The sequence below is a fragment of the Typopeltis vanoorti genome, chromosome 15 (genome assembly GCF_054136105.1).
Source record: "Typopeltis vanoorti isolate ZY-2024b chromosome 15, IOZ_Tvanoo_1.0, whole genome shotgun sequence".
NCBI classification, from domain to species: Eukaryota; Metazoa; Arthropoda; class Arachnida; order Uropygi; family Thelyphonidae; genus Typopeltis; species Typopeltis vanoorti.
Window position 1 is genome coordinate 88,838,361 of NC_143563.1, and position 144,179 is coordinate 88,982,539.

The window sequence follows — 144,179 nt, forward strand, 5'->3', positions numbered from 1 at the left end:
ATATTCAGCAGTTGAAAAATCGAGTACATCAAGCTTATTGCCAAATAGATGCGAGGCGCGTCCAGAAAGTGATCAGTTTAGAATTTACCGCCAAATAATAAATAGGAGAGGGGGGGGTGCACGGCAGCATAGAGTGACTCAGTAGATAGTTGTTGGCCATTCAACTTTCGTGCCGTTATTGTTTGTTGTCTTCTACGAATAATTTATAATGAGTGCTGGGATAAAAAAAAAATAATAATAATCCTGCCAGTTGCGAGGTTCATTATATGATACAGTTTTTGCTGGTGGTAAACAAAAGTGCTGCAAAAATTCACCTTCGATTGTAAGGTGTACGGGCTTAACGTAAAGAGTGACAGTAAGGTTAGGCAATGGTGCCTTTTGTTTAAAGAAGGGCACAACAATGTTCAGAGTGAAGAGCACACTGGCCTGCCAAGTGTGGTGACAGACGATTTAGTGGAAAGAATGAAAACCAAAAATTCTCGAGAATCGTAGTTTCACAATTACGGAACTTTCTTTTGAATTCCCGGAAGTTTCACGTTCAGTCAGTGATGAAATTGTGACAGAAAAGTTGACAGAAAACAGCAACGAATGGAATCAGCTCAAAAAAGTTTGGAGCGTTACAAAAATGAAGTACAGTATCGTGACTGGTGACGAAACGTGGATTTCGTACACAAACGTCGAGTTTAAACAACAATTCAATGCAGTGGCACTATTCATTATCTCTGAAAGGAGAAAAAAAAACGAAGGCCACTGTCTTCTGGGACCGGAAAGGGATCTTGCTTTTTGATTGTTCTTCAGCGAGGAACCACAATTAATTCTTGTGTTCACACTTTCCACCATATCATCTGTCCCATACTTGGTCGTCCTCTGCGCTCGTCATCGTGAACATTGTTGCGCCCTTCCTTAAACCAACAACACCATTGCCTAACCCTACTGTCACTGATTATGTTAATCCGTAAACCTTACACAGTCGTCAATGAATTTCTGCAGCACCGTTGCTTTAAGCCAACAAAAATCGTATCACACCACGAACCTCGCAACTGGCGGTATTTATTTATTTATTTTTTTTTTCAGAGCACTGATTATAAATTATTCGTAGAAGACAACCAACAAACGATAATGGAACAAAAGTAAAATAGTCAACACCTAGCTAATAATCACTGTATGCTACAACGCATGCGCGATTCTTCTTCCGTGTCTTATTTGGTGGTAAATTCTGAATGGACCTTACTTTCTGTAGGCGCCTCGTATTAACCATTAAAGTTGTACTTTTATTAGTTTTCTGCTGTGCTGTATAGTTGAATGTTGATACTTTTAAAGAATGTTTCATCACCAGATGCAGTTAATACAGCTACTTGTAAATACTCACAAATCACTGTTCTGCAGGCTAGTTATAACTCCCCATTCCCCCCCCCCTTTCGAGATGAATGTAAACAAAAATTTCATTCTTGGCCAACTTCACACTGGAAGTGGTTTTTACTTTAAGTGTTAGAGGTTAAATCCAGGTGACGAGAAAAAAAAAAACGTGCAAAGGTTTTTCTCTTAGAGCTGTTTCGATGGCTATTACTTTCCAGTTGGAAAGTAGAAAGCAGATTAGCTATTCTCATGAAAGCAAATCTATTCGTTCTTTGATTAGACAGCAGTACCATTGAATAGCATCAGGAATTGAGAAATGACTCAGGGAGAATAACAAATATTTAAATAAATAAATAAGTTTTTTCTTTAGAAAAATCTTCATTTTGTTGACGTTACTAATCTTTTTTTGTTTGTTTTTTTGTCTATAAGTTTCCAACGTTTTTCATACCAGGCAGAGAGAGCCAAATGATCTTTCATTATGGCGTATACTAAATGATATTTATAGTATAGAGCAGGGAAATAACATATAGGATATCAGGCGTGCACACGAAAATTCAAATTTCTTTTCATTAAACTGCAGTGGATTTACTCAGCTATCTGACACTTTAATAAATCGGTGAGTAACAAAATAGAAAAAAAAACTATTTATTATTATTTTATACCCAAGAGTTTATACCGTTTTTGTGTTACTGCAATATACCGCATTTTGGTCAGACAGAAAAATCCATTGAACTACGTACAGAGGAACGTGAGAGAGAGAGAGAGAGAGAGAGAGACATCAGCTATGGCAGAACTAGAGCCCCCACTCTATCTAATCACGTTCTTAATTATGCTAACCCGACGATGAAGATTCTGATTCAGTTGGATGTCTGAATCAGAATGATTCAGACATCTCATCCAACTGTAGCCTACGCGACATTATAATCACGTGAATATGCTCAACAATAATGTGGGATGCAGCATGCCATCAAATGTCAGCATTCCGATTGAAACTCAGTTTATAGCCTATTGTTCTCAAGTGATGAATATTTTGTATTTCTCTCTCTCTTTCTCTTTTTTTTTCTTTTCTCACTTTCATGTTATGCATCCGATGAAGTCAAACAGCCATGGCACCCACCTTAATAAGATGCAGGACCTCCACTCGCTGCGGCATACTTCCACAAGCGTACGATAGTAATCAATGGGAATTCAGGACCATTCTCCTCGTAGGCATGTAATGAGGTCGTGGACTGTTATAGGGCGGACGTCCCTTGACCTCACCCAACGCTCCACTTCATCCCGCAGATGTTCAGTAGGGTTGAGATCAGGGCTCTATGGAGGCCCGTTAAGTGTAGTGACGTTCATGTCCACAAACCACGCAGTTACAACAGCAGCCTTGTGAACACGGTGAAATAGACAATGTCTTGCTGAAAGAGACAAAGTCAGAGTGTAGGAACTCCACAAAGTAGAAAGCATTGCATTGTCCAGAATGTTCAGATACCGGTCGGAGTTCAATGTTCATGGCATGCCACACAAACAGAAGTCCGAGGTCAAACCAGGAAAAGCACGAGCATATTATCACATCGCCACCTCTCATTTTCATAATTGTGGTTACGCAGTCTGGTAAGAGAAGACATTCACCGGTAGAGGGTGTAGCGTGATTCATCGCTCCATAAAAGCTTTCCAAGCTTCCACGTCCACTGTATACGCTCTTTCCACCACGGAAGAAGACGCTGCATGATGGTTCGGATAATGTACGGCTTGCATATTACGGTTCTACCATGGAAAACCCATGTTGTGAGCCTCGGTTCTCAATGTTTTTGTGCAGGTTCGCGGAACTCCGCATTCGACGTATTGGGCGACGATTGGCGGTTTTTAGATATTATCCTTCGTAGCACCCTACGATCACATTCGGTGAGTGTGGTGGGTTGTCCACTGCGGATAGCACTTGCAGCTGACTCACTGCGCTTCCATCTCAGAAGGTATCAATGATGTTGACCTGGGATTCTTCCAGTTTGTACTACTACAAACACGTGACTCGTTACATGGCACGATACGCCTTGTCCATGGGGATGTCCGTTGACTTCTTGCCAAGCAGTGTGTGTGTGTGTGTGGAGAGAGAGAGAGAATATAATACACTGTATTATCTATCTATCTATATTTATTTATTTTTACATTGTTACAGAGGGGGTGATATTATGATTGAATTAAGACTTGGTGGTGTACTTGTATGGTGCAAGTTTTCTGATAATCACATCAGTGGTTTTTTTTTTAAAAAAGTTATGAACAACAAGTTGAAAAATCCATGTACTGTATTGTTATATATTATGTGTAATTCTTTTAATTAGGGGTGATTTCGATTCTATTAACTCGTATTCCCATTACGGTTTGAAATAAACTGAATAAAAACAACTGAAATTGAAAATTGCAGTTGTTTTCTATTCTGTATTCCTTCCGTAACTTTATTATTTTCCTCGTTATGAAGTACAGCCATCGGTTCCATCGTAATAATACCTTCTGGCGTTCTTGGGTCTGGAGTCATTGAACTGTCATCAGTATGAAATCTGAAGAAACAAAAGTCGAATTTAATTAGCACCTCCAATAGAACGGTTTGAAACTGCATCACTTCTTGTAAGAATGGTCGAGAGAGAGAGAGAATGTGTGGGTGGGTGAGAAAGTGTGTGTGTGTGTGTGTGTGTGTGTGTGTGTGTGTGTGTGTGTGTGTGTGTGTGTGTGAGAGAGAGAGAGAGAGAGAGAGAGATGATATATTCGACAGTTATCTAAATCAATAAAATGATTCATACAATTACTGCTGGATATTTATTGCCCTATATGTTCGTTAACAAAAGCTGCGACTTTTAAAGCATTCTTTTCAATTCAGACAAAATGTTTTCGACCTAGAAAGGAACCGCATGTGATGAAAGTTATAGTGGAATTAATTAAAGCAGTATATTTTAATATATATAATATAAATTTTGACATTAAGACGATGAAGATATTAGATGATGTATTAGACTCTTAAACATTTGGTCCTATTACGAGTTATTGATTATAAATGACATTGAAACATAATATTGTCTGTTAGTATGTGTGTTGGGGGATATATTTATACACTGTCAGGTCAAAATATTATGACTACTGACCTAATAGTTCTTAGACCTCCATCCTGCAACCAGAAGTGATTACGCGGCTTGGCATGAACTCTATAAATATTGCATGCTACAAAGGTCTTGTGAACTTTAAACATTGTAAGAGGGAGATACGCGTCGTCAGGGATGCCTTTCTTTGATCTGCGAGAGATTCAAATGCTGGACTTCTCAATCTATGTAATCCAAGCGATGTTCTGGATGTTTCGTATCTGAGAAATTCGGGAGGCAGGGTAGCTCTTGGAAGTCACTGTCATGTTCGGCGAACCACTTTTGAACGATATCAGCAACGTGGCACGGCGTATTATCCTATTAGCACACGTCTGTGCCATCTGGTAACTAGTCTCCATGAAGGAAGCCACCTGATCAGCCATGATGGATCGTTGCTTTATATGATTTTCATGAACAGTATGGCCTACGGATAACAAGAACCGAACAGATTTCCGGGAAAACATTCCTGATGCCATTATCCTGCCGCCTTTTACCTGTTTTTTGCTAGACTACAATATCAGGGCGATTCCTCTTCCTAGGTTAGGTTATTAAATTAGGGAAGACATGGATAGAAATAAGATTCATCCAAAAACGCCATTGAGATGCAAATTGTAGATGTAGTTATCGATGAATAGAAGTTAACATTGACTAGGCGCCTACTTTGGAGGCTTATGTGGAAAAGTTCGTCCCTCGATCTCTGGACCTGCCCAAGGCCGGAAACTTTCGTTAACCTCGAGCATCGGTGGACGTTCGCTAACAGCAGTTCTGCTTAGGTTCCTTCTAACCACGAACAGTCTATAATACTGCAGTTTTCTGTATTCTACCATCCTTTAACTAACACCCTACAAACTTGCCATTTTTGATGTCCGACAGATCATGTTCCTTGTCCCAGTCGATCAGGAGATTCGAATAATCAATACGTCACATACCTACCTACCTTCAGCATACTCATCTTCCCCATTTGATAAACCTTGTATTCGATTATTAGAAATCTCAAGGTTTACTATAACCAGCGTCTAAACTCTGATCTTGCTATTTTTCAGTGGGTGAGGACAACCTTGTTAACTTCAATGCTATACCAAAACAGCCTTCTCTAATATCTCGCAAGAAAGAACTCACTTCACTTCCCTTTCTATGCTAACATCTTCTAAACATGACAAGATTTCTCTTTTTGGACTGACTTACATCTTTACACTTTCAACCTTTTCTGGCACAAACACATCTCAGCCATAGCTTCTTCAGTCTCCAAGAAAGTTGGTGCACTTTTCCGCTCGATACCTGTGCAACTTCTCTCTTGTATAACTTCTATCTGTGTATAAATCCAAAATCCGCTCACCCTTGAAATGCTGCTCACATATTTGGAGTGCCGCCACCAAAACTTAAGATTCCTCGGTGCTATATAGAAAAGGGAATTCCGATTCATCAATGATTCCCCATCCTTTCAGATTCATTACCGTTACTGTCTTATAGATGTATGACGGTTTTTACTCCCTCGTAGCGGCCTACAGTCACGGTCGGTGAGTCGTCCAGTGCGGGTAGCACTTTCAGTTGACTCCCTGCGCTTCCATCTGAATATGGAATCACTACTTGTTGACTTGGTGTGGCCTAATTTATCAACAATTTTCCGAACAGATAGGCCTGCAACAAGACATGCTATCACAACGCCTCTTTCAAACTCTCAGTTCCTTTACTGCAGTCATTTCACCTGGACACAGTTGCACTGACTTGGAAGCATCATATTCCTCCAGTTTGTACCGGCTACAAACACATGACTCGTTACATACACGATGCACCTTGCCCATGGGAGTATCCGTTGATTTCTTTCCAAGCAATGTGTGTGTTGATGCTAAGGGTGAATCTGTGCCATATTAAAAAAATAATAGGAAATCGTTTGTCCGCTTGAATTATGTGTCTCCATCCTTGCGAAAACATAAATGATATGTTAAAGATATACCAAGAAATTGTATACTTGGTTTAATCCTTTATTCAAGCGAAAGCAAAATTTGCTCCTGAAGTATATTCAGGACTGGGGCAACTCGCATTTTTTGCTTACACCAGGATAAAGGATTAAACCAAGTATATAATCTCTTTGTATCTTTAATTTATAGTGTAGCCAAGTAGAAAAACTTCCAATAATGAATATGTGAATATTTTAACTTTGTTTGTCAAACGAATGTAATATGATGCTCGGATGTGACCGTGTGATCTAGTGTCGCGAATATTCCCTCTGTCGAGAGGATTATTTGGACACTGTACCTCTTCTTTATAAGTAACATAAATAATTGAAATTTATACTGCTTTATAGCGTTTGAAGAAACAAAACCGAACTTGCTAATGATTCTATTATTAGTTAAGGTATTGAATCAAAACGCACGCGCTTTGAACATTGTCAGAAATGCGCGCAATATTCCTCAGTTGTTGGATTCTAGTTGCTTTTTCAAACTGTATATTACTTTTATTATCCATTCACGTGTATATGCTTGGTTTCTAAATCATCATAATAATATTTTGTTAATGTATGGTGACCTAAATTTACTTTGTTTGTGATCGGTAATCATTTAAATGTTCGCTCGCGCGTAATTACTGTTCGTGAACGGTAGAGTGCAGGAGGTGTTCGAGGAAAAGAGTGATGCACTGGCATTATGCAACTATACTGGGTAAGGCGAAGAGTTAAGAATGAACACTACAGGGACAACACTAATAAGTTGCGCGCTATCTATTTTATGCTTGGGTGCTATAATAGTAAAGTAAAAGTATTCAGTAAAGTACTGACATTGCTTCATCGACACACACAAAAAAGACAACCCAATACAATGTATCATTATCTAAACATACTGTGGGTTGCTTAATTATCTTTTCTATAAATGGAAAATTTACTTTCTCCTATTTTTTTTCTTTTTCTTTTCTTGAATTTTAATTTGATTTTGGTCCATATTTTATAACCGTCAGAATTTTTACTACTAAATCATTTTAGTAAAACCGAATCTCGTCTGTTTGTCTATGAAATATTTTATGGCCATTCTATCCACTCATGTGCTACAAGAAATCCCATCAGAAAGGTTATATATGCAACACGATCTCTTGGAAGCTGCTGTCACATGTATTTGATACGTTTATAAAGGTAGAAGCATAAAACTGCGCACTTCACTGTCTGCACTGTAGACATGCTCTGTGGTGTCAAGTAATTCAGAATATCTCGAATGCTGTACCTGTCATGTCCCACCGCTTTAGGTCTTCGCTGAGTTTTTTCCCCATTCATAGCGAAAGTCAGTGAATCTATCTAGATATCTGCTGAACAGTTTAAACACTTTAGAGAGATAGAGAGTGATAATATGCGTAATATTTATACATATACATATGTATAGTATGTATATATATATATATAATTTCAGTTAACCACGCTACCGGCAAAGACGTCTATAGACGTCAAGTTTATTATGGATGCGAAGTGCATATTAAAATTGTAATACCATTGATATTACATTGAAATATATGATGGATACGAATCATATGAGGATACGTATGTGATCCATAATGGTCGGTAATTTGTTTTTTTTTTTTCTATCCAAATCAGCATATCCTCCTTAATTCAAACTATCCTGTTGGTTAATAAGCATGGTAACTGAATGATCGATGTTTGAATTTATTAGTGTCTGCACAATACGGTCAATTATAAGTCGTTGCATTATCAGATATAATTCGATCCTACAGAGAGGAAGGCACTTTGTAAATCAAGTGACATGAATATTGTCAGTTCTATCTCTGCAATCTACATTATTGTATTAAAGATACAGTCATTGTGATATTGGCTAAGTAGCTTAGTGACTGACGAGCAAGGTGCGATTATCTTATCTCCTGTACTTATCATATCTTTATGATATAATAATATTCACTTCCTGTTTATGAAATAGCCTTTAATATATGAGAGGTATTGTGCAGGAAGGTAATCATTCAGATGTTACAAGTGTTTTCGGCTCTTAGATCCTCTTTCACGTTAGATTCCGAGTCCTTTAAAAACGTAAAAAAAAAGCTAAATTGTAAAATTTTTAAAATTCTTATAATACTTGACGCATAAAGTTTTGTTCTTACAATTTTCGAATAATACTTCAACAGTTCCGTATAATAACAACATCTGCACTACCATATTTCAAAATCAAAGATAAATTAGTGAATTCTATCATTTTGACGATTTTAAATTTTTTATTAAATATTTAAATTGTTAAGGGGCTCTGTTTCCAAAGAAAAAAATTCCGAATTCCTTCCGGAATTTTGTTTCGACTTTCAAATAGAAGACCTAAGTTCATTTGGGTTGCAGCGTCATCAGTCGACAACTAAATTCATAATTTATACAGTACATGCAGTAATTACAGTACATGCACAGTTTCATATGCGTATTGCTTCTAACAATCATCACGGAGTTGCTGCAAAAATTTACTACTAATTATATTAATTATTAGCTGTTTTATTCACCCAGCCAATATCTCTCATATTAAACTATCACATTAATAATAATTTACTGTTCCTTATTCTTTAAGTAATATTCGGATACTATTATTATTGCTTCCTCCAATATGATGTCAAACTCCCACCTTCTACTATACAGCTTCCATGCCCATTAAGCACTGTATTGTTTTGAACTCTTTTTCTCGAAGAGGAAATTCAACCCATCATCGATTTCATGGGCTAAACATTTCCTGTAAGTAATAACACGCCTCCTCCTCTTTTCTCTTCGGCCTTTTCTGACCGCCTCATAATTATATATTTCGATATCAAGAATATCGTCGTTAATCCAAGATTTAGAAATCCTCACATGCTGTTTAATTTCCCCTTCTATGCCTTCTTCTGTCACAGAATCTCAGAGAGATTCTGTGATATTGAAGGATAATCCCCTACAGCCCGAAATTTTTCTCTTACTATGTTTTTTATTTTAGTTAATGTTTAATACGAAAAGTGCAACATTAACAGTGCAAGTTACCTAATTGGTTCATTATAAGTTAGTTTATTGGGAAGGTTATTTAAATGAAAATAATTTCAAACAGTGTGTTAAAACTGCTGTGAAAAGACTGCTATATGCAAGCATTTTAATACGTATTCCAGGTATGTAATTTTGTTAGTAAAACCTGTTGTAGAAGAAGGCTTGTCATCATGTTTCTTACGAATAGAGTATATGTAATATTACTTATGAGATAAACAAGTACATGCGTACTTTGAATTGCAACCAAGTACTGGAGTTTAAGTTTCTGAACGAAAACAAACTGGTTATTCCGCCAAGTGACCTTAATTTTATTTTATTATTATTTATTTTTTTATTTCCATGTCATATTCACCTTGAAGTTTCGATTTATTCAGCATCTGCTGTCATTTTATGCTTCCAGAATTGGAAATTTTATCCTAAGTGTCATTATTTGAAGAAATTTGATATTGTTACCATTCCGGAATATACAGTATAAGCAGAGCCAATCTAAAGTGGTACAGTCACATAAAGAGAATGGCTGAGAGTTATCAAGCAAGTGCTTGATGCTAGGATGACTGGAAAAGACCCCAGAGAAAAACCAATATTGGTATATTGAGGAGGTTAGAAGTACCTTAGGAGATTATAAGATTTGATAATAATGGAGTCCTTACAGATAACAGAATAATTTGTAGGAAAATTGCCGATGGGAAGTTAATAATATTTAAACTTTTCATATAGTACCACGTACACACTTTGAGTGTATGTATATATATATACATCAGGAATTTGATGATGATGATGATGTTATTTGGCGAGTTTTTATGTTGTTGTTTTTTTCTTCTATGCAAGTTCCTTTTATAAAAAAATTGTTGTGGTGGTGGTGGGCTACAGGAATATGTGGTTCTGGCCAGGGAATGGGTTTATATTGCCCATTAATGTTGCATTTATTAATATATTGCCTTGATGATGCTTAACACTTCTGTAACTGAACAACTTTAGACAAAAAAATGGGATATTATTCTAAATTTAAGTGATTAAAATTAATATCCTGTAACTTAAATATGTATTATCAGAATCAAAAAAATCCATTCGATCATTACAATGTTTAAGTTCGAATAAACCTTGCTCATCTTTCGTCTTTAGCTTTGAACGATAGGTATGAGTCATCTCACTTTGGACAGTTATGGCTTTCTGGCCTTATAAGCAATAAATTAGCAGGACATCATACTCAGACCAGTAATGAGAACCAGGCACATGAGAATATTTCAGATTTTATATTTTTAGTTGCCTAGCGATGCAAGCTGTTTGAATGGCTGCTCTTTGTACTGGTGCGTACACCAGACACGCCTAAGGTTGATTCCAAATATTATTAATAATTAATAAGATTGATTATTTTATAATAATGATTATTTTTATTATAAATTATTATTATATTTATTGATACAAAGGTAACTGAAATATTATTCACCTAGTTACTTTACAAATTAGCTCGGGGATCCTGAAACTGCACGGTCATCTATCATTTTGAGGATCCGACGTTATTTGGATCTATCTTGAACACGTACAGGATATACGTCAATAAATTCGTTACCTTAATAAAAGTACAACATTTTTTTTCATATATGGAAGATATCTTGGAATACGGGACCGATGTTCATAGACTGATGTACATATTTATTTATCTTTTACAACTTTATAACAGGTTTTTTTATTTTTATTTTTACATTTGAATACACAATATTTCTCAAATAAATAAATAAAATAATAATAAGAAGAAAAACACAGGAGCCAACAAGGTTCTTCCTTGTTGGCTCCTGTGTTTTATAGCTAGCGGTTATAATCCATTTGAAATCAGTGGTCCATGACTGTCATGTTAATGGATTATAGCTAGCGGTTATAATCCATTTGAAATCAGTGGTCCATGACTGTCATGTTAAAACCATAGTTTGCAGAGTGTTCCATTTGCAATGAACTTTCCATAATTCACTCCTTTTTTATAGTTTATTTTTTCAATTGATTTTTGAAATATAAATTTAATTGACAGATTCCAGGATTGGCTTAACTGCAGTTGCTGCAAACATATAGCAAATATATGAAAATATTACATTATGTTAATAAATATATATGGCAATATCTTTATAAATAACGTAATCATTTGAATGGCGAATTCAATCCTAGATTTTGAAAACATTGAGCACATTTATTTATTCGTATGGGTTTTTCCCCTTTTTTAACCGTCCCTTTGGGGGAGGAGTTGAGCCATCCTAATCAAGGATTAGGTATATATATTTTATAACTAAATCCGTGTGTGTTCACGGAGCCGGTTTATCTGTTCTAAGGGACGAAAAACCCAATATTTCCGGGTGAAAAAGCCCTCTACGTCTGTATGAGACCGGCTAACTCACATTCAGTCGAAAGAGACCAGATAAAGGTTCCTCACGTCGTAGGCGGGACTCGAACCCAGGTCTTTCCGACCAAAGGGCTTCATCTATACCGACTGAACTATGGAGGAGTTGAGCACATTAATAATAATGATGATGCACTTTTTAAGTGATTCTTAAAATTAAAAAAAAATGCGAGTAATGTTAATTCAGTATGCGTACACTGTGTGAGAAATATAATGAAACCCTACATTCAACAATACTGGTAATGTCATTTATTAAATTTTTTACATTGCTGCGTTTCTTCTTTAGTAGCATGCGTTACTAAAAGTTGTTCTTTAAATATTATCGAAGGATTTCTGATTTCTGATTCCTGTTGAAGCAATTCACTGTTCAAGGATAGTACTTAATATATTTCCTTAAACGAATTATTATTTTATGTATTTTTTTAAGTGACTGCAAATACAAAATGTGGGAAATAACAAAATAGGATAAACGATTAAGTAGTGAGTGACGGTATTCCATTTATTATTTCATAGTTTCCAAGCTTTTCTTAAGTCATAATGTGCTCATAGCTCACAGTTTTCTTGATGCATATTGGAGCTCTCCGCCATTTCTTTCAGTGAGATCCCTCATCTAAATATCATATCGATAATGATAACAGGCTACTTGGAATTTTCGGTATAACTTAAATGTATTCCTTTTTCAGCAGTTTAACCTCCCTTTCATTCTCCACGTAACGAATCTCAGTTAGATCAGATCACTTGGTGTGTCTTCCAAAACAATATTTAGGTGACTAACGTAATGTCAGTGTCATTCTAAAGAAGTTAGAATAACATTCATTTTTCAGTATTATTACGTATGCATGTAAATCACAGTGGTATCAATGCACATTTTATTAATTTTTGCTAATTTCTGTTACTTAAAGAATTCAATTTGTGTGTGTGTGTGTATGTGAGAGAGAGAGAGAGAGAGAGAGAGAGAGAGAGAGAGAGAGAGAGAGAGAGAGAGGAACGTGCGCTCTTCAGCTTAAACTATTATCGCGTGTATATGAGACATCTATAAGGTTACTTTACTCGTCCACATTGTCTTCGCTTCCCCGGTTTAAAACTGAGTATGTAATTTTTCATTAGACCAACAAATGGGAAAGTTCTTGAAAACGTTCATTATCTTGTAATTTGGTTTGTAATTCTCAGAGTTTCCAACACTGTTAAAAAATATAAAAAAAGTCACTGATTTCTTGTTACATTTCTCTGATTTTTAGTTTCATCATCAATTACAGTACAACTAGAGAAAGCAGCAATGATATCTCGATCCGTTATCAATGAGATCAGAGCGCATGTTAACAGACACCCAGCAACTGGGTGTTTTTAGAAAGGTTCAAGTTATATTATGACATACTGTTGATAATCAGTATGTCATAATATACCAGGCTACTGTAGTGCAGCAATTACATTGCTTATTTTGGAATCTCGGAAAATGTCGATCTAGTTTATTACAAATGTTTTTATTCTGACATTCTCGATATTTATATTAGTCCTGCGCAATGAAAAACACAGTCATATCAATGTCATTCTGAACTCTGCAGACGTTTTACAGACGGCGGTAAAATTCTGCAGACTTTATTGCAGACAACGGTAAAAATCTGTAGACTGTTGCAGACAGCGTTAAAACCCTGCCGACTGTTGTGTCTGCAGAGTTTTAAAGCTGTGGTATCAGTTTTTTACACAGACACACACACAAAGCATAATAATCGAGGTAAATTGACTACTGGGACACAAAAATCCATTTTAACTAAATATTTGTTATATCTAAGGTTAACTGCAGTGGAAATCCCTGAGAAACATTTAAACTCGTCTGTGTTCAATTAATGAACATTTCTGAAAAGTGGTTTTTGATGACATATGAATTTTAAATAGTAAAGTCTAAAGATATTTTTTTATTCTCATGTAAAATGCAACTCCTTAACGTGAAATATTACAAAAGTTTCCTGAGACAATTCCTTCCATTTGATTGAGCACGTCAAGAGCAGTGATTCTTAATTTTTTAAAAATTTATTCTAGTGAGAGAGAGAGAGAGAGAGAGAGAGAGAGAGCTTACAAAGAAAACTAAGGTTTCAATTTCTTTCTTTATTTACTTATTTAAAGAAATGAAAATCTGGAAAATCAGTGTTACTTTTCATTGCTATGTTTTTTTTTTTTTTACTTTTGTACAAGTATTAACTCTAAATATCACTAGCCATTGAATGCTGTTCACATATTTGATTTAGTGTTCTTAAGAGATTCCAAAAATAGCTGACACATTAATCAGTTTAAAATTATCTTCAGTGACGAATTCCACTTTACTTTGCATCAGACCAATGTAAATATTATACAATGATCTTGCGTTATCATGATTTAGTTCTAAGCCATTTTGAGGAAAGGTATCGTACGAGAGGGTTCTTCTGTGGTTGTGGTAACAATTGATCTCGCACTGCGAGCAGGTTAACTGTGTGAAATGATTGCCATGGACTCGAGAAATATAAGTAAAATTGATCCTTTCATGCTACACCACAACAACATCAAATGATTCGCATATGATGCCCTTGGACAGTAGTCCGCTTAATTGATCGAGTTTACTCACTAACGTGTTCTTCGGACTGCTTGTAACAACATTTCTACGTCCTGACATGTCACGTTTTTTTTTTTAATCTCTTAATTAGCTTTCCAGTTAGATAATCATCAATACTATGTTAGAAAATACTCAACAGTCCCTGCCAATTTAATTCGCAGATAGACTTTTGTTTTTGCTTTTCTTCCTCATACTCTAATGTAGAATCAATTTGCAACACTAATTAAAATGTTTCTGTAATCTTTTTATGCACACGATATTTTATGTCACGCTGTATTATATAATATTCCTATATTACTGAGTTTAATGATCAATAAATATTTATAAATATGTTACTCTGAGTATTCTGCTTTTCCTTGTACAAAAATGAAATTTAATCTGAAATTATCCAAACGTTTTTGATTGATCGTGAGTGAAAACTTGAAATCAAATCAAGGACATGTCGAATGTGGATTAAATCCAAAGCAAAGATTAACATTCTAGTACAACTGATGGCCACAAACATTTTAAGATCTCTAGATATGTTCACTGTTAGAAGGTGGGGGATTGAAATTTCCGATCAGAATGTTGTATTTCTTTTCTTTCTTTTTTTTTAATTTTTACTTCTTTATTATATTTGAATTGCTATTATACTACGAAGTTTGGTGGCTAGCCAAACTTCGTAGAAAGATTCTCTGTTCGACTGGCTGTGGATTTGAATCCTAGTATTGCATATATGTTTACAAAAAATGCTGTACATAGTACATGATATGATATGGCTAACTTATGGGAGACGTAACGTAGCATAGAAAACTATGTTTTCTTCGGCGTAAGGGTATGACGTGACTACTTTGATCCATGCATGTTGGAAATACTAAATTAGTATGGCTTCCATAGAAATATGACATTTTCATGCAATGATGATTCTCATATTTTTTATAAAAGCTCTCTTGTCATTTAATATTTATAATATTTTGCTCATCTAGCCAGTTCCTTACATTATTATTACATATTTCTACTGTTTGTCGAAAATTCTTGTTGCTAGCTTGAACTTCACACTTAGAAAAGAACTTTATTTTCTCACGACTCTTTCTGAAATAGTGCTATTTTGAATTACTACTGCACTTTACTTTGTGCTTCAACAGTTGCAGGTCCTGTCACAACTTATACGTTTCAGTTATGTCAGAATAGTACACTAATCTGACCATGGAAATCTTTCAGTTTTGAAATATACTGACAGAATTCATAAAATATATCGACACAACGCGCTCGTCGGTATCTCCTGGCTGAACTAAGTATCATGTCACTTTTCTAATCATGACTATTACCAAAACAGTACAAGTCCTTCATATGACAATTCTACAATTACGAATGCATGATAACGTAATAATTTTATAACTTATAATCTAAATTACCAGAAAGAAAGAATTACTTCATAATATTAAGAGCTTTCTGTAGTCTTTCGTCAGAAAGACATCAGAATAACTGAATAGCTTGGATAACTGGTCAGAATTGTTTTGAAAATAGCCGAATCAGCTAAGGCTATGAAGCCAGTATATTATTTATGTTAATAGCATTTGTTCTTCAGGTCATTTGTCATTCTTTATGAGACCAATCCCCCCCCCCTCATCCTTATGAGTCAAACTAATTCATCTTCAGTTGAAAAGCCTTTATAAATAGCACTCGTGAAGATACCTATAGAAAAGGCCTAAATCAGAAACAAAACTTTATGGGGATTTGATTAGAGTGTCTAGACGGGATTGCAAACTTAGAGCAAGAACATTCCGGGTAATAGATGAATCCTGCCCTCACAGACTCTCTAATCAATTCTGATAGTTTTGTTTATGCCTTTTCTATAAGTATTTTCATAAGTGCTATTTTGCCAAGCCAACCATCATTTCTCCATCGTCCTTTAAACATGTAAAATCGAGATATATCGTCAGTTCAGTTACAAAATTAACCTAACCAACTTCTTATCTTCTCCTTTCATTCCATCTACGCTGATATTTAGAACAGCCTTTCTCATACCCCCCCCCCCCCCGAAGGACTAAATTTACATCTGCGGGAAAAACACATAATCAAGTTCCTTCTTAATCTCGTAGGTGTGCACTTGGCTGTGTATATACGTGGCACTCATGCTATAGGTTTAGCAAATTCACGTGTGAGATTGATATAAAAATACTATTGAAATAATTGTACACTCTGAATATTCTAATAATTATACAATCTAATTACAGTTCACTCTTCTTACTTAGTATTTCATATTATTGAATATTTATTCTCATTTCGTATTTAGTGAACCTATATATATATATATATATATATTTTTTTTTTTTCACAAACCAACGCTTTTTTTTTTTTTTTTTGCAATGAATGCAACTGTAATTAAATCTACTGCTACATGATAAACCTCTCAACCATTGAAAGTTGTGTATAACGCTATGGTCTATGGTGTTAAATTTTGCCTACGATAGCAAAATTAGTGATTTCAACTTCAATAGGTTAATTTAAATAAAACGGCGGTGATTGAAGAATTTATCAGCTGATTTGTGCCAGTTTGTAATCATTTATTCCAGGCCACCGTGTGTTAGTTCATTTTGCCAGTTGCTCGTGCTAATGTGCAAGATACTTGAAATTGGGTCAGAAATCCTGTGTTATTACTCCACTAATGCCATTTTTAATCACTAAGTGAATAAAAATTATCATTTCTTCATCGCTTTTTCTAATTGTTTGTAACCAAATGAGACCTCTACTTTTCATGAAGTTGTTCTTCAATCATAGATTTCAGCTCATTGCTTGTTATGTCCCCCCCCCCCCTTTTTTTTTTTTACCCTTGCTGCTTCGCATTCTGCAAGTATTAGCTTGACCATATTTTGCCAGGAGCTATTTATGATAAATATAAATCGCATTATTAATATAAGCCTCTGATACTTTTAACAAACTGTGAACATATTTTACTGATCTTAACTGGACAAAGGTTACTGGAGGAGGTTTTCTGCGATTTTTCACGATGAAGGTTATTTTTATAAGATTATGAAATAAAATCTAAGTTAGATAGACTCTTGGTGTTGAAGTGTAAGAGTTACCTAATTAGCTTTTCACTAAAGTGCAATTACTGAAGTAGTTGCATTCAGATTGCTACGTCTGACAACATCAGTGAACCTGCCATACAATACCATTAATACACGATATGTATCGTGTGTGTGAAGTGGTTACATCATGGGGAAGGCAGGAAGAAATCGGTTCTGTACTAAACCATCCCTATCCTATCCAAATAGTTATACCTGCTTTAACATTTTGATAGCGGAAAAATTGGTATTTTGCTAAGCATGTAGAGCAAAATAATTCTGAAATCTAACAGTAAATTGTGAGCACAGCTACACAATGATGAAACCTTTATGAGTCATCCTGTATTAATCCATTTCTACCCTTGCGTACGAGTGATTCCTGTAGTATGCTAGGCGAAATTGTTGGCTTCCACATAAGATGGTGCAAGCTCCCATGTCTTGTAAAAAACAGTACTGCCTGCTGTTTTTGACGACTGAATTTTGTAAATAGTGGAACTTTCTGCATTTAGCACCTTTACTTGATTTTTATTAGTCTGTATTGTAAAATGCATAATCATTAATAATAAATTAATAATGCATTAATCATATAAATGACGATGACATTGTAGTAGCCAGCCATCTTATCTTCAATTAACAGTGTGACATTCATCCTTTTAATAATGGTTTTGTAAACTGACGGTGGGTATATGCAGGAGAAATAAGAATATGATTTGAGATACGCTTCATTAAAATAGTTCAGATCTAACATTAGAGATTAACTTCCTCTCTAACCTGTACAGATAAATATTTGCCATTTCAGGAAAGCATTGTGGCATAGAATTGGATAACGTTGAATAACTGATTCAATAAGTAACGAGATTATTGAATTCAGCAAAACCTCTTTGAGATTGTCATGATTTTTTTTTTGCCTTCTTTATTAAACACTCATAAAAGGTCTCCCCCCTTGTTATAGTGTTTATTTGGTTTAATATATACTTAAGTATTACACATAATACAAAGAGATAGTGCTAACTGGTGAGTTCCGGTTATAAAAAATCTGTATATGTAATTGTCACATGGTTCGGAAAAAAAAAAACTAAACAATAATAGTAATAAAACCTTTTTTAACATCGTGTTGTACCACTCGTGGTCCAATTTCTAGTTGGAAAAGTATCTTTATCTTCCACCGTGCTGAATTCTTTGACTTGACTTGACTGCAATCAAGGTTGGGCCTAGTACAGAGTGCTCATTATAGCATTTGTTAAAAAAATCCTTTAGAAAAGCTCTTAATACACTTTCCTGGTCCCATCAGGGATACACCACGCATCGCAAAAATTAGCTAATTAATTAACTTTTTTTTTTGGCAGTGTTGATTACTATTAAATGGCTCACATTTTTCATCACATATTCTGTTGATTCCTATAAGCACTTTAACATGCGTGCACCAAACTAATTTGAGGAGATTGAAAAGTGGATGATAAATAGAGAAAAGCTCGGAGAACTGAAATTACATGTTACGAAATTGCTTAATTAAAGTGATATTGGAACTTGTTAAGAGCATCTTTTATGCACCAATTAATACTCACACTTGATCTAATGTACGCCTGAAGTATTCAAATATATTTTTTTAAAAACATTTTGGATATTGCTTTTATCTCTTTTGTAATCGATGCAAAAAAGAAATATTTCTCTTGAAGCTTTTTCTCTACGAGAAAAATCCTGTTATTTTTTTTCCCCTGTAGATGACTTCTTAAGACGATATTGGTTTCGTTGATCCCATTTAAGTCTATAAAGCAGCAATTAACTTTCGCTAACCTAAAGCTTAATTCACGCGCGCTAAGCCGTTCAAAACGTTTTTTTTTTTTTAATTTTTTTTCCCAGCTGGCTTATTGTATTTTTTTATTGAAAAATGATTTTTTGTGAAACCCCCTCTTGTAACTTAATTAAACTTGTAATAAAAGCTAATAATAGCATTAGCGGAGATTATATAAACGATTATATTTACGAAAGTAATAAAAATCATCTTACCGAATGCACCTTTTTAAATGTGTACAAAACAGGACCTGAATTTCCTTTCATTTACTCAAGGATTATGTTTTATATTATGTGTCATATTTTACGTGACAGCATTAATAAGAGATAAATTTTCTTTCAACTTATTTCAAGTCATAAGTAGGACCAATAAAATAGAATTAAATTTATAAGGATTTTTAAAATAAAAAAAGTGAGTTAGTTGGTCTCATACGAATGGCAAGATGTGCGTGTTCATGGGGCTGGACATGATGTATGGTTACGACTACTGTCATCCAGTTAAATAGAATCAACATATTTGAAAAACTTAACATGTTGACACTAACAATGCTTGCAAAAATGATAAAACGATGAAAGAAGAAGCAGAAGGAAATATGATGAGATGGTCTGAAATAAACGTATTCATTTGGTACGAAGTGAATTTTTGGTAAAACATAATTTTTAACAATGTTCATTCCCTAAAAAAAATCAGGGTTCCCACCGATTGTTTGCCTGTGTGTGATAAAAAGTTTCTTCAGATATTAGCATAAAACACAAAATGATGGAGTTTAGTTAACATTTATAGGCCGTAGTCTAGGGGAGAAGCGCTGTTACAGTTATCACTTTGACAGTTTTCATTTTCAAGGAGGGAAATTCTGACATAAAAATTCATTTATATCAGAATTTCCATGTTTTTCACTAATAAGCAACTGTTATTCTGCTATCTGAATTGCTCAACATCATGTCTAATATCGATACTACAGATTTCCTAATCGTTCACACAGAACCGTGGAAGGAGTTTGAAAAGAACCGGATCCTTGTCTGACGCAATCCATATTCATTAGTTCAACTTCGGTTGAAAACATATCCCGCTGTCAGAGAAACCCAAGTAATCTCAGATAACAGTCGCCATGAAAATGCAACATCTAATAACAGTTAATTAGGTTCATTGCGTATCAGATACTACTGATACCCAATGAAAGCTTGAAAGTCTTTCATTCCCTATTCCCTTTCGGGAATCAAAGTCTTTGGCTGATTTTATTTTATTTTTTATTTTTTTGTATGTAATTTCTGTTTATCTTTAAAATTCCGAATGTAAAATGTTCTCTTAAAAATATTTTGTATACTGTTCCATAACGTTTCTTTAATATTCTGCTAAAGATCCTCTTCCCTGTGTCATTTCGCTACTTAGATTTTTCTACTTAATATTACTGTTTTTTCAGTTCTTCTATGTTAGGGTTTTCCTCTCCCGTGATTTTCTTCCGATTCCATGATCATAATCTTTGTACGTGATGTACTCTTTCGTTCCTCCTTAATAATGCTCATGCCAGCAGTCTTGTTTCTTTGGGCTCTTTGAGACTTCTAACACTTTAACCTATTGACATATCTTCTCTTTCCTAATTTTTTTCTTTTATTTCTCATTTCTTTTTTTCTCATTTGCATGCCCGGCCGCATTGCTGGTTTCACTACAGTCCGACCAACAAAAAGTCCCATTGGTTCTCTCGCAGAATATGTTGCTGTTCTCCTTCAGTCCATCCCTTTTGTACTCTGCTGTTCACTTCTTTCACATGTCCTTCATCCTCCAATACTGATCCCAGATATTTAAATTTTCTTAATCTTTTTATCACTTCTTGAATATAAACCCAGATATGATTTTCCCTTTCTGTATTACAACAACGTATATAATCTGTTTTAGTCAGTTCTGTTTACCTTCAGCCATCTATTTTATAATGGTCTTCTTCAGTTTTCTAGTGTCGCTTTAATGTTTTACACTTGGTACAATGAACTATATAATCAGCAAACAAAATAAAACCGGCCTTTAACACATTTAATAGTAGATAGGCGTACGAGTTCATGTGCGATCAACATGTTTGTTGATCGTTGGTAGATTATCTGTTTTGGGTTGTGTGATATTATTTGTGAAGGCGTGGTTGAATAAGCGTATTTTACATAATGTTTGTAAATGAATGTTACTGGGTGACTTATTTAGTCTTTTCCATAGATTTTCTTTTATAGTAATATTATTTAGAATGTCGCTATTTATCCATGGGTTACTGTCTGTTTGTCGCCTCGTTTGTGTAGGCTTTGTTGCATATTTCTGTGAATATTAGTTGGAAGTTCTCATATAATGTTACAGGATCATTTATTTTAAGTAATCAATTCCAGTCTGTATTTTTTACAAGGTTGTTGTTGTAGAGTTTTGCAGTGTTGGGGGAAGAGGAGGTGAGGTGGCGTAATGAAACGAAGCTGAGACATAGTAGTGATCGGCGATTTTGGTGTTAATTACTGATGAGATATATTTATTGATGGGAGCCCGCATGTGGATATGGTCAATGCATGATTATGTTAGTGAATTGTTGAGTATTTTTTTTTTCCTTGTTGGGGAGTTTATGGTATGGTTTATGTTGTACTGACTTAGTATATCAAGGTATATGCTAATGACTGAAGAAGCATGGTCAGATTAGCAGATGAAGAGATTCGGATTAGCATACACTATTTAGGTTGTTTGGCACTTTTTTATGGATGGAATGTAGGTGGTGGATGCTGAAGTGTATATACTGTAGGTGTTAATGCTATATTAATGTCTCATATTAGGATGAGCCGATGTGTTGTGCGATGTTCAATGCTGCTTAGCCATGCTTCTAATTCGTGCAGAAAGCCGAGTGGATTATTATCTAGGGCTCTGTTTCCGTAAGTTCGAAACGAGTTTGCTTTTCCGTAGCTATATATTTTTCTTTGATAAATCCCATGATGCCACCGCCTCTTTTGTTTGTTCTACATGAAGTGTAGGACTGGTAGTTATTAATGTTGTATGCATAAGCTTCTGTGTCATTTATTGCAACTTTGGTCAGGATTAGTACGTCTATGTTTGTTCTAGTGCAGTAGACTATGTTATCAATGTAAACCAGTGTTTCCTTATACTTCTTATGTTTGTGTGTATGATGGTGAAGTCGGTATTTGCGGAAGTGTTGTCTGTCGATTTTTGCAAAGAGTTGAAATTTTATGTTTTCTGACTGGATATGTTCGCCCAGATTTGAGATTTCTATGCTTTAATTTTTAGAGATGATTTTAAATCTTGCTCTTAAGGGTGGAAAGAGCTATTGTACAATATTCGTAGACTGCGTAGGTCGGATTCTCCGGAAATTATATAAACTCGAGCGTTTTCATTCTGTCTCATAAATATCTGTGAATCCTTAGTCCACAGAAACTTGTAGTTTTTTTTTTCTTTTTTATTTTCCCTGCCTAGTATAGAAACATTTTAAAGTATGGGGGTCCAGTGTTCAGATATATAGACTAGAGTTGGCAGTTGCTGGTCAGTGAGAATCGATGTTGTCAGCCTTGTTTTCTTACTTGCTGCTAGAATACAGTCTTTCAGGCGTTTGCTGGTAAATCGAGGGATGATTGGTGGCGATCTCTCTTTAGTTTTTTGGTCTTCGATTAACAAATAATAATAAAAATGTATGAAAGATGAATAGTAATTTTGTTTTTCAATCAAACTTTATTATTCATACATAATATTTATAATACCTTACATGAGCACAAACTCATCATATTACATTCTTTCTTCACTACAGGGATTAAGTGTACAATTTGAATGTATTCATTTTTTTATACATATACATTTCACAGAGAGATTATTATCATCATTCAAGCTATTTGGTTAACACATTGCAGTCTGTTCGAAGGGTTCAGTGTTCAGTGCTAAGTGAATAATAACAATATTAATTACAAACTATGATAAGGATGATTATGAGGATTAGTTGATTAAGCCGTGCTGAGACTGGCTAATCCCACTGACCTCGAAACCAGAGTTAGCTTTCATGAAGAGAGTCGGATTAGCATACACTATTTAGGTTTGTTTGGCACTTTTAATGGATGGAATGTAGGCGGTGGATGCTGCAGTTTTGCAGTTTGTGAAGTGTATATACTGTAGGTGTTAATGCTATATTAAATGTGTTGGTATATCTTCCACAGTTCATATTTTAATGCTCCGTAATTGTCTATGTGTTTAATTTTTGTGATAGGTTGTTGAATAGCATGGGTATAGGATATGATCTCACTGCGGAACTGTATGAGTAGTAGTAGTAGTAGTAATAGTAATAATAATAATAATAATAATAATAATAATAATGAAGTTTATTATTATCATCACCACTCATATAAGAGGATATATACATATAAATTATTATTATTATTATTATTATTACATTTTCTAATCAGTACAGAATCCTAATTATATTCAGTTTTTTAGATAAATATACTACTAATAATTATAAGCACAATAATATTAGCAGTAGTACAGTTAATATTCATTTTATCCACATCTGTTAGGTGGCATTAAAATATATAATTAGACTGATAATACTTTTTAATAGATACACTTATACATAACATTCTTAATTATAATCATCATCATCATACGTATCAAGGATTTAGGCCTAGTATGGCCTGTTCCGGCCTTAGAGTCATCGTTGAATCGTTTAAGAGGACGTCCTGGTTTCCTTTTTCCTAATGGCTTGTACTTTAAGGCTTGTTTTGGTTAAGGCTTAATTATGATAAAGAATGTTTTATATGTATGATGGGTAATTTTTTCATTAAAAAAACTTTTTTTGTGATATATGGCTGACTTAATGGTATGAGGCATTATATCATATAGGAGATTGTTTAAATAAGTCTGGGACATAGACTTGCAATTGCTTTGCAATATGTATTACTTATTAAGTATGCTATATGCTGAGGTCTGATTTCATATAGGATAATTATTGTTGTTGTTGTGGGATATTTTCTAGAAAAGTAGTGTATGATGATGATGATAGAGTAGTTTCGAAGGTTCTATATAGTCAGAAATCGATAGTAGCATATATTGATTGTTGGAAAATAGGATTGTTCTTTTGAAATTCCAGAGCTATTGTCACTGAGTGCAGAACCATAGCAAGATAAATAACATCTCAATCTGTACTCACCTGTTATGAATTTGCAAATGAGTGTCATAAAATTTAAAGGTAATATATCTTGCAGATAGTTCATCTTAAAGGGTAATATGGGTGTGTTTGTGTGTTTACAGCGCACATTATCGTCAAAGTGCAAACTTAAATATTTAAGGTTTGTTACTTCCTTGATTACGGGACAAGGGCATGGTTTTGTTTACTAGACAATATGAGGTATGCCATTTCAATGATATGTGTGAGAGATCTGTTAAATCAGTAAGATTTATTGCTCTTAATATGATAGGTTACGTATAAGCTAGCCATTAATTAGGTAAAAGTGGATTTATACATTATATAAGGCTAATTGATAGGTATTTATCCATGGATATGAGTAGTGTATCGCCTACGTACTGATGGACGTTACTGTGTAACCTTGGCTGGTTAGATCGCTTACAAAAAATGAGGAATAAGCATGGTGATAACATATTCCCTTGCGGGATGCTACAGTCAATCTCAGTTTTGTTTCTCTAATTTTTATTTGTTTTTACAATACTGGCTTTGTTTTTCAGAAAGCAATTGAAATCATCTGTGAGATTTTACTTCTTTGACAGTTGCTTTAATTTTTTTTTATTTATATAAAGAATTGTATTGTTGTCAAAAACTTTAGAAAATTTAATAGCTAATTCTAAGACAAAATGGTTTTATCAATCCAAAGCTGAATTAACATAGATATCATCCAGTAAGATTATAATTATTTTATTTTTACGAAATCCGTATTGGGTTTGGGATATTAAATTCTTTCCGTGATTTTTTTCTATTATTGACAGTACAGATATTGGACTACAATTATTCATTTGATAGGCTTTTTCTTTGTTTTTATGTGATGTAATTATCACTTTAGTTTTTAAGTTTAGTAGTATTTTGCATTTCTGGAAAATTAAGTTTAGCAATTTGAGTGTGATTGACAAAATAAGAAATGGTGCCTATTTAATATCCCTTTTTCATATATGATGATATGTACTGAGAATGGTTTTAAAATTAATTTTCGAAATCGCTATATATAAATCTTTTCTGTTATTTGAGGGAACCAAAGAATCTTGTATTGCGTTTCGATAATGTTAGTGGTTGGCTTTTCAAGATTAGGTAACTTCGCTTTAAATTTATAACTTGTTTCTTGAGGGTGTCATTAAATCGGTACCTCAGACCTGGATGAAATTCTGGATAAATGGTAAATATTATCAATGCAGTGTGTGTGTGTGTGTGTGTGTGTGTGTGTGTGTGTGTCTGGAGAGGGAAGGGATACGGTGTTTTATCGAGTATTTCGTGTATTATTATCCAGGTGTCTTTAACTTATCCTTCGTTTTATTTTTTTAAATTGTTTTAATAGTTGTGTTTATTTTAATTATTCGCATATTCTTTAGTTAAACTTTGGTTAGTTGTGTTTTTTTGTTCTTGTTGTTGTTGATACTATATCATTTAAGCTCTAATTTTTGTTTTCGAATATATATCTTGTATGTACACCATCGATGTGATACGATGACATAATGTTTTTCTAATTTCTTATCCACTCATTTATGATTTTGTTAAAATTTGGTTGATGTTGATGTGAAATTGGAAATTTTATTAATTAATTAATTTATTATTATTATTTATTTCAGTTCCGGGATATGTAAGGATGTGAAGTAGTAGTTTGCTAATTTTGCTTAAATATTTGTTGTATTTGTGATGCGAACATGTCTTCTATAGAGCTTTATGATACTTTTATTTATTATTTTCTCTTTAGTATAAAAAGTTGCTGTTAAAAGTCAAGTTGGACAATATACATAAATAAGCTGCAGCTATATTTTATTCAGTGTTTACGGTGTTAATGTTAGTACGAGTTAGGATGTTAATGTTAGCCTCGTATCTCCTGTTATAAAGGTTGATATTTAGTTTTATCAACCATGTTTCTAATGAATTTTCATTTTAGTTGATTTATAGTGTATTTTTTATTTCACAGAGACAATAATTCCCCCACATTTATCTTTTTTATCACGATTATACGAGTACATTCGAGGGCCTCCTTATTTCAGTTGGTTTCGGCGAAGTCCTTTAGTTGGCAAGATCTTGGGTCAAATCCCGCGGGACTTTTCAATTACAGGTGATTTATCCGGCTTGTTACGGAGATGGAAAACTTGGATTTTTCATCCCATAACCAGACAAATCCACCTGGAGAACACACGCGATTTACACACAGAAATATATTGAGGCATAAGCCTAACAATGTTATCCTAAAATTATGTATACGAATGAGAGTTTGAGTAGATCGTGGGAAGGCTTATAAGTATCTCGGATTGCCATTATTAACTATACCTTGTGAAGATGCTTATATTGTACAGCGGAAGCTCGTTATGTTTGAAGTAACAGCGAATTTTTGTTTTACTGAGTATATATTAACATGTGGTACAGTGCACCTATTTAAATACGTGAATTATTTTTTCCAACCTTTTGATGAATTAAATACAATATAGTTTACCTGGTCTTCTGAGAGAAATTAGTCTTTCATTATATCAGATTAAATGATATTGTATTAACGAGCAAGACATTTTTTACGATTTTTTTCAGATAGTTTTCACTGATGATTGACGATACACGTGATATGTTGTTTTCTTCGTAAATCTTTTTGAATTTTTTAACCAGAGGTATAAGGTATTTTTAGTTCTTGCTTTGTTTTTCTTTTCTAGGACGGTGTTATAGGTTTTTGTAGTAAAGCGTCAAGTTTTCTTTCCCAGAACTAATTATTTTGATGTTGTTGGTCGAGTTTTTTTGACTAGCTTTGATTAATCTCCTTTTTTTGTTGCGAAGTAAAATGAACTATGATATGCACTGGGTGATCTTTTATTCGTTTGCGATTCGTTGAATTTTATTTCTTCTCTAGTAATTTTGATGTTCACAAATTTCGTTAAAATTTCAGCTCCATCGGTTAAGTTTCATGCGTCATCTTCTGGATTTCTTCCATTTGTAAAGTTTGGTTATAAGCTGCTTGATGTGATTTTGAACTTTTGAATTTAATTAGGCCGGTTAAGCTCTGCGATCATTGTTCTCTCTCTCTTTCTTTCCCTCTCTCTAGTTGAGTTTGCGTTTCAGTAAGTGAATTTATATTTTCTTTCATTGCAGATTTTAGCATTTCGTGCACGCTTTCCTCATTGAATTTCAGAACCTCTTCACACATCACTAATTCTTCTTTTATTTTTTATCTTTGCATATGAAGAACTTAATTTAGTAATGCAGTTTCTTGAACTGGTAACTGCCTTGGTTCTGAAAGTTTATTGAATGATTTTTGGACACTACTTTGTGACTTAATGTACTTTGAATGTTTCCCTCCAGAGCAGTCATAGTGCAAACTGCCGTTGTAGCTATACATTTTATAAAAATCGTCATAATGGGTAGTTCTTTTCTCAGCGGTTGTATAATCTTCTTCCTTTTTGTGAGGAATGCTTGCGTTTTAAGTGTAATAGTTGTTCTACGGGGTGAAACAAACAGGAGTAAAGAAAAAGAAAATATCTTCAAGGTTAGTTGTTTTTTAATCCTTGAGCACTGCTAAGCAGGTGCACAGCAGGGAGCGAACTTTGGGTCGAAGGTCACGTAGACGGTCACTTCGAAGGTCACATTGAAAGCGTTGTCGGAGGCATTAATACAAAGAAATCTCGTACCAAGCAAGGACTTTGGTAAAATCACTGATTTTCACCTTGCTTTCAAATTTTTATAGAAATTTTATACACATATTTATAGCAATAACAACAACAGCAGTAATGTGATTCACTGGACTGCTCCTTCGTTCATAAAAACATCAAACAATAACAATCGGTAGTTATTGCAATTCCTACATTCCTTCCTTCCTTTTCCTTACAAATAGGTAAGGAATTCGAGATTAACATCTCCGAATCCTCTGGAATTACTTCTTAACATATCCCATGATATATCAAATTAGCTCTACACTTAATGCTTTCCTTATGTGCTCTGATATATTGTCTGGTCCATAATGTTTTCCATTTATTTTACTTTTTTTGAGACATTTTGCATTTCCATTCTGGCTGTTTCCATTGTATTCCTTCATTTGGTTGTACGTCTTTTGTTACGAATATTAATCTTTGATCTCTTTGCTCAGAAGTTTTTAATGTTTTTCTTCCATCTTTTTAACGCTGTGTCACCTTGATTTTTTCCCCCTCTGTCTCGTATGGATATCCTTCGTATCTTGCTTTTGCCATTTTGAATTTTTTATTTTCTTCCTCATTAGTTTCTTCATATTTCTTGTTTTTGATATCGTTCCACAGCTATTGCCACTGCCTTTTATGTCTCATTGTCTGTTTTCTGTATTTTCCTGTCCAGTTCGTTGGGATTTTATCCAAGCTCTTGTACCTTCATTCATTTGCTTTACTTTCTGTTGTATTTCATTGTTTCGAATCTCTCTCTCTCTCTCTTTCTCCTCCCCCTATCAATTTCACTGTGCTTGCATTTTCTTTCATCATTCTTCACCGTTTTCTTTGGTTCTAATTTTTCTAATTCGTTGGCTTCGGATTTCTTGAGGTAATTGACGTTTTTGAAGTAATCGAAAGGTCGGCCCATATTCGATATATTTCAATCTGCAAAGCAGATCTTATATGGGGATTGACAGATTTATCCAACTCGCAAAATAGGCTTCATAGGCTTAATTGTCTCATTCATAATCTAAAACCAACGCAGCCTTCAGTCTCTATCATTTGATGTTTTCTTTCACCTCAAGCTCTCTTCATTCTCTCACTGTCCTCTTTCGTCTTTTGTTTCCATTTTGTAACAGGCATTCCTCGTTTTGTATAACCTGTTCTACTTGGATTACTTTTCGCTTTTTACTTTCTTTCCATTGGTTTCTCCTCTACATACAAAACCTATCAGTGACATTCGTCCTTCCACTTTCATGAGTGATGTGTTTCTTCCGCTTGCCGAATAATATATGCTTAGCAGTGCCACACTAATCGTCATGGTAAAATTTATACTGTTCACCTCTTATGATTACAGAGAGGCCACACGGAGTTATAGTTATCTATGAACTATAACTCAATTTCTTTGATCTATAGATCTCATTCCATTTCACTCAGGCACCTTTATCTGCCTCGTCCGTTGACTTCTACTCATTACCTTTTATCATTATCATTTATGCTTAGTGGTGCATAAGCAAAGAATATACCCACCATTGTTTCTTTTATTTCAAGAAGTATACTCTTGAGTCACTCACTTTTCTTCACATCTGGCATAATGCCTTTGATGGTATGATCTCTACTCCTTCTTTCCTCCTTCCTTGGACTTTGATATCTCTATATCAAAGTTAGCAACGAACACCAAGCTCCGGGCCCTCGTTCCTTTTCCATCTCGTTTTTTGAATACAGAAGATTGAGTCTTTCTTCTTTTAACCCATTCAACTACATTTCTCTTCCTCTTACAATCATGCTTTCGCAATTCGGTGTTGCAGATTTAAATCTTCTACGTCTTCTAAGTGCTCTTAAATGCCTTCAGACTTGCTTCTTGGACTTTCCTACCCATTGGTGAGGTATTCCTAGTACATTTATTGCAGAGGTGGGGTAATGCATCTGAACGGCTGTAGCAAATGTTTTTGGATCGGATACCCTTGTAGTCTCCAACTCTCCTACTTAATCATGTCTTAGAACTAGCTGGAGATGAGCTAGTTTGTCCATCCCAATGGCATAGTTATAGTGCTAATATGCATCCAGAGTCACTTTTTGAAAATAGCCTATACCACACGAAGACAGAGTTGATAATTGAATATAATGTGTAATATACACTGCTTGGAAAGAAGTCAACGGACATCCCTGTGGTCAAGTTCATCGTGCCATGTAACGAGTCACGCTTTTTTATAAATTGAAGAAATCTGATGCTCCCAAGTGTCCGAGCAAAATGGCTGCAAAAAGAGAAATCATGGAGTTTGAAAGAGGCGTTGTCACAGGATGGCATGTTGCAAGCCTATCTGTTCTGCAAATTGTTGAGAAATTGGATATCCAAATTTCAGTAATCCATACTGACATGGAAGTCAGGCAGCCAACTGCAAGTGCTACCAGCAGTGCCCGACCCACCACACTCACCGAACGTGACCGTGGGGTGCTACGAGGGATAATATGTAAAACCGCCATTCATCGGCCTACAATTTGAATGCGGAGTTTCGGGCATCAACTGGAACACGAATCTGCACAAAAACATTCAGAACCGAGGTTCACAACATAAGTTTCCATGGTAGGACTGTAGTATGCAAGCCCCATATTACGCGAACCAACATGCAGTGTCGTCTTCAGTGGTGCAAAGAGCCTCTTACCAGGTTGCGTAACCCCAGGCCCAACTATGAAATTCGGACGTGGCGGTATGATGGTATGGTCCTGCTTTTCCTGGTTTGATATCGGACTCTGTTTGTGGTGCCATTACACAAACATTGAACTTCGACTGGTATCTGAACATTCTGGACAATATGATGCTTCCTTTCTTCCGTTTTTTTTTTTTTTCTATAGAATTGACCATTGTCTCTTTCAACAAAACAATACACTGTGTCATAAGGTTGCTATTGTAGCTGCGTGATTTTTAGACATGAACTTCATCACATTAACTGGCCTCCACAGAACCCTGATCTCTATGGAACATTTGTGGGATGAAGTGAAGAGTCAATGACGTCAAGGGACGTCCGTTCTATAACAGTCGCGGACCTTATTACATGCTTATAGGAAGAATGTTTCAAAATTTCCATTGATTGCTATCGTACGCCTGTGTAAAGTATGCTCCGTAGAATTGCGGTAGTCATCGCAGCGAAAGGTCATCGCATCGCCGTGGCTGTTTGTTTCTCACACTATGGTTTTCGTTGACTTCTTTCCAAGCAATGTATTGTCTCTCGTAGTCAGCTATCAGCTATGATACGTACTGTAATACATAACCTCTCCTATCATTTTGTTATTCATATTTAGTATATCAATAGAGTTCGTACGTACACAATTTCTAGTATTTATTTATTTATTAGTTTTTTTTATTTTTTTATTTTTTTGCTGTATTACAGTTTGCTATATTACACGTCATTGTCAAAAAGCGATACATTTCGTAGTTATGATATCCAAGTGTCTGACGGATAGATGGAAAATATTCTTGTATTCTGGAAAAAGATAGTCTTTCATAAAGGTAATCTTTATTCACTATCTCCGAAATTTTGCTGCATATCCATTTTGATACAGAGTTGGAACTCATGCATACGGTTTAACATTTACAGTTGTTAAACCTTAACTTTTTTCTTTTTTTGTTAACTAAATGCGGGCACATACCATATATATGATTCCGTAACATTCAGTTTTCGCCGTATCACTTAGGAAGTGTCCATTAAGATGTGTAATGAGTTCAATATTAATCGATAGGTGACACGTTCGTCCGCCTTCCGGATGTTTGTCCTGACAGTTTTCATGGGAACTAGCGCCCTGCTTCTTAAATACGTCTTTGACCCTTAGATTAGCAGTCCATTTCTTTATTTTCAGTTCTTCGATAGTCTCCGAATATTATATTACTGACCTTTTGGCTGTCGGGGACACCCTGAAACAAAAGGGGTTACATACTTTTCAAAGTGAAGATTGTCAAGGCCAGCGAACAGCCTTGACAATCAGCTTCTCATTTTACTCTTTCTCTGCGAGTTTCACTGAACTCCAACGAAGGACATTAAAAGAGAAACACTAATGCTATCTGTTTACTGTTTGCGATTTCCATATAATCGCAATACTGTCCGTAGCCATCGAATTTCATTAATACTCTTCATGGTGTTACCTAACATCATCCAGCATGAAGAGTATATCTGGTGTATCGTTGCATCTTAATAGCTATAATTTTTATCGGTAATTTAATTCTAATAGCGCTTATCACTTATTGTAATTTCTCATAATGTAGTCTTTGTGGAAAATCTCTTAGGTTCTTTTAAACTACACTTCCTAATTAAAAAAAAACAAAAAAACTCACGCTTCTGATTGATTTTCTTTGTAGTTTGTTAATTCTCTTCGTTGATCCATTAATATCAATTTCGATCCACTGTTGCCTGTTGATAAGGGACCATTGACTAAATGTCCTGTACCTGTCATTAGGGATGAAACATTTTCTTGATTTCGGATGGAGAGTGAAGAATCTTGCAACGTCGAGACAACAGGCAGAGTTGCTGTACAGTTGTACATCATGTTACTTGTTGAAAAAAGGCTAGAAAGAATAAATTAATAAATTCTGTTAAAATTAAATCGATGACGAAGGGTACTACTAATCTAAATATCTCTATATATACAGGGCTCGACAAAGGATCGAAAATCCTGCTCGTCATGAAAAAATTGTATTCGCCTAAGTTTTCCGACATTTTGTTTAATGACAAGTTCCAATAATGAGCTTCATAAAGTGATTAGTGGTGATGCATCGAGACACTTCCTTTGCGTGAGACCCATTCCAAGAAGGAATTGTTCTCTCGCACAAACTCAATAAATAATAAGAAGAGGAACACTAAAACCAGCATTGATATTTGGAAAATATAATTTGTAACATTAATTTTGTTGCTGGAATGACAACAAAATTATTATGCTTTTAATATGATTAAAATATGATTTTGTTTTGAAAGTTATTTGTAATTATGAAGGTATGAAGCTACTCGTTAGCAAGCAAAATAGACTTATCACGGTTGAATTTGTCGAGTCATATATACGATATGTAGCACTCTATTAGATTTAATTTTTTTGCCTATCTGTTCCTCCGTACATCCGCAATTGTCATTGCCAGTCTGGTTTGCCGAGTGGTTAACGTATCCGCTCTCTAATCAGCTGGTTGCTGGTTCGAATCTTGCCATGGGCATGGATATTTTGGATTGCATTTGGGTGAAAGATGAAGTCTATTGCCGGTGTGAGACCATCTCCCAGCTTGCTGAAAACAGGATTTGGCTTGAAAAAAATCACTGTTTGGCCTCTAGAATATAGTTTCTGGATTAGGTAATTGAAATTATAAAAAAATAATAAAAAACAGAAAAACTCTTAGTGCAAGCAAAAAAAAAAAAATAAAAACGTCAGTACTGAACTTCGGCACCACCTTCAGTACATTCACTATGAGATTATGCCGTTCGACTGCATGTCCATTAATAGAAGAGCGCCTGTAGAGTCTACGCCATTATATTTATCTGTAGCAATGACGTTGCAAGAAAAGACGTTTATTGTTTGAGCATTATTTTTGTTCATACGGAGGTAGATCAAACAGTCCAAGCCTATGACATGTTTGCGAGCAGTTTGTTCGTCGTTTCCGTAATTGTGCCTGCCCCCAAGCAACAGTGTCATCATTGCCTTAATCGAGAGGTTCCGACGTACCGGGAGTGTTCTGTCGCAGTGCAAAGCGCATTCGGGAGACCATGAACTGTTAACACAAATGAGAATCACGGGCGTGTGCTGCAGCAAATATTTACAGTCTCCGAAACGCAGTCGATGCCGAACAGCGGTAAAACTTGAGACACTACACAGAATCCTTAAGGAGCTGGGTGCAATTTCGTCCGTCATTCAGGTGGATCAATGTAGTGCAAGAAACATTCTATTTCGTCCAAAGGTGCCTTCGTTTGGGGGTATGTTGAAGAAATGGGTATTCTACCATGTCCACCTTTGAACCTTGATGAACTAAGGGATAAAATTACACGATATGTCTAGCAGATGTCTCAGCTGTTGTTCTCCAAGATAACAGAGAACCTTCGCATGTTCTACGAAACCTGTCTTGAAAGACAAGGTAGTTAATGCTTTATTCGAACAAGATTCTACCGTAGTTAATGCTTTATTCGAACAAGATTCTACCGTAGTTAATGCTTTATTCGAACAAGATTCTACCGATAGTTTGGATGTACATATCATGTGTAAACATATATCTCTTTATTAATAAACCCGTTTATTCCATAACATATGTAGTTATTCAATACTTTTTTCAATACTTTTATATATATCGTTATTATTATTATTATTATCGACCATTCATCGATGGTGGAATGGCAAGAACTCCAGGAACCTTCAGAAACATCTCACCAAAAAGAAGATGGTCTCACTAGTAGGAAAGGTGAACCGGAGGAAGTCAACATTTACAATCTGCGAGACGGGATTACATGATTTTGATGCCAAGCTTTGCTGTACCTAGTTGCTTATACTCTATGTCGATTTTTTTAGGGACAATTACTGCTAGTTAATTGCAACAATAAGTGCGAAATGCTTTTTTTTAAAAATCTCTCTTTGTAGTGATTAAGCCAAATCTTGAATGTATCTCGAAAGCCTGTAGAAATGCATCAAATCATTATGCTCATCCAGGGATATAATCTGCTTTTAGAGTCAATACTTTTATTAGTTTCATCATTTTGTATGCGCCAACGGTGCTTGTGAAACATCTCATATTGTCTTCACTAATTAAGAAGTTTCACTTGCTCACAAAACCCATAGTCCCTAAGTTTTTGGAGGTATATTGGAAAATAACTTTCGGCAGGATTTTCTCGGTATCACACTAATAAAAAACTAACTTTACATTAAATCTGTTTATTGCTTTTCATGAACATTTAGTGGATTTTCAAACTTTTATTTGGTTACCATTATGAAAACCTGCAATATTTGAAAGTTCGTATTGGAGAGTTCTGTCTCCATATGCAAATTACCGAACAGTATGGATAGCTCTCAATACACAATAAAAGAACAGAAGCTTTAATAACATATCCATTATTTTTTAAACAATTCCGTAAACTACGTGCGACGCCTACAGTTTCATGAGTAAAACGTAGGTTGTTTACTTAGCGATTCAGACAATAACGAATATTTCATTTTATATCTGTTAAAATTCATAGCATTACTGCTAAAGAAATTTTTTGTCTCTTTTAGTATTCTTGGTTACTGTTTTTTTTTTTTTTTTTTTTTTATTCATCAATATCGATAATCTTTTTGTAGAAATTTTTCATGTAAACACAGTCTCCTTGGTCCGTACGAATACGGTATTATCTGTTGGACTAGTCTTCTCTTATATATATAAGAGATTGCATTATATGCTGAAATAAAATTTTGTAAGAAATTCTGAAAATATTATTTTTTCTATCTTAAAATGCTTGCTTTAGTACACGCATTTTTTACACGCGTAAGGGATTGGAGATTAATTAGAATAGCAATTCTGAATTGAAAACTGCTAGCAAAAACAACTTATTGTTTTAAATAAACATACTTTTTCTTCAAAAAGTAAAGATGTAAATGAAATAACTTGCTGTTTTTCTAGTTTCTTCTTTTATAAAGTAAGGTTCTAGAAGGTTCTATGACATCACTGTTTTAGGATTAACAGTTTATCACTTTGTGTAAACAGTTGATTGGGATGAGTAATAGCTCTCTCTCTCTCTTTCTCTCTCTCTTGGTCTATCTTCACACGTACTCAGTATCATCTTTAAGAGACCAGCTATTGTCATAAACATCATTTATCACTTAAAAGTCTATTAGGAAAACAGGGCACATATTTGTTTTGCTTCCTATAAATATCTAGTGTAAATATCATGTTCGCATATTACTCAACTAGCTTACCACGCCAATCTCAAACAATATAGTCGTTTTTATTATTATTATTTTTTATTCTTTTTAGAAATAATAAAATACAGGCTATTCCCGCCTGTATTTTATTCCCATTTTTTTTTCAAGTATCAACAAAATCGAAAATATGAATATTAACTGCAATACATAGATGCTAAGCATTGATAAATACGGCTTGTCAAACCACGCGTGTAGCTATACAATACAGTGCTACTGAGTCAGTTTAATAATATAGTTCTGTTCTTAGTTTAATTGATAATTTTGAAGGATTTCAAGAACCAGCAGAGATCATTAATAATACTAACCAATTGCAGCTTGAGGTATCTACGAGTACATAACTGGTGTCACAGGTCTGCTTCAACCACATAATGGTGAGCTCAGAAATGAAACTTTTGAAATAGCAAAATGTGAAGAAGGTTTAAAGCTGAAACTTTTGGTCGTTCCTTCACATTCAAGAAGCTTGACGAAGCAATTCGACGCATAATAAATGAATTTTTGTAAATTTCGGGTCGCAACAAATCTCCAGCGCACTGGATATGTTGCAAGAGATTTTAAAAAATGCTAATGCAAAACAACTCATAATTTACTTGATTTTAAAGATTATATTTTCATATTTTTCTGAAAAAAATTAAGTTTTCATATCTTTGGATAAACTGTTGTTTTGTTAACCTTGATTTAACATTAATATGGTCAAATTTCATTGTCGAGAATGTAACCCCTGTTTTTTGTCATTTCGTCTATGAGAAATAAATCTCCCCGTTACGAGCACGTGCTCAGAACGAATTAACTCGTAAAATTGAGAACTGCCTATATTTTTATTCACCATAAAGGGACTCATGTAACTGACTTTACACGCAGATTGTGTTTTATTTGTATTGTGTACAAAATTTGATCTTTGCTTAAATTTAATTCACCGCATGTCCTTTCAACCCACAAGAAATCCTTCCTAAAATTCATTATCAAGACAAGGTTAAAGCCACAGAGAATATTCAAAGTAACATAAATTAATTAATCAAGGCTAAACAATGACATTGAAATTTTCTATGTATTGATTAATTTACCAGAGCTGGTTATTAAAGTTGCTTCATTTATTTGATATTTTTAAAACTTTTTTTTTTTGATATTCATAAGAAAAAAAAGAAACTTCTATAGCTCTTACCTTTGACCAATAACTTCTTCATAAGAAGGTGGGTCCGAAGAATGTGTTAATCTTGACCTCCGGGATGATGTTTCCTCCTTTATGTAGAATGTAGAATGCAGGAAGAGACAATAAGAGGTACATAAATCTCAAAAAAAAAAAAATAAAACGCTGTTAAATAAATGCATTTAACGTCTATTATCTGTTAATACAGCAAACGTCTTTGCCGATTCAGTATGATCTTTTACATTAAAAGCATTCACAGTACTTGTAAAATATTTTAAACATCTCATTGATTATTTTAAAATCGTGTTTAGTAAATAAGTAAATAGAAAAATAATGGAAAAAGAAGACACAGAGAGAGAGAGAGAGAGAGAGAGAGTGTTTTTCTGAACTCAGCATCAATGGAGTCCAGTAATGTTTAGACGATTGTAAGTTTCCTTTGCAAAATTCACACTTTTGTGATCTTCAGAGAAAGAAAAACATGGAACCAGCGCTTCAGAAAGTTGTGAAGGTGAAGTGGGAGACAGAAGTAGTTTCATTCAGTTTCATTATGTAGTGAGGAATGTCTGGGTTAATAGGTATATTGATTTTAAAATTTTCTGATAAGCAATGTGTGCGATTTCCTTCAACACAATGTAGATTTCTGTGTGTTTACGGGACCGGTTTGTCTACTTTGAGGGACAAAAAAAAAACGAGTTTTCGGGAGACAAATCTCCAACATCCATATTAGACGAGCTAAATAACCTTTGACTAAAAAGCCCTGATAAAGGTCCTCGCATCATAGACGGGATTAGAACCGAGGTCTTTCCAAACAAAAAAGCTCCGTCGAAACTGAGTTACGTAGGCTCTTGATGAGTAATGGCCACGGAAATAGATAAAGTAGAACCTTAAAGTAAAAAAACCCTAATTTACTCGGTGCACGCCTTAATAATGGGCATGTCTAAACATATATATTAGCATTTATTCATTTGCATATACCATTATGGAGAATGGTCAGGATAAGAATAAGAAATTGAAGACGTTGAATAGCAAAACTGATTTTGGATGCAAAAGACATGACGTTAGACTGAATAGAAGATGTTTTTGTTGGTTTCAGTTATTTGTAATCTTTCGTATGCAGAAGTGGAATTGATTTTGACAAAAGCCAGTGTAAAACCAAAGCTAAGATAAGGAACAGCCCGCGTGTGTGTGTGTGTGTGTGTGTGTGTGTGTGTGTGTGTGTGTGTGTGTGTGTGTGTGTGTGTGTGTGTGTGTGTGTGTGTGTGTACGAGTTTCATTCTTTTCAGAATTGTTTCATTGAGCAATAAACTAAAATATTTGAATTATACGACTGACAACAATAAAAAGAAGAATAAAATTAGAAAGTCTGTCCTGCTTACCGTTACTGTAATGCTCAAGTGCACAGTCAACAACAAGTCTTAAAATAATACTATTTTTAGATCGTAGGTGTGCATGAAAGGTTGCGAGGTTTTTTTTTTTTTTTTTTCTTTAAAAATCATCTCAACCAGAGAGATTGTCATTGAGATCATTAAGTCTGTTAATATGGCTGGGATCAGAAGAGAGAGGCCGGGAAGTAGAATAGTCATTCAGCATTAAGGAAAAATCTTCCTCTGATATTCTTTTTTATCTTATACAGCCACAGCCTTGCGTTTACCTACTTTTGATGATGACAAGATTGTTTTTTAATTTAAAAATTTGAGAGCTTTCATTTCTGGAAACGAAAAATTAATGTTTTAACTTTGAAAAGAATTTTGACACTCTGAAAGCGAATTCTGTTAATTATTATGGAAGAACAGAATGCCTTGATCGATCGAATGAAAAAGTTCGTTAGTGGCAAGTTTATAGGAGGTACGGCATAATCATAATCCTTAGATAATACGAAAAGTTCATCTTGAATTCTTTTTTTTCGAAAGTATGGCAGATCTACCTTTGTCTCTTGTGAGGAACAGAAATCTTATATCAGGTATTTTGAACATGAACATGCCATCTCTACTAATCACAGAGTCCTGTAAAATAAGGCAAAAATCCTGGAGCAACTTCCTATGGAACGCCTTTATAAGGAAACGTGAGAAACGTTACTATATTCTCCGAACTTAAATGGATATATCTTCTTTGTGGGAGATAGTACTTTTACAATCTGCTAACCTTTCTTATTTATTATTTTTTTAAATAAGGAATTGGATGCCCGTTTGTTGACCGCTGAGACTTCAATAAAGGTCGAAACCGGTCTGGATAGTGAATCTTCCCATAATGCATAGCAATATACATATCCGTAAGGATATGTGCGTTGCATTATGGGATACTAAGGCAAGTAATATGAAGTCATTAGCCTCTATACATGAGTTGCCCAGTCCTAAAAATACTTCAGGTCCAAACTTGTTTGCTTACATTTGGATAAAGGATTAAACCAAATATATAATTTCTTGGTATCTTTAATTTATTGTATATTATGCTGTTTCATTTTTAGTTGTACTGAAGATGCATTAGATACGTAAGCGAAAATTTATAATTATTTTATTTAACTTAAGTTATCCGTTCTTTAATTTCTACTATTATACCTAATTACATTGTTCCAATTCTATGTTATGTACGGAACTGCAGCTATCAGTTTTTCTGAATCTCCTTAAAGCCCAGGTTAAAATACGAGCGGCAACTGATCACCATGCATTCACGGTGGTGTAACAGCGAACTTAGTGCTGCTGTCTACACATACTGACCACTGAATTAGAAACTTATCAGAAATCAGTGGTTTCAGTATTGGCATGCGACTGCGAATACAGATCCTATTCAATTTGCTGCTCATAATTCTCTGAGATATGGGTCGGGAACAGCCTTCATTAAATGCTTTGGTAAATTGTCGCACAAGAAAGTTCTGTTTGTCCGTAGAAGCCTTCTCAGACGACATGACAAACTATATTCCTGACAAACTATCTTCGGATCACAATTATCCCTCATCCACAAAGAATGTGGTTTATTTATCCACTGATTAAACAGCTTTTAAGAAACCAGTCAGCTCTGCTGTTTTCGAAATCGTGGTTCCAGCCAGACACGCATCCACAATAAGCCCTTTATCGAACTCCGAAAGATCCTTTGTTTTTTTTCCCCATTGTCAGAGACGTCGTGAGGAATTTTGGCGCCTATGGACAGGAAAGAAAATTGCGCCGTTCTAAAAAAGAAACTTTAAAAATCTCAATTTTTTCACCTATTTAAAATTAGCGCCTATTGCCGGGACCACATTGGCCATAGCCTCACTGCGCCTCTGCCCATTGTGATCAACACTAATGACGATTGCTGACAGCAACATTCTTAGATAGTTCCTTAGAACACGTGGTAACGCACAAGACCAAGTATTTTGCATATACGCTGCATTAGTGACGTTTATACGAGTATATATCTGCATGATGGTTTTTAATTCCTTGCCTGGTATGTGTATTATGCTTCTTTCTCCACAGAGCAGATCTCCTTTCTGTTCTATGAAGAGGCTTCCTCGATCTACCCGGAGTTCAGAACGCAGGAATATGGAAACTTCTCCACTTGTGCAGTTTATATTCTACCTAGAAATTTTCTAAGGAGTACGAGTTCTAGCTGAATTGAAAATGTCACAGATTGAATTCTTCCAATAATCAGAATAGACTAATGAAGGAAAAGACAATCAGTAAGAATAGGAAATTGAGGTCTCGTCAGTGGGAGCCAGCTTATAAAATTGCTTGGTATCTTTAACATAGTATATCCAAGTTAAAAAACTCTCTACATCTTACTCTCATCCTGAGATTTTTATTTAATAAGGTCAAAGCACCTCGTGGCAACTTGTTTAGGTAAAATCTATAAGCTCTGCATCACTTCAACCTTGGCATTTATGGGTCTGGGGGTAGTGGCTCTTGCCTTTAATGCATAACATCATATATCTTCGCAGGGGCATGTGCTTTGCATTAGGTGGAAATACTAAAGAAAGTGATCGGTACTTGCTCCACCTTTACCACGAGTTGCCTCAGACTTGAACTACGTTCAGGCGCAAACTTGACTTATTTGTCTATTTGCTTCACTTGGAAAAAAGGATTAAAAACCCAGCTTATAAAAGAGTTCTTTATCAAATTATTTCTCCTTTTATTGACTGACTGCTTCTTTGTTCAGCTAACACTTATGAAAGACAGTTTTTCACCGTATCAACGTCAACTGAGTCATAACCCGAAAGAAATAAAACCAGGATATACTAGTATAGGATTACACTGAATTTCTGAATATTAAAAAAAAATATGAAAAGAAGAAGGGGTAATAGGAAAGCTTTTGAAAAATGAAATGTTCGGGTAAATTATTATTTTTTTTATTCAAATTATTAACAGATTATAAGAGCACTGCACTCTAGAAGGCAAGTTGATGAAATAAGAAAATGATTATCAGTAACCATTATTCGTTTTGCGATAAGAGTACTTGAGAAATAGAGAAAAAAACTAGATGTAGAAGTTGTCAGATAAATAAACTGGAGATATTCTCTTTCTTTTTACTTAATCTTTTGCAAACAGAAAGATAATAAGTACTTTGGAGTGCACAAGATATTGCACTGTCATCTGAGAATATTCAATGTAGATTCTTTTACGAAATGTCTGTCAAGGTTTTCCTAAAATAAATTGAACTAGTAAACTATGCAGAGACCTCAACAATCTCTTTAGGAACTGACATCAGATCTTCATGTAAATTAACATGATCTTATTACAATTATATACGTTAATGGAACCTGTGTAGCTTAGCTGGGTTCAATGACGGCTTTTCAATTGAAGGTGAATTGCCTGAACTGAAGGTTGCTATTTTGAGCGATGAAAAAATTTCTTCCGCTTCTATGTGAGACTGGCTAACTCACCTTCGATTTAAAATCCCTGATAAAGTTTCTTTGTGTCTTACACAGGTTCGAATCTTGGTCGTTCAAACCAAAGGCAATCGTTGAAACCGTCTGAGCTGTGGAGGCGTCATTAATCTCTCTATTTATAGGTTATTTCACTTAAATGACAAGTCCAACGTCACTTCATCCAGTTTTTTTGTTTTTCTTTTTGCCTTGAGAGGACATTATACCCAACATGTCGTGAGAAATGGAATATATAGGTTAAAAAACCTCTCAACAAAATGCTTTAATTTTCAGTGGACTTGCGTCAGAAGTATAAGAATGGACAGAATATTTGACGGTAAGGATGCTCTTTTGTTCTATATTTGTGGAAAAGGGTAGATTTCTGAAAATTTTCTTTCTAGAATATCCCTTGAATGCACGCAAAGTTCATATGGACAAATCATTCTTGATATAATCAAGGCAAACAGTATAGTATTTTGATCTTATAGGGTTGGTTATTACAGCGTAGATCAGATCACCATGACAATTGTTGATTATTTAGAAATAACGCATAGGCAACCAAGTGTAAACTGTAAGAATGTTATACAGTATCTGTGAATTGCGAAGTTCTGTATCTAGTCTGATTCAGTGTTAAAAAACGGAAATTACTCACAGACTGGCTAATTCAGTCTCGCTGAATTCGCCGATCTCAGACGAAAAAAAAAAACCTTCCTTTGTCTGGATTTCAATCTATTAGTTTGCGTCTGTTTTCACAACTATTAGAACATATTATCTCTTAAAATTTCTGATTGGACTCTGATTTGATTCTAATTCGATATTGCAAATTGCTCCTCAACTGCACGAAAGGTTTAAGTGTTGTTTATTTAGTAAAGCAGTTTATGTATATGTATTCTTTATCCGTACTGTCTATTTGGCTTGAAGAAGATAAAAAAAATGAAGTTTTGTGACAAAAAAAAAATCTGCCATTTGTGTAGAACTTACTCTCTTTAGTAGTTAAAAATCGCTAGGAAAATATTTCTAGCAGAAAAGTTTGCGATAGAATTATTTGAACCAGTCTGTAAATTTTTGAACGCGTGTTATGAATTTATATTTATTATAGGAAAAACAATGAGAATATGCAAATGAAAGTTGCTTCATTATCATAATTTTTCACAATTAGATATCAAAAGACCATGAGCATATGCCTACTTATGTGTTATTAGTGATATGGATTTTCATCGTACCCTTAGAGATGAACATTTTTAAAGATTATCATCAGTGCAGCACAAAAATTATAACCACACGAATCCACACATTTTTCTCCATGAGATATGATTAGTATAACATTCTGATTAGCAGGCTAAATTGCTGAGTAAAATGTTAGTAAAGTGTAAAAATACTATTTTCAGATAAATGTACCATTGTACCTTAAGATTAAAATTAATACGATCTAATTGTCATCTTTGAAGACTGCGATAACGTTTTTTTTTCTCCTCAACATTTGTTAGCAGCATTTATGAAACGTTCAAGTCAGTCACTTGTGTGTGTGTGTGTGTGTGTGTGTGTGTGTGTGTGTGTGTGTGTGTGTGTGTGTGTGTGTGTGTGTGTGTGTGTGGTGGTGGGGTGGGGAGAAGAGTTATTGGGGTAGAAGTGTTGATTTTCCTTCATTCCTGCCAGTCGGTTTAGATTTTAAACCATGCTAGAAAGAAAAGACAAAGAAAGGAAAGTATATCCTTATCCAGTGACCCTGGATGCCGTCTTGTCGGTAATTCATGCTAAGTCATTTGATAGTAAAATCTAAAGAATGTCGAAACAATTTATTCATTTCTCACAGCGCATTTTGATTTTTAAGAAACTTACAAAATGCTAACTTATTGGATAATTCAGTAAAAATATGCATTCCTTACCATTTGCACAGCACGGTTTTCATATCCTCGTCGTGAGTGGCTGTTGGTGCTGTTATTGCGGCGACATAAAACATAAAATAATCGGAAGCAGATGACAGTTAGCCAGAAAAGTAGATTTAATGTGAGGATTATAATAATGGCACTGCATAAAAAGGAAATATAAATTTTGTGAATATTTTACCGCAACTATTACATTAAAATTGAACTGCATAAAAAATTGTTCATTCTTATGCTATATTCATAATTTTGAAGCTATCAGTGACATTCACGAATATATATATATATATATATATATATATATATATATATATATATATATATATATATATATATATATATATATATATATATATATATATATATATATATATATATATATATATACACACAGTGAATATTTAAATATTTCACAAGGAAAACAAATCCTAAAAATATTCGTTCGATCTTATACTAATTTAAGTAGAAGACAACAAACGAATAAACTCTTCTCCGTGATGTGAGATGAAAAAAGAAAAATGACCAAAGAAAGAAAGTGATGAAATAATGACAAAAATTAGCAGTGGTTTAATGTCTTGTGGAGAAACTGATTGCAGTATTCAGACAGAAAATGTTCTTGAATTAATCACTTAGTTTAGACATTGTGCCTAATCTTCTCTATCCCAGTATTCAGTATTCATCCCTATTGCGATTAGGATTCCACTCGCAAATGCAAACTAAAAATTCCATTCATAGTTCACGATCTCACCAACTTTTCCTAGTGTAGCTGGAAGATGATAACGTATGTTAAGTTTAAACTAAGCAAAAGCAATAACACAGATACTCGAGCCTTTGTTTCAAACAATGGCTCCAATTCGTCAAGGAAAACAATGAAACGAGGCTGTGCATGTATGTGTGCAGCAGGCGTTGCAACTCAGTCCAAGTTAGTTCTTTCCTTAACAAAAATAGCGAGTTTTTTTCACATCCCCTTTATGCCTACAAACTTACATTTTCAAACGTTCTCTGGAACTACTTGAAACTGGTAAACTAACACGATATCTCACAATCTTATCTGCTTCATTAATAATGAAACCAGTGAACAATCACTGTTATGCAACATTTTATTAATAGCGGCAGTTGATTTTTATAAAGGCTAATTTTTTTGGCATTTTGAGTAAAATTGACTTAGTGGCCCAATAACAGAAGGAAATTTATCCTCTATTTTGGTACATTATTATGCATTTTTTAATTTCCTAACTTTAAAATTTTTAAATCACTTTTGTCTTATATGTCAATTTCCGTTATGAGTTACCCGAAGTTACTAAGAGGAAATACCTGTAACTTCTTGTAAATAAAATTATTAATCAACGAACTTTTAGGATCAGAAATTTCGTGTACACTACAGATTGTAATATACAATTGCTCAAGAGAGGAAGAGATATCATAAACTTCTCTACTGGATCTACGAGAGCATTCGTACTGAACTATCAGAGTGGGATGTGACTCAGAGTAACATGTTAGTACGTAGCCAAAATTCGTACTTTATCAATGAACATCGTGCTGCGTTTCCTTGTGTGCCTACAATGTTGTATTAATTTGCACACAGTACGTGTGGTAATTAATTTTCTGTACTTGAAATGTATCGTGTTAGTAGAAATCTACCAAACGTTCGTGCCTTTCTGTTAAATATCACGTCAGTGTAACATGCGACTCAAAAAATAGTCTGATAAATGTAGTATTGAAAGCATGGATGGACATCCCTCTAGTGTATTCGTATGACCATTTTTTAAACTCACGTATTATAGAAAACGAGTTGTTGCTTACATCACTTCCTTTGATAAAAGAATGTAATTCTGTTACTGCCAATTCCTGAATTAAGAAATTTGGAAAAATAAAACATATTTTCCTCCCATGAAGATAAAGGAATTTGAACTTCATCCTAAATATTTAAATTTTGAAATCTTAAAAGAGTATTAAAAGAAATAGGAAAGTCAAGCAAGCGGCAAATAGCATTAAAACGGAAAATAAAAACCGAATGCAGGGAGGGATTACATCATATGAGATGTATAGAAGTGCCTCTAGCTTAGTGCTACTAGACATTTAAACAAAGCAAGGAAATAGTTGCAGAATAAACGTGAAAAAAAAAAGTTGCGTTTAAAATCAAATTGATACAACTCGGAAAAATATGCATAAAATTCTAAATACTTCTTCTTCTTCCCTTCAGGTATTAGGCCTATTGGCCTGTTACGGAGCTATCTTTAGTCCTTCTAAGCCGTACCCGTCCCGAGGATAAATTCTAAATACCAAATTACATTAAATTTCCTCAAGCCCGTTACGATTTATTATTATTATTATTATTATTACTTACAAAAATCGACTACCCATACATTATTTCGAAAAATACGCATACAATTATAAAAAAAATACTGTTGCATTGTTTAACCTTTTTACCAATAAAAATAGAATTATTGAAAAAACATCACTTAATCAGCTTGTCGCGAACTGCGACTTTTTCTTTTTTTTTCTTTTTTGGCCAAAACGATTCATTTAAAACAAAAGCTGAGATGACTCGACATATGTCGTCTAGTCGGAAAAAAAATTCTTTATCGAATTACAGTACCTTTTTTGTTTGTAAAAATCCTATGAGTAGTTTGTAGTGCATTTATGACACAGCACCCCCTTTTTTTGGATTATGCATTCTAGACGGTTTTTTTTTTTTTTTTTTTTTTGTCTATCTATGAATCACTGACTGTACAAAGTTTAATAGCAATCCTAAATATCAATTCCATTTCTGGTGAGAAATTTCAAATTTGTTTACTAAATTATGCCAACAAAATTAATACTATTGAAAGCAAAATTGAGTCCCATCGATATATTTCTGTGTTTATCCTAAATCTTAACTTGTATTAAATTCCATCCATCTATATGACCTAGTTATTAAAATATGTAAATTTGTCATTTTTGTGCCTGCAAATTTCTGATAAAAACAAAAATTGACATGGCTCAATAAAGCTATTTAAGAATTTGAAACACCTACTTTCGATACATTTCACCCATCCAGAGTCCCTGAATAAATGCATACAAACGGCCACCTGATAAAATGGTATATTTATTAGATGCTTTACTCTTTTGCAAAACACAAGTAAATTGAGGTAAGGTTAAGAAAAAGAACACTGATGAACATGGTTCTGTAGTTTATGATGGTTTCTATATGCAATTTTTCATCTATATTTAATTGTAATTGATGTTTAGTATCGTATATATATATGTGTGTGTGTGTGTGTGTGTCAAATAATATGCTTTCACGCGCAAGTGGAAAATATGCATAGTCCAATGATTTTGTGCGTGCATTGCATTAGTTGTAAATATATGTATGGATCAGTGACATATGTAAGCATTTTCTAAAATTGGAACTCATATGCTCTGAATTTTCTGAAGCGAGAATCGATCTTCCAGTTTTTAAATTAGTTTTTTTTACTACACACACACACACACACACACACACACACACACACACACACACACACACACACACACACACACACACACACACACACACACACACACACACACACACACACACACACACACACACACACACACACACACACACACACACAAAAGCAATTTATCACTGTCATTGTAAAGAATTTTTTAGGAATTAGGAGATAGAAATAAAATGTAAAAAGTTAAAGGAATTGGATCTTCCTTAAACAAAATCAAAATCCGTAGAGTCTACTCCAATGATTTTGCACGTGCATTAGTTATAAATATATGTATGGATCAGTGACATATGTAAGAATATGTAAGAAGCAAATGCGTTCTAAAATTGGAACGCATTTGCTTTGATTTTCTGAATCGAAGATCGATCTACCTTTCTTTAAATTAGTTTCTTTTCCCTATTTATCTATCAGCAGGCTATCAAACAGTAACAGAAACTCAATAAAGTATTGAAAATGATAAAAAATGATTCATCATTTTGTTGGTATAGGCAAAGAACCGCTTCTTCGACTTTATTTGTGTACGCCATCTCATATACATAATTTTATCTTCGTTTTTAATTGATATTTCGACATATATTAACATTTTTCGCTGTATTATATGCTGATGACGAATTGAAAGTAATGTATAACAATACTGTTTATAGATTTCCTCCCTTTATAGCTATTCATTAGGGTAGATGCTTTGATCGGAGGAGAGTTATGAAAAATATTGTTCTAGGTGACAGTATTTATAAAAATGTACTTATTATCAACGTCATCAGGATAAGTATATGGAATGGAAAATCCTAGAAGGAACAACCGCTACAAGTAAGTGCTGTGTTACACCCACTCAGGCACAGTCCCGGCGAAAGGCGGAGTTAGAGGTGTGTCCAATAGAGAATGAACCCGCTACTAGTCGTGTCAAATTCAGGCTGTATAAGTATTCTCTCTCTTTCTTTCTTTCTCTGCATTTCTAAGTTATCCCTGAGAGTATCTCGGCTTGGCTTTTTATTCGTAGGTATCGATCAGGTTCATGGCTTAGAAAAGGCAGGCTAAAACAACGCTGCATTAATTTTTTTCAATTTCTCAAATGCTCTCATTTTGCTTTATTTTCTGTTCCCTCTCCACCCTCTTTTCCCATTGCAGCCGAAGGTACGCACTGCGTTTTTAACATGGGTGCGTCACAGAACAGCAGATACATCTCTCCCTCTCTCTTTTCCATCTCATCTTGGAAAAAAAGAGATAAAAAATAAAATAAAGAAATGGCGCTCCTAACTTAGTTGTGTTTGTAAGTGATTCATTTTGAAATCTTCATTGCTCCCGTCTTCGCTTGGCAGGATGGGACGGTAGATCACGAGGCGAGGCTATTACGTGTGGCCATGTATTTCCGCTTCGGTGGTCGCGCCACCTTCAAGAGATGCGTTTTCGTTGTCTCGTGTATTGATTTCTGAAGAAGAAAGTGACGCAGTTGCACTACGATTAATGTAGCTTTGCAAGCGATTCGGATGGGTTGTCATAGCAACGTGGATCTTCGAAGTATTAATGAAGGAAGAAGGTGAACGAGTTTGTTCCCAGAATGTCCAAATGCTCCGTTTTACATTTCCCCCCTCCTCTTCCTTTCAGTAGCACTCCAATAACTTTGATGAGGATTAGGTGCAGTGGTTGAAGTGTGGTAGGTAAAACAGCACATTCTTTTTAGTTTAAGATAAGACTGGCTGAGAGATCTTCCGCAATTTTAGTAAATTCTCTTAGAAAAAGAGAGACAAACGATTTCTTCATTTAAAATTTTCTCTGAAACTGTATTTTGCAAGAGATTTTAGTAGACAGTGCACTTTTGGCTTTTATTATGGTGTTAGGTGATTTCAGCGCATGCTGTTTTTGATACATAAAACTGAAATCAAGTTCGATCGAAACACAGTTCAACCAAGTGCTTACAAGAGATAGATAGATAGAAGAGAGAGAGAGAGAGAGAGAGACCTAAAGGACAAAAAGAACAGATATGATGAAACCCTACTTTGTAGCACTGGATTACGTTCAACAATCGATTGGAAAAATTTTTTTCTTGTGCATCAGAGAATCGAGCGACTAAGCCTAGATCTATATGGCCATATCTTTGATGCCATTTTCATACCAGGCCACTTTCACTTTATTGATCTCTCTCTCTTTTTTGTTTTTTCTGTACTCTGTGGATTGTTCATATTTCTTCTTTGCCCCCTCCATTGCTTTTGTGGTGCAAACATTCGTAAACATCAAAAGTTGTGTATTGAATTTCTCTCTGGCTTCTAGAAATTTGACCATTTATACAGAATTTCTTGATTTTTTTCTTTTTTTTGTAACTGCTTTTGAATTTCCCTTTGGCGTAGAGAAATTCATCCATTTACACTTATGCAAAGTACTGTATATGGAACATAAAGATGTTCATTGTATGTATTCTTCTCGTTGGACAAGAACTTCATTCAAGATGCTGCTCGTAATTTATTAATCTCACTTGATCCTATTGTGAATCGCGCTGCATGGAGTTGAATCTGGAATAGATTTTGCTAAAGAAAGTTTTTGGATGCATTGAGGTTGGACAACCTTTCGTGTCTTTTTTGCTGTAAACAAATTTTAGAAAAGTTCATGACTCCATGCTATTAAGTTACGAAGATTGTCATGGACGGTTGTGATTGTCTTTTGTGGACAATGAATTTCGTCGTCCTGGTGTGAGATTATTCTCCGCTTATTGGAAGCCTGCAGTGGCTTCAAAAGTTCCGTGTTTGGTCTGTAGAGAAAGGTTTCTGGAATATTTTCAAATGAATAAAAATACAAAAAATATATAAAATTAATTTAGAAAAATAGAAAAAAAAATCCTTAGCTACCCGCAGTACGATTTACTTACGATTTACAAAAAACTTTAGTGGGTGGAAGTCACATAAAAATATATATACAAAATTTCGTCATATCCCGTTAAAGTAGGCAGAAAAATTTCAAATCATTTTGCCAATGAAAACGGATGTATAGATACATTAGAGTAGACAGATAGATAGATAGAGAGAAACAACACCTTGTCTTTCATAAACTATTCTTGAACCTAATTTTCTTTGACTAATTAAAACTACTGTTGCTACATATCTACACATACTGGCCATGGAATTAGAAACTTTTATTTAATGTGTTGGATCTCCTTTAGCTCGAATTACAGCACATATGCGGTTTGACATAAATTTCACAAGGTGTTGGATTGCATTTACGTCTATAACATACCAAACGTTCACCAGACAGTCCTTCAACTGGCTCATATTCGACGGAAGAGGACTTTGCCCCCTGATCTGTTTTTCAAACATGTCCCACACATCCTCAGTAGGTTCAGATCCGGGTTTTGTGGTGGCCAGGGAAGATGATGGAAGGCGCTCATACACGCTGAACAACTTGCTTAATGGACAGTAGCATTGTCGTCCATGACACAACTATCACCTGCTGGATAAAATATCATTATTGCAGGATAAACTTAATCGGCAACAGTGTTCAGGTATTCCTTTGAGGACACCCGACCTTCTAGCAATATTAGGGACCCGTTCCGTGCCAACAGAACATGCCCCACACCAAGGCATCACGTCCAGAACCTTGAGTTGTGTTTACAAGGCAGGCTAGGTTCATTGCTTCATGGGATTCCGCCAAAATCTCTACCTACCGTCGGTAGAGAGCAAGGTGTACCATGACTAGTCGGACCACATAACTTTTTTCTTTCCAGTGTCCAATCATGGTGTGTTTTCTGACGCCACTGTAGACAAACTTTCCTGTTCTTCGCAGAAATCAGTGGTTTTCGTTTAGGCATGCGACTGCCAATACCGATCAATTCTCTGAGCATCGTTCGGCGAGATACGGGTCGGTAACAGCCTTCATTAAATGCTTTGGTCAATTCCTTCAAACAAAACACGTACTTCAAAAAAACAAAACTTGTATCGACAAATAAAACTTCCTGCACACAGGAAGTTTTGTTTGTCCTACAAGCCTTCTCAGGTCTGTCAAGGACGACGACGATTCGTTCTTGACAGACTATCTTAGGATCACAGTTACGCCTCTCAGACATGCAATGTGGATTATTTTTCCACTGATTAAACACCTTGAATATCTTATCTTTTGAGAAACCAGTTAGCTTGGCAGTTTTCAGAAGCGTTTTCAGAGGGACACTCGCAATAAGCTTTTTATCGAATTCCTAAAGCTCCTTTGTTTTTCCCGTTGTGATCAGCGCTATTGACGATTACTGACCAGCAGCATTCTTATATAGATGCCAAGAACACGTAGTGACGCACGTGACCAATTGTTTTGCATACACGCTGCACAAGTGACGTTTATCTGCATACAGGTTTCTAATTCAGTGGCGGGTGTGATCAATAAATCATAGGCTTCGCAAACTTTTATAACTGTTTTCATACAATACAGTTCGAAAGTATTCAGAGAACTGAATTTTTATTGCAGATATTACCATTGTTTTTCTGATGGTAATATTAACATTTTTTTTTATTTTGAATTGGATTGAGTCGAAAGGTCTGTGTTATGTACAGTTCTGCAGTCGTATGATACTTTAAATTTACGCTTTAGCTTTTTTTTTTCTTTATGTAAATCCTACTTCAGAATGATTGTAAATTTATTGTATATCTGTACCATCGGTGTGCTGGTGTGTTATGTAATCTAGAAACTGTTCTGTATAAACCAAACATTGAACCTTTTCTGACGTCATTCATTCCTCCAATAATGTAGGACAGTGATCTCATACCTGGAGATGAAATCCATCTTCACTTAACTTCAAGGATACTTGGGAGGTGCATGCTTTGGTTTTGCTTAAAAAAGTTACGAAACTACTTTGCAAAAGGGAGGCGTCGGATTTTGCTCTTTGTGTATAGGGGATTCTCGGAGAGGAGCCTCCGTAGCTCAGTCAGTATAGACGAAATCCTTTGGTTGGAAAGACCTGGGTTCGATTTCCGTCCATGACGTGAGGACCCTTTATTTGGTCTCTTTCGACTAAAGGTGAGTTAACCGGTCTCATACGGCGGTGGAGGGTTTTCTCCCGGTAACTCGGGTTTATCATTCCTCAAAACAGGAAAACGGTCCTGTGAACACACACGGCTACAGTCTTAAATACTTATGCCAAGGAAGGCAACGGGAAATTACCTTGCGTCATATCTCCCTAGTAATCAGTTGCAACCCTCTCAAAGAGAGGAGGATTAGGATTAGGATGCTCAGAGAACGCTATTTACGAAACTGTTTTAGTGCTAAGAGGAATGAACCCCCCCCCACCCCAACATGATATTCTGAACAATTTTTTGTTGCTTATCCTGTGATCTTTCTGTGGAAATGACTGAGATGAGCATCGACATGGTTATGCGTCATCATTGTCCTCAGGCCTCACCATGGTCCATGAAATGCAAAATATTTGATTAGCTAAAATATATACTGCGATTTTAAAGAAAACTTTAGGTAAGTTTTAGAAGGTTATCTAAAGACGAAATAACAGTAGCCATTACTGAAATAAGGGAAGTGAAATGCCTAGCTTCTCCCAGTCTGTTTTCGACTCCGCCTTTCATGGTATTTCACATTCCCTTTCCAAAGACACTGGAGAAATCAGTGAGTATTTCCACTGAATAGGATATCCTGCTAGATGAAGAAAAATTCAGTGACCTTTTCGGTAGCGGATAGGTTTAATCGCCCATGTACTCGTAGTTTATAGAGCAGGAGTTCCTGTTTTATTTATCCATCTCATTTTTTATATTTTGTTTTTCGCAGTATGTCTGGTGCGTCCTCGAAGGGCGTATCAGTCATACTGTGGAGCCCAGATCGACCTTCATTCGCGGATACATTAGTAAAGCAGTTTCTCAGACAAGCTGATAAAGAGTTCATTGAATCGAACCTAATCAACTGCTGTTCCAAACCTTCGAGTATGGTTGTCGGAATTATGGACGAAGCAACCTATCAACTGTGTGAATAATAATAGTAATTATTATTCACACAGTTCAGGATTCCAGGGAGTCCTCAGACTCATCGAGGGAGGCCCTAAACATCATGTCCACACAACTATTCGACATTCTCACAGTATCTATCATACCTTGCCTTGAACTCACTCATTGTCATTGCGCCCACAACAGACTCTGGCAGCTTATTCCACACGTTTACCACTCATATTCCACTCATTCCTCTAAAAGTAAAGAACCGCTCTAACACCCTTGCTAACCACACTCTTGACCAGCTTCCATAGATGTCCCCTAGTTCTCCCACCACCAGTCCTGATCTCAAAAATATCCTCTGAATTAATCCTATAGAAACCCCTTCAGAAATTTGAAGGTTTCAATCATATCTCCCCTTTTCCGCCTATCAACCAATTTCTGCAACCCACAAATCTTCACCCTGTTCTCATAAGGTTTATTCCATAGACCTGCTATCATCTTGGTCACTCGCCTCCGGATCCTCTCAACCTCCTTCCCATCAAAAAGAAACCTAGGTGACCAAATCTGGGAACAGTAGTTGAGATGAGGTCCTATCAAGGCTCGGTACAGAGGAACAATAACTTACTTGTCTCTGCTCGTCAAAGTATTTTTCAACAACCAAGTGATTTAATGAGCTGATTTAGCCACTTTTGCAATGTGCCCCCTAAACTTCAACTCCCTATCCACCAACACTGCCAAATGCCTGTCCTCGTCAATCTCCTGGAGAACAGTTCCACCAATGTGGTATACTGCTGCTAATCTTTTCACCCCAAAATGCATAACCTTACATTTTGTCACATTAAATTGACATCCATTCTCCTTAGCCCAGACCTCCAATCTATCCAAATCATCCTGCAAGATTTTGACATCTTCTGCATTCACTATTGCCCTACCCAACTTTGCATCATCAGCGAACAAATGAACCGTTCCTCTTAGATCCTTCCCTATATCGTTAATGAACAAATTAAACAGCAGTGGTCCAAGAACAGAAACCTGCGGCACACCACTAGTCATAGGCAGTCTTTTGGACTCTACTCCTGAATAAACTACTCGCTGATATCTCTCCATCAACCACCCACCTATCCATATCACCAACCCTATATCCATTCCCATATGTTGCAGTTTACGGATTAGAATTCCATGTGGTATCCTATCAAAGGCATTAGCCAGGTCCAGCAGTATCACTGTAAACCCATTTCCCTTATCCAGTTCAGCCGTCACTGTGTTATAAAACTTGAGCAAATTACTGAGGCATGAACTACCCTTCACAAAACCATGCTGTCCCTCATACAGTATCTCATTTTCATCAATCCATTCCTGTATTTTTCCCTTGACTACTTTCTCCAAGACCTTGACAACGACTCCTGATATGCTGATCGGTCGGTAATTTGCAGCAATAGTCTTGGATCCTCCTTTATGCAGTGGAACTATTTTCCCCTCTTTCCACACCTTTGGGACTAAACCAGACTCGAGACTCAGATTAAACAACATTTTCAAGAGCACTGATAATTCTTTAGCCGCTTCTCGTAAGACCCGTGCCGGTATACCATCCTATCCCACAGATGTATTCACATTAAGGTACTGTAATAGACTATTCACCTCCACTTCATTCATCACAATTCCCGTATAAACTAATGGTTCCTTCATTCTTTCAATGTCACCACCTGTATGATATACTCTTGCAAAGTGCTCGCTCAGTAATTCCAATATATCGACTGATTCATTGACCTCCTTACCATCGGCATTCCTTAAAATCATTCTGCTGTGTACAGTTTTTTTTTTTGCTTGCAGCATATTTAAAGAACTGTTTGGGATTCTCTTTAGCTTGCATAGCTAGTTTCCTTTCATAATCCGCTTTTGCTTTTTTTTAATACACTCGTTACCCTTCTGGCCTGCGCTTTATACAGTTCGTGTGCCTGCAGGTCACCTTTCTCTTTAAATTCCTTCCACAGTTGTTTCTTTTTTTGCAGCTCAAGCTTAATAGTGTTATTCATCCATTTAACTCCAACTTGTTTTACTATTCGGACCCTAGATAAACAATCAGTCATAACCTGTAAATGCTCCTTGACCACTTCCCATGCTCTATCGACATCCAGCCTTGCAGTTTTACATGCCATGGCACTGAACCAAGCAATCTCCTAAGCTTGTCATACTTGCCGGCACGGTAATTCCACATATACCCTGTCTTAATCGAAAATTCCACACATTTAGCCACCTTCCAGGTCAACCTTATGATCGCTCTCACCAATAGGTGGCAACATGGTCATATTCATTACAGTCAAATTCTCAGATGCTATTACCAGGTTAAGCACTCTCAAACCCCTAGTATTTTCAATTACATGCTGTCTCAGAGAGTTATCCCTTAATAATTGAATAAAATCCATTTCCTTCCTTACATGTGTCCTCTCCTCTTTCCAATCAATGTTACCATAGTTGAAATCCCCCATAATAATTACCCTCCTTCCACTTATTTCATCTATTTGTTTATGCACACTATCTCCACCATCTATTCCATCACCTGGTCAATAGCAGCACCCAACTGTATATTTTGTTCTGTCAGTCTTAATATCACACTAAATAGCCTCAAATGAGCTCTTTTCACTATCCTGCAATACAACTTCAATTCTCCTTGGCTGCAGTTCATCAGCTATCATCAATAACACTCCTCCCCCATTTTATTCTCTCTGTCCCTCCTAAACACACTATAATCTACACATTCTATCCCACTAACTATATCATCTTCCGTCAGCCATGTTTCACTAACGCCAATAACCTGTGGCCAGGAAGAGCCAACTAAGGCCAAAAATTCTTCAGAGGTCCCTTTGTCCCACCCCTATTTTGATGCGTTATTCTAACTATCCCATTCCGATTACTTGTCCTTAGTACTGGCTCGGGTACATTATATACATTCTTACACTCAACTGTCTCACTGATGTCCGCATATCCACTCCCCCCCCCTTCTTGGTAGTTCTAGTGTCCCTGGTTCTGCACATCCATTTTCACTTCATTCAGCAACACTTTTTCCAGTCTCCGCACACCAAATCCATTGAAATGCAGGCCATCCATCTTGTATAAATCCTTTCACCCATCAATCGGTTTGTTTATTTTGTTGGATGAAAATTCCTAGTTTCTGTGAGGAGAAAACCTTTCATCTCCATAGCAGACTTGCTTACTCAGCCTACAGTTAAATAGTTCATACAAAGGCTGTTCAACTCCTAGATGGAAATCGAATCTAGGTCTTTTCATCCAAATAGGCATCGTCGTTACTGATTGAGCTACAGGTGCTGGATGAAGTACAGAAATGTGACTTTTCGATTGGCGTTATAAAGGCTATGTTATGGAAGGAAGACTGGGTGGTGCTCTGTATAGACGACGTGTTCAGGGGTTCGTCTCTTCTCACTGGAATTGTTACTAATTTCTAATTAACTAATCGCTAATTTAGTAGTCAACAAAATCAGATATGGAAAGAAAAACAGTTAGTCACTAAGTTAAAAAACTTCCCAGAAAAATTTAAAAAAAAAACCATATAACCAAAAAGATAAAATAAAACATAAAAATCATACCATAACATAATTTCCGCATCCATCCCGTCTATGTACAAACACAAATAATGAGCACCACCAGATCCGTATTTCTCACAGAACTTCAGCTGGTTTATACTGAACAACAAGTATTCGCCACCTCAACTTTTCAAAAACTACACTTTAAATGAATCTTCCGTCACATGGAGTTGACCGGACGATTACTTTAAAGTGTTGTTTGAAGTTCTGACGAATGTGCATCCGGTCTAATGAATGTTCATCAGTCAGATCAGACGTTCCACGAACAGAATACAGAACGACATACCGAAATGCCAAATCTAATCTTCCTGATTCAAATTTTCTTTTCTAGGCTTTTTTTTTGCATTTATTTATTTATTGTCCTGGTGGCTATAAATTCTACTAATCACTCTGTCCTCTGATTATTTATCCGTGAAAGTTCGTTTTTTTTTTTAATCTAATTATCCCGACAGTCAGATCATCTTTTTTGGAGATTTTAGTATTCAAAATTTAAACTTGATTCCTTCTCTGAATTCACAGATCAAGCCGGAAAATATGCTGAAGTATTTGCTATTAGTAATTACTAATTAGATTATTTCTAATAACGATTATCCGCTTACAAACAAGAATGTCAGCGAGCATCCTAAACCTTTTCTTAATCAGCTATAATCAGAAATAATTTAATTACTAATTCGATTAATTATTAATTGGTACTTGTCGAACTGTCAGATAATGCTCGTCTTCTGAACATTCTGGGCCTTTTCTTAATCAGCCACCGTTCAAATATGCTATAAATATTAGGTGTTCTTTTGATAATCACCAAACAATGTTTATCACGTTTCCATTTCTGGAGATCAACATTCAGCCACTCAAAACAGCTGTTCTCTCTCTTTCTTTCTTTGACTCCACAATGTTACCAAATATCCTCTATGATGTATATTCTTCCCTTTTGTGTCGAATATATTTTTTCCAGTTACATCTGCTCTGACTAAGATAACTGAAACAGTGTTTGTTGGAATGAAAGCCTTGATACCCAATTCCACTCACAACCGCTTACCAAAGTTTGGGTTCCCCAAAAACTCGGATAGTGGTAGGCGGTTCAAACTCAGTATAAAATAAAAATTCGACATCTCACAAGTAGCTGAGGTCAAAAACTTCAGTTTCATATTCATTATCCTACCCCAGAGATTATCACAGCTTAAAGAAATCTCCGAATTTGAAAGGACCAAATGCAGAAACCTGCTTTAGTTAAAGCAGTTAACCTTTTGCTCCCTCACTACGACACCAGTTTTCTACCACTTTCCTCTGCAGCTATTCAGTGTGTGTGTGTGTGTGTGTGTGTGTGTGTGTGTGTGTGTGTGTGTCAAATAGATGATTACTTTCTTCAGATTTGCCATCCAATTCCAAAATTGTTCAGGGCTTTGTATTTTCGTCCACTCTATTTCTCCTCTACATTAATGACCTTCTCTCACTAACCTCCTATTAACTTCCACTCATTATCCTCACCCCATTCCTCCGAAATAATTAGATGAGTTAATTAGATCTATTTCCCCTCCATGTAGTTCAATGATTACTTCTATGGAAACTGCCATTCTACAACAAATCTCCCAGTTTACGTCACCTGATGGAATGGTTTGGACCAACCTGTGGTGCTCTTCGCATTTCCAGAGAGTTGAATGGGTTCGGTATGAAGCTTCCTCAGTAAATCGTCATGCTTTACTTCCTTTTTTTTTTCGGTATGCAGTTTTCTTTTCGGTGATAATCGCTACATGTTGGTGGAGTTTTTCTCCCTCTTCAAACTTATCCATCAATGCATGTGTGTCTCAGGATTTGATTCTATCGCCTGTCCTCTTTCTCCTATACACAAATGAATTTCTCTCACTAATCTCTAACCCTGTCAATAGTTTTACTGACGACATCATATTCAGTTTTTTCCCAACTCACGTAACAGACCTTGTAGCATTCAATCATTACACGCTTTAATATATACATCCACTGCCTTAAATGCTAATCTTCGTATTATCTTTTAATGGGGATGAGGATAAGCTATTCGCCTTCATAGCTACTAAAATATGCTCGTGGCTACATTCTGGCCAAAAATGTCTTACTCTACCTTATCTCCCTTTCATAATATGCATATCGTCAGTCTGTTATATCAATTTATCTTGGACAGCCTCCAGCCCTTCTGGCACCAGCCAGAAGGGTCGCTCTTTCCTCTTCAGTAGCTGAAGAGGTGAAAGAGTCTCTACACAGATCTCAGCTCCACCAATCTTGGAATACACCTTTGTGGCACTGCTCCGAACACCTGAACGTTTTTGATTTTGTTGAGAAGATAGTTCAGCTAATCGATGGCAACTCTTTCCCAGAGTGGATTCAATTCGGTGAAAACATGATCTGTTTCTCTCTCAATTTTTCCATGAGTGCTGTTCAACTGAATTGGCATCCATCATTTCTCTACTTTCCGCTAAGCCTGTAATGTTATGCCTAGCAGGTTCCTGTGAGGTATTCCTTCTACAAAAGCATGAAATGAACTGAACTAAACCTACTTATTCTCCCCTTTTTTATTCTATATGCATCTATTTTCTGGAGCCACTTTCCTCACGTTCCTAGCAAATACAATCTATTCAAATAGAATATCAATAGGTTCATTTTGTCTCTCAATCCTTTTTTACACGCACATGGGCACTATTGCGCTATAGTTTCTGCATCCTTTCACATGCTGATCTGATAAAAAAAAGTTCAACTTGACTATAGGAACTGGTTGTCATTGACTAAAATTAATATTTAATAGAAAGTCTATCCAAGACACTGGCACCTGTACTGGTGGCCAATAAGGCCAACGGTGTATTGCAGTTTGTGAATATAAAGCGTTTTAAAACACTTAGGCATCAATATAATGTTTGCAACATCCGGTACTGCTTTTGCACATCAGCAACTCTCAGAGCAATATTTATATCTGGAATTGCATCAAAGATATTCTTGTTTTTTGTTTTTAACAAATATCATTCAAGATAAAAATTATCACAGATTTAGTGCTTCTAAGTTATTCCTCTCCATGTGAAAACATTTGCTTTTCTATACTTGTGCAGGTGCTGGTGAATTTTGTTGAACAAATAACTTGCTGTATGCAGATTATTCCATATAAATTATTTATTAACTACAAGTGATCTTTGCACTTTGAACATTTATTGGAGAAAAATACTTGCATAAAAGAAACAGAATGAACAGCATGTCGGCAAACTTCTATGTGAAAGTTGTGTCACTCGAAATGAGTTTGCTTAAGTACTATGTAGAATGTATTTTGTTTTCTCTTGATGCACATAACAGTTACGACCGAAATATTCTCGCTGCTGGCTTTTCATTGTGCCGATCCAAGTTACTCACAGGTGTAGACCTTTTTTATTTTCTCAAATAGTGACGTTTTGTTTATTGACGAACACTTCAACAATGTCTATAAAGATCATTTGAACAGTATTCCTGGTTGTGCTGTTAATTAATATAATTTGTGGTGTGTTCATAAGCGGAAATGTATGATACATTAGTTGCATGTTCGTAAAGTTTATATTTGTTGACCCACTAATAACAATGGTTTCGATGAATAAGTTCCATTTTTAACAAATTCTGCTAGCCGAAATAATGTCACCAGTGACTTATTGTTTAGCATTTGTATGAATTTAGATATTGTGAAAATTATTTACTTTATTTCTTTAATGAGGTGCTTAACTTTATGAGCTTTTGCTCTAAGAATTATTTCAAATAAATAAATAAATAATAACTATTTTTTATTGAGTTCTGTAGTCCAGTATAGTAGAAACAGTCAGACGTATTTGGCATTTTTTCGTTTAATTTTTCATTCTTATCTGCAGGGGCGACTCGTGCATAGGCATTGCGGAACTTTGCGAAACTGCATCACCCCTAATTTTTTTCGATATATAAATATATTTATTAATTTATTTATATTTGCCTTGTAATATTTAATTTTATCATCAACAGTTCATTTCAACTATACAATTCTCTTATTTTGTAAAGAAAAATAATAAAAATCCATATTGTAGCACTTAGGAGGGCGAAGGACGCTAGCGGCACTGTGTTTTCCAAAGTGTCGCTATGTTTTCCAGTTTCATATTGCTACGTGCACAAGCATATGCACGTCATAGTGAAATGCGAGCTATTAGAGTAATGCGACACTGTCCGTCGCGCAGTTCCACTGTTGTTTATATGCAGTTTGCGTCGGTAGTAGAGTGTTCGTAGTGCTTATCGTGTTTACTCCGTCTCTTTCAATATTTGATTTATAAATTACAATTAAAGATATAACATTTGTTATAGTAATTTTAAGTAATTTTGAATTATACAAAATTGTATAATTTTTTTCATCATGAAGGTATTTTCTTGATCATAAATTGGTATAATAATAATATTTGGTTGCAGTGTTGATTGAAAAATCTCACAATTATGCGTAATAGTTACGCATAATTGTGAGATTGTTTAAACTTATAAGTACCCTGAAGATGCCAACAGTTAAAGTGTGGGAAACTAGTTGGTTCAGTTTAATAATAAAATTGATCAACACTTGATCTGCAACCAAATATTATTATTATTATTATTATTTTATCAATAATAAACAATATTTTTTCATGTTTAATTTTTTTTAAAATTTTTACCATAATTTTGATATTTTATCAAAATTATATGTATACACTGTACTTACAGTGTGTATGTATATTTGGAAAGTTGCAGCACCCCGCGATTTCAAGCCACGAGCCGCCACTGCTTATCTGTCAATCACGCTCGATTCTTTCATAGAGTTATGATTAACACTTTCATTGCCAAGCTGAAAATTGGAATTTCGTGTGGTAGCCAAATTTTTTTTATTTTTTTAAATTTAGTTAGCGACGTTCACGCGATAACACGTGATAGGCCGTTTTTGGTGGGAACTCGCATCGCGTGATCGCGCGATATCGTTCATTGCCAAACTGAAAATTGGAATTTCATGTGGTGGGCAAATTTTTTTTTTACATTTTAATTTAGTTAGCGACGTCCACGCGATAACGCGTGACCGGCCGTTTGGTGAGAACTCGCATCGCGTGATTGGCAATGAACGTGTTAAAAAAGATAAAATATTTTTAGCTTTCGCGAAATAGCTGTTAATTTGATTATGTGAGTGAAATAAATGGACGTCCTCTCCAAACAATTCCTCATGAACGTTTTCATTAATAATAATTGCTAAGGACAGACCTGGGCGGAAATTTTATTTTAAGTCCTTTTAAAAATCCATCGTTCAGTTATTGGCTGGAAGTACTTAACAAAATGTTCTTCGAGTTTTTTTTTTCTCTTCCAAGTTTAAAAGATAATTTCGCAAGTACTTTTGATATGATTTTCAAATACTTTTGAAACCATTCTTGGTACTTGTAGAACGTTTGAAAAGCAGTAGGTTTCATCAAATATTCTAAAAAAGATGTTTACGTTCAGTTTAGAGAAGTAACAAGTGAGTTTTTCAATGGAAATAGAATTTCTGAATCAGCCTAGAGATTGAAAAAAAAAAAAAACTCAAAGCAAAGAAACTAATTTATAGAACGTCAGATCTGTATTTTAACTACATATGAATTCAATTGCAATTAATTCCATAGGAAGTCAGTTCAATTATAAACTCACTGAAACACGATTTTATTGATATAACTTATGAACAACGAAGTTATTAGTATAAAAGTCTTTTCTTTTGTTAAACTTTGCTTTAAATATATTGAAGTTGTTAATTTTCAAGTATGTGGAAGTGATTGTTTTGAACAATTCCTACAGCGTTCAAGATACTGGTATATTTTTTCGTCATTTAATTAGATTTAATTCTGCACTAAGAGATCAAATAATATCTAGTTGTACATGGAAATTATCATAATCTTATAAAAGGAATATTAGCTGTTACATATTTCATGGAGAACTTGCTAATTATCGAGTAAATGAAATGTCATCATTTCCATTTCCATTCACCGTGTTTCGCTCTTATGGTCTTCATATAACAGTTTTCTTAATTTAGTCATAATGTTGATTTGTAGTAGAGTGTTCGTTTTTTTTTTTTTGTATAAATTGCAATTCCTTGTTATTAAAATTTCATTACATCTCATTTGTATGATCGCATTAACTCATTATTGTACTCTTTCCTCGAGAGTTCAAGAAATTTTCTTAATATTGTCCGCTTAGTTTCTTTTTGCTCTCATAATTGCTTTTTAAGAATACTAAATTCATTTTTTAAGAATACTAAATTGCTTTTTTAAAGAATGCTATAAACAACGCGCATTTTATAAAAACGCGCTGTATTTATAAAATGTACGAGGTACCGTTTTTTGTAGATAATTAAGTAGTGTTATATAACATAACATTTACATGCGAGTATTTAAAGTAGTTTCAAATGTTTTGAAATGCAGGAAAATAAAGGAACAATCTCTCTCTCTCTCTCTCTCTCTATATATATATATATTTTTTTTATTTCCTCTTATATTTTCACGCCTCTTTTTTTATTTCATAGATTTCTTCTTCGTTTTTTCCCCTTTTTATTTTCTCATTTTCACTTTTTTATTCATTTTTCTTCCTAATCCTTACGCGTCAATGTACAATCTAAAGAGACAAGTAATATCGCTGAAAATGAGCAAAATGTTTCACCTTCTCAGTAACTGAGACTCAACTTTATGGGAGGTGGAAAAGTGTTTGTTTTCTTCCTTCTTTTCTTTCTTTTCTTCGGTTTTATTTCCCTTTCTGAGAGCAAATATGCACGTGGCAAACTCATGTACTGAGCTCATTGATTTAGTCGCCCTGTTAATTACTAATGGTCGAATTAAACTCCTTTCCCCATCATCTATATAACTTCCTAATTTTCTGTGTTATCTGTTTTTCCTCTGTAAATTTGATATTCTTTCTTTCATTTTCTTATTTTTTTTCAATTCTCGCATTTAAATAATGAAGTACAAAGGCAGCATATAGCGAAAATCACAAGCATAAGATCAATGTCTAACCATTATATTTTTAATTTACTTTTTTTGTGTTTAAAGTTAAAAGATGGTAGGGTCTTCATCCTTTCCAGGCTTATAGGCCAAGTGGCCTGTTCCGGAATCAATTCCATCTTTTCAAGGGTCTTCCTCTGCATCGAGTACCTTTTGGGTGGTAATTTAGAATTTGTTTTGGTATTCTGCTTCTATTCATTCTTAGTATGTGTTCTTTCCATTTTTCTCTATAGCAAATAGCTGTAACATATAGGGAGGTTGTAATTCCAAGTTTTTTTCTGATTTCGCTGCTTTTCATTTTGTTCATTATTGTGACTCCTTCAGTTCTGCGCAGAAATTTCATTTCAGATGATTCAATTCTTCTTTCATCCGCTTTTTTTATTGTCCATATCTCACTGCCATAAGGTAAGGTTGGTTTAGCTACTGGATTGTAGATTCTTATTCGTGTGTGTTTTTGTACATAATTGGGTTTAAAAATTTTATTTATAATGCCTGCTACTTTTAAAAAGTTTGATATCTTTGGTTCTATATCAGCTTCATTTTCATGTGGCATTGTGCAATCTAAATATTTGAATGTATTTACTTGCTCTATTATTTTGTCGTTTATTACTATTTTGCTTCTTATTGGATTAGCACTTTTAAAGGCCATGACTTTTGTTTTGTCTGTTGATATTTCTATACCATATGTTTTTATCAGATTATTTAGACTGCATAATGATTTTTGTAGTTCATCTTCATTATTTCCAAGGATTATTTAGTCATCAGCAAAAAAGTAGGATAGCTAATCTGGTGTTACGGTTTATCTTGAATCCTCCTTCATTAGTTATCTTCCATTCTTTTATGATTTTATCTATGTATATATTAAATAAAATTGGTGAGAGAGGGCAACCCTGACGTACTCCTCGATTTATTGGTTTCCAGTTTGATGTTGAATTATTGTACTTCACAGATATTTTATTATCTTGATATATATTATATAAGGCTCTAAAGAGTTGGTTTGGTATTTCATATTCTTCTAGGATTTCCCATAGTTTTTCTCTGATAATTTTATCAAATGCTTTGGTGTAATCTATAAAAGCTATGTGTGTTTCTATGTTCATTTCTCTGTGTTTTTCAATTAATAATTTTAACGTAAATGCAGTATCTGTAGCAGTGCAGCGTGTGAGAGTAAGTTAAGGAGAAAAAAGATTAAGGAAAGAAAACAAGCGTGAACATATTTGATACTTTTCTCGAACAGCTGAAAGTTTTAATACTTGGTGAAAAAAGTGTGGGGAAGACTGTTACAGGAATCAGAGGTAAATGGAATGAAAGATGATTACGAGGGATTGTTGTAGAAATTTTAAATTTGAACAGTGAATATGTCAACTGGTAGCCCCACATATATTAACAGACCAGACATAAAGGAAGGCGGCGGAGTGATGGTGGTCAGTTCAGCAGAACAATACACATGAAAATACATTTAGAAAAGGACGACGGCAGAAACAGAACCATCTATGAGAACGCGATTGAAGTGATCCCAGTAACCAGGAGGGGATTATCTCTTAACCTCCTTGATACTGTATGTCGTTCACTTCTGAATAGCACTAGCATTTTAGTCAAGTTTTCGGTGTAGGGCACCAAATATGACAATAGTATTTTAAGTTAGAACGGATTTGAGATTTATATATATATATATACAGTAGTATTAGTAGTTGCAAAGGTGAAAAGCATGCATCTTGAACAGAAACGTGTACAAGTTTTGGAGGGTCGTAAGGCTATGAATATGATGTGTTTGTGCCAGTAATGCTAAAGCGTCAGTTTCTCGAAGAAAAGAAATCTGTTCTTTCCTGGAGATCTTATTATTATCAAAAGTAAAGAAAGTGAAGGTAAAGAATTTGACAGTAGTTCATACTTGTCTCCACTATTTTTAAGAGAACTGAGGTGATGACGAAACTTTTATTCGCCTCGCTTTTTTGGAACGGCCGAATGTAGATTTGCTTTCATACTGTAGGACAAGTAAAGACAATATAGGACGAGTGCTAACTCTGGAGCACACACTTGCTGGGAAGGATACTATCGGGACTAAAATATTTGTTGATATCCGTACTAGCTGCTTTTCTTGAAAGATTTACAGGAAGTATTCGGTGAGTTATTTTTGTATTATAGTGGAAAGTAATTTTCATTGATTATTTGGAGGAAAAGAATAATGCCCAGAGATCGGTTTTATTTTTCATGGTCTCTCTCTACTCCTTCGCATGTCTAGATGTATAAGGGTGGAAGGCAGGAAAGGGCAAAAATTGGGTCAAGTGGCTTTGGCAGTCAACATTGCTCCATTTGGTTCTTTAAGTCGAATTTAGATTTGTTATTTTTATTTATTTATTTAATAATTTGCATATGAGAACTGCAGTGTAAGCGTGAACGGAAAGCTGGAGTTGCTTTTATTTTTTCCACTTACAATATATAGATTATTTTTGGAGCATCTTTTCACACTTATTGAAGAACCACGGCTTGGATAGTGGCCGTTTGGTTTAGATTAATTAATTCAGTTATTTGGTTGAAGCAGGTGTTTGGCTTAGGAGAGTGGAAACAGTAATCAGATCATGGAAAAGCGGAGCACAAATGAGAGTAATCCCATTTGGGACGTTCGTAATGCCAAAAGGCAAGAAATTGAGAGCAACTGAAAGAACTAAAAGACCATTCCGTAGAAAAGGAAAGTGGAAGAATTTATGGTCTGACTTATCAAGTAGAGAATTAACATGTACAATATACTTGGACAGAAAGTTGGTTAAGAAAACGTCGAGTATGTGGGAGGATAAAGAAAATTATCTGTTATTCTTGTGAGTAAATGGATAATTTGTAGTAACATCAGATACTTTACTTCACTGTTTCTTCCTTCTTGATCAGTGGATCAGAGAAGAGATGCCACAGTTATGAAACTGAATTCCCCAAAAATGAAGACCGACCTGTCTAGATATCTATACTGCAGAAGATCATTAGATAAAAATAATAGCGGTCATTGGGTATAAGATGGGCAAAGACAAAGACAGCGAATGAATATGCTAATCCTGCTACAAAACGTTAATTCCTAATCAACATGTTACAAGAAAATTATGAGATCGAGCAGATCAAAGGAATGGAATTATAGGTTTTTCATTTTCATACATCAATGCTAGATTTACACACCATCCTTGTGATGGAAAAAATCACGAAAAATATAATTTGTATAGTCGAGATAGACAATAGTTGGTTCTGTTAGAAATAACTGGTTGGGCCAAGATGTAAGAATGTGGAGATGTTTGCACTTGTATAAATGTGAAGTGGAAATATGGATTTTTTCCCCTTTATATGATTTTTGTTATTTTTTTTTGTTTCTTCATTTGTGAAAGAAAAATCATTCTATAACATTTCAGAATGATTGTTCTCAACTACAGAATCTTTATTTTCATCCCCAGTATTACTGTATTTATTTATGCTTTCGTATTGGTAATAGAGAATAATTAATTAAACAATACGGACATCGTAAACGTGTAGAGGTGAAAGAATCACGAATATATCTCTCACAGAGAGCGAGTAATAGTCCATTGCGTGTAATCCTCTCTGCATACTACTATATCCGCATACTATTATACCTCTCTCTCTCCAGACACCATGAGAGAGATTAAATCGCGTCAGTATTATTCACAAGCTGGTCGAGAAGCCTCCCGATGCGTTACCATTAGTTTTAGTTCCTCATGATGTCTAGATGTAGGCCTGCGGAATCGTTTTACTGTTATACCCTAGAATGAGGCAGAGCATTACCCGATTTCAAGAGGTACCCCCACCCCCCCACCTTAGAGGTATTACCCAATTTGCATGCAAGGAGAGGAGAGGAGAGGAGAGAAAGATAACAGAGACGAAACATGGAAACAGCTACTTAGGCTTCTAGTAACCAAGGTGATGGTGTTTCATCGGATGATGTAGGTTATCTACCTTCGCGTGCCATTAGTATTTCCTCTTAGAGAATTCGTGGATTTTTTTTGGTGGCAATACTCTATGGTTTTGCTAAAATTCCATTTATGGAAGCAGCCGCACTGCCGGAAAAGGTTGTCCTGGCAGAGGCTGTACTCGTATGTTGTGTATCTCAGCTCATTACAGCTGCATTGTCTTCTGCTTAAAGACTTAATAAAATATCTCTAATTTCTCGAGTTAGTTAATGCTTAACAATACAATAAACTTCCCCCCCCCAGACTCTTTTTTTTTTTTTTTTAATTCACTTTCAGAAAATTCCTCAACAAATGAGTCGTCTTGTTTATTTGTATACTTTAATTACTTACTTATGATATTTACGTTGCAAAATGCAAATTCTTTTTAATAGTACTTTTTTTTTTACTCCGTAAATTGGAACTTATTAAGCAGCAGATGTTAAGCACTTGAATAGAATATTTAATGACAGCGTTGTACGAAACAGGAAGTGGTACAGCTTAAGAAAGTTAAGATTCACTTATTATCAGCATTACGAACTTCTAATGAGAATAAAACTAAAAATGCTTAGAAAAAGGTCATCAACCAGACGGGTTTGAAATCCTGTTTAGTTGGAGTTTTTTTATTTATTTATTTTTTTTAGGAAGAGTTATTTATTTATTCAGAATTTAACAGAAACTCATTGAAAGTTATTGACAAAATTGCTAATCATTTTAAATTAGTGTCTTATGCTCCAGAAATATTTCATATAAGCTAGTTTATGTAGGCAACTAAGTGCTAAAATATAATTTTAAGGGCCCTATGATACATATTCTTGTTATCTATTTGCGTTCAGTTTTTAGTATAGAATAAAAAAAAAAAATAAATAAACGACTAATCGAATATTGAGTACAACTGACTGTTATACCGTCAGCTATACTCCTAATTCCTCGCTTCTATTTTTCTCGATTTAATTTTTTATATCTATCAGAAGCAGGTTTTGTTTTTCAACCATTTCATTCATTCTTCACTTAAGCTATTTGCACGCTTCAGAAGTTCTGTACCAGATGTGCATCCGATCGTGTGGTAGGGTGCCGTGTCTCTTATTGCTTACGTAAGCAGGAATACTAATGAGCAAGTTCTGGGAACATCACAGGTATTCTCAGATCTTACTACAAAACGTTAATTCCTAATCAAATGAAACTTAACAGTGTGCATCCTAGTTATGACAAGCTTAGTATGAAAGGGTTTTAGTCGTCTAGACGAAAATAAGAAAAATGAAATGTGTATGCTAAAACATTTAGTATGAAGTTAGCTTTGCATAACTAGGATACACTGTGAAGTTTTATTTGATTAGGAATTAACGTTTTGTATTAAGATCTGAGAACACCTGTGATGTTTTTAGAACCATCGCTGTTTGAATATAGAACTATGCAGGGAAATATCGCCATTTTGCGATGACGTATACGCAACAGGCCGTATAATATGGAAAACAAGGACAGATTTTCTCATTCATTGGTAACTGTACGAAGATTTTCTAGCAGAAAATAAAAACGTGCATTTTTCTCATATATCAGTAATCTCATGATATATAATGTAATTCACGCTTTAAACTGAAATAAATAAATAAACTATATAAGCATATGCTTATATAAGTAATTTAAGATGTGCTGACAAATGTTTGCAAACTTAGGCGTCAATAGTCTGTACCCAAGTTTATATATAATTATCTCTCATTCTGGACATTACATTTTTTATTTACATTCTGAGTACTGAGTGTATGAACGCTGAATGTATAAGTTCGTGTTGATAAAAATCTCCAAAACGTGATTGCTGTTCTAAAACACACATGAATAAAAAAAGGGATCAAAAATATGATCGATGGAGATTTTATATTTCCCTACACGATGGAAAAATGAATCGGTAAATGTGTTTTAATTTTTTTTTTTTTTGGAATATTTTTTTTTACAAGCAAGCTTTCTTAAGTAAATATAATTATATGTTTTGATTTCCAGTGCAGAAATTAAAGTATTTCCCCCTCATTTTGAGATAATTTTATTAAAGAGCCAGAAACCATGTTTATAACGATAAAGCAACCGTGATGTTTCTTCTCAGTTATATAGATTTTTATGGATTTTAAATTTATATCAGTAATGAAAAACGAAATTGTATTGGATTCGTAATCATAATAATGTTCAACTTAGTGCATTTAACGAACAGTTACAAAAGCTTTAATTGTTAATAATAATTTTAAAACTAGGATAAATATAGGCACATGTATCTCAGAGTCGTACTTTTTTTTTAAGATTTTCATCTGAGTAATCTTATTTTCAGTGTCAGAAAGGGTAATCTCGAAAAAGAATAGACCCATAGTTTCGTGTTAGATGGATGATTACTGAGGAATGCAAAATAAGTAATAAACTAGTTGTGTTGGTTAGACCGGATATGTTGAGTATGTGTGTGTGCGAAGAGAGAGAGAGAGAGAGAGAGAGAGAAATGCGGAATGCAGCAAGTCAGGTTTTCCCTCCGCTATCTGCTAATATTAACACATAGAACAGGTATTCCTTTTAAGTAGCGTCACCCCGATATATAGACGTAGTAAATGGACTCATTTTAAATTTGTTTGAGTTACACTAAGAACTACATCAGCATTATCATTGTAAAATCACTGCATAAACACTAGTTTACACGAACGAATAATGGACTCGTAAAAATAATATGGTCGCGAGTTTTGGTTTAGTCGAGTCATTCAAGTTAAATATGTGCTTCGTTATAGGTTGATAATCGTTTTGTATCTTCAAGAAAGCTTGTTTTAATCTGTTTCGAAATTGGAATAACAGAATTAGACCATCATTAGTAAAATATTAATTATGTACAGTCTTAAACCGTTGATGGTTTCAACTAAACTGAGGAGGATGCAATCAGCAGAAATTAATTAAAGCGAGTTTAATTAATGCTATGAAAATGTTTGCCCTTATGTTACTCGCGACTGCTGCTGCTTTCTTCACGCTCAAATTATTCATTGTTAGTGTCGCATCCTTCATCACGATTAATATTTAATGCATGTTACAGGCATAAAATGCGAATAAGGCAGGATTATTGCTGATTTCGAGATCTACAGAAAGTTCTTGGATTTCAACATCGTTATGTTTGCGTTTGTTTCAACTAATCATAATCTGTAAAGATTGTGAATTACTCGGAGATAGATGAAGGACCTCGATCTGTTAATATCTCTATTTAAAGTTTTGACATTCTTCATAATAGTCTGCATATGCTAAGGAATGTTAATTCTCTAGGGCATTGCGTTTTACAAGTTCATATTATGATGAATAATCAGTAATGTGAGGAAGAAAAAAAATGCATTTTCGGAAATTAATATTACAATTGTATCCAACACTGCAATATATATGTGTTGCTTCAGAAAACTTTAACGAACAATTGGTTCGCTTGATTTGATCAGTGAGGGAAGGGGATCCAAAGGAATGGAGATGGGGAAATTGTTTTTCCCTTTAAATAAAAAGCAACTTATGTAATTTAAAATGTTATTGCAAATTAAAATTTTAAAATAAAGTTATTAATAAAAAAGGAAGTAAATAATGAAGCATAAATAAAGCAGAAACTAGTTAAAAATCTAATACGCATTTCGTAGTATTTTCCTTTGGGTATTAATTGCTCTCTCAAAACTAAGTCTGAATGTGCCAGTGGGGTTAATAGTTTACATTCATATGTCGTATATGTTGGGTATTGTATGTTTTTTTCCTTTTATACCTTCTTCGTCTGAGGTTCGATCATTTGGATATCTTAATGTACTTTTATAAGTCACTCTTGTAGGCCATAAACGATAAGATTTTCACTACAGCGGGGTTTTTTTTCTGTTGACGGCATAACTGCTGTACACTGGCGTGCTAACGTACCCTTGACATCTTGTATTTTTAATATGCATATTTTTATATTAGCCAGATTTTTATTAACCGAGACAATTATCCATATTTTATGTAAAATTAAATATAAAACCTATGGTAATTGAATGAAAAGTAAATAATTTTTTCTGCATAGATGAATATATTTCATTATAATGCGAACTGGTTCTCGAAAATTTATTCAGGACTGCACATTCCGTTTTTGTGTGTAAGCATTTTCGAGAAAATCGTTCTCATTGTTCTTCTGTAATAATTTTATATTAGTGTTCTGGATCATATTACCTTATAATTTGACCCCTAAGTAAGAAGTGGAAGTTAAATATTTACTCACCGCCGAATTATAAAGGAGACGACTTCAAAAACTATTTATTTAAAAATATGGTATCAAATCATTTTTGTCCCTGGTGTCATGAAGCCTTGCTTGCCTTTTTGATCCTGATGTAAATGAAGCAAAGTTTAAATGTATTGAGAAATTCAAATTGCCATTCACTATTTAAATTTGAATTTTAAATCACTCCACATGTAAATACGCACATAGAGGAACTTATAGGAGTGTTTTTTCAAAAATTTTAATTCTTTAATAGTTGGAATATAAACTAACTTAATGTAAATTAATTTACATTTATTCGTCTTCTCAGTTTTACTTTTCAGTTCAGATTTCATTACTTTTCTTGAAAAGAAAAAAGAAGAAGAAGATAAACTCACCTCCTAGATATATTCCTTCTTTTAAGGTTACACGGTGATCAGCATTCATATTTATAAATTTAGGGACACAAAAATACACGTGTTGAACAGATTATTTTATTAATTACTAATAAAATAAAACTTGACGTTTCGACCCCTGTATCGAGGTCATCATCGGAAGGATACAAGTGTATAAGGAACCAAGCTACATGCTCTAGCTCTGTATACCGGTAAACTAAATCTGCATAGTTAATTAATCCTTTTCCCTAGCCTGACCTCTAGTGATAAAAATAAAAATAAAAAAATAAATAAAAAATAAACAAATAAAAAATAATAAATAAATACAATTACAATCAACTGCTAAAGTCCTCATGTATTAATATTCTTCTGGATTTGTACAGTTCCGATTGTTATAATATGATTTCTTTCAGTTGCTGTTGAATGTTACAAACGCTTCACCAGGCTGTCTTCTTGTAGTGGGATTTTTCTATGGCTAGTTTAGGTTGTTATACAGGTTGTAGATAGATCCTCCACATTCTTGAAACGTGGGCAAAGACGGCCGTCTTTGCCCACGTACTCTGCTCCGGATATTTCGTGTGGCAAAACAACTTTTAACCTTCAAAAAGAAGGTACAGCCATGGGCTCACCGCTTCCCACCCCCACCTCCCCAATAGCCAACTTTTATATGGAAGACTTTGAGCAACGTGCTCTAGAGACAGCATGTCTAAAGTCCAAAATTTGGCTCAGATACGTCGACGATATTTTCGCCATTTGGCCCCATGGCCGCGAAGCTCTAAATACATTCCTTAGCCACCTAAACAAACAACACGAACGTATCCAATTCACCATTAAAATGAAAAAAAAAACAACTTTCTTCCTTTCCTAGACACACTTGTCACACGTCTTCCCTCTGGCTGTCTCTCCTTCTCAGTTTACCGCGAACCTACACACACAGGCCAATACATACACAAAAATTCTTACCATCACCCAACACGAAAACTAGGTGTCATAAGCACCCTTAAACACAGAGCTCTAACAATTCTAATGAACAAGCTCTAAACCAGGAATACAAGATCATCAACCAAATATTTATAAAAAATGGATACAGTAAAAAGACTATTCGCAAGATCCTCCATAAAGATACCAGTAAGAACAAAAAAAGATTTCAGGAATGCTATTGCCATTCCTTATGTTAGAGGCATTTCTGAAAAAACAGACAGAACACTACGCAAATACAACATTAAAACCACCTTTAAACCCCCAAATAAGTTAAGACACCTACTCAGTTCTTCTAAAGATTCTCTTCCACACCTAGCCCACCCAGCGGTATACAAAATACAATGCACATGTAACATAAAAATAGGGCGAACTATCCCAATCAGACAAGACGAACACAAACGAACATTAGATACTTCCATTTTGAAAAAACCGGCCTTTCTGACCACGCACTCCAAACATACCACAGAGTTGATTGGGAAAATATCAAGTCCTTACACCGCACCAAAACCTGGTTTGAGAGAAAATTTAAAGAATCATGTGAAATGCTCAAACACAACCCAAATCTCAACAAAAATGATGGCCTAACCATTTCAAGAATGTGGAGGACCCATCTACAACCTGTATAACAACCTAAACTAGCCATAGAAAAATCCCACTACAAGAAGACAACCTGGTGAAGCGTTTGTAACATTCAACAGCAACTGAAAGAAATCATATTATAACAATCAGAACTGTACAAATCCAGAAGAATATTAATACATACATGAGGACTTTAGCAGCAGTTTATTGTAGTTGTATTTATTTATTTATTTTAATGTATTTATTTTATTTATTTATTTATTTTTATCACTAGAGTTCAGGCTAGGGAAAAGGAATAATTAACTACGTAGACTTAGTTTACCGGTATACAGAACTAGAGCATGTAGCTTGGTTCCTTATACATTTGTATCCTTCCGATGATGACCTCGATACAGGGGTCGAAACGTCAAGTTTTATTTTATTAGTAATTAATAAAATAATCTGTTCAACACGTGTGTTTTTGTGTCCCTAAATTTATAAATATGAACTCCTAGATATATGAAATGGAATTCAAATATGCAAATTCAAAAAAAAAAAAAAAAATATATATATATATATATATATATATATTATGAAATATTTGTTAATTGGAACAAATTTTTGAAGTTTCAGGTAATTCCTTTTTGGAAAAACCAGTGCAAAGAAAACTAATTGTATAAGTGAAACTAATAAATAATTCCCTTAAATTTTCCTTTTATATGTATATGTTGTCGGTAGACAATAATTATAACCTAGTTATACCTTATCATTAAGATAACCCGAATGTCATAAACGCTTTTTACCAATTCCATAGTTATCTTTGGATTTAGCTAAAATATGAACTCGGGAACTCATTTAAACATTCGTAAGGTTTGAAAGAACTTCTTGCTCTCGATTGGATTCGCACATTTTGACAAAAAATAGCCACGTGGATTAATCTGAACATTTAATGTTTTACAATAAGAAACACTGAGCGATAAGGATCATTTCACTTTTAAAATACTCAATAATAGAATACAAATATCAAGTTCACCTCGATGAATGAAACGAGAACAGGGCTTGAAACACGACCTTCAGTTGCTATGAACAACAAAAAAATCTCCGGAAATAGGCACCAATTACTCACCACATCAATCAAACTGAACTGCTGTAGTTATAAACACAACTGTTTATCTTTTATCAGTAGATCCAGTAGAAAGTTCAAACATCAAAGATCAGTATTCTACATCTTCTTTTTATTGTATCTTTGTGTGCATTAAATTTTGCTTACAAAATAGTTTTTCCTTCTTGGTCTAGCACTTAACTCGTGCTAGAGGTCTAAAAATTCCGTTGATTAAGGAAACTGTTTTACTACAAAAATAGATAATGAAACCGTTGCGAAAATAATAATAATAATAATAATAATAATAATAATAATAATAATAATAATAATAAACATATTCTATTTTCGCAACAGTTTCGTTATCTATTTTTGTAGGCCTATCTCCTAAGTTAGTTTAATGTGACATAGAATCATTAAATTTAAATAGCGATATTAAACAGAGGTATATAAACGTAGCTAGTCCTATAAAATTACAGATGAAATGTAATATGACAAATATCCTTATCTAATTCTTACTCTATCCAAGGTACTAATATACTCTAGGTTTACAGTCTTTCGTGTGTGGGATTCACATTAAAAACATATTATTAATTATTAATTATTATTATTTATCATCATTCTTCCACCAGCAGACATAAGTCCAAGTAGGTTTGCAAGAGTATCAACTGCAAAAATTACTCAAATTAATATTTATATTTATATCCGGATGTGCATGTAACTACCACTACCAAATATATTCAAGGTCGGTTTTATGTCCGTGAGGGAAACCTTTTACATACAGTTATATCCATATATAATTACATGAATAGACCTAAACCTATAGACATAAAATCACAGACAGAGGAATTCTCTGAATATATTAAACAGAATACAAGTATTCGCACTAAAAATGTTCAAGTTTATTATTATTATTTGTAGCACATTAGTACCGAGTGCGGGCTAAAAGCATCAAAAGATTATTATTATCGTTATTATTATTATTGTTCATGTGACCTCTCAAAATTTGTATCGCAATGCGGTTGGATACACATCATTAGCTGTTAACCTATGCATGTGAAAAAAAAAATTACATTTTCTTTCTGGTACAAAGCTTTTATTGTCTTACATTATTGAAATATAATTGGAAGCCTACCACTTGAATTCACTGTCTCTCTAGGGTATTTTTTTGTAATATTAATGAGCTCGTTCATAGGTGTATTACATCAGTACAGAGATTTGTTCAATAAGCTGATTTTTCTTTCTTAATTCTTTAATAGCTTTTACTGAGATTCGTATGATTATATGACCTCGACAAATAAGACGGCTGCAGTATGGTTATATGCATGAAGTGCACTTGAAATAAGGATTTTGGATATCCTGACATTTCTTCACAATTCCTACTGTAACGTGCGAAAACAATAAAAATTTAAGTAATCATTTTCGAATTTGTATTCAAATGAAGTATGCAGCGGAACTATAATTTAAATGAAGCAAATACAAAGCATGCGTGTCTTTTAATAGTATTTCTAAATAACCACATCAATTATAGTAACATATTAGCATTTAAGAGCTTAACAGTTTCGTAGACTTTTAGATTTTTTTTTTTTTTAATACAAGTCAGTTCTTGCCTACTTTAGAAATACTTCACTCGTGCATCTTTCCAACGTCGGTAGGGGATCTCTACTGGTGTGAGTAAGGCAATCTATACTTTTTGATACTTTCAGTTTTATTCACCCTATAAGTCTCAGTAATGAAGACTATTAGATATCATTTCTGAGAAGAAAGAAGTCTCAGAGACAACTGTGACACAAGTATTAGCGTGAGTGGTGAAGCATTTTGTGATACAAGAACAAGTCACATGAAAATCGGCTGTTTCTTCAGTAGAATAGAATTTCTTCAACGTTTCAACACTCTTTTATATCACTTCCCACTCGCCTTCATAAGAAGCTCTCATGATGTACAATGCCAATCCAAGCATGGGCGTGCTCGTTTCCCCTCCTACGTTTGATCATGTAACTGCTATACCTTTTAATTATAGAGTAGCGAGCTCTGTCTTATTGTGACAGAAAAGGTTTTTTTAAAATATCTTCTTTCAGTCCTGTCTTGAGCTATTTCTTCAACACATCAACTCAGTTAGTTTCGTTATCAGGAATCAATGATTCCTGATAACTAAATCACTGATTCCTGCTAACTAAATCACTAATTCCTGATAACTCATTCCTCTAAATCAGGGGTCGCAAATTGGCGGGCCGGATACGGTTCACCAAGGCTTCGTATCCGGCCCGCGACCTTAATGATTTCTTTTTTTTTAAATCAATGTTTCTAACATCCTGCGAGAATTTTACAGAAAAAAAAAATCAAACTTCCAAATGTTTTACGCCAGCTTTAAACAAAAGTAAAACTTATTACTATAATTCTTTGTATCATATTTCTATCATCAAATGTTGGAAACACTGAATGGAAGTTACTTGTCACATAGCCATTTTAAGCCACGTGATACAATGTCAGTAAGTTACAAGTTACCATTGTAATACGATAGTGTGTTAATAAAAAGCTACCTAAATAACTTATATTTTTTCCCCATAACAATGCCTGATTTCAAGTTAAAAAAAGAAAAATAAATCAAGAAGGCAGAACTTTTCAATAAAAATGGGGGAAGGCATATTTCTTTGTGGAAGTAAATATTCCAATATGTTTGATACGTAGACAAATGGTCGCCGTGGTGAAAGAATATAACCTAAAACGCAATTATGAAACAAACCATAAGAACTGTGATAAATATACAGAAAAGATGCGTGATGACAAACTTAAAGGTTTAAAAAAACGAACTGAAGTTTCAACAGAGGATATTTTCGAATGTTATCACAATAAGTGATGCTGCTGTTAAATGTAGTTACGTCATGAGTGAAAAAATTGCTCGGGCTTCGAAACCTTTTACTGATAAAGAATTTATTAAAAATTGTATTTTAAGTGCAGTCGAAATCATATGTCCGGAAAAAAAGCAAGCATTTCAAAGCATGTGCCTATCAGGAAATACAGTTGCGGAAGATATAACAGAGAACTTCCAAGATATATTGCGTGAAAAAATAATGAGTTTGTAGAGTTTTCCATTGCAGTTTACGAAGGTACAAACATTATTAATACTTCCCAGTTAGCAATATTTATTCTTGGCGTTGATGACGATATGAATGTGACTGAAGAACTATTGGATATAGTGCCTATGTCAGGAACAACGACAGGCAATGACTTATATTTGTGTATTGAGAAAAGTATTGAAAATGTTCAAGCGGACTGGTCAAAATTAGTAAGTGTGATTACAGATGGGGCTCCTGCTATGGTTGGTGTTAACGTCGGACTTGTTAAAACTTCAAATGAAAAAGGAAATGTTGTGCAAGGACAAACTTAAATCGTTTCATTGTATAATACACCAGGAGTCACTTTGTGCTAAAAAAACTAAAGATGGAACACTTCATGAGTGTAGTCATTAAAACAATAAACTGGATACGCTCTCACGCCTTGAATCATATACAATTCAATGCTTTGTTGGATGAATTGGATTCACAATACAACAGTTTGCTATATTTAGTTGGCTTAATCTGGCGTCGTTTTAAAAAGATTTTTTGAACTCTTAAAAGAAATTGACATATTTGCTTCATCCAAAGGAAAATTGATTCCTCAGCTCACCGATGAAGATTGGTGCAAAGACTTGGCCTTTTTAGTTGACATAACAAGCCACTTAAACACTTTGAGTACTGCTCTGCACTTTGAGTACATGAACAGTTCATATGCATGATTCAATTAAGTTCTGGCAAAACTCTATCTTTGGCAAACGCAGTTGGCAAAGAATAATTTAGCCCATTTTCCTACACTTAAATCAATTTCTCGAAATAATAATGATGCTGAAAAGTACATTCCTCAAATTGAAGGATTGAAAATTGAATTTGAACAAAGATTTTCTGATTTCAACCAGTTTGAAAATGAATTATTATTATTCAGTTCACCTTTTTTAATTAATCTTGAAAATGTTAACGAAGAACTACAAATGGAGGTAATTGAACTCCAGTGCAATACTGAACTAAAAAATCAATATAACGAAGTTGGCATACCAAATTTTTATAAATACCTCAGCAGTAAATATCCCAAATATAAAATTTATTGTGAAAAATGTTGTCAATCTTTGGAAGCGCCTATGTATGAGAGCAATTATTTTCAATTATGAAACTTAATAAGTCAAAGTTACGCTCACGGATAAAAGAGTCTAGATTAAATACAATACTTCATATTGCAACACGAAACGAAAAGCAGATATTGACATGTTAGTACAGAGGAAAAAATGTCAGGTTTCAGGATCAAAATCAAATTAAAAAAAGGACTCGTAGATAAAAAACCTTTATTTTTGTAAATCAAAATTATATATTTAAATAATTTTCTTAAAGTACGAATAAAATATAATTTAACTTATATTTTCTAAACTTGTTATATTTTTAAAATTTAAAAATAAAAAAATAGTTATAAATTTAAAATTTAAATGGGATGTAACTGTTTACTTAAGTCGTAAAGGCCCAGCAACAAAAGGGCCTTTGTTAGAGCCTTTCTTTTTTTTTTTTTAGTTTATTTGGTTCACAGAATAATATTGAATACGGCCCGCGTCTGATATACATCTAATTGACTCGCGCTTTGCTGTGTTAGTTTGAGACCCCTGCTCCAAATGAAGTTATACTGTATATTATTATCATTCTAAGACATTTGTCAGAGGGAATTAAAAGGCCACGACTTTCCTAATTTAAGACCTTAAAATAAAGGTAATATATATATACAATGGCGCACCCAGGGGCCCTGGCCCCCCCAAAGAAAAAGGAAAAAAACACTAGAAAATTTTCCAAAAATCTTTTCTTAATTAAAATTATTATTTTTTTAAATTTATATTGTGTCGTGTCTTCTATTTCTATACTACTTATGAATTAGCGATCATTGCAGATGCTCAGTCATAGGTGTCATATGCGATGCATAGTGTGTATTCTCAAATCGTCTACTCAACCCCCCCCCCCAATATTAAACCCTGAGTGCGCTACTATATATATATATATATATATATATATATATATATATATATATATATATATATATATATATATATATATATATATATATATATATATATATATATATATTGCCTTAGTTGTTTGTGTTTCCCTGGGAATATTAGCCCAAATTCCATGCAGAATTTGAAATGGGGGGGAGGCGTCCTTTACAGATGTTTGTCCATCTGATTTAAGCGTTTTTTTTTTTTTTTTGCCGACAGCTAGAACAAAATGGAGTGAGGATTGTAAAGGAAAAGAAGAAAATAAAACGCCGCATACAGGTCACACAACTGATTTCGAATCCACTTCACCTAAAAAAAAATAGGTTTTTCATAAAACTAGTAAGGAAATCTCATCATATGAAATTATAAAAAGTGCTGTCTAATCTCATTCGTGTAGAGGAGGGGTAGGCAAACTACTGCTCGTGAGCGTGATCCGTCACTTCTATTATTGTACGGCCCTCGAGCTGAAGATGGTTTTTAAATGAATTTCGTGACAGAATCATGAAATTGCTGTTTTCAATATCCGTAGAGTAGTGTTAATGTGTTGCAGCCGTGCTCATTGGTGTGCATATTGTCAATGGTGGCTTTTGCTCCACACGTGTAGTTGCGGTAGTGACCTAATGTTGCACTTTTGTTGCTACTCACAGTCACATTGCTAACATGACAGTATTTTGAGTGTTATGCGTTCCTTAGTCGTACTTATCACGACTTTATGTTAATCATATTGGTACATATTTGTTACATTCAAAGATATGAAAAGTATTTTCTAAGATGAAATGCGTAACATCCCGTTACAGATCAGCCTTATTTGATATAGGATATCAAACAAGATTTATCAAATAGGATTAACGATATAGGAAAGGATCTGAGAGAAACAGCTCATTTGTTTGCTGATGATGGAAAGTTGGGTAGGGCAATAGTGAATGGAGAAGATGTCAGAATTTTGCAGGATGATTTGGATAGATTGGAGGACTGGGCTAAGGAGAATGGATGTCAATTTAATGTGGCAAAATGTAAGGTTATGCATTTTGGAGTGAAAAGATTAGCAGCAGTATACCACATTGGTGGAACTGTACTCCTGGAGATTGACGAGGACAGGCATTTGGCAGTGTTGGTGGATAGGGAGTTGAAGTTTAGAGAGCACATTGCAAAAGTGGCTAAATCATCTCATCAAATCACTTGGTTTCTGAAGAATACTTTGACGAGCAGAGACCAGCTAGTTATTGTTCCTCTGTATCGAGCCTTGATAAGACCCCATCTCGACTACTGTGCCTAGATCTGGTCACCTGGGTTTCTTCTTGATGGGGAGGAGGTTGAGAGGATCCAGAGCCGAGTGACCAAGATGATAGCAGGTCTATGGAATGAACCTTATGAGAACAGGTTGAAGATTTGTGGGTTGCAGAAATTGGTTGACAGGCGGAAAAGGGGTGATATCATTGAGACATTCAAATTACTGAAGGGTTTCTATAAGATTAATTCAGGGGATATTTTTGTGAACAGGACTGGTTGTGGGAGGACTAGGGGCCATCCATGGAAACTGGGCAAAAGTGTGGTTAGCAAGGGTGTTAGAGCTAGGTTTTTATTTGGAGAGTGGTGAATGAGTGGAATATGCTGCCAGAGTCTGTGAATGTGTTCAAGGCGAGGTATGATAGATACTGTGTGAATGTTGAATAGTTGTTCTTGACATGATGTTAGGGTCTCCCTCGATTGGTCTAAGGACTCCTTGGAGTTTACCGTGGTAATAATAATAATAATAATAATAATAATAATAATAATAAGTATTTGCAACTGATTTTGATTTTTGGGAACATTAACTATATAAGTGTTCCCAGTTATGTTTCATAAAAAGAATTCCATACTTTCCACTAATTTCTAAAAAAACTGTACATAGTTATATTCTGTATTTTGTTAATAAAATATGTAATATTTAAATTTTGTTTTCGGTGTTATATATAAATATATGCAGGGCTGGCGGAAGCGGGCCTGCATTGCAGGCAGGCGCAACTACAAGGTGGGCGCCGTTTCAAAGTGTTAGTATGAAGTTTCATTCTTTCTTTAAATTTCTGTAAGCGAATTAAGTAATAATAATTAGGTAAGTCAATATAATTGCTGCAAATTTACATATTCTGCATAAAAATAGATTTTTGTCATAATCATTAAAATGATCATTCTACGCGCACGCACGCACGCACACACACACACACACACACACACACACACACACACACACACACACACACACACACACACACACACACACACACGCCAATTATTCTTGAATTCTGGATGAATGGATAAACCCTTGCAAAAAATTTGTCATGCTATGCCAGCTAAAGATGTTGAAATTACATATTATAACAACTCTGACTGGATGAAACTTGATAAACTCATACAAGTATGTGCTTACATAGGAGTTTTATTTTTTTTAAAACCGAATATGAACAACTTAATCTGGTCATTAAAGATTAAAATAAAATCTATTCTCGGAATTTGCATCGGAAATATATATGTTTTCTATTGCCGATATAGTGAAAAGATAACTAGGCTGACTGTTTTCATTGATTTCGCTTGCTTTTATAGGTTAAAAAAAATCAAGAATATATTTCACAGTATATTCGTTAGCAAACTGACGCTTTTTTTTTAACATACGCAGCAAATTTGACACTCTCATGGATGGATGGGTAGTCCCTGAACTTAGATCAATATGTGCGCTTTTCAGCGGTAGCAGATTTTGTTTGTGTAAGTACATATAAGCAGATTCGAAATGGACGAGTAGGTGTCTGTCGTAGATGTGCTCGTATTTAGTGCCACCTGAACAATGTATTCCATCCGAGAGAAACAACTACAGGATAGATGCGGAGTGCAGATTTGTTTTGCTTTCGAGATAAGTAATGTGAAGAAGCACCTCACATACTTTCGTTTTGATGGTATCCTTATATCTCAATAATAGTTTTATTCATAAAGCTAATTTTGGTGTATATAGTTTCAGTGGTGCTCCCTAAGTATAACAGAGCATGCGATAATAAAAATATCGCAGACATTAAGGTATGTGGTCTCACTTTCAATCCGAATACTTCCAGTGTTTTAATAAGTTTAGTTTAATTCTTTATCCAAGTGTGAGCAAACAAAGTTTGCGCCTGAAGGTATCTTCAGGACTGGGGTAAGGTGGTAGAACACCGGGGAACTCGTTGCAAAGGTGGAGAAAGCTCTCATCACTCCTATCTCAGTATCTCCCATAATACAAAGCACATCTCCTTGCGGATATGTGTAATGCTATGCATTAAAGGAAGGGCTACTACCCATACCGGTTTCGACCTTTATTGAGGTCTCGTCAGTGGGAGCCAGGCCCAGTAGTAGAGACACCAAGGCAGAAGCAGTGAGAGGTCATCCCAACCTATAAGAGTTGTCAAAGGGCGTACAGCCTTATTATTAAATTACTCCGGATTCAGAGAAACATGTTGAGAGTTTATTTTTCACTTGGTTAGACTATAATAAGTTTAGTTTAATCATTTATCCAAGTGTGAGCAAACAAAGTTTGAGCCTGAAAGTATCTTCAGGAACTGGGGTAAGGTGGTAAAATACCGGGAAACTCGTTGCTCCCACTGACGAGACCTCAATAAAGGTCGAAACCGGTATAGGTAGTGGCCCTTGCCTTAATGCATAGTATTACACATATCCGCAAGGAGATGTGCTTTGCATTATGGGAGATACTGAGATAGGAGTGATGAGAGCTTTCTCCACCTTTGCAACGAGTTGCTCGGTGTTGTACCACCTTACCCCAGTCCTGAAGATACTTTCAGGCGCAAACTTTGTTTGCTCACACTTAAAAGGATTAAACTAAATTTATTATAGTCTAACCAAGTGAAAAATAAACTCTCAACTTCCAGTGTTGTTATGCATATACAGTACTTGGATGCCATTTTCGCAGTCTGCTTCCATTGTACTTCTGTTTATGTATATATTCTTGCACTGTGGCTATTGCACGGTGATAATTTTTATGAATTCGTCTTTTCAGCATATATTAGCGCTAACGCGTAATAAGACTGGTTAGCAAACTATCCTCATATTCATTGCACACTTTTCTTGTAGTTGGCAAGTCATTACCAAGTACAGGGAACATAATTATGCCTTCGATTTTTGCGAAGAAACGTTTTTATAAAATTGATAAACTTGTCATCTTTCAATGATTAATTAACTTCAGTGTTTACTCTGCTTAAGTATTGAACTAATAGAGAAAACGTCAAAGGTTGAAAATTTTTCATAGACAGAAGATTAAATTTACTGAAAAATTGTTTGTTGGTAGGGTTATCAAAAATCATCCCAAAGCGATCCATTTCCCCCCTCCATTTGTATTCTTTACTTTTGAGTAATTAGATATTGGTAGCTTTGTTGTTATCCTAATTATGATCATCATATCTTTTAAATCATAAAGATGTAAAATTATACTGCTGAGTAATTCTTTCTTTTTGTTTCTGTTCTGGTTTTACATAGAATGGGTTTCATTTTATTCTTAGATTTTAACATTATTTATTTAAAAGAGGGCTCTGTCGTCTGCTCTATTTAAAATTTACCCAATACAATCATTTTATTTACGATTTTTAGAGATACATACCTAATAGAATGATGAATTACCACGAAAATTAAAGAATGGTCTCGATATGCCAGAGCATAAACTCCACGAGGTTCTGGAATACTTCCAGAACCTCGTGGAGTTTATGCTCTGGTTCTGGAAGTATTCTAGAAGGTTCTGGAAGTATTCCACAATTATTCAACAACAAGAGGACATGGTGAATTCCTAAGTTCCATCAGATTTTCTGGAGATATGTGCCTTAAAATCGCTGTCAGCTACTGTAGCCATTCTTGGATGAACCCCTGTGGTATGTGATTGGTGAGTTGTTTTATTGGAAATATCCATCATATGCAGGGGAAATAAATTTGATGATCAGCAACGACAGTGTATTTCAAAATACAAAGCTACAGTCTACAGGAAACATTAAAAAAAATAGCTGTCTTGTTGATCGATTAGCTGTAGTTTGGCGGATAAGATGTGAATAGCCTCCATTAAGCACTGAAACGGCTTCTAGATTTAGTGGGACGATATTTTAATCACATACCAGTTTTCTTTAAATGCAGATGATCATCTGTGAATTTTTATATTTCATCAGCTTCTTGATGTCTCCATTCATCTTATTGCAAAATGGTCTTATTACATATATTCCTTTACCTAAGTTTAATAAAAATTAGGTAAAGGAATTCATTACCTGATTTTTATTAATGTCTTAATCTTTATTAGTTGAAAACTAATTTATTTTTAATATTTCATCGAATTACTTTTTTAAATAGTGTACGAAAAGTCTTTTGAACCTACGATTTAGAAAAGAGTAACTTGCTGGGCAGTATGTGGTTTCATCGCCGTCATGTATGTTTTAAGGGGGACGAGGATTGTAGAGCTGCTTTTTTTCTTTAATCGCAATGCTGTTGCATGCACGAAACATGCGTCATTGACCACCTTGCTAGCTAGACTGTGTTACTACTTTAACGCGTTACAGTATACTAACGATTACATAAACGAACTATCCGATATTAATCGTAAAAAAGGGAAGTTTTCCCAATAACGAAGGAATTATTCGAGAGAATTGCGGGTTCATTATTTATCTGCAGATATAATTAATGTGCGAATCGACCTCAACCGTTTCCTTTTCAACTAGAACACGACAAAGAATATTCTCTTGTTTTCCAGACATGTCTCCGATGCAGCAGTCTCTCGCTTTTGCTGGCCTCACTCTCTGTCTGCTTCTTGCACTCTGTACTTAATTAAATTTATCGATTTGTCTTAAGTCGATCTCATTCCTAAAACCGGGCTTCCGTCAGAAAAGTTTTCATTCTCCTGTACAGTGATGTTGGGAAACTGCGATAGCTTGAGGAAAAGATTATTTAAGGTACGAGGAGGGGGGGGGGGACAGAGAGAGAGAGAGATGTATTCTTTGAAAAAAGCAGGTACCTTATAATGTGGCCTCTTATTAATTTCTGCGCATGGCTACATCGAAAGATTGCCCCCTTAGTTTTCATACAGATTGTTAAAAGCGAGTCCATTAAACAACTTTATATCCAAATATGAGGTTCACTGCAATGTATAAAGACGATGATAAATATCTATCTGAATAACTCCTGACTGTATAAGGTTGAATTCATTAGAATAAAATATAAGCCATTCGCTTTTCTTAATCGCTTGCATTTCGGAAACTGATTATTTTCCTTTTTTGTAATGATATTTTTCTTCTGCAAAGTAGTTTATGAGATGTACATTGTTTCCTTAACGAAGTTATTTGGTTGTATACTCAGCATTTCGGCCTTCAAGGTTCATCTATTGTTCTCCAGTTCCATCTCAGTGACTTGTTATCCTCTGTAGAAGTTTTTATTTAAAATAATTATCTCCTAATTCTTTGGGACTATTCATTGCTTCGCACACAAAGCATTTTCACTGTCTGTTATCCTTAAAAATTTTAAACTTAGCTATTTATGAATCTATCAGTACATACATCATGTGTTTGAAGATTAAGGAGCAGTCTTAGGTGCGAAAACTGCTAGAAAATTACAATGATTTTCTTTCTAGATATTTTTTTTTTCATTTGAAAGGTAGCTCGATCATGACTTGTATGGCTCAATAAATAAGTATTCAAGTAATTCGCGATTCCTAACAAAGTTCTGAATTACCTGGGAGTGGGGAAGATGTTAGTCTAAAATGATGTTACCCCAGAGGTGTGCAGCAACACCTTAAGTCAGTGCGATGAACAGGATTGTGAGAGGAATAAAATCTAATCGTTAAAACTTTATTATACATTAAAGCATTTTTTGTGGAAACAGATTAGCGAAAAACGTTAAAGTATATATGTTTTTAGTGAGTTATAAAATGATTCCTCTGTTGTTTTTTTTAAACACTAGTTTCAGTCTCTTATGCAACTACTGTAAGAACTGGGAAGCGTGGTTTAAGACTAAGTTTATCAAAAAATAAAACTTCGATATAAATAACTTATTGGTGAGCTATCATACTCATCAATATTTCATCTCTGTCTCGTTGTGAATCTCTTTAGCAAGTAGAGCGTTTTCTTTGACCACTACTGTTCGTGGAGGATGTGGTTACACACTGATGTAGAGCTTAAATATGCACCATGTTCTCTCTCTCTCTCTCTCTCTCTCTCTCTCTCACACACACACACACACACACACACACACACACACACACACACACACACACACACACACACACACACACACACACACACACACACACACACACACACACGCACACACACACACACACACACACACACTTTCTCTCTCTCTCTGTCTGAATCTCAATTCCAGCCTGCTTAACCTTTATTTTACCCATGATTAAGCGTGCTATAAGTTGCAATTTTTTATGGCCAGATTCACATTAAAAAAAACTCATGGTGATAACTGACCCATTATTAATTATTCAAAATTAATTATATGCCGGCAGATTTGGTTGGTTGAATGGTTACCGTATCTGTCTTCCAAGGCAACAGGCGTTAGGTTTGAATTCTGTTGTGGGCATAGATGTTTGTGAATTGGCTTTAAGTGGGAGATGATGTTCGTAATCCGGTGTGAGACCACCATCCCACTAATCGAAGGCTGAGGTGACTTGAAAAAATTCAGTTTCGTATCTAAGAGCAGTTTCCTCATTATGTAAAACATACCAAAATTAAAAATGAATAAAATAGAAAAAAGTGTATCCTTAACTCATATGCGGTGCTGCTATAAGTTGACAATATTTCATTGTGGTAGGAGTCACATAAAGTATTTGTCTGAAAATAAAATAAACGTTTTCAATGAAATAAACATTTATATTTTCCAGTTTATTTATTTATTTACATTAATATTCACGTATGTGTACATATTATTAAAAAAAATTGTTTTGTGAAATTTATTCGAAGTGATAGAAGACCCAAACTTTAATTAAATGTGAAAAATGCTAACCAGTTCATCAAACCAGTAAGTTATGGATCTGAGAGTTAAGTTAGAAATAAAGCACTTTATTAAAAGACTGGAGACCACAGATATCAGTAACCATAAAATTTAGGTGAGTGAGCAGATGGAATCAATGGCACAATCATATTAAAATGAAGATATTTAGTAAGGAATTTAACATTATTAATATTCAAGAATGTGCTAGCGGAGCTAATCTAAAGTGGTATCGTGACTTGAGCAGAGTGGGACAGGAAAAGTTAGTAAAACAGGTGTTTGATGGCACGAAAAAAAACCCCAGAGATAGACCGAGATCTAGGTAGATTGATTCAGTCAGAAGTGTCCTAACCGAGAATCGAAATATTAGATATGACAACATTGAAGTGCTGACATGTAATAGATTAATGTGGAAGAAAATTGTTGATAGGAGATTAGTAATGATGTAAACTTAAATCATATAGTACTGTTATAGTATCGTATACACCCCTTGAAGGTATATATCAAGAAATGCTGTTATATCACTTGTGAAGAATATCGACTGCACGTCACGGCATTTCTTTGGTGAGAAATTACTGAAAAGTATAAAAATGATTTCTTTTATGTATATTTACAAGCAGTTCATTTCTGTTAGTTCCAGTCAATCCGTCTCCTTGTTCACGCAAGGGTTACAGCTGATTATTCATATGATTCCCATTCTTGCGTGGATCTTCTATCTATCTATCTATTCCCTTCTGCCATACTAGGGAGATGATTATGAGCAAGGTGGTTTCCCGTTGCCTTCCTTGCCGTACTATATCCTATGGCTGTATCCTGTGTGTTCACGGGGCCGGTTTGCCTGCTTGTGGGATGAAAAACCTCAGATAAACTGGAGGAAAATACCCTGCTGTCCACGCCCAAGATCGGCTAACTTGGCTATGGCTGAGGAAGATCCTGAAGCTCCTCACGTCGTCGAACCTAGGACACTCCTTCCTCAGGCATATGGTTGCGAAGCGCAAAGCGACTAGGCTAACCGCGCGGACTGCGTAGATCTTACTAGAGAGTATTCCAACCTCAACTTCAGCCGCATCAAAAAAAAATAAAATAAAATAAAATAAAAAATCCCCAGAAACGTTTGCGTTTTGTAATGCTTGGTATACAACCACATGACAAACTGAAATAAACTGTGAGAAAAACCGAGCTTTATTCGCCCTTCGAACTTGAAAACTGCTGCTGAACATGGCTTACAGCAGAAAACTGATTAAAAAAAAAAAAAAACTGCCTACTGCTGTAAGCCATGTTCAGCAGGAGTTTTCAAGTTCGAAGGGTGAATAAAGCTTGCTTTTCCTCACAGTTTATTTCAGTTAGTCATGTGGTTGTATACCAAGCATGACAAAACGTAAAAGTTTCTGGGGATTTTTTATTTTATTTTATTTTTTTTTTGATGCGGCTCTCAAACCTTTGCTTCCAGTCAAAATTCCTCATCCTACTACACTGTGGATGGTGATTTGAGTTCGATACCTAGTTTGTATGGGCAGGAAGGCATGCATAAGCATTTATATTCTGAGAAAAAGATAACCTGCGTCATTGTTAGGAACCTTGCGAAAATCGGACGATTTCTTCTGGTATAGAGAAATTTCCTTCTTTAGAGATAAGTGTGCTATTCATCATTTGAAAATAGCTTTCATGATGAGTCAATATTTATTAATGAAAAACGTTAAGATAGCATTTTGAAAATGTTTGAACTTTGAACTCTGTCGTGTTATCTATATAAATCGTTTTTTTTATCTATCTATAAATTTTTCTATAATTTTCTATATAATTTTCTATAATTTTATCTATCTATAGTTTTTTATCTATAAAAATAGTTTCGTTTATTTTTGACGGATGCGACGTGATCCGTTAAATATCCCTTCTTCAAAAACGAAATAGGTAAGGCGACCATGTTATCATTCATTTATGAGCGATAAGTGGTCATCTTCTGTTTTCAACTATTCTACGTTCGAATCTAACCTACACTACAAATAGTCACACTACACTACGTTTACAAAAAAAAAAAAAAAATGGAAAGAGAATTAATTTGACAAAGTATGCAACACTTTTTTTTTCTTTTGAGCATTATGGCGCTGCCCATTATGAGGAATACTTGCAGGCAAAATGAATTAATAACTTTTACATGATTTAGTTCAAAGTGCTGGATTATGTCTTACCCATCTGTTTCCACACTCGGCCGGATTATATCATATCCATTTGTTGCCACACACTGGTTTTCACTTGGACAACACTTCCTACTTTCTTTACAGAACTGAAGATTTTTTTATCTGCATTTTTTTAAAATCAACATTGCATACTGTAATGGAAAGGTGGAGATAAACTGCGTAAATAGAAAAGTGTTAAGTGAATGCATTAAGTATTAACGTACACTCCAATCTCTTCAACCACAAAGTCATTAGAGAGAAATAATTTCAACTGGGAATTAGATAAGCGCTGGAAAGAACTTGTTAAGTTTTACGCTGAATGTTTAGCATTGAAGAAAATCTGTATTCGTTTTCACCACCAACAAGTTGTTAGATTATAAATGGTTTTATGTTTGTCGAAGGCATTTTTTTCTTTTTGGCAAGAAAAGACGTGTTTTTTGCCACCGTAATGGATTATCTGCAAATAGTTTCTCAACTATAATATTAATATATTCCCGCTTCCATATTTTTGTGCTTAGGGTGAAATACGAATTATACGAGTATATTCCCGTTCAAACAAATAATACTTCTTAGTTTTTAACAGTTATGTTTCTTCAAAAATAATGCGCCAATAAAGATTAAAACGTAAAAAAAAAAAAAAAAACTTATTTTGGTATATGTTTTGCCCTTGATTTTGCTCCTCTTGAGGTGTGTGTTCCTATAGCTTCGCCCTAGTTACTACATTGTCTGCAAAAAGCACATTGGTGAAAAAACTGTTTATCATTAATATAGTATTGATACTCCGCGTTATACAAAAGATACACGATATTAATACTTATTGCTCAGCATTTTCTTTTTGACTCTCTAAGTCTTTTGCTGAACGAATCCAGAGAAAGAAGCTCTGTACCGTGCTTGGTGTTACGCAGCTTTACTCAAACAGTAGATATGCAGTTGAATATAGTATTTTGCCATCTCCTGGGGGATTTAAATGCAGATTACGAACAGTCTGTATTTAATTATAGTCTTTTCAGCTTATCACTTTTATAAATTATACTATTCAAGCATCTCAGCATATAACGAAATTTGAATTATTGTTTCCATATCGGAGAATAAAAATAACAATTAGCGAGATTGATTTCAAGCTGTGTAGCTAAAAAAATCATCACATGTGATTAGCCATTACACAAATGTTGGTAGAATGTTCAGCATTATATTAATAAGCGCAAAAATATTTTGGCGTTCATGGTCGCGTGTGTTGGCATTGGCTTGTACACCTAAATATATCTGTTAATTTGTCATCCATCTTTCTCTCTTATAAATTTATTAAATAAACTTTATAAAATATGAATTCAAAATATATGGATATTTCATTTCTTTATTTATTTATTGCACTATAAAATCTTGTACTGGTTATACTTTGAACCACTTTCAACCATTCATTCACTAATATTTAAAATGCACTTTATCCACATAATTACTGTAAATATCATATAAAATTTTATAGCGCGAGTTCTATAAAACTTCTAAGAACTTCTCTGGAACGAAATTCTTAAGAATTTCTAGGGTTTTAGGTTATTATGCTATTTGAAATTACATTTTTGACTTATTATGCAAAGCCTTTCCAAGATGAATTTCTCATTATTGGAAATTGCGAAGGAATTCGATTAAAACTCCAGGGTAATGATCCTTAGTGTTTTCTTTTATTTTCTATTGTGATCTGTAATAGGAAAAAGATAATAACTGATTATGTTCTGGATTCCTTAATAGCTGAAATTTAGTGAAACCTCAAATTTGTATTCTATTTCAGCACACATTATTATTTGCCTTTTTGTAGACGGCATTTAAATTCCGTTCGAAGATTTGCTCAATATTTCTGGCAAATTTAAAGTTGTTCATCTGTTAGCTGAGATCAAAATTCAGATGAAGTTAATTTTCGTAAATGTTGATTCACGTTATGCATATCTAAGTATTTTATTATTATTATGGACCTTGACTGTATGGCATTAACCAATTTACATTTAAAGGTAAGATTATCCAATATGCAGACGATGTGTACCGCTGAGCTGTCCATCCATAATGATGTAAACATCGTCTACACTAACATGCACTAACATGCAACGACATTAATCTAGTGACCAGATTTTTGTCACCAGATAGATTATAATCATTTGGTGATAAAAATATCATACTCCAAAAAAATAATAATAACAATTAAAATATGTAAAAAGTATCTCGAAACTAAGTATCTCACTATCAGGCAAAAAAAAAAAAAAAAATACAGCTGTAGCTCAGGTTAATATAATACGATGTCTCAGACTTCACCTCGTTGCTGATCTAAATTCGAATAGCTATTAAACTATTTAGTATTTACAAAACAAATTCCAGATAATAGTATTTTAATATATATATATATATATATATATATATATATAGTTAAAAACACGATATACAAGACATTATATGAAAATACTTTAAAACACCTTATGATATGTTATAATAACACGTGCATTCTGTGCTGACTACAAACTAAACCAGAGTACATTTATTGCAATATCAAATGATAAAACGATTTCCTGTTAATAAAGAGAATCTATTACACTTATGCATTTCGCAACACAAAATATTTGAAGTAAAAATTACCTCTACATAGTATGGTAAAGCTACGCCAATTCTAACTACAGAATAACTAAGCTAGCATATCAAGTAACACGACAGTAATCAACACACTACTTCACATCTAAAAATAACAGTCACTCTGGAAAAGCTACCCGAAAAATATATACACCTTACATGATCAGGAAACTGTCATGCGTAAAATGAAGTCTTGAGACCTATACAAAGCTGAAAAGGATACTAAGCATATATTATAAAAATACTGAAAATTAGAGGGAAATTACTAGCATATAAATGCCTAATGTTGACAGCGATGCAATATTGGCAGTAACTTCATATTTCTTATACATGGATACGAAATGATTAGCACACACACACGCGCTCGCGTGTGTGAATGTCTAATGTGTTTCACTTGACATAAACTTTGAGATGTCAGTAAAAATATTAACAGAACAACATAAATGCAATACAATGAGAGGGAAAAAAACTGCCATTTTGAGGATCCATGCTGTACACTTTTACAGTTGCAAAAAAATTAAAACAAATATGGCCAATGTTTATTAAGATATGCTGTAATCTGCTCTCTAACATACTATTTGCGCTTGTATGGTACATCATAGATAATGAAATGTAGATAAAGTTACAGGAAACCATCGGTTCCAGATAACACCAAAATTTAATGTAATTAATCTCAGGAATTGTCTTAGGAATAACAAGTAATAAATGCTACATGAGTTGTACGTGCTCTTGTAACGGAAGTTAAGATTCTCTGCGGTGAAGGTTGAAATTACATCACTTATAAATGATTCTCACATTCATATTGCTCAATCTTGCAGATTGGACAACAGAGATTAGCTTTCAGATATGAAACGAATATTAGGGATTAATACTTTCCTTCTGAACAATGATTATAAAGTAAGGACTACATACCCTGCTGCTTTTGTAGATTAATATATCTGTACTTTATCTTTTCACCATAAAATCTCGTTAAGATGCAAACCGCTTATTTTTCATTGCGAACTTTAGCGATAGTCTACAATAGTAGAATTTCCATACAGTTTAATTCGTCTCAGCATTGATTAAATGTAGAAAAATCCACTGACATAAACTTTGAGATGTCAGTAAAAACATTACCAGAACAACATAAATGTAATACAATGAGAGGGGGAAAAACTGCTATTTTGAGGATCCATGCTGTAGACGTTTACAGTTGCAAAAACATTAAAACAAATATGTCCCATGTTTATTAAGATATACTGTAATACGCAATTACCTACTTAAGGAATAATTCTAAATATAAATGAAACAAAGAATAAATAGAATTTTAGACGTCTTGTCGTGATTAATTCAGTTACTTTTTAACTAATATCAAGTGTTGGATAAATTGATGGAAAATATATCGAGCATTTGCAGATACGCTGTGATAATGTATAATGATAGTCAGAATTGACTCAACCAGCCACCTTAATAGATCAAGGAGCTGCTTGAGGCGTCATTTTTTAATCATATTTTCAAATTCAGTTCATCTTCCAAAATTAGATTGCCTTAGTGTTATAACTTCACTTAAAAGAAGTCTCTCTAGATTATGCAAACTTATTAAAGTTATGTGATATCAGCAATGTCGCTATAATGGTTGAGTTTAATTCCACTGATTTCAGTACAGAACGATTTTTTAAATAATGCAAACCCAAATGTTAAAACTAGTGCTACAGTAGGGGGCATACATAAGGTATTGATTAGCCAAAAGTAAACAAAAAAATTAAAAATTTTAATTAAATTAAATATACAGAGTAAAATCTGTTTTACTAGAACGTACAGAAGTGTTCAATAAGAAATACTTGAGATTTTACAAGAAACTTTCATAAATATCAGTTTTTAAACTAAAATATTTATTTATTTAATTTGGTAATTAACGAATGTGAATGAAGATATCACATTTTAGATGCCGGTTATTTTATCAGACAAAATATTTAACATTAAATGCTTTTGTTTGTTTGGTTATTAAAAGAAAATTTAATAGCGTTAATCAACTAAAAATAGCAATCTTAGAAATCGTATTTTTTTTTATCTTCAGGCCTCAAGATCTGGTCACAATATATGCGACTTGTAATTAGCTTGTGTCTTTCAACCAAAGATTTAAGATTATGCATAAAAAGATGTAACAAATCTTTAATAATATACAGATCTTCAGACATAATCAGATTTCCCATTATGGGCTGACTTTTATGGCACACAAACATACGAAAGACCTGAACGTCCTTTTCCTCTCTCCCATAAAACTTGATAACTTTTGTACAGACCAAGATTGCCCAAAATATACGTTTTCTGTAAGTTTTTCCATGAGCTCTTTCAACAACTAGTATTCATCCTTCTCTCACTTTTCTAAATCTATAAACATAAGTAGCAACTGGCGTAAACATCTACATATATTTGAACTTCTGACCTGTTCCTCTTTTGTTCCTCATACTTGCATTGTCTGGAATAACCTTCCTCGTTAAGTTTTTCTAATGGTTCGTAGCTGTTAAAGAAAAATAGAGTTTCCTCCGCTGTCATTCACTATTGGCTGAAACATTTTGTTTACATACTTATATAGGTTCTTCAACGTATTGTATGTGCAGGATTTATATTAAAAACATATATCAGGGACCTAGTCCCTATCTTCATTTTAAGTTTACATGAAAAAATAAACGATCATATGCTTTTTTTTATTTAAAGTGATTCTATTATATATATCAGTGTCGGAAGACCTGACCAGCCCTCTACAGGATTCAACCGAAAAAGATCTCGGTTGAATCCTGTAGAGAATGCTAGGAACCTTTATAAGTTCTTTAAAAATAAAGATAAGTTAGCCTCCTCATATGGGGATCTCAGTTTCTTCTTCCAGAAACTTGATTTTTTCCTCCTGAAAAACACACGAACTGTCCATAGAAATTCGTAGTCTTTATAAAATGGCCTCATTGTCGTACATATCCCATCGCATTATTTGAAAAAAAAAAAGCAAGCATAACTTTTCAGTAATTGGTTCCATTTTCAGGAAACAGTCTTAGTTAGTTATTCTGGACGCTATGCTTACTTCCGTAACTCATAGGGTTTTTGGATTTAAGCCTTCTGGTAGAAGAAGTAATAGAGTCGCGATTTCCTTTTCCAAGCAGAGTTAGTAAGACAATCACAAACATCCATCCCATAGCGGAAGTCGAGCCTGCAGCTTCGGCTTCTTGTTGAGGAGAGCAGATACGCTAACAACTTGGCAACCACGGCGGTTGCAGTTTGCTTTCATGCAGTAAATATGTAAACTCTGCAGTTAATAATACGGAGTGTTTCTGAATTAGTCATATTTCAAGTTGACTTCCTTACTATTGCCTAACCATTAATATAACATATTCATCCCCCCCACCTCCACACACACACACAATACACAGAAAATCGATATGCTAAAATCACCTCTTGATATGGCATTATTGGGTATGTCCTACTCATATACTTTATATTCAGCATTATATTCAACATTATACAGCGTAGTAGTATAATGTCTCCATCAACAAAGTTTACATAAGTTAAGGGAAAAAAGTAAATTTAAAGAAATAGTACCTCTCTTTTAAAATGACAAGGAATTTCTCTGTTGTTCCTTTATATGTATTCTGCATTTGTTTTCTTTCGTGGAATGTGAAAATAAGAACACACATGTTAGCAATGTAATGAAATATTTGTGCATTACTTGTTTTTACGCGGTTTCCCATTTTTTATGTATTTTCTCTCTCTCTCTCTCTCTTTCTCTCTCGCTCTTAGGATCTCCTCCAGTTCTCATGCTATGTGCTCTTTCGCTACGCCACATAAAATGGCGAACAAAACAGGAACAAAAAATCAAATCATAAGATAAATTTCTGTTATCAAGTGAAATTCCTGATTTGGTAATACAGCTAGAGATCACACCGCTGTTATTCGTTTATGTGAATTACAATAATGTGTCCTGTTTAGTCAAACCATCATCTCATGGCTTGATAACTGTTTATGAAACAGTGATAAATATTTCTTTAGAGTAGCTTGTAAATTGAAATGGTAATATTTTTAATTTCTATCTGTACACATAAATCGTACTGGCACGTATATCACGTACTCCGCTTGAGTGTCAAGAAAGGAGATTTACTTTTTTACTTTATAAAGAAAGTTATGATTTAGCACTCATTACACATAGGAAATAACTGCATCCATAAGGAGAGCTACTAAATAATGAAAAGTAAACTAATCGGGGAAATAATTTTGAACGTAATGTATTAGCAAATGCCATTAAGAGTTCTCCAGAATGTCGAAGTCTTATTTCACCTCGAACATCATCTTATAAGATTACTACGGCAGGCTGCATGTCTATTGGTCAGTGGTTATCTAGTGCAATGCGATAAGTGCATGTGTCTGTGTGGGTCGTTCGTGACCTCAACCGTATTGATCGCTCCCTAGACAGATGTATTCTCATCTGTCCGGTAACAGCATTCATGGAGCTAAAAAAGGCATTGAAACGGTAGAGAAGACATCAGACGTTTAGGTTTATGATAACCAAATTACTTTTCCGCAGATCAGCGATTTATTTTGCGGTATACGGAAAAAACGTTTCAAAATGTTTCTGTCGACAGATTCTGAAACTGTTGCAGGATACTTGAATTAGAGAACTTTTATACAGAATAATGTGTGATTCTACGATAAACACACAAACAAACAATCTGTACATTTCCATTTCATGAGTATGGGATGATATTTTTTAAATAAATTCAAGTCTTTGAATTTCATGTTTGTTACATATTCCTTTTGTTGGCAAAGTGGGTTTATGGATACAACATACTCCAAGAATCAATTAAAGAAAAATAGCATCCACATTCGTCATATACATCGTAAGGAGACGTATTTACGCGAATGTTGTTTGTCACAGATTCTGAACCACCTACTCTGTAGGTGGTCAGAATATGAGACAAGCAACACTTGCAGGTGCTTCTTGTCAGAGGAATGTTTCACAATAAAAAAGGCGGAGTGGATAATAGTTGATTCATGGAAACTCTATATACAAAATTCCTTTTTGTTTTTTCTCTCGTCCTTCATTGCTGCCATAGATTTGTGTGTCGATGTGATTACTATAAATATGAAATTTATTTCTCGATTATTTTCTTTTATTTCATTAGTTTTTCTTATTCTGACTAATTATTGATTAGGTAGTAAAAACTGAAGGCAGAAGATTAATTTAATTTAAGCAATTTATATTGCATTACTTTATGTGATTCTCATGAAAATGAATGAGATATAAAGTAAGTCATCATTAAATGTTAGTCTCATACGAATGTGCAGAGTTTTCCCCCGCCCAAAGACTCTTTTTTTTTTTTTTTTGGTCATGAAAAATCGGAAAACCGAGCAATCTCATATATAATTATTAGAAACAAATATTGACGAATATTTGTTTCTAAACGAATATATAATTATTAGAAACAAATACTGCCGAAGCAATTACTGTTTCGGCAGTAATTGCAACCAAACCAGCACATTTAAATGTGTGGGATTCTTGTAGAGGAAGGAAGTTCTGGAGCCCGTGTGCTGAAGGAGAATATCTAGAATTTTAAGTGAAAGCAAAGAGTATTTTTGAAACAAATTTCATTTTTCAGCTTACACAACACTTTAATATATTTGAATAAAATAAAATATAATGCAAAACTGACTAATTTATTTATCTTATATCACAATACAGCACGCACTTTGGATTTTATTATTATTATTATTATTATTATTATTATTATTATTATTATTATTATTATTATTATTATTATTATTATTATTATTATATCTAGATATTTTGAACTCGAACTTATGGTTTTAAATTTTTGTCTTTAACTCGTAAAGCAAAGAAGAGGAGCCGAGGTCGGTGACATTTGAGATGTTGGGAGGAGTCCAAAATCCTCAAAAAATGTAACCTCTTGAGGATGATCTTTATTAAAAACTAAACAAAGAAAACTAGGAATCATTTATATTATTTATGCTGTATTTACCTTAACAAGTCAGAATATCATTCGCTCGCGACGTTTTTGATTGGAAAAACCCTTCAAAATTCATCTCGGGACATTAAAATTGCTTCAATTTAAGGAGGGTCATCCAGTGCGATACAAAAGGTTCATCCAAAATGTCACCTTTATACATTTTTCTTATTCTACTTAGAAACACTGATTTTTCTCTCACAAAACGGATGAAAAGATCGGAGAACCTTGATTGACTGATATAGGATATGGGATTACCTGCTTTAGCGTTACCAAAATGAAGTTTATAGGAAGCCGAACAGGCCAATGAGCCCAAATATTTAAGGGAATATAGAACGGGAGGGGATGTTTATGTATATTATTATTATTATTACTATGGGCGACTCCAAGGAATCCTTAGACTCATCGACGGAGGCCCTAAACATCATGTCCACACAACTATTCGACATTCTCACAGTATCTATCATACCTTGACTTGAACTCATTCACTATCATAGCACCCACAACAGACTCTGGCAGTTTATTCCACTCATTTACCACTCTAAAAGTAAAGAACCCAGCTCTAACACCCTTGCTAACCACACTCTTGCCCAGCTTCCATAGATGTCCCCTAGTTCTCCCACCACCAGTCCTGATCTCAAAAATATCCTCTGAATTAATCCTATAGAAACCCTTCAGCAATTTGAATGTCTCAATCATATCTCCTCTTTTTTTTCTGCAACCCACAAATCTTCAACCTGTTCTCATAAGGTTCATTCTATAGACCTGCTATCATCTTGGTCACTCGCCTCTGGATCTTCTCAACCTCCTCCCCATCAAGAAGAAACCTATGTGACCAAATCTGAGCACAGTATTCGAGATGAGGTCTTATCAAGGCTCGGTATACAAAGGAACAATAACTTGCTTATCTCTGCTCGTCAAAGTATTTTTCAATAACCAAATAAGCTTATTTAGCCACTTTTGCAATGTGTCCCCTAAACTTCATCTCCCTATCCACCAACACTCCCAAATGCCTGGCCTCGTCAATCTCCTGGAGTACAGTTCCACCAATGTGGTATACTTCTGCTAATCTTTTCACCCCAAAATGCATAACCTTACATTTTGTCGCAGTAAATTGACATTCATTCTCCTTAGCCGAGAACTCCAATTTATACAAATCATCCTGCAAGATTTTGACATCTTCTGCATTCACTATTGCCCTACCCAACTTTGCATCATCCGCGAACAAATGAACCGTTCCTCTTAGATCCTTCCCTATATCGTTAATGAACAAATTAAACAGCAGTGGTCCAAGAACAGAATCCTGTGGCCTTGCATTTATTAAATTCTGTGATTATATTTATTTAATATTTTATTAACTATTGCAATAATCTTACATTTTTGGAATGTAAAATCCCTAAGATTATACATAAACGTAGTTTATTTAGTGAAATTATGTGCAACAAATTTGATAAACCCAAAGGTAAACATAGTTCTGAAGCTCCTTCTTCCATATTTTTACTCCCTTCTCCTCTGCATTCAGCAGCTTGCTTTTGCTGATATAGAATCAACTATGACTTCTGATAATCTAATGTTGTAAATCCATTTTAATTTTTCAGTAAAAAAAGTAAGTGTTCCGAAAACTACACGGGAGACCGCTTTTCATAATGTCATAAAGGAGATTGGCTTTGAATACTTTCAAGTAGGCACCCTTTTGATATGCCGATAATGACTTTATTTTGAAATATTAAGGAGAGAAAAATAATATAAGTAGATTTCTCCTTCGAAATTACCACAACATAAAAGCTTCTTTTTTTTTCACATTATGAGAAGACGTTCTATAAATTTTGAGTAATGAAAAGCGTCTGTAATATATTGCTAAATGGAATAACCTTTCAAAACGGAGTAATTGCAGTTTGCAGATATTTTATGTTTCTTATGCAAACTTAATAAGGAATATTGATTTTTCTAATGCGATATGAGTGTAGGTTTGTCTTCTGTTAATAACTGCTTGCTCAGACTGTAGAAAAAGAAAATTGTAAAAAACGACTTCAGAACTACAAATAACGGATAAAAGAATATTGTTTGATAAGCATTTTTCTACAAAGGTCTTTACAGCTCCAGATGAAAAGACCTTCTGTCTTTTAGAATTGCCTAATCTCAGTTGAGAAACTCGAAAATTGGAATTGTCACCAACGTGACGAGAATGGAATATGTGGTTATTAACGCTGCGCTACAGATTTCTTCATCTTTACGCATACTACGGCAAGGATGCAGGAAATGAAGAGGCAGTAGAGAAAAAAAATTATGTCGATTTTTTATTTATAATGGATTTTCTTCTTATACTGATTACTCAAATAACGTATAATTTTACTGTAGAACATTTTTCATAATACATGTGCACATTTTCGTATGCATGTCTATTTCATTGGACACAGGAAGACGCATTCATGGGCACAGATTTTCTGCATGTGATAGAAACGTTAAAGGAAATAAGTTTTGTTAAAATGAACTATGGTTTTCCTTCGTTAAGAATTGTCACGACAGTCAAATATTTCGCATGCTATGTTTGTTTAGTTCGTGCCAAGGGAACTAAATTTACCATAGTTGCTACTGCTGATAGTTGATATATAAACAAAACACATGAAAAGTAGAAATGTTCACTCTCTACCCGTTATCACTATTATTATTGTAATTTAGGAGAAAAGTTCTATTTTTTTCATGTATTTTTGAACACTCGCTGGGGAAAGTTAATTTGCTCTTTATTTCTCATTAGGCTCCGTGCTATTATCGAGATATATTCGAAAGTAATCTTTGAGTTACCCTCCGTGTCTTAATCAGTTAAATTTTTCGATTATAAAACTTACGTACGTGTTTTATTGGTTAATATAAATATTGTATTAGATTAGTATAATTAAGCGATCGAGACGGGAAAATGCTTGGTAGAAGCATCCTCTAAGATAACTATTCGATCAGTTGCAGCAAGTGTTCCTGAGCCAAAAAAAAAAAACCTTTATAATCCCTGGAATTTCATTCATTTACCTTAGCAGGTAATTGAGGTTCCGGGATGCTTCTGAGGATTTCGTTGAAGTGATTTCTGACCTAGTTCGTGATTTTTCTTTGCTCAGAGATGAAATTAGCAAAGTATTAATGAGGGATTTACTGTGTGCATAACTTAGAAATCGAAGCTCACAATAAATTAGCGAAAATTTACGGGTTATTTATTTTCAAAGTTTATTGAACTCCACTCAAGCGTTCGTGTTAACTATTACTTATGACTGAAATTTTATATTTTACTGTGATTAAACACCATCATATGAAATCTGCAACTAATATACCTATTAATGTGTTATGTAACAAAGTACCATATTCTTGACTGTATACGTATACAAATATATTCTAGTTTATATAAAAATATCCCGGTTATCGAGTTGTAGCGATTCTTCTGTCCCCTTACTAGGCTAAGCGTTTGAATCGCACTATGGATTGACGTTTTTAAAATGTTTACATGGCAGATATGAATCCCTACTCTACTTTGCTGGAGGTCGGATATGTCTTGCAAAAAAAATGCCTAGTGTTTAGAGATAAGTTTCCAGATTACCAAAACCTCATTATCGGAAATAATCGACTTGATTTCGGTTTTTGTGAAATGGAAATGTTCAAAATATCTTTCGTTTGTGTAATGAAATTATTAACAAAATATATAAACTGTAATTTGATGTTTGAGTGATAGCAAAATATGCTGACGGCGGGACAGATATTTGCCATACATGTGATAATACGGGATGTTATCCAGAGTGTTATCCAACAGTAATCAGTGAACAACAGCATGTTCACTGTGATATCACTGCTTATGCATAAATATTAAAAGCCTGGTTCTCATCAAGCGTTGCACAGCTCATCGCCCACGTTCAACTAAAGTGCTCTAGTCTATTCTGCTTAATTCGTTGCCCATTTCTCTTTGTCTGTTAATTTATATCTGGGAACGATCATCAAGTAGTTCTGCTAGTTGATTCTTGTCAAAGGTTCTAAATTAAGGTTTCAGCAAACGGCTGATCAACTTATCTAAGATCTACGTGAAATAAATATTTTTATTTTATTTATTATTTCGATTTATTTTAATACTCGATTATTCTTTTAAGAAGAGTAATTATTATTCATTTTTCGTCTTTACTAATTTAATTTATATTGTTTTGGATGAATGTGTAATATTAATAAATATTAATTAATTGTCTGCGACTTCTCAGAATAGCACATTTTAACATTTTAATGTTTCAGCATTTTAACAACATAAAGAGAGTTTGCCACGTAATTATTTGCATATTTTATGCTTCTGTCGTTAGCTGAATTGCAGGTCGCGAAACCTGTATTCCTTATATCATCACTGAACTATGTCAGCAAATGATGTCTTGTTATTTCGACAAAGAGTACAAGTGTTACTTACGCAAGCGAAAACGCCTATTTTAGAAATTCATTTGATATTCTATACTAGTTTCCAAGCAGTAGTACATGTATCTGTAAATACACGCTTTCACTTGAAGCGAGTATTTTTGTTCACCTTGCTTAATGTAGGGGTATTTTGATTAGCTGTAGGAATGTGATCTGGCATTGTACAAGTCTCGGAGATTCTGGGTTTAGATTCACTCAAGGGGAGGTGTGACTTTGACATACATGAGAGCACGCGACATGGAAATATAATATATATTTTAAAATACATAAATAACATTTATATGTTATTATATATTATTTATATGTTATTTTTATTTAGGACATTTATAAAATTTAAAAGTAAAATGAAATTATTATTATTATTCTTGACACCTCCAAGGAGTCCGAAAACTCATCGCGGGAGGACACCTACAACTGTCTCAACCACTACACCGAACCTCTACATTATATATTAAAATAAAATTAAAGTGAATAATTTTAAAATGACAGCTAAGATTGTATTACGCACTTGCGTAATAGTACCAAAGCATATCTTATTACTGTTTGTTCAATTCTGTTAATTTTGGTGAGATTAAAAAAAAAAAAATCACTTCTGTGCGTGTGTTCCTTGAACTTGTTGCAGTTCCATCCATTCTCAATAAAAACAAAGTAATGTCTGAATTTTCATCCGATCAACCAGCGTCATACCATTGAGAGCTTCGAAATCGTCCTGCGTTACTGCTGTTGTTATAACTCATTTATTTTCTTGTTTACTCGTTGATTTCAATTTAATCATTGCTGTGGTCAGTTCCAAGCAAGATTAATACATCAACAATGATACCACGATCAATACGAACCTCACCAACTGTTCTGTTATCACAATAAAATTACAATTTCGGAAATTGCGAATCATTTCCTATATCACTTTATTTATTGTCTGTTCATATTTCTTCTCTCTCTCTCCCATCGGAATAAAAATAAAATAAAAATAATGTGCTTTGTATTTTGGCTTCAGACGCATATGACAGTTATTTTTCCATGTTTCCATAATACTAAATTACATTATCAAGAAGAATGAAATAGGCTAACAATGAGTAGCTCATCGGTGATTTCGATTTTACTTTTTTGACTGTCTTCTGTCTGAAGATTTCCTTGCTTTAGCTGTGACATTTGTCATCTCTAACGCTTTCCGAATTCTGAAAATTACCTGACGTCTTTGAATTCTTATCTCTGAAGCTTGGTTTTTGCAGTCCATTTACCCAAATAGTGTAGTCCTCTTCCTTGATGATTTTAATAACTCCATAGTTCCGGTGAACTTCCTCTTCCCAGTTAGCTTCCTGGTAAAGGATAGAGGATTTTTGCAGTTCACAGATCTTCATAACAGCATTTCATACTACAAACATCTCAGAAGAAGCTCTTTCGGCTTAGAATGAAATGCTGTTATGAGGATCTGTGAACTACAAAAATCCTCTATGCTTTACCAGGCATTATTGATCTTTCCTTAACTTACTCTTCTTCCACATATCCTACAGAGATCATCTCCAGTTTAAGTCAACCTTATGTAAGTTTCCTTTCACAAGAATAGCCACTCTCAATCTCGTGACCTTTGACATTATAACGGTTCCAAGTGAGAAGACCACTGGGACTTGTACTCTTCCCTTCCATGTTCCAGATCTAAATATTCCCTCTGATCGAGTTACAAAAATTAGAAATTATTCTTACTGGAATGAAAGTTTTTTTCCCCTCGTCATTCGATCCTGCCCACTATCCAAGAACTTAGTTTTCTAACAAGTGCACCAAGGCATCCCAGATGGGGAAAAATTCATTGCATCATTTCAGCATATTACAAGTGTAATATTATAAGCATATTACAACTGACAAAATCTTCTGAGTCTACATAGACGTTACCCCCTTGCTATACCAGAAACCGTGCACCAAACAGCCACCCACGCGCAAATAGTAGTTATCTTTTTTCTTCCGCGTTTTTATACACATAATACACTATCACGGAAGGAATTTCGTGCTAATACAAGCGTAATCTAAAAGTAATACATCTAAAAGTAATGCAATCGCCACCATGACACATATTCGACCATATGGTACAGCATGACTTTTGTTATCGTTCACTGTGTCGGAATTCTTATACCGAATTTGACAGAATTCATCATGAAGAGATCCAACATTTCCTCTTTTGGAGGGGGATACAGCTTTATGGCGGTTATTCTGCAAACTTGCCACTTGTTATTGTTCGGAATAAACCTAATGGCAACTCTGTGGGAGGCTTCGATGTCACTAATAAAGAATATGAATACTGATGCTACTATTCTGCAAGGTGTGCTTAATGGTATTTGTGTGTGTGTGTGGGAGGGGAGCACTGCTGAGGGAACGATTTAAAGAGAAAATGAGTGAAATTCTCCATGTACATGGTTTGGCAAAGAATCTTATTAATGTACATTCTATTGTCTCTCCCAATTTCAACTCAAAAAAAAAAACATGAAAGTCGAGTCAAGAGAAATAAATTATATGCGGATAAAGGTGAACCTCTCAAAGTCCTCCAGGTTAACTTCACAAATATGTATATCTTAGTTTCCGACCTCAATGATATTCACTTTCGTCTCCAATCTTCCATACTAAAGCTGCTTTTCCTATCCTCGTTTTTTTTTAATTATATGTTATTCCACTGGCATATCTATTTTGCAACATAGAAACCGAATAATTTTTTACGTATGGGGCAATGCCTCTAACCCGTATCTCATCATCTTACACAACCGTTTTTCACACAAACAGGTATTTCCATGGTCGGTGTTCCTCAGAACTGGCATCAATACTTCCGCTCTCCCCTAAATCTGGTGGGTGACACGCAACAACTATTCAATATCCCTTAACAAATCAACTCTAAATTTTCAGAAAGCTTTTCTCGTTCATTGTGAGTTCTTTTTGACTTTTGTCTTTTAGAATAGTCTTTCCTCTTACGCATTTCTTAAAGAGTACAATGTACAGGTCTTCAACCCAATGTTAACACTTTTATTCATTCTCTTCAACCTATCTCTAACTCCAAAGTACTAATGCATAATAGGTTTATCACATCTCATGTGTGGGATTCCCATAAAAAATAGATCCATGAGTATGAATAGGGTGGAGCAAACTGATTTGAAATCTGCAATTTTTCATGGCAGAATTCAAGTTAGTGGCTTAATAAGGCTTTTTTTTATTATCCCATGGTATTATTACACCAGATCATAGAGGTCAAATTCATGTATTTTATACAGCACATTTTCTGAGTTATAAAGTTCACATTTGGAAATATTCATACAATTTTGTAAATGCATTGGCGATGATTCCTCGATGTTACAGATTTTGCAGATGGGAAAGACTTTTATGCCATTGTTAAACTTGATTGGTCTTGTGTGGCCGGTCTTGAGGCGAGAGATCATGGTAGTGGCACAACGATTAAACATGGAGTTGATGCTAGCTCCTGGTTTTTTGCTGAATATCAGTAGTGAGTCATGTCCTGGATAATCGTTCTTTTTATGTTTTCTTTTTGGGTGGTTTTAAAAAGATCGAAATCTGTGGTATCACTTGATGTTGCAACCATTTTTGCTACTTCATCTGCAGTTTCATTTCCTTTTAATCCCACATGGGATGGAATCCATTGGAAAATTATTTCGGAATCCTTATGTAGTTTGTTTATGTTTTTTGCTATGTTTCTTTCTTGATGGCTAGTGTAGCAGTTCTTAATAGCTTGAAGGGCTGCTAAGGAATCTGTGAAAAATATAAACTCCTTTGGGTTTTGTTTATCCAAATGTTGCAGTGCTGTGTTAATGGCTATTAATTCTGCATGGTATGAGTTGCATCCAATACTGTTAGTTGTTTTTAGTTCTACATTTTGAGAGCCATAGATGAGTATGCCACTCTCAGAATTGCCAAGATTTTTGGAGCCATCTGTGTAGATCTTTATTGGGTCAGATCCATATTTCATTGTTTTCGAAAGAGCTAATGATCTCAAGGTTTCAGGGTTTTCTTAGCTTTTCTTCTCGTGTTACCTGTTCCAAAGTTGATAACTATATTTTTCCTGTCTTGATTTGGAGGAAATGCTGGGTAGTTAATTATTTTTTGGACAATCCAGGGGAATTTTATTTTCCATGATTTCATGCATTGTTGATTTTATCTTTATTCTATTTGTTGGTTGCCAATTTTTAAAAAAAGTTCACTTGTTTTATGATGTGCCAGGTTGGCTCTTTTTCCTAGAAATATAGTAAGATTTTCTTGCCACCTAATTTTTAAAGGAACAAGGTTGGATTCGAATTCTGCTATTTTTCCAGAAGTTGTATTCTTTAGTCCACATATGATTCTAGCTGCATTTTTCTGATTTTTTATAAGCTTGTCTAAACTGATTTATGATGTTTGCATCCAGATAAGCGAAGTATATTCCATTATGGTTCGGATAATAGAGGTGTATGTGACTTTTAAAGTTTTAGCATCGGATCCCCATTCTTTACCTGAGATACCTTTCATGATATTTAGTTCTTCTTTTTGCTCTGACTGCAACATTGTTGATATGTTTATTGAAGCTTCGTGATGAATCCAGAGGAACTCCAAGGTATTTTCATTAAAGGTAATTAGTTGAATGCTTAGCTTAATCTTTGGTCTCCATTTTCTGAGGTGGTTATTAATGGTAAAAACACAGATTTCTGATTTAGTAGAGTTAATTTTGCTTTTTTTGGTTTTCACAGTATGTAGATAATCTTTCAATGGCTTTGTTTAAGTGACCTTCTGCTGTTTCTAGGTTGTTGTGAGCCTAGAATAGGACCAAATTATCAGCAAGCATAGCTATTTTTGTTTCTTTATTTATATTTTTATCTACGTCATTTAAGTAGATGGAAAAAAGGAGCGTGCTCAAAATGCTGCCTTGAGGGAGTCCCTGTCTTATTTTCACTTTCTTGGGAAAGGTATTATTTATTCTAACTCGAATTGTTCTATTTCTTAGAAAGTCATAAATCCAGTTTAGAACTTTCCCGTCTATTCCAATATGACAAAGTTTGGAAAAGAGTTTCTGCCTCCACACCTTGTCAAAGGCATTGCTAAAATCTCTAAAAGCTGCAATGGTGGATTTGGTAGGTTTGGTCTGGAAGTTATCTTGAATTGTCTGGGTTAAGTAGAAAAGATGATCAATTGTTGAGTGATTTCTTCTAAAGGCAGCCTGAAAATGTGGTAGTATACTATTTTTGTTTAGATAGTAATTCAAACGTTGGAGTATCATTTTTTCCATTAATTTTCCTGGAATTGAAGTCAGTGAAATTGATGGAAGAAATTATATTTTCCATCATATAACCAGGAAGTTATAGACTCTATAACTTCCTGGTTGGTCTTGAGGTTTGTTAGGCTTTAAGATTGGTATGAGTGTGACTATCTTCCAGTCTTTTGGAGCTTTTCCTTGTTTTAAGCTATTGTTGTATAGGCGAAGTAGCCAATCTAGGGCTAGGGAAGGAAGATGTTTGATCATAATTCCTTGTATGTTATCTAGTCCACATGATTTATTTATATGTAGTCTCTCCAAGGCATCTCTCAATTCAGAGATTGTAAATGGATCCCAGAATAATTTGTTTTTATATTTTGGGGAATTTGCAGCGTTTTTCTCCTGTAGATCCTGTTATGATATTTGATGGTCTTTCCTAGTATTCATCTCTAGTTTGCTTATATTTTGAAAATGAAAGGCCAATATATTTGTGATCTCCCTGTCTCCTGTTTTGATATTTTCATCTGGATTTTTTAGCGTGTTAGTCTCACTTGTCTTTGGTAGGTCTCTTTGTAAATTAGCAGTCAGTTTCCAAAGTTTGGTATCTGAAGTGTTTGGACTTAAGCTGTGGCAAAATTCTTGCACACCTACTTCTTCGTAATCTATTATATTTTTGTTTAATTTCAGCATTTATCGTGTTGTACTCGATCCTGGTTTCTGGAGAGCTTCCAATTTTTAAGATGTTAAATAATTCATTTCGTTTAGTTATTTTACTGACAAGTTCCTGGCGAACATTTGTGTAGTTTGAAATAACTTTTCTCCTGTAGCCCTTTGGGATACTTTCTTTGCTGCATTTAGGATAGTATTCTTCCAAGTTATGTAGTCTTTGTCTAAGTCATTATGTTATGTGTGATCTTTCAGCATTTTACTTACTTTATCCTTGTATTTCTCCCAATTTGCCTTGTGGAAGTTCCAATGATATTTTCTTATTTTCTTTTTTTTTTTGGTGGGTCTAATCATTTTTGGGTTCAGATTGATTAATACTGGGGTGTGGTCGCTTCCTACTGGTTCCAAAACCGACCAAATAGCTTTGTTATGAAGACCTGGAGATACCGCAGTAATATCTAGAGCATCTTTTGTACCATAAGAATGAGACAGGTGTGTTCTCCACTGTTGAGAGTTATTAGTCCTGTTTCATCTAAGAAATTACTCAGGTTTTCTCCTCTTGGGTGTATTTCCTCAGAACCCCATAACAGGCGTTGCTATTCATGTCTCCTATGATAATGGAGTTTTCTTTAATGAGATGGGATAGGCTGGAAAGATTTGGTTCAGATTTGTCAGGAGGATGATAATTGAACATGTTTAATGACTTTTTACTTGGTTCCAGTATTTGGATTCCTTGTATTTCAATTCCTTCTGCTACTATGTCTACCTCAACAACTTTATATGATAAGTTTCGGATTAGTGTTAGAAGCCCTACTCCATTTTATTCAGTATGCCTATTTTGTCGTATGATATTATAGATTTTAATGTTTAGTCTGCTGGTTTCTCGAAGTTTGGTTTCCTGGATGAAGATAATATCAGCATCATGTTTGTCAGCTAGTAGTAATAGTTCGTTTAGTTTTTCTTTGCTTGCTGGAGTAACGATACCATTTAAATTACATTGGATGATACTAATATTTTTTTGTAATGGGTGGAATGATTTGCTCATTTCTCAACTCTGACATCATTTCCAAATCAAGAGTCGCGTCGGCTGCCTCGTACGCGGTAGCATAAGTATAATCACTGAAATTTGTCTCCATGACGAGGGAAAAAAAAAGAAATGCTGCTGCTGCTGTCGTTAGATCATCCAGAGGGCACCACGAGGAGGTGACAGTCAGACTTTGCCCTCCTTTTTAGTAAGGCTTAATAATATACACTGTTCAATCTGGAGCAATATAGCAAGAAATACTCTAAGAAATGAAAGGTTTTATTATATTTTTTGTAATATTGTTTATTAACGTATTGTTCTTGAAGCTACGACCTCGACGTGAAAATTCAAATCTGACATGCATTTTTTTTTTTTTTTTCTTGGGGAAACACATAATTAGTGGTCACAATTTGTTGACTTTTTTCCTGTAAAACACATAATAATATTTGAATGTGAAAAAACATGTGGAAAAAAGCGCCTTATATGAAAAAAAAAAGTAGAAAAATATGTTGATATTTTGGATAGCTTGATACGACTCCATTGCATGTCAGATTATTCCGCACGCGGACTTTCTTTTGGCCACTACGTCCTTACCATACTCCTGCTTTTGACTCACCCACCCCCTCTTTAGCTAACACATTAATTTAATGCAGTCGATGATATGCTGTGTCATCGATTGAATTTCCTTGCCAAGCGCATTTTTGATATGGTTGTTGATCCATCCTCTCCTTCCTCCCCCCTTTTTTTTGTGCTGTCTTAAGTTCCTGGTTTCCTCTTTTTTTAAACTTTTGTTATCCTTCTGTTTGTAGAACTGAAAATTAAAGAGGATTATAGAAATTACGATTGTCGAATATAAAATTCGCCTTCTGACTGTTGCTACGGCAGCAAGTATTGATCCTCAATCTACAGCTTCTTTTTTTCTTCGAAAAATTGAAGAGTATATATTATACTTGCCATATACACAGATGTAACAAGAAGATTGCATTAATTTACTTATATGTAGGGTTATAACATGATCATTTTACGCGTAAGATGGGCATATTTCTTTAGTCTTCCAGCTTGTCCTAAAATAAAGCTACGGGTCATAGACCTGGAAGTATTACATTTTTTGTAACCTATTCGAGATTTTCTTTGAGTTACGTTTCTTTTTTATGAGTGAAACATGGACGTATGCTATGCAGTATGGCAAAAGGAGGAATATCAGTCATTTGTAAAAGTTGACCAGGAATTCATTATATTGTGTATAAGGTAAAAAACAAAATGATCAAACTGCAATTATATAATTTATGGAAAAGCCTCTTCCTGAAAACATATTCTACTAGAATCTCCTGAAATTTCACATATACAGGTGGAACCCGATTTATTCCTCACTGCGAAGTAGTGAACTGATAACCACCAATAGATCCAAAGAAGACTCTGGATGGGATTCTTCTGTATGGTGAAAGCGACTGAAGTAACAATAAAACTCATGCTGCTTAAGATCAAATTTAGCAGCATTTTTAGGATTTTTTTTAAATTAGAATATTTATATAAAAACCAATTAAATACAGAACAAATGTTGACTGAGCTACTTAGTACATTTTAGTCACTTCAGATGTCAGTCATGTTTGAAAGAAACGAATTTAAAACAATAAAAGAGTATTTGAAAAGAGAATTGGTTGTAAAAAATAAGAATGCATTCTTGTTTTCTAGAGCAGACAAGTAAGAACGTGTTGTTTTCTTCTAGAGAAACTACAATGTTAGAAAAATGAAATGCTGAGCATGTGATCATTTCAAAATAGATCAGAGCATGTAATTAGAAACTGCATCTCTCAGTTGAAAAAATTTGATTCGTTTGTTTTCGGTTAAATAAAATATGCGCTTTCACACTTAAAATACAAAAAAAAATACCATTATTCTATACTGAAAGTTTTCTGTCAAAGCAGGTAATAAAATAAGATAATGCGATCCTCTCGCTTTACTCTGAACATACATACATACAGCTATGCATGTAATGATGATGTTAACCATTCTCAGAGAAGTTACAGGAAGTATTTGATCAGATTTAAACAAGACAAATCCACAAACCTCTAAAATAACGATGGTCTGTTCATTCGTTAATTGCCCTCCTACAAACCTAACTCGTTCCAATATGCTTATTCATTTGTGCACAGAAAGTTCTTTACAATCTAATTAGCATACATTAAAATCTTTTCATCCTTGCCATCTTTGGTTAAAAGGCGTCTATACCTGTCCTGCTCCTCGGAGAATTTCGTAAGTCGCGCATCTCTTAATAGTTCACTTACCAAAACTCTTTAGAACGTAACTCAATTAGCAGTCTATTTTATTCCTTTCATTTTGTTTGCAGTGGAGGATTGCAATGGTACTCGCTGTCAAATCGAAGCTCTAAAATATTGAATTTAGTTTAAATGCAGACAGAAAATTGAGAGAGATAGAAAGAGAGAGAGAGAGAGAGAGAGAGAGAGAGAGAGAGAGAGAGAGAGAGAGAGAGGGAGAATCTATTATAAACAGATAAGACTGATGGTGACTATTTAATGATCTCAGAAGGAAGATATCAATAAACAGTGTTACAGATATTACGTTTGATCAACCAATTATTTCTTAAAACCGTTGCATTTTAATAAAATATTCCAAATAATTTAATGATTGTCGAATCCTAGTAAGTTTGAATAAGATTATCTTCTTGACTTGTTTCACTTCTAATCTGTAAAATAATTGTCGCTGAGAAAATCAGGTTAGAAAAACAACAAAACCAAAGATCAGTTGCCAGAGTTAATTGCATTTTTTCTTTTGCCTAGGTTAGGGGTGGGAATACTTTTTATGAGGATGTTGTTGTGTGGTTATAGCCTTTCGGATGTTTAGGAGCATCTATATTTACGCCACCATCTAGGGAAGTGACTATGAGCAAGGTGGTTTCCCGTTGCCTTCCTTGCCGTGCTATGTCCTATGACTGTAGCCGTGTGTGTTCACGGGGCCGGTTTGCCTACTTGTCGGATGAAAAACCCTGCCTGTCCACACCCAAGACCATCTAACTTGGCTATGGCTGAGAAAGATCCTTAAGCTCTTTACGTCGTCAACGGGAATCGAACCTAGGACACTCCTTCACCAGGTATATAGTTGCAAAGCACATAGTCATAGGCTAACCGCGCGGACTTTCTGGGGATATCATATACTTATATACGATAGAAAACAAAACACACACCACAATTATTATTAACAAAATACAGAAGTGCGTACAAAGAGTTTTTTTTTTGGGGGGGGGGGATTGGTGAGAAGTATGGAATTCTTTTTTTTTTTTTTTATGAGACATAATTACGCTTAACTCGGGTTCAAAGTTAGTGTTCCTAATGATCATAATCGATTGCAAACTCATAGTCTAATCTGTTTTAACATGATGGGTGTGTAATGGTAATTTAAAAAAAAGCAAAAAAACTTTTGATCAAATTGATCAGCTCCTTTCAAAAAAACTTCCGCGCTACTAAATTTAAATATAAACAAATGCCAATATTTAATAATAATAATAATAATAATAATAATAATAATAATAATAATAATAAAGCTTTATACGTGCACTAAGAAACGCGTGTCACTTAAAACATTGTCTCAAGAAGTTATAACAGTGAGTGCGAGCGGCATTGGTGACAACTCGGCGATGAGAGTGGCGCGTCTGCACGTGTACACGTGCAGAGCGAAAGCCGCCGTTGACAATACACAAATAGACATGGCTGCGTCACATTAACACTACTCTAAGGATACTAAAACAGCAGGTTCCTGATTTTGTCACGAAATGCATTAGAAAAAGAAAATCCTTAACTCGTGGGCCGTACAATAACAGGCGACGGGCCAGATCCGCCCGGCGGGCCGTAGTTTGTCGACCCCTGGTTTAATCAGGCTTGTTGCAACAACGTTTTGCAATAAGTCTTTTCGCTGTTTCCTTGTTTCAGTTGGTATTTGTTTTTGGTATTCGGTTTCCATTTTTAAAAATTATTTCAACTTTTTGCGATTTCACCATCCCTTTTCCTGTGTCTCTTCCCACCATTTTCCAAAGTAGTAGCGGCTGATCTTTAACTTTATTTTCGGATGTTCCTTTTGAGTTAGTCTGAATTCCAAAGTATTTAAATTTTATCACGTGTTCTATCATTTCTCTATTTATTTCTAACTTTTACTTGATTGGTTCCCTGCTAATCACATTTATTTATTTCATATTATATTTTTGGGAAATCTATTGGAAATAAAATACTTCTAGTTGTGAGCAGCCTTCTGTCTCCGCTACCATATTATCTGCATAGCAGACTAGATACAGTTTAGTAAAATATTCTTCCCAGCATTTTTGTTCAGTTAAAGTTATATTCACATGATTGTTTGTAGAATAAATATCGCGTTCGAGCTGTTTGATTGAAGAAGTAAATGTGGAAACTCTTTGTGAAGCGAACTGTATTGTGCCCTCTTAACAGGAAGACAACCTACCACTAGTCAGAATCGTTACATTTCATCAGCCTTTAATAGAATTGTAAATTAACCACTGCTACAGATAGTTGCGTTTTGTTTGCAATACAGATTGGCGTTCTTATTATAATAATTAAAGATACAAAAGCTCCTTCTTCGCGCATTTCGAAGAACAATGTGCTCTTTGAGAGCCCGAGTTCATGACAATGTTCTTGGTTTGGAAAGACGTTCGAAACGATCTAGGACATCTAGTAAGAAAAGATGTGATAGAACCTTTATAATGGCTTTTCGACTGAAGGTGGGGAAACCAATCGTCTCATACGGGATGGAAAAGTTTTTCAATTCCTAAACAGGCGAACCATCTACAGAAAGCAATTCATAGAAATTCTACACCGGCCTGGAGAATGCCTAGTCAGCATATTTGTAACCAGTGTAAGCAGTATGGTCTGCATGAGATGTTATTGGAAACTGCTGTTTGGCGTTTGATCAATTTAATCTTTACATACGTCTTCCCTCCCCTCGCGAACGCCCATCGTTACTAATACAATGGGCATTTCTCGGGGAGTCACCTAAAATAGAAGCGCATATTTTTTTTCTTTCTTTTTGCCACTGCATCTTCTTCCGCTATCATAATCTATCGCCCCTTCCCATCCATCTATCCTCTTTCGTTTACGAATTTGATCTCTTAACCCACACTAATTCACATCTTACGCTATACGAAGACGCCTAAAATGTGCTAGAAAACAATGCTATGCGATATTTAACACTAATACGGAAAACATGGCATCAGAAGAGAAAGGTCAGTTTAGTTTTTCGTTGCAGAGCTCATAATGAGACAGGCGGGGACTGATTTCTAGTGGCAGTGACGTCTGTCCTAGATATTATTGGAAACGTCCGTTGGAGTTTGATCAATTTAACCTTCACAATACGAACAGAAAATCTTATAAATCTGAAATATTTTAGACAGTCTTTGTTCCGCAGTTGAAGAAACTGATGTAGAGTTTTTATAGAAATAGTTAGAAATATTGTTATTATTTAATGGTGACACTTGTTTTGATCTATTAATCAAAGGTGAAATCTTTCTATGTAAAACTAATTAATTTTCGTAATTATGTTTGTCAAGGAAGAATCAATGATGTAACTCCTGTGTGTTCCGCCTAGCAGAGATATAAGAGATCTAATTTCTAAGAACTTGTTAAAATAATCAATAGAATTTTTTTTCATGTGTAATGTTTTTTTTTTCCTTGATAGTTAAGATAGTTAGTACATTTACAGGTTGTAAATCTGACTTATCATTCAAATAAATTATGGAACGAAAAATACTTACATTTGATAACCTGCTAATTTGCTCATGTTGGGAAAAAAATCTTCCACTTCTCCTTTCCTCAACAAAATATAACTGGAATAAAAATCTACGTCCATTCACCTTCACAACATTGTACAATATTTACCATCTTCAGTATGCAATCGGTATACTCGAGATTGGCGAACCACCACATTTCTATTCGTGCCTGACATTCCCTGGGAGAGGGTCTGTTATCACTTACCCTTCGAACTGATCTGACATATGAACTATAGAAACACAGTCACCAACGTCAGTCACCTGCAGGTACACACAGAAAGAAGCGATAAAGAAAGATAGTGTGTAGGTGTTGTACCGCTTTGCAAAGTTGATTTTGCTTTTATTTATTTATTTTTCTCGTAGTACTATTTAACGAGGTAGGAATATGCATATCACTGTGTGTGTGTGTGTGTGTGTGTGTGTGTGTGTGCGTGCGTGCGCGAGTGTCCCATGTTGAAAATATACAAGCGTTAACAGAGTTTTGGCTCTCGTGCTATGCTGAAACATGCTATTGATTGTTTCGTAACATTTATTGACGATATGCATAATGTAATATACCACCTGGTATACTCAGGCAGGGCATGTTATTATCGTTGAAACAATTAAACAAATGAAAATATATAGATAGACAAGTGAAAATGATCGGAACACAAAAAAAGTGTCATTTAAACATTGGTTTAAATTATGATATTAAAACCAAATTTGAAATCAATTTTAGAAAACCTCCATATACCTACCTTAATTCATCAAAATCACTCCTGTTTATAGTAGCACTTTATGCAGACATATCTGAAAGACACACAGTGATGATGATTCGGTGAAACATATTCCGGATTTACTTAATTTGTTAAGTTTGGAATTACGGACAGAACAGTTGGAGAAATTTCAGTTTCAGTAAACGAAAAGTTAGAAAATGGTGCTTAGGAGTTAATTTAAAATTATGTAACTTTGTCGAGATGAAATATGAATTCTGCGTATTGCGATTTTAAGCAATTTCCCCGAATTAATAATCATAATACAGTACCTAGTCTACGAGTATTGTAAAGTGGTTTGAAAATGTTTGGTGTTTTCCGTGTAAGAGCTAGTAATCATCTTCGGTCTCTAGAACAGGATTTCCGGATTTCTAACTTTAGCTCGGCCTTACTGCTTGTACATCTATAGGTTTACATGCAGGTAGGATTTTTAAAAAAAAAATAATAATAAATAAGTACGTAACATTTTTCTCATTGTGAATCAACATTTACGAAAACGAACCTCAAAATAAAAAAAATAAATAAATGTTACATATTTTATTTTATTGTTTTTCTTTTAAGCTTTGTGATGTAAGTGGGAAAGGAAAGTCTAGACCTCTTTAATACCCGTCGGCAAAAGGGATCCGAAGAGTCCCAAAAAACGTGACATCATGTGAATGACCCGAAAGTGACAGTAATGTGAGTAAATAATTTTATTCATACCGTGTTTTCTAAGATGCAGTATTTTTATTGAAGTTAGGTAATCATTGCAATTTAGAATACCTCAGCTTATCATTGTATTGCACTGCTAACAGTATTGGGTTAAAATGGAGTGTAGAATGTTAACGAATCCTTTCCAGATAATAATAATAATAATAATAGTTTTAATAATAATAATAATATTAATAATATATCCCTTCGGCAAACTCCTATTCTAAAATAATATAATAATCAAAATGATTATTTCCACAATTGGCAATGCATCGGAATAGTAAATGATGTTTCAACAAAGAAATGGAAACAAAGAAATTCCTTGTCTTCCTGAGGGAGAGAGAGAAAAAAAAAATACTTGCTGGCCTTGTATAGGGTCAGAAAATTGGCCAGACAGGTCTGGTCCCCCTGTAGGTGTTTTTGGATTGTACAAACCAATGATAATCGTTCTAGAATGTGAGAGTAAATATAGTGCGCTTCTAGTAATAAAGGGAAGTCGTTATGTCGATATTGCTTTGATTGTTTGAATGAAATGCCAATTTGATATTTAACGACTTGTTTTAATGTTATGAAAAACTGTGAGGGGAGAAAAAGGGCATATTTTAGTGAACAAAAGAGCGAATTTAACCGATCATTAATGTACTGCGCCGTTGCAGATTACCAACGCATTTCTTAATTGTAGTGGAATATGTGCTTTCTATTTTCACAGACTATGGCGGATCAGGAGGAAGGAAATATTGATTTCTAATTTTGCGTCTGTCTCTGGTTGTTTACTGCGGCACACACGTTTGACACAAGAGTGAGACTTCTATCCGGTAGACATCTTTCGCTGCGATGGCGACTAGCTCGCTATGTTGTTATTGTTGGTTAATTCGCTGATCTTGTATTCATGCCCTTGCGTCTGATGTCAGTACGGTTTCTTAGAGCCGCTTGCTTGCCCAGGGCAACTCTTATGGAACGCTGGGTAAAAAGACTCACGTGATAGTAGAAAATTTCGGGCAATGTCCTCGCGGAACGCTGTTTTGTTTCACGGACAAATAAAAAAGTAGTGTCTCGTTGACGAAGCATGTTCTGGTGATTCAATGTAATCACCTCCTCCCCCTCTCCCTTCCACTACCACCACTAACCAACTAACGGACAAAGAAATGGGACGGAAAAGTAGAGAGAGACAAAGACCAAGATTGACTACAATTATTGTAGGACTTGGATGGCTTTGTGATCCACTGATAATAGATATTTAACCAACAGACACGATGAGAGACTAAGAAAAGATCTAATTTAGATCCTACATATTGATTTTATATATACCTCACCCCTGTAATATTTAAAATACAATTAAATGTGAGCATATACTTTTTTTTATTAGTGAAACTTTTTGCATATTACGTAACAATGAGTACATAATGTTATACTAATAAAATCATTTAGTTATTACGTAACAATGAATACACCAAGTTATACAATACTAATAAAAAAAAGTAAAATACTACTTAAATTGATAAACTTGCATGCAAAATATAAATATATAAATGAATAAATAAATACAGCCCGAATTCCATGAAAGAGTATTATTATTTTGTGATTTCCAGAGTTTGTTTCACGACTCTGTTTCCAATTCTCAATGCACATCAATATTTTGTACCTTTTTTGTTTCGTGTTTCTTTTGTACAAGTAATTCATTCCCAAACAAAGTGCTTTAGAATTTGTCTATTGTGTTATCATTATTAGAAAAAAAACAGCACTAAAAGTTGAGAGTGATTGTCTTTTGGACTTCGTTTTTGATTGTTTAGAAAGTACATTCGGACGAACTGCGTGTGCTTACTTGTAATCTTGTTTGCACATGTTATCTTGGCGCCTCGTAGAACAAAGATCATCCCTCACAACTTATAATTGCCCTGTGTTGTTCGAATATAATTATGAAAAATTAATCTGCCAGTTCACACACACACACACACACACACACACACACACACACACACACACACACACACACACACACACACACACACACACACACACAGCCCACAAAAGGTTTTAAAATGTAAGATTTGTGAAAAGAAATTAGAAACATTGAAATTTCAATGTTCCGTTTTTATTTTCATTTAACGTTTTTTTAATTTATTATTTTATTTTATTTTATTTTTTTGTGTACATAAATCTTTGTTATGAAACTTACCCGATAAAATTATATTATCCTATTATAATATAACATAAAAAGACAACCATTTATCAAACTAGGCGAAGGTAGCACTTTAAAATTTTGATAATTCATAATAATCATTATGATTGGCATGATATATAACAACGCATGAAATTTTATATATGAAATTTTTGCAAATTTGATGAAGTACTTTTATAGGAGGTTAGTTCGAAGGCGTAAAAAATAAAATAAATAAAATATGGAAGTGCTTTTTTTTTTTTTTTGAATGAAAAGTGACTGCTTCCATTAAGCGATTCACTTAAAACCCTAGAGGGAGGAGTTCTCTAAAACTGCTTTTATCAAACGGTCTTCTCCCACTGGAGTGGAGACCATCTGTTTATATTCTCTAACATTAATGAGGTTTCCTGCGATAACTTTTACTTGTTGTTAACAATTTTTGTATTTCCTATTTGCACTCAGTTTATTTGTTATTCTTTTTCATTGTTCACATTTCTTCGCGGAGAAAAATGCAATATAAGATATTTCTAACATTATTCCGTATTACTTCTGGCATTATTTCTGACATCAGTTTGCATCTGTATTAAGCTGTCAACATAGCTGAATAATAATAAAATATTTTTTTTTAAAAAAAAGTCCGTTATTTTGAACATTGTTGAGAACGGTTGCTGCAATAATTGCATTATTGAAATCAGTATTTCTTGACTAGTTCCCTGTATCTGTTGCCATGATATTGTTTTAACCACTTCGTAAATAACTTTCTTGCATAATACTCATGCACATAATTTATTGTCATTCGTTCTATTATTTTTATTTATTTTTATTTTTTTATAATTTATCTACTAATTTTCATCAAAGTTAGTTAATTTAGAAAGCTGCTTTCTAAAATGTGTGGAAACTAAAGAAATGACACTTGAAGTCTGCATCGTACTTCTGTCTTATGCATACTAATTAATTCGTTTATTTATACTGGCAACTAATAGTTGATTTCGCAAAAGTAAATTAATAGTCAGCATTGACTACAGATGAACAAATGAACAGCTTTTGTTTACAACAACAATAACTAGTCAAAGAAGCGCTTCATCATGAAACGTTTGTTTTTCTAACCATTCTGCAACACACTGTGTTTTTCTTTATTTTTATTTTTTTTATATAGTTGAGTGGGGTTGGTTTGTTTGAAATACGGCCCAAGTATTGTATATCAGTTAATTTGTGCGCTCTTTGCCTGTATTGTAGGATGAAAAACCCGATTTTCCAAAGGGTTAAATCTGACTATCTTGGTATGAGACCAACTGACTTCTTTCAGCTGAAAAGCGCTTATAAAGGTTCGTTGCGTCAGAACAGGGAATCGAACCCAGGCTTTTCAGCCAAAAGGGCATCTTCGCGACTGAGAACAGGGTTTTATGGTAATTGCGCTTAAATATTCTTTTGCATATGACAAAGATCATATAATGAAACTCATACAATTCTCGATTCTCTTAATAATTTCTTAATTTTGGCAAGGGAAAAGAATAACGAATTTAAGTTTTTTTTTTTTTTTTTTTTAATATAGGCAGGTTGCCATGGAAATTATATTATTCCATCAATCAGTGAATACTGTAGAAATATTTATTTATTTTAAATATTCTGAAAAAATAGCTAATAAATAATATTTACTTACTAAATGTTTAGCATTGATTTTATAATCGAATTACTCATTTCTTGCTTGTAATAAGATCCTCCCCATGTCAGGTACCCCACATAACCAGAAGTTTATTGTGCATAATTTTGACGAGACTCGTATTCTGTTGATTTATTTATTTCGTATCTGTTTCGTTATCGTTAGGTTTTGTTTGGTGTAAATGGCTTGGTTGGCAGAACTGATAGCATATCCCCTCTCTGTCTTCAACAAACAGGCCGTGGATTCGAATCCCACTATAGTGTGGATGTTTGTGTAATTTTTTTTTTTTTTTTTGAAAGTAGACGGTTTTTGTCGTCCCGTATAAGATCGCCACCTTTTACTGAGACCTGAAGAGGCCTTGAAAAAGTACGTTTAGGTTTGTAGCACGTCTCCATCTTCGTCATTCTTTAGATTATTGCGACCTCTACTGTAAAGCATAAACGAAATTGGTTGTGGATACGAAAGATAACTGCGCCATCTCATAGTTCTAATTTGGTGTTAATGTATGGAATAGGGCGGGCTACAGTCAAATTTTTAAGTAGTGGAGATAAAACCCCAAGTTTTCAAAGTTGGCGGGGGATGGGAAGGATTTTCATCCCCTCCCACGTGACAGTAAGCCAGGGAACATACACAGTTGATAAAAAAAAAAAAAAGTGCGCGTGTTCCATGCAGCAGAGGAATGGCAAAGCAGCCATATGAATATGACTGCTTTGAATATGAAATTTAAATGGCAAAGCAGCCATATGTCATATTAATATGACAATATTAATACAGCTGCTGGCGGTATTAATATTTCCAGAAGGAAGATTTATCTTCCTTCTGGAGATATTTAGATATTTTAGAGATATTCCTGAAAGACAGAATAATAGATGATAACAGAGGATAACAATTAATGCCAGTAACAATATTATTAACAAATAATAAATAAGCATAACAAAATAAAAATGATTTAAAAGTGTCTTGAGATTCTTCATTGATAAATGGTGCACAGCCAAGTGAAAACATTAAAATGGTTGTAACTGATTATTATTTTTAAATCTCAGTCAACTTCAAGGGAATCTCTTCATTAACGGTAGACATTTTATTATCCTTAAAGATATCTTAGCGGTTGTATAATGCATGCAGAGTGAAAAATTCACTCATCTGAAAACTTATTTTTATTTTTGTCGCCATTCGAACAGTAATTATGGTTCTCAGAACAGAAGACACTCACGGAAAATATAAGACATCTAGACGGCATGAAAAGATTAAAAAAATAAAGAAAACATAGAAAGATAAAAATAAAAATAAATAGAAGAAGAAGAAGATGCAAGTCTTCTAGGATACAAACCATATTGCTTAGCTGTTCTCTCTCTCTCCATGGAACAAATAACTGCTATCTTACTTTTCATATACTCTCTTAAATTCGAGTTACTCTCAGTATATACAAAACAAATTTCTCCTGTCCTACCTAGCATCCTCATAACTGGAGGACATCCAAAGCTTGAAAGCATTCCATTACATTAACGATGCGGTTGCTCTGACCTCTGATATAAAGGTTGGCACTGACGTAGCCAGAAATCCCGAAAATCTAATACGATAGAATAGTTACTTTTTGCAAAAGGAGGCTCCATAATTTCAGTCGGCGTTCTAACCTAATGAACTCTGATTGTACTGTTGGTATGTCATATCAGTTATACCGATTATATAGTGTATTTGAGGATAGTACGAGAAAGGTATGGATCTTCCTCTTTAGAAGGATGTACACCTCTCTGCAAGGTGGTCATTTAATCAAAATTACAATTTAACAACACTTTCGGAAATATTATAGATTTATTAGTTGATAGCATCGTAATAGAATGGTAGGTCGTGATGGAATAAATTGATTTTAAGAAAGTTGTCCTATCAGGAAAAACAAAGCTCCTGAACCAACTTTAGCAAATTTTGATTGATAACCATCCTCGTAAGAGGATGTACTGTAAGTATATGAGAAAGAGACTGTTCTGAAGCGACAGTGTATTCAGAAATTTTTAGGGAGGTCAAAGATGAAGAATTTTTTTTTTTTGCCATATTCATTTTCTTTTATTTTTATTTCTTGCATTTTTTTTATATTTTTAAAAGTTACAGGATTTAAGTGAATGTATTTTTTTCAATCACTTACCAGTGTTAGCCTGTTTACTAGCACCAAGAAAAAAAAAAATTAATTCACCTTCCCTTGCTCTCTTTCTGTTTGTGAACTTACAAGAGCGATATTTATGTAACGATACAACAGTCGACTGTTAATTTGTTTTTAAAATTAATCTTATTTAAGGATTGTTTTGTAGTCATTCCATTTTTGTCATATAAGACACGTATATGTCTATAGACTAGGAGTTAAAAAAATAAAGAAATGGAACTTATTAATCCACAGTTACACATGTTAATCTTTAATCTAAATATTCCCTCTTACAGTTCTTCGAATAATTCGCATTTTAACTGTAAAGTGTGGATAATTTTATCTATCTCGGAAAATTTGCCTTTTCTGTTTTTTACTGGTTTACAATTTCCTGTTAAGGTGCGACTTATTTATGAGTTTAACTTAATATGATTACGAAGTTTTTATACTTATTTGAATGCTTGAAGAATTACTCAAATAATCATGAAACAAACAACAATTTAAAAAAAAAAAAAAACTCGAAAAGAACACGGACAAAAGTTTATAAGTTGCTGCAATCGCGTACATGAAGGTTTTTGCGTTTCAAACCCAGCTTTAAAATCATTATGGGTGTGACTGATTTTTCCTTCCTTTCCGCTCACGCAATATGAAACAAAAATAACATTCAGATTCATACCAGTGGCATTAAACGCCAATACATTTGTTTCAAATATTTTTTTCCAATTTTTGAACGCCCATTTTTTTGTAAATTGACACCATGCTTTCGAAACATATCTAATTTCCTTCTGCAGCAGCTGAAAGACGAATTAAATACGACATTTACCATCAACGTTACGTCCATTGTTACGTGAGCTAGCTGTGACCACGAGAAAATCGAATTTGCCAGCGCCATGCAGCATTCTTTTCTTAATAGGGTTATTTTCCCGACTAGGACGAGTTTACTCTTTTTTTTTAAATCGGTATGTTACAATGACAGGATAAATACACTATTATACGTAGCAGTAATCAATTTCGAAAGAAGTGAATACATCTTAACAAATAAACAAACGAAGAAATTGCTTAACGCATATTTCATTCAAAGCATTAACTTATTTCATCATTAAAATGTACAAGTAGACTTTTCACGCGCACAGCTTCCTGTTAAGTACATTTGTAGCATTTTTATTTTTATTACGAGCTGTGGGACCCTACGTATATATTTTTTCTCCCCTTCTCAAGATCCCTTTTTTTATTTTATTTTTAAGCTACTTCGAGTGATGAACAAATTCCAAACCCAACCATTCTCTTCCCCCCAACACTTGGTGAGTTAAAGCGGTCATTATTGGATTTCATTTCGTAAATGGAAGGACGATATCGCCATCTATTGACAGTAATATAAACTATAAGCAATTTAAACAGTCTTTGTTGTGTACAATGAAATATGATTAGTAAAATAAGATTTAAAATTATTAAAACTATATTTTGCTTATAAAAATGCCTTTAGAACAAAAACGTGTACCAGTGATATATATAAAGAGATTATAAAACTACGTGAACAAACATGAAAGTTTACCAATACAGTGTGCATGCTTGCTTCATCATTGACTCTATTCAGTTGAGTCACTGCAACTAATTTATACTCGTTGCAGCTTTCGAAATGAAAACAGCATATCTAAAGGTTTTAGTAAATAAATCGGTAGATGCCCTGAGATAATGCAGAAAAAATGTAAAGGAGTTGAGCTATGCGAAAAGTATCTAAACAAAAGTCATAGGTAGACTTTTGTTTAGCGCTAAGAATATTGTAAGAATACACTGTAGAATACAATATTACGAAGATAGCACAATCTTCGGAAAGATATCGAAAAAGCTTCACAATGGAGGAAAGAATGCTGTAAAAAAAATCAGATTTGATAATGATGTCATGAAAACCGAGGATATTCTAGATATGTTGAATAATTTCAACATATGTTTGAAATACTGTATTAAATGAAGCAGTAAGTGACGGAGCAGTTACGTCTATAAAATGAGAAATGAAACTTAATGTGAGAATTACAGAGAAATTTCCTTCATAAGTGTTCGTGGTAAGATTTATACTTGAGAAGAGGCTAACTAGAAGACAAGCTGGGTTCGGTCCATATAACGGTTGTCAGAATCAGATTTTCACTTTATGACATAAAGAATTTCTACTTTATGAATAAATTAGAAATTCTTGAGCATATAATAATAATGATTTGTATATAGGTTTTGTAGATCTGGATAAAGCATACGATAAGGTGTCATGGAGAAAAGAAATCTAAAATTATGTGGTGTAAGCGAGACGTTATGTGTAGTAACACATGGCTTATATTTGAGTAGTAAGTCTGCAGTTGAAAGTACGGATGGTGGTTTGTTATAAAATCAGCTGGAAAACAAGTGGTGCACGCTACCGCTACTGTTGTTCATCTTTTATTAGGAAGGAATGTAGAAAGAAAAACAGCTTATCCTAGCTGTTTACTTTATTGCAGGTGATGTTATACTTCGCAACAAATCTAGTGCAAGTCACTAGGATTCTTTAACTAAATTGAATAGCTGCTGTAAGAAATTTCTCATGAAAATTGGTAATAAAACAACGAAAAATATGAAAATATGCAGGAACATTGAAACATCTTCACTGCATTCTCAGTGGAGAACCCATGGAACAAATAAAATACTTGTTCTAAATGTTCTTTCTTCTCTCATCAGGTATGATAAAGATGGGAAGTCAAATTTGAAAATAGATAATAGACAAAAAAAATAATGATAATAAAACTGATATGGTAGAGAATCTGCTGAATAAATTTTTACGCAGTAAGAGAGAAATTAGCCACGGCATTAAAATATCGCTATAGAAGACAGTGTTCAAACCGATTAAAACTTATGGACTTGAGAGTTGGGATAGAAATAAAACAGGTGATCAGAGAGTAGAGATATGAGAGTTCTGAAAAGAGTAGGAGAGTAAGCAGATGTCATACAATGGCAGAACCATAGGTAAAATGACGGCATTAAGAACGAACGCGCGAGAAGTGAGCAAATAGAATGTAAGTTAGTATAGTCACTTAAACAGAATGTAATTGGAAAGGTTAGCAAAAAACAACTGTTTGGTACCAAGACACACACACACACACACACACACACACACACACACACACACACACACACACACACAATAAAAGGAAGACTAAGATTCAGGTGGATTGAATTGATATAGTAAGGAGCGTCTTTGAAAATAGAAATATAAGATCCGACAATGTTGGAGTGCTGACAAGTGACAGGCTAATTTGGAGGTCAACTCTGGGTGATTCTCAAAGTTAATCGTATAGTACTATCGTAGCTCTATAAACCTCTTGAGAGTACATATCAGAAATTTGATGATGACAATGGATTTCTACCGTTCATTCAGCTGCATAGTGAAGAACTACTTGCTGCAAGTATTTAAGGCAATACTACAATAAAGAAATATCAATGAAAGATCTCAGTGACTGGTTTATCTACTTGAAACAAACGTATTTTGCAAACTTTAAATTGGATTACAGAAAAGAAAATATCTCGAGAAATGCTTGAAATATTGGATGGAATTTTCTTGTTAGAATTACAGTTGAATCAACTAAGGCTATGTGACCAGTGTGTTGTCGAACTTGGACTCTCAGTGATATTTCTAATCACAATTTCATCGAGTATATTGTCGGTTTGCCTGCAGCTGTGGTTACAAGTGGTGAAGCAATTAAAGAAAATATATATATATATATATATATATATATATATATATATATATATATAATGGGAATCATACCCACGAAAGTGTATAGTATATTGGCATCAGTACTAGTACCTTGAGTGGGCTAAGATATTATTATTATTATTAAGAGATACCTCCCGGGAGTCAGAGACTCATTGAAGAAGGCGACATATCATCTGCAGCAGCTGTCATAAATTTTTCTTGAATTCATCACACTATTCGCACTCATAATCTCCAGAGACAACCCATTTCAATTATGCACCACTCTATGAGAGGGAATTTAGTTTTCACCCCCTCCCCCACCACCTCTGATCCTTCACTTGCATTCATTCTCAAATTCCATGGATGCCCTATCATCCTCTCCACACCTTCCATAAAATGAAAAATTCCATCTACCGTTATCCTGTATGGCTCTTTCAGAAGTTCGTAAGTCTAAATCATATTACCCCTCTTTCTCCTGTTTGTTCGTATCTGCAGACTAATTTCTCAATCGAAAATAGTGTGTACATTCCAAAAATTGTCAATCAGTCTTCATAATCTGTATTCACGATCCCGATATCATCTTTAACACTCTCCTTTGCACTCCCTCCACTGTATGAGAATGTATCAGCATCACCACAGAAACTGGGAGACCAGACGACCTACCCACAATTGTCCAAGTGAGGTTGTAAGGTCCGTTTCAACATTGCAGTTATCCCTTGAGTTGTATTTGCAATCTTTGATATATGGCCCTTGAAGTTCAACTTGCTATCTATTAAAACTCCAAGATCTCTAGCTTGATCAATTTCTTCTAGCATAATCCCTGCAATATAATATGACATTGGATATTCCATATCCAAACATTGAACTGATAGTAATTTTCGCATTCTCACAATACCAGCCTATTCAAATAATTTTGCAAGCACTGCATATCAGTGCTTGCAAAATTATATAACCAGAATTATCTCATATAATCCAGAAACTGCTTCTTCTTATTATTATTTTTTCCCTCCTCTTTTACCTTGCAGTGTCGAAGATTTTTCTAGATTTAACCGATATCATATCGCGGATAAGGTGCTTGGCTCTGTGCCTCCCGGTGTGTCCTATGTCTGTAGATTTGTGTGTTCACAAGCCGGTTTGCCTGTTCTGGGAGACAAAAAAAAAAAAAACGAGTTTCCGTGTGAAAAAAAAAAAAAACCTACCTGCGTATGATACTCCCGCTAACTCACCTTCAGTCGGAAGAAATCACATAAAAATTCCTTACGTCATGGAGCAAAATAGAACCCATGTGTTTCCAACTAAACCCCTTGGTTTATACCGACTAAGCTACGTAAGCTGATATAGAGACCAAACATGCAATTTTATCAAGCTCCCTTCAGGGCTTCTGTAAGCATGGCGGTATCCATCCCAGCTAGGAAATTCTTTCATCTACAGACATTCACAAAACATTCTTGTTCGTTGTGAGAATTGAATCAACATCCGATACACTAACTACTCAACAAACCAACCAAGCCGGAAGCAAAATCCATTCAACTCAGTGCATTTTTACAACAAAAGGCTTGGACTTTTGATAAACAAAAAAGAAAAAAAGGAGAAAGGTCTTTCTCTTTTGTTGCCAATTTTTTTGTCGGATATCGTATTTTTTTAAATTTTTTTTTATTGTTGCTATGGTTAAAAGCTAAAAACTAGAGAGGTTTGTGCCCATGGAATATACAATACCGACAATACCCTTTAGTTTAACGAAATAGGCTCAACTTCGTTCAAAGATGTGTAATGGATATTTATAAAAATTTTGCCCAATTACTAAAGTATGGAGTTAAAAGGCTTCAATTTGACATCATAAGATATTTAAAATTGAGAATATTATGGATCCATCCATGTTTTATAGTCAAATATAGAAAAAAAAAAAAGCTTCTTCTAATGAGACTTTAAAAAGTTCCATGTTTGGCCACTAGAGTAGTATTTTCGGATTACTCTTAGCTCACTCAGTGTACCATTACCAATATTAATGTACTATAGACTTTCGCGGGAGATTCACGCACGCGCACGCATGCACGCACACACATTTGTAAACAGCTACGTCAATTTTTTATAACAAACCACTGCTTCTAAATTTTAATAACCATTCCACAAGATATTACGTTATTTCAGGTGAGATGCGGTCCACGAGCTGAATCTAATTTGTGATGGAATATATGTGATGTCACATATGTATATACGGTATATATTGTATGACACCGGCTAAACTACAACCTCACCGCAATATACTATTGCATACTGCATTTTATGGTTGAAGTACTATTCTCAACCTTTCCAGTTTTGTTGGGTACCACAGAACTTTATTGCCATTTAATCACAATCCTACGCTGTGTTGATCTATAATCCTATTCTTGTTTAGTGTGTTCTAGAAGTACGGATTTAGAACCGTGCTACACATATCTAGGACTTGGAGTTTAAGATTGTTGGTGGTCTAAACTCATCTGTAAACATAATTTTAAACTGTTGATCTAGAATCATTTTATCATTTATATTAAGCAATTTTGTTTTGGCGTATTCAAAACATTACAGTGCATTTTACCTGTAGCTTATCTTGTCACAAACATATTGCATCAGTATTCCCTCCCGAATCCACAAACGTTGTTGCCTTCTCGCCTGTCCAGCTACTAAACTCCAAGAATCCAACATCTACACAGCTTTACGATACTATTTAGGATGATGCATGGGCAAAACTCTCTCCAAAATTCTCCGGCGAAGATATCCATAGGAAGGTAATTAGACTAACTGATAGTCTCTTTCTCATAGAATCACGTCGAACCTTAGCTGATAGATGCTGTGTTTCGGCTGAAGTCCTTTCTACATGTATACTTCCATGGGCGCTGTTCCTCTAACTGGCCACTTTCAATTCCTCCACTTTTCTCTGAGTTTCAAACAGCTACTGGAGCTGCTCTGCATCAAGAAACGCACAGAATCAGCTTCTCCTTGTCTTTCATTCTATCTACCTCTATTCTCTGAAATACCATTCCAACTGTTTCCAAGGACTTCAATCCCCCCCCCAGCTGTTCCTTCTTTGTTCAGTGGTTCCTTCTTTCTCTTAATCCTTGTCTACACATGTCACTAACCTCTCGAGTTTGTGGAACTGATATTAAAAGGATTTTTTATTTTTATTTTTAAATGTCTGCATTGCAAGTTTCGGATCTCATACACTTACCATATTCCAATGCTGTTACTGCACAGAACAGTTTTAAATTACTGAAAGGTTACCCTAAGTTAGAATTAAAAGAATATTCTTTCAGTGAAAGAGTGACTGGCCAAGTGAAAGAAATTTCAGAAATTATTGAACTGGAAAATGCTTTAAAGAAATTCAGAGGGCTGAGAAGAAATTCGGTTGGCAATAACAACCATTGCTATATACCAGTGGTGTCCATTAATTTTTACACAGGATTTACTTCTCTACTAAATATGATATCAGCAATCGACCGAATAACTATTTAAATAAACACTTTTTTTTTTTTCACAATATTCGGACGTTTCGGCTGGGCCAAACTTCTTTCATAATCTAGGTGACAACAATACTTTTATGATACTATTGTAAATAATAAGAAAGTAATAAAAAGCAACGCCAGATTGTATTATTTTGAACTTCCTGGAGTCTGGAAATTTATATTGTTTGTTCGACACTGCAATGAGTCCGCAATGTACAATCAATGAATGCAATCGACTAAAAAATCTTTACGTGATCGACGTTATGGACACCACCGCTATATACGCACTATATTTTTCGTCGAAATCATATCTGAACAAAAGAAATTACCACATTAGGGAGTCCACGGAACTGTGTTTTCATTCTTGCCATCTGCTACACCATATCACAGTTACCAGGTGCTATTTTTTTTTTTCCTTTCATGGCAGTTCGCATATTGCCAGCAATTTTTTTATTTTTTATTTTTCATGAATGAAAAATAAAAAAATAAAAAAAAAGAAAGAACAAAAAAAGTGCCACAAATTTCAGATCAAACACGTTAGATCTGAAATTCGGTTACATTAAGTAATATGTGTTTATTTATTTATTGTTTTTATTTTGAATGAAAGCTTCAGAACACGGTCAATGAAGAGTCAATGGGGGAAAAAACGTGAATGAATAAAAAAAATGTAATCAGTTATTCAGAAAAAATAATAAAAGCAGATGAAACGACAAGTAGTGGATGCTTTAGTGGACCATTGGAAACTAAATGAAGGATAGAAGGATATTGATAATAACAACAACAAAACGAGTACCTCATTAATGGCTAATTTCTTTATATAAATAAATCAATTGAAATCGCACTTGAAGTTCATTTTAAGTAACTTTTGATAATTTTATCGGGTCTTCAATCTTTTTCGTCTTATCTTATAAACTTTCGGGTAGAAGAGCAAGATTTATGCCTTTTGACAGTGGCACATTATCCTCCTGGAGGTAACTGATGGAGAAACTGAACCTGAAGGAAGAGGTACCTTCTTGAACATTGTTGCTAGGTCCGCTACAATGTCCAAGTAGGATGTAACATTCAGGTTAATTTTTGACTAATTGTTGCTAGGTGTGCGATGCACATCCTCGGAATAGCTTTATCACTGCTATTCTGTTTTTGCCTTTATTCCTGTTAAAGACTCCCCTAATTGTTTCCTGATTTCTAAAATTAAACGCAATATCCCAATGCTTCGTGAAGAGGAGTTTTCGACGGAAACCATTGCATTACATTCCGTGTCACAAATACGGATACCTTTGAGCTCTTTGAAGAGATGTGCAAATGGAGCAGTGGATCAAATTCTTAGCGTTCCATTGATTTTAAACCACCTTGCAGGCGAGGAAGGGTGTGCGCTGAGACAATAGCACCCAGAAATCATTGGCTGTGATTGGTTATTGTGTCAACCAATCCAATTGATTGTCATGAGTTGCTGTTTTTGTTTTCTGAGTTTCATCTGTTTTGCGGCGTGAAATGTGAACTGACTTTTAGGACACCGTTATAGACACGTTTTTAATATATAATTTTCTATAAATAATTTATAACTTTTTTGTCTATATTTAAAATGGGAAACAGTGTTGACGATCTACTGAATACCCCTTTGCTAGAGCTTTCGCAGATTGCATGATTATAGTCGAATGAGGTTGGAACTTGTGTATAATAAGTAAGTAAAACGAGTTATTTCAACTTTTCTTTGATTCATTCCGGAAAAATAATAATTTTTCAAATGATTACTTTTTCTCATTTCTATGCGTATTATATGACTGTATTTAAATCATATAAAAATTCAAATTATCCGTGTCTAACTCTAGTATTTGCCAATGATAATCTAATCTCATCACGAAGCGTAAACCTTTTGTGCTTCTTACATAAACGGCGAGTGAGAAGCATAGCTGTTGTTCATTTGGTCTATATGCTATCCATATTTAAAATTATATTAATTGATAAAGTATTTAAAGTTATCCTGCAATTAACTGCATTGGGCCAATTAAGATGAGCGCCGATGTGCTATTAAAACTTTAATAAATCAATAAAAAATGTAGTCATGTGGTCAAATTGACGTGAATTTTGTAGCTTGGTTTGTCTATGCGATACGACAGCACACCTTACCTAAATGGGCACGTGATGCCACTGATATATATATTGTAAAAGTCATTTGACTTTTTGTAATACGATTTTGCTACATCTTTTTCATGTTTCTCTGTGTAGTGAGTAAGATTTCATTTTTGTTTTTAAATGATTATTTATTTTAATAGTCTGAAGGTTATTTGTTTGTCCTTTTCTCTTTACCTTTCAGTGTAAAACATCTGATGTTTTTTTTTTCAATGCTGCTTATGTCAATAAGCCAACTGCAAAAGAAAGCGTTAATATCTAAGAAAATGAACTATCCCAGCTGTTAAAAAAATCGTCAAGCTGCACATTCTGTAGTATGTAACTCGATTTTCTTAGCTCTACTAAGTTTCCTGGTTACAGTTTTAAAAATATCATCAGCGTTTGCCAAGGACTTCAGAAAGAAATATTTCGGAATGATTCATCGTATATCACGTAGCAGAATTACGTCTTGAATAGAAACTGCGAACACGAGTGCAAACCAATTACGTCTTGAATAAATTGTATAAAAATTGAATAAAAATTGCCAGTAAAGTAAATTATGTAAATTAACAAAACTTGTTGTTGTTGATAAGATGACCTCTTAAGATATGTGCAAGCGTACAAAAGAAAAGCCCAAACTCAGAGCGCTCTCTCTCTCTCTCTATCACAGAAATAGAAATAATGCTGTAATAAAACTAACACAATACTGAAAGATTATGGTGCTTTTGAAATTCTCAAGTTGCTATTTGGTACGTGCAATCTATATCTAGAGAAAAAGCATCTGAATAAATCGAGTTAAATTGAATGTGATATCATGCATATTATTTTTACATGGTTTACCAATGTAATTTATTTCTTTTGGAGATATAACAGTTAAATTGTAATGCAAGTTACATTTTATTTGTAATCCATAATTCGACATTTTAAATAATTTAAATGGTTTCCAAAAATCGCAATTACATTATGATAATGAGTTCTAAGAACAATCTGAACTAATAGTATCCTTGCAAAAATGTTTGTAACACTATGTATAGTGGTGCCATCTACCCACAGATTTTGAAACAGAATAACTGACAGTTTAGATTACATATACACCTAATTCAATATACTGTGTTCGTACTTACATTCTGTAAGAAATTATACTTTTTTAATAATATTGATCGTATAGTGTTGTATTAAATTATTGTAAGAGACTAATGTATTTGGACTATAGACATTATGCAGGATAAAATTCTAAACAAGTCCTAAATTAAAATAATGTGAGAACATTTGAAAATTATTTAGAAATGATCGTAGTGGTTCTATAAAATCTTGTGCGCAAAGAAATAATTAATACCGTTGTTTTACTTTACTCCATGAATAGCCAAATTAAATATTATAATTTAGTTAATCCAAATATATTATTTAAGCTTCCAGTGATAATAAAAGAAAGAAATATTATTCACCGTCTTGATTACTTCATATGATTGACATTTAGACTAATATTGCATATTTAACAGAAATGAAACCATTTTCGTAATTATCTTCATTAAGAAAGTGTCCTTAAAAATTGGGACACTCTGAGGTCAAACTACTTGTGAAATAAACAGCTGATGGCATCCTCAGTGTAGAGACAGTTGCACCTGCCGAAGCAACTGTGTCTACTCGAAATCGATAAATTCTAGACATATTATGAGTTTAACTCGACGTCTAGGAAGGAGCAGCGGTTGTATATTTTCATAAGCACTGTCTCAAAGCAAAGCACGAAGCTTGTCGCTAGTACACTCCCAATGATGATGCATTGTATTATGAAGCGCAATTAGCTTTTAGAACTTTACGGTGATAATTTACTCTGTTTACAAAAATCTATAGACAGACAGGAATTGCCTTAAATCACATTTGTAAGACAATGATGTATTTATTTATTTTCATGACCATCCCACTAACCAAATATTGGTAATGTATAGTGCATTTATATCGTGGGTAGAGATAGTGTAAATAGTCTTGTAATCCTGCTCCAGACTAAACATAGCACTTCTTCCATTCCCCAATCCATTTCACGTCTCTAATAAGCAAGAGAGTCTCCGTAGCTCATTCGGTATAAACGAAGCCCTTGGGTCGGAATGACCACTGGGTTCGATTCCCATCAGTGACGTGAGGAACCTTTATCTGGTCTCTTTCGAATAAAGGTGAGTTAGCCGGTCTCATACAGTAGAGGGAGTTTTTTCACCCGGTAACTCGGGTTTTTCATCCCCTAGAACAGGCAAACCGGCCCCGTAAATACACATCGATTACAGTCATGAATACGTCCCAGCCAGATGCCAGTCCTGATAAAATGGGGGGGGGGGGGGTGAGGGAACAGTGGTGATCTACCCTGTAAAAATCTCACCAGAACTACTTTATGGCCATTGTCAACAAAGTCACCTATACAATCGGAAACGGCTGAAAGGAAAAAACCAGATCAGAATAAGCAAGATGATATTATTAGAAGATTACACTGCGAATTAAAATCATCAAATACCTAAGCAAGATTAAGATTCTATTTAGTCCAACAAGGTAGTGAGATATCCACAGCATAGGCTTTATTCACGCATTATTTGTTCAACAAAATATTTTTAATCTCTCACCATGAACGTTATCAATGCTTCTAATGGACACTGAGAACACCCTCTCTTTACTCTATTTCTCATAGAGATTAATGATCAGAACCTGGCGAGATTTGTTTAAACCCTTTGTACAAATTCAGTTGTGAAATTGAGAGAGAGAGAGAGAGAGTGGGAAACAAATGCATGATTTAGTTAAGATATTTACTATATGATCGGCTTTTTCTGTCCAAAAAGAAACCGACTTTTCGAAAATAGAAGAAACTAGTGGTGCCACCTGTTGTATCTTTTTGATGTCGAAAGCGGCAACCTTCATTAGCGTTGTGTCAACTGATTATGACATTTGTTTCATTAGAAGCCGAGTTATAGTGCCAACAGTGACAGTGTGTTTTGACGAACGGTCGGAAAATGAGTTTCAAACAGAGAGCTGCAACTGACTTTTGTGTTAAACTTGATAAAAGTTTTACCGAAACGCATCAAATGCTCCAAAAAGCATACGGTGATGAATGCTTATCCCGTACTCAAGTTGGCGAGTAGTTTAAGCGATTTCAAAGTGGTCGCGAGACGCTTGAGGACGACGAAAAGCCGTGTCCATCAACAACTGGGCTGAGCAAAGTTGACATCCAAAAAGTGTGTGATTTCATCAAAGAAATCGTCCCTGAGATTGATTGAAGATGAATTGGGGATTCCAAAATCAACTGTGCACAACATTTTGACCGAGTTTGGGCTTTCGTAAATTGAATTCGCAATTTACAATTCAATTCAATTTACGAACAATTTACGAATTTTACGTAAATTGTTCCCCACAAGTTGACAGACGACCAAAAAATGTATCGAATTGAACACTGCAAGGACTTCATTAAAACCGCTTCATTAAAACAAACTTCCTTGAAACGATTGTTACTGGTGACGAAATGTGGTGTTTTGAGTATGAGCCCTAAACAAAGCGCCAGAGTGCTGAGTGGAGACCACCAGAAGAGGGGCATCCGTAAAAAAGTCGCTTGGAGAAGTCAAAAATAAAGACAATGCTGATTTGTTTCTACGATTCCAAGGGCATTATCCATAAAGAATTCGTTCCGACTGGCCAAACGGTCAATGGTGAGGTTTATCTCGAAGTTTTGAAGCGATTGATAGTGAGAATTCGTCGCGTACGGCATGAATATCGTGACGACCGACCGTTCGTGAAAACACACTGTCACTCTTGTCACTATAACTCGGCTTCTAATGAAACAAATTTTATAAATAGTTGACACAACACTAATGAAGGTTGCCCCTTTCGAGAACAAAAAGATACAACAGGTGGCGCCACTAGTTTCTTCTATTTTTGAAAAGTTCAGTTTCTATTTGGACAGAGGATTATTATTATTATTATTATTATTATTATTATTATTATTATTATTATTATTATTATTTGACACCTCCAGGGAGTCCAAAGACTCATCGAAGGAGAGTGTGCCAACAGCAACGAATGATTATATATATATATATATATATATATATGTGTGTGTGTGTGTATTTAATAATGACACTAATTTTTTTTTTTAAATAAAATTTTCTAAAATTATGAAGAAATACAATTTTGCCACTACTTACAAACCTATCAACCAAATTTACAACTTGTTACCTTCTCATAAGGACAAACTCTCACCTTTGATGTTGCCTGGCGTTTATGAAATTCCATGCTCATGCAAATTGTCTTACATTGGACAGACAGGTAGGTCTGTTCAGAAACGCATCTCGGAACATTAAGACCACATTCGTCTTTTTAAATCGCAGAAATCTGGCCTCTCTCAACACGGAATTGAAAATCCAAACCATAGGATCCATTGGGAAAAGTCTAAACTTTTACATAGATCTTTATATAAACATGAACGTTTATACAAAGAAAGTTCTGAAGCCCTACTACACAGACCAAACTTAAACCGCAACGACGTTCTTACTATTCCTAAAGTATTGGAAATTGTCATACAAAATTGTGTTAAATAATTAACTGATGATGTCCTAAGATACTTAGGATGAAATATTTACAATTAAATAATTTTCACTGTGGTTAATACGTGTGTTTCTTTTAATAATGACACTAATCAGTTTAATAATGTGATGTAGTCATTAAATGTGTCACACAATCTCTTTAGTTGGCGTATTCATTCGCCAGCTAATTAAAGGCAAGGGGTCACTACCCAGACCGGTTTCGACCTTACGAATAAGTAAAGCCGTCTCTAAAAATTCGGACGATCCCTAGGCCACTCAATTGTGGGCGAAAGACCGTCCATCTCAGAGTTGGCTCCACTCAGCGATGGCCTTCCACCCACCACCACCACCACCACCGAGCAGAACCGCTCATATTCCGAAGAAAAGCATTCACCGAGAAAGCCCCTCACCGGGCCGTGCCGGAAAACACTTTCCCCGGAGACTCAAATTTCTCCCTTAAGGCAAATACCTTAAGAGAGCGAACTCATAATAACCGGTTTCGACCTTTATTGAGGTCTCATCGGTGGGAGCCAAGCTAGAAATACCAAGATTTTAATAATACAGAGCTTATAAGTATTTTACCAGAACAAGCTACCATAAGGTTTTAAGCTTATTAAATGAAAATCTCAGGATGAGATATAAATGTAGAAAGTATTTTATCTTGGGTATAATAAATGTTAAAGATGCCAAGCTATATATATATATATATATATATATGACATCTGAATGACAGGTCAGTGAAGCATGGTCAAAAAAAAAAAAAAAAAATATATATATATATATATATTTTTTTTTTTTCTGGCACGGGCAAGCAGCTTTTTCCTCCCGGAAACTCGGGTTTTTCGTCCTGTAAACTCAAGAAAATCGACCGTAGAACCCACATTATTTCAGACATTAAATATATTGTGTTAGGGTTAGGGACCACGAGATGGCGGCACATTTGAGCCGTCTCTCTTCACTGCGTACCGCTTAATTAGTGATAGCTTTGGGCCATCTGTCTCTGATTGGGTACCAGTGGAGATTGAACTGCCCACTCAGTCTCCAAAAGTTAGATAGAGCTAAATGGCCTCGCCTACTCCCGTATACGGGAATAAAAAGGCGTTAGCTGATTTTTTTTATATATATATATATATATATATATATATATATATATATATATATATATATATATATATATATGTGATAACATCACCTGTCATACTGTGATGACTTTGGAACCATTCCTACATAATCTGTGCCTTTTGATATGGTACTTTACCCTGATGAAAGCAACCGTTACTAAATGAAAAACTGAACTTGAACGGATGGATACCTAATTGAATTGCTGATAAGTTGGTAGCAATTTCCAAGTAGGCTTCCTTAGTTGATTAGTTAATGTATCCATTCTCCAGCAAGCAGGCTGTGGGTTCGAATACCATCCATCATTTATACGGATGCTTTGTGAATGTCTTTAGGTAAAAAGATGCTTAAAAAAGTTTCATGTTAGATCACCTATAAGACTGATGTACTATAGGCTAGCAACTTAAAAAAAAAGTAGAATGTGGCATTCAGCGGGTTGCGTTGTTGGTCAAGGAAAGTACCGTGTTTCAAGTATTTCACTCTTCATTCTATCACATCCTTTACAACACCAGCACCTGCAGCTACCGCATGGATCTATTAACTCATGCTGCTGTTGTCACAAATCATAGCCTGCGTGTAACCTGGAATTCATCGGAGCTTATGATCTCTTTTCACTTTTTACGTATCTCCTCTTGATGTTCGCGTGCTGACTGTATAATCTTAGCTGTTTCTTTTTAGTTGGCAGGAGAGAAATGGCGGTTTTATAGCTCTATTCGCGACTGATGCTCTGTGCATTCCGATGTGCTCCTTTGTATACCTTTATTGTATTACCTTGTCATTTGGCCAACTGTAGCTACTCTTTCAGGCTGTATTTTTCTTGTAACCTTCCATCTGCCTTTCATAATCAATACGCTTATTCACCCAAGGGATTGCCGTTGGCTAGATGTTTTGTTTGACCCACTATTGCTGCAGACACTATTGAACGTGACCACTACGACAGAGCTGGTTTCCGTAAAAACTTACACCAACACGTATGATCCCTATTCACACCGCATTCAGTCAACTGGTTTGCGCTGTTGGCCCATTATCGCGTTGAAATGCGCGCGCACACACGTACTCACGCACGCACGCACATACAAATTGTTCAGTATCTGCCCGCCTTCTTTATAGCTCGAACAGACATGTGGACCTGTTTGCGATATATGGAGTTTCTAAAGTAACATAAAATTTAACAAGAGATTGGATTCTATTTTCTTACGCAAATTTATACTTGGATTACACCATCAAATTTCACATAGCCCTATGTTTCATTGTGAACATATTCTAGGCTGTTTTGTACCTCAACTTTTATTCACTGGAAGATAATTTTATCCATCGCCTAGTTATTATACAATTACACCCATCGCTTCTAATGAAAACTTCTGCAAAACGGCATGAATAATTTGAAATGAATCTCTATTCTTAATGTATATGATACGTAGTAATATTCCTTCCTTTCCGATCTTTCAAAGCGCTCAGCTGGTGTTCTGTAATTTTAATTCCATAGGGCAGATTTTTCAAATACTGTTGGGAATTCCCCGGAGCCATCAGACAATTAAAAATGTACTGATTAATTAATTTCTATATCAGTGTAAAACAAGGTGTTTTAACTTTTTTATTGCCTCTAAAATACTCCTTTCTCTCGCTCGTATTGCAGATTTCTCATCCTTTTTTACTTCTTTCTATTCTGTTTTACACTTATGCATAGAATACACCATGAAAGCCTTCAAAATCAGATCCGACGGAATAAGGTGGTTCATCCTTATCCTCGTAGTCTCCTATGTCTGTACATTGCGTGAGTTCTTTTGGCTATTGCCTTTTAACTCGCCATGAAAATCCCGAAATTCCGGAAGGATAAATCCTTTCATCGCTGTATGAAACCGGCTGACTCACTTTTAGATGAAAAGTCCTCATAAAGGTTCTTTGCGTTATAAACGAGATTCAAACCTGTCTTTCCAATTATGGGCAAGGAGAATCTTCGAAACTGACTGAAAAAAAATTAATTAAATCAAAGTGCTCGTTTTGATAATTAATTTTGATAATTAATTCTGTTACGTAAGTTATTTAATAATTTACGAATGGCATTTTAACTTCATTCCTTTCTCCTTACTTATCACAGAGGACATATTCTGCCTTCAGATTTAGAGTCTTTGCAGGTTTTCCAATTTTCGCTACCATCTTCGCACGTCATCATGAAGGAGACTTACATTCTCCATTACTACTTTTTCTTATTTTTTTTTCGATGGCTTCTTCTCGATCTCCTGTCGTATAATATCATTTTAAGTGGTCAATCAGACGTAATTAAAGTTACATTAACAAACGTTTCACGTTAAGATTGACTCGAATTGCTGCAGCATCTAAGTAAGAAATTCCTCTGTCGAGCAGTCGAATCAACATCATTTTTTATTTATTTTTTATTTATTTTTTTTTTGTGGAACAAATCCAGGTTTTTTAATTTCATCTAGGAGGTAAAGAACATTTACGCTTACAATTAAACGTGAATTAGCTACTTTTAAGGTGAAAGGTGAAGGATTTATTTCTACAGGAAACTGGTTTTTGTTTTTGTGAACCGTACGAAGCGACTGGAGAACACATGTAATTAAATCAAGTTTTGATTTTATAATATTAGCATTAATTGTTTTGGCATATTCCTTAAATACCGCAATCAGTATAAATGACCAGAATAATGTAAATATATATTGAAACTATGTGTATTAATCATTATACAAACATAATTTGTTTTTGAAAGTTTCGTTCACTTAGTTACACTATAAATTAATGATGTCAGGAAATTATATTCTTGGTTTAATGCCAATAGTATAATTTCTTGGCATCTTTAATTTCCAGCAGCTAAGAATCATCCGTCCAATTTTGCATAGATTTTTCTATTCTCAGAGAGAAATGCTGCCAAGTACAGGGTGGTCCATAAGTCACAGAGGAGTTTAAAATGTAAATAATTTTTTTTTATTATTAACTTTTTTTTATTTTTTTTTAGGTATTCATTCAAAAATTTGGGAAATTAATCATGGAAAACTTCACAACCCAATAACGAACCAAAATCGTACAATTTCACGATTATCTGCAACAATTTTACGAAGATCTCAATTAAGTGACCATCACATTTTCCAGATCTGACGGCTCCCAACTTCTTCCCATGGGATTACCTGAAGGAAAAAGTGTATGCGAACAAGCCTCAGACAGTCCAACAACTGAAGGAGAACATTCGTGCAGAAATTAGGACGCTGCAGTCAGTAATATTAAAAGGGTTTAAATATTAAATATTTAAACCCTTTCGTGACTTATGGGCCACCCTGTATTCACAATGTATCACCTTCTCATGAGTCTTCCGATTTATTGTGATCTAATGTAATGTAAGTCCCTAAATATTAGCATAATTCGGTCATTATATATTACATAAAACTGAATGACTAGAAGCCGAGAGATACTGAAATAGAAAAATACTATTTATTATTTGAGCGCTCATCTTCTTAGGAGACCTCATCGGGTATATAACATGAAAAGAGAAATACAAAAAAAAAAAAAAATATATATATATACAGGGTGTTCGGGATAAATTTGACAGTTTCGTAAGGAAAAAGAAAATCTTCTTTGTATCTATTAAATTTAATGAATTGACAAAAAAACATTACAGACAGAGTTAATTACAATACTATCAACAAGATTTACTCAAAATAACCACCATTAGCATCGATCACAGCTTCAATTCTGCTTCGGAACCTCGAACAAGCTGATGCTACAGTCTCCCTGGGAAGGGCCGCAAAAACTGTTTTAATTTTATCCATTAACTGGGCTTTTGTATTACTGGAAGTGCGATTGGTGTCTTTTTCAACTGCGCCCCATACAAAATAATCCATGGGGTTAAGGTCTGGGGAGTTTGGAGGCCAAACATTTGGACTGGTGAAGTCGTAGAAATTTTCAGACAACCATTTTTGACTTTTCCCAGAGGTGTGGCAAGGGGCCGAATCCTGCTGCCATACATACGGCCTACCATTGGCTACCCTTGTTATCCAGGGCTTGACTACAGTTAGCAACTCCACGAACAAAGCCCGAATTCCAATGCCAGGGTTCTTCAACACCTGTTCCTGCAGATTTGCGAGGAATTCTGCTGTACGAACGCAATCAGATCGTCTGCTAGGGATCTTTCTTCTTGCTACATCCTCGTAGTCACCATTGCAAGTCTCTAGTTCATGCCTGATTGTTTTTACTGTATTCAGGGAGCATTGGGCAGCAGTCGTAATATCCTTATTTTGATGGCGGGCACGAATCATCATGATACAAGTTATTCTCTTCCATGATTCAGGTGGGTTCCAGCTATCCATCCTTTCTGACATCTTGTATATGAATGAAGAAGGGTCCAAACTTTTAAATGAAGAGAAGTGTGTGTTAATACATGTAACTTACGGAAAAATATAATTAATTATAAATATGTCAAATTTATCCCGAACACCCTGTATATATATATATATACCTTACAGCAGAGTAACAGCTATAAATTAACTCTTCAGCTATTTAGCTTTGGCATACACGAGCTCATGCACACGTGAACATGCCCAACAATACCATGGCATCCAGAACGCATTCAAATAACTTTGGCATACACGAGCTCATGCACACGTGAACATGCCCAACAATACCATGACATGCAGAACGCATTCAAATATTAGTAATACGTTTTAAAGTAAATTTATAGTTGTTACTCTTTGTAATGTATGTATAGCTGTTACCCTTTGTAATGCATGTGAGTTTGTATTTTTATTTTCATGTTATGAACCCGATGAAATCTTCTAAAAAGATGAAACTAGTCGTGCGCTCAACTAATAAATAGTATTTTTCTATTTTGGTATCTCTTGGCTTCTAGCCATTAAAATTACTTAATTATGTCATGTAGCGGAGTAAATTAAATCCGTTGCATCAAAAAAAAAAAAAAAAAAGGAAGACCAGTGGTAAGATGGGACGATGTGGTAACAAGACGTTGTGGACATTTATGGTGGAGTGATGCACAAGACAGGTTAAAATGGAAGAAGCACGAGAGGAATTCGTTCAGCAGTGGACTGAAGAAAGCTGTTGATGATGATACTGTGTATATATGGGACAAAGTGCCATGGCCGATTAATTTTCTTTATTATTAACCTAATTTATGTTGAAATAAATGCTGTTGTGATTGTTGTTGTCAATGTATGTATATCTCTGGCTGGTTTGTATTTTACAGGTGATAGGAACTGCGTTTTCGAAAAGTAAAAACCCTCTCACTCGTTAGTGAGTGAAATGTTTTTTTTCCCTTCCCGGAAACTACTTCACTAAATTGGATACTACTGTGCAATTAAAATTTCATTGCTGAGTTTCCTGTAACCAGTTTTGTCTATTATTCGTCAGCTTTTCCGTGTAATTTATGGGCTTTGTTCAGCGGAAAATATGTCCGTTATGTTTTCCATTTCTTTTAAAGGAAATGTTACAGCTCTCTAACATCCGTTTACAGTTGAACTGCTGACTCACTGAACCTTCCACTGTATTGTTCTTCATGGGGAGGCTGTTCTGTGAATCCTAACCCCACCCTATGATTAAGGACTGCAACCTTCGACACTTTAAGAATATAACAGATTGGTTTGCTCCTGGCTGTAGCATTTGTAATCTGTAACATTTATTTGCTATAGACTTTGCAGCATCTTGTACATTTTTTAGGTAAGAAAAAAAATTTTGAAAAAAAAAAAATTAGTGCATTTTTGTTGGCATATTGGAGGATGATATGCTCTCAGTTAGTAACATCTATGGTTAAAAATAGTATTAAATAAAATGATACTAAAATATATTATCAATATTTAAAAAATCCTTGTAAAATTGCATATTATGAATTTTAGAAATTTTAGTTCACACTAATTGGATTGAAATGCAACTTTTAGTTCAAAC

At 34.5% G+C, this 144,179-nt stretch overlaps 1 protein-coding gene across 1 annotated transcript; it reads right to left on the reverse strand.

Annotated features, from left to right (window-relative positions):
* Nucleotides 1-22,986: 22,986 nt before the first annotated feature.
* Nucleotides 22,987-116,103, reverse strand: LOC150098961 (uncharacterized). The gene is made up of 5 exons (XM_090405355.1): nucleotides 115,892-116,103; nucleotides 43,837-43,978; nucleotides 37,132-37,208; nucleotides 32,386-32,616; nucleotides 22,987-23,999 (listed from the first exon to the last, which is right to left on the reverse strand). The coding sequence occupies exons 1-5, from the start codon at nucleotides 115,984-115,986 to the stop codon at nucleotides 23,978-23,980; spliced, it is 567 nt and encodes a 188-aa protein (XP_090261481.1). The 5' UTR covers nucleotides 115,987-116,103; the 3' UTR covers nucleotides 22,987-23,977.
* Between the last annotated feature and the right edge of the window lie 28,076 nt (nucleotides 116,104-144,179).

Excerpts from the sequence above, each read along its gene's own strand:
- LOC150098961 (XM_090405355.1), bottom strand. The coding sequence starts at position 115,986 with ATGGACGTAGATTTTTATTCCAGTTATATTTTGTTGAGGAAAGGAGAA. Across the intron at positions 43,979-115,891 it reads AAATTAGCAGGTTATCAAAT|TGCCATTATTATAATCCTCA; the intron begins GTAAGTATTTTT and ends CTTTTTATGCAG. Across the intron at positions 37,209-43,836 it reads AAAACCGTGCTGTGCAAATG|GAGGAAACATCATCCCGGAG; the intron begins GTAAGGAATGCA and ends TTCTACATAAAG.